The following is a 144,179-nucleotide window of genomic DNA, read 5'->3' as shown; positions in this document are numbered from 1 at the left end:
CCTTGTCATCCCAGCCTGTCCTTAACCAGGTCCTATCCCACCATGTGTCCATGATCCCAATGAGACCATAGCTCTGTAACTGCACAGCTCCTCCTTATATACTGCATGCTTTAGTGTACTGGCACTTCAGAGAGGCACCCAAGAGAGCTGATTTCCCAACCACCTGCCAGCTGTTTACTTTATTACATGCTTAAAACAGAATCGTTTCTACGACAGTATTGTATTTTTCATTTCGAGTGACTTGGGTTTTACTAGAAAGTAGTCAAGTTTGTTTACGTATCTCTAACAAAGACAGCTAAAGCAGTCTCAAGTTCAGTACAACTTTACTGAAAGTTAAGTATCACTTCTGCTTTCTTCAGGAACAGTAATGATTTTCCACAACATGCACAGCTTGTCAGTTTCTAAGAATAACTATCTTCGTTTTCCAAATAATTACAATATCCTGTGCCACAACGCTATGGGACCTGCTGAAATGCTATGCTCTACCCTGTAATAAGTCACAAACCATCTGCACCACTGTTATATATTATTGTTATTATATTAAGCCCTAGCTATGGCAATAGAACATGACTCTTACTACAAGAATTCCTAGGGGCCCCTTAAATTTAAAAGCATATTTTCACTGGACAGCACACTAAGTTCAGCATTTTATACATAGAGTCAGCATAATAAAAACAAAGTCACCATAAATTGGAATAAAAATTACAAATAAACAAAATACATGCACAGTTATGTAAATATGAAGTTATTCGGTCCTGGAATTGGGTGGTTGGTTTGGGGGTTTTCCTTAAATTAACAGCATCAGCAATAGCTCCCTTGGAGCACTACAATGAGCAGTTAAGCTTGCTACTTCTTGTAGCACTGCAGTTTTAAGGCTGCAAAGCATGGGGAGGCGAGAAGAGGACCCTCTGCTATAAATAAGGTGGCAAACCCAGAAACAACTATGGCATCAGCAGCTACATGGAAGCAGAAAAGAGTAATATAACTTGGCACAACAGCACCACTATGAAGTCAGAACAGCATCACAAATTAGCATGCAAATATAGATCTGAACTGTTGAGCCAAAGCAGCACCTCACACGAGCAGCGCATCATAGCTGTAACGTAACAGATGGTGATGCACGGCTTTTAGCACATTATTACTGCTTCCCCCCCCACACCCCCTTCTTTTTTTTAGTTTAAAAAAAACCCTCTCAGGCTTCAAACAAGTTCTTGTTGCAAACGCAAGCTGAACATAGTGTAAAAATAGTATGCTGCAGTGATTCATCTGCGTTATTCCACAGAGCTCAGCTCAATTACACAAGCGTCTGGTCATAACTGCAGTGAATGAATGCTTTGCTGCAGAGTAATCTGCCCTTCAAGTGGCCCTTCAGAGAGCAGAAATGAGCAGTAGTGATTAGCTGCTAAGTTCCTAAGTGGAGTAAGGCTGCTTTCAAATTGATTTGTGAAGACTTGCTAACTTGGCAGCAGTGCAACCCATTGAAGCTACAATTAGCAGCAGGTGCAGGAGGAAATGATATGGCTTAAGTGTATCTGTTTGCAGGGACAAAGTTTGGTGCTGGCAAGGCCAAGATGCACACACACACACGCAGAGAACAACTTGTCTCAGTGTATAAATACTGGCTCTCTGTGCATCATCACAAAACTGGGTATTCTGAACAAGAGAACTTTGGGTGCATGGCAGGTATGGGAGTAACCTTTCTGATTTCCAGGTAATGACGGAAGAATAACAGTTTCTCAGTTTCACAGTACTATGCCAAAACTGAGACTTCATGTTGCTCTGAATGCACTGCTCACAAGTGCTCTACTCAGCTGAGCAATATTGCCAATAGCCTTTAAAAAAAAAAAAAAAAAAAAAAATAAATCTTTCAACACACCAACCCTTAACAACGCAGTAGTGGAACACAGGCTGCACATCACATGGCAGGAGAGTTCTAAAGCATATTAGCTCTTAACCACATACAGTCACAATGGCATGATGACTTTTTTGGAGCATTCACTCAGCTGAGTGCCACCACCATTTCAATCCAAAAGCCCCGCATAGCCCTATGGAAACACAGATGCAAGGGCTGTATAACAACCTAGTATCTCTGGTGGTATGACTGTAATGAAAAGAAAGATGACGACTCTTTATGAAAAATAGATTAATCAGATTTATAACCAGGCAAATTGAGGTCTCTCAGAGAGGAACAAAAGAAAAGGAGGGTGCAGTAATGGGACAAGCCCACTACTTCCACAATTATTTTGTAGGCAGCAAAAGGACCCCGTGCTGCACAGAGGTTAAGCCTGGCCAGATTTGGTGCCACTTGTTCACAGTCAATTTTGTGTTAAGCCGGAATAGCTGAGTTACTCTAACACTTTCCTTGAATAACCCTCCAAAGACCCCACCAACAGCCCTGCTCTCCAATCCTATTTTTTCTCTTATCCCCCACATTACTAGTGCCATACGCCCCTGCTAGCTCCAGTACTCATTGAACCCTTCCAGGAGGCAGTAACTATCAAAATCAGCAGAAAATTATGCCAGCAAATAAAGCTGGATAGCCTTTTACCATGGTAGTAAAATTCACTGAAAAGTCTGATGAATTCAAAACAGAATTTGAATTCTTACTGTTCAGAAACAATTCTGTTAGGTTATTCCAGAGTTTCTCTGCACCCCAACTCTCCTCCCTAATTTATTCATGAATTAGAACTTAAAAAAAATTGTTCTTTTGCTAAAACTGTTAAATAGCTTTCTTGCTGCTCATCCCCCTTTAATGTTTTTAGAGAGCAAAAAGGTCTTACCATTATTCTTCACTTTACTAAAAAAGCTAAAAAAATTAAAGCTCTTTCATAGTTATCTCTGGTATAACTGACTCTTCTTTTGTCTCATCCTTCTAATTACTGTCTAATGTACCTGTTGGTGCTTGAGTTAATCCTTCCTCATCAGGGTGATCAAGTGTTACAATATTCTAGGTAAGATCTGAACAGTACTTTAGTGCTACTACCTCCCTATTCCTGCTAGCGATCACTCTCATGTTACACCCAAGGACCTCAGATGCACTGTAGTCCTGTGTCCAGAGACACAGTTAGGTTTTTCACCCCAAGCTTTGTGTAAACTCATTAAAAATTTCATAAGCTTTGAACTAACATCAGAAATAACAGTTCAAATACTTCCTGCATACGGTTTACCCTGATTTTTAAAAGCCATCTTTGAAGGTTACGCTATATTACTCCATTACCTCACTCATATTATTCTTCCTTAGCACACCACAGAACAGGTGGAGGTTTCCTAACCTCTGTTAGTAGACCTGTTATTTTCAAGGGCCTTTCCCCCTCCTTCCATTTGTGGAGTACAAGGGTTTGTATCCTCTCTTTTAATGAAGAATTGATTTGCCCTGAGTTTCCTCCATCATTCCTGAAAGGGTCTTTGAACAGTGAGCTACCGCAAACTTGTTTTCTATCGTTAAATGCGTTCCTTTCTGATCCTCCTATGTAATGACTAAGTTACCATCAACTATACAAGAGAAATGACACTGAGAAAACCGAAAAAGCTCAATTTGCATCAGAGTTTTGAGAGAGAATATAAGATGCGGGGGGAAAAAAAAAAAGTTTTACAAAGTACTAACGACACATGTGTTTTCCCTGAATGATCTAAGTAATACACTAAGCTACACGTTGATGAAAAGATGTCATGTCTTGCATGAATTTGCCATTTGAGAAACACTGCTCACATTTTCATTTTAACAAAAACTTTCTGAAGTACTCTAGCTTTGGATTAGATGACCTCCTGAGGGTCTTTCCAATCTGAATTACCGTATGAACGTGTTTTTATTTTCCCTCATGTACATATTGTTAAATTCCATTCTTCCTGCATTTTTACTTGCCATTCCATTTCCTGATCAACTACTCAAACGAATCCTGCAAAATCACAAGATTGCCAACCTGTAAAAAGTTCCAAGTAATGCCATACCACCCAGTAATTACAACAAACTTCAAGAAACAGAAAACATGTTACTTCATGAAACAAAAATGTTTGAGTACTTCACTTAGAACAAATTGTTTCCTCTAACTTGCATGTTAGCTACCTTCCCCCGCACAAACTCCCCACCTCTGCCCCCCGCCAAAAGACAAATGCTCTATGTAAATGAACAAGAAAGCTTCCTCACACTAGCAAATTAATTCAGTCCATATACTAATACACAGTACGAGCGATACCAGCTCTTTTCCTGCAGCCTTATGACAAGCATTATATTACTATATGTGCAAATTTTCCATTATAGGAACATTCTGTTTTTCCAGTGTTCTTTTAAGGATTTGTTGAGCAAGCAGAACACAGCAAAATAACACTGTAAGACTATTGCCCACAACTGTAAGCCCAGGACAGCTTAAGTTTCAAGACTGGATGACAATTCTCACAACTTGTTACCTCCTGTATACGTGCACTATGACAACCCATGCTCTGAACAGCACGCTTTCTAAACAGATACATCTGCAAGGCTAAGAAGAAGGATGAGCCATGCCAAGAGATAAGGTTCAATACAACACCTGGTCAAATGCAAAGATGGTCTAATCCCATGTACTGACCTATCTGCTGGACAACACAATCTTTCATTTTAAACTTTGACACCATGAACTGATACCCAGGGCTTTAGGTATCAGAACTTCTGTTCTGTATTCTCAAAAACAGCTCAGCAAGCAAGACAGACAGTCTGACATTCAACCCAAAGAAGCTAATGAATAAGTATTTTCAAAAGTAGTATGTTTAATCTTCCGGTGGAGCAATCATGTTGCAGATTTACTGTTCTTAAAAGAGTATGAATATTTGGGAAGACACTGGGATGGCTTTTACAAGCAAGTACACGTACACATCTCTGGAGTTATATATTTGCGTTTCAGCACAACCTCCCCCACTGGACGGTGTTTCAACAGACTTCCCACCTTACAAACCAAAACAACAGAAAATAACCAAATAGGATGCTTGTAGACAAACCTTGGATTTGAACTTCATGATCTTATACTTTGGTGAAATGCGGTCGTTAAATTCCTTGAAAACACTCATTATAGTTACAGGAGTCTCCGTCTCTCTCCCACTGGATAGGTCCATTTCCTCAAAAACAGAAGTCAGGTTTTACAAATTAACAAAAAAAGCCATCAGACATCACCAATAAGTTGAATTTTGCTTTGCTATTATGAATCATGTATCTCTTCTTTAAAGGAAAACTACAACGCAATCAGCCAAGAAAACCCAAATTTAAGAAATATTATTTGAAACAGTGTGTTTAAAAAGTACCAAGTTTTCCAATAACACTTCAAGACAACTTTATTTCCTAAGCAGTAAGTCTAAAGGTAACAATTTGTCTGCAGCTGTTAGTTAGGGCTGGGGGGGGAAGCAGCAACACTCTACTCTGCATCTCACACCGTGTATACATTGTACGTAACTTTACCACCTACATCAGACAACACTGGCTTCAACAGTTCCCATAAACACACTACTAGAACTCAAAACCTGCCATAAGCAGAATGAAAAGTACTTATTGCTGACATGTTTAAAAGATATACTTACCGTTTCACGTGGCAGTAGATAAACAGTTCTCTCAATATTTTTCACTGTCACACAACAGCTGACATAGGTATTTGCGGATTCAATCCAAACTTTGCCAAACAAAAATACCACACCTAAGGAAAAAGGGCAGAGCAAAGAATTCAATATGCAGTTCTTAAATTAATAATTCTTACTGTTATTTAAAGAAGCTTATTATGTATTCTTTCACAAAAACACCACCATTTGTGGGTTAGGTCCTTGAACAACAAATCTTTCCAATGGATCAGCACATTCTAAATTGTTTTAAACACCAGCTTTACAAATAGATACCTGCATAGTTCTTCATGCCCCTACCTCTACCACTACAGTAACACCTTGGTATGTGAAATTCAAAATGGCATCAGCCAGCCAGCCTCAAAATTATGTTTTGATATTCCCTTTCTACCTACATTAGATAATTTATGGAAAGATGAAGAAAGGAGAGAGAAGTCAGTGAAAGCTGAAGATAATCAGAATGCCTGTGCTGTCAATCACTTCTGAAACATACGTTATCTACAATTTTTCATCCTTCAGCTAGACCAGTATAATTAACTCATTTTTCCTATACTTTAGTACCATGAGATCAAGACTCTACCGCTACTAAAATCTGTAGAAATACGTTCTGAAGACAACAACTACAAGTTGATCAACTGTAAAAAGTTTTCAACTGACTATTTTTACCAAATGAGGATGTCAAAAGACGTATCACATTGCAAGAAATCCTAGATGCTAAGGTGGCAGTCGTAACCAAGGCAGACATTCAGAAAGCCTACACAGAGCAGGACCAACACAACTGACTTCACTGCGGACAACATCATTATTGTACATGCACATCTCTGAGCCACAGAGAACTTGGCATTAGCACAAAATGCTGCAAACTGCTAATCAAGTGACGTTAAACTCTGAAATAACATAGAAGAAAGCCAGCTGACTTTCACATACCGTTTGTGAATCACAAGTAAAATAAACTTCCAAGTACAACGCAAAAACCTGGCTTCACCCGAGCTCCCTTCAAACTCCAAATAATTTGGAATTTGATTACGTGAAAGACACTCTTCCTACAGAATATTACTATTGATGAAATCAGAAATATCAGAGCTGAGACTGTCTCAGAAACAGTGTTTCAAACAAAGAAGATTTTGGAACCTGCATTTCCCCTTGGTCTGACAATGCACAAACAAGTCCTTGTTTAAGAGTTATAATTTATCTTTGCCATGCGACCTATCAGATGTAAAGGCACCTTTCTTACTCCATTAGATCAAAGATAAATCAGTGAAGATGCACTAAGACGGATGACAGAGTTAGAGCGACAGGCTAAGAAAAATCATTTCTTGAGTGCTTGGAATAGATGTGAACAAGACTACTTTTGTCAAGGACAGAGAATGCTGCAGTTTTGAAGATGATGAGAGCAAGGGTACAAGCTTCAGCTGCACAAAGTATCTTAGAGATTTTAATACAGAGGCAATCTTCAAGATTTAGACAGTTTGAATAAAAGGATCTAGAAAGAGCTCAAATTGCAAATCTAAGTGACAGTGAAGATGAAGTTCTTGTCCCTAGCAATCTTTTTTTTTTTAAGGGATAAAAAAAACTCAGATACATTTGTATCATACAGAAAGATGAAACTATGAGAGAGACCACAAAACGATAGTTGGTTGCTTGAACAGCTGGCAATATTAAGAGCATGGAGAAGTTAACCTGTCAGAGATGTGCATATAAGCGGGTGAGGTAGAAAGAAGGATACATGAGCCAGTCAAAGAATAGAAGGCTGCCTGGATGGCAAAGACAAACTCAATCAAATTTAGCACGGACAAGTAAGTGGTCTTAATCCCCAGATTTCACAGAATCAAGAGTAATTTAGGATGGAAGGAACCTTTGGAGGTCACCTAGTTGAACATTCACACACATACAACCACTCCCCACACACACACAATAAAAAGCACGGCTAACTTCAAAGAGTTTTCAGAGACATTTCATACATAAAAGCAAGAAACGAGAGAAGATATATCGGGCCCTATGCCCTGTAAGCCTGATTATGGAAAGCGGAAAGAAAAAATGGGAGTAAAGCTTATAAAATACAAAGTCTGTGAAACGAAAGATCATGCTACCAATGAACCAAAAGGCAAGCAAAGTGAAGAGACAGGGAAAATGTCTTGCAGAGGAGAAAGAAAGGGCAGTTTCTATTCATTATTTCTTTAAAATGTTAATAGGATTACAATTCTCAAGTTCTCTGCCTAAGATAGTAAAGGGAATTATGAAAAGTAAGCCTCCAAAAAAATCATTAAGTTTGAAAGAGCCTTATGATTATGCTATAGTATTTACTCTTCAGGCAATGCATTTGACATCACAGCAAATGAGGCATAAACAAAGATCATGAACATGTTAAACAAAAAGCAGTATCAAAATTTTCCCTTCTACATTACTAATTGAAAACAGGTGCAGTCTTTATTATTCAATCCTGAAAAAGTCATAATGAGAAAAGAACACTCCTTGCATGCAAGGAACAGAAATCCTTTCATAATTATGTTCCATTCAGCAACCACTGACTTAGAAGACAAAAAAAAGGAAAAAGAACAATAGTGAGGTCTTTAAAGTAGCAATTTTATATTAGAGCCATTGATTTCATCAAGATATCTGTGATTATTACCACTCCCATCACCAAGCTGCTCAGCCCAGCAGTCTCATATTTAAGTTTGGCATCCCAGCTCACAACAAAAGGTGTAAGAAAGAAACATATCTGACTCAATGCTTACAGCATCAACCCAAAAAACCTTCAACAACATATGGAAGAACCTTCCGGTAAACCTACATGAAGCACAAATTAGAAACCCAAGATCCTAAAGCTGCTGATGTAATGACAGGACGGATGGGAAGCGCTCAGAACAGATGTGAACACGACTTCTTTTCTCAGGGCTGAGATCAGAATGCTGCAGTTTTGAAGATGAAGTGTGAATCCTAGCTGTCATCAACTGCAGAAAGTATCTTAAGGATGTTAATCCAAAAACAACCTTCAAGATTTAGACAGTTTGAATAAAGGGATCTAGACAGACCTTGTGTTTTTCAGGCCACTTTCCTTCTCAATAGACATACCCTTCCTTCGTATAAAATCAGGCAACTGCTATTGTACAGGCTTTCTAATAATCCACCAGAATTTTAAGTTACATTTCCAGAAACAAGAAGAAAGCACGCTTTATTGTTGCACCACTAAGTAAGAAATTAACATCACCAGCTTATTCCTGGAGTGTATAGGGTTTTAAGAAGGCCAATGGGTCACCAACATTTAGAAGCGCTAGTAGCTCCTTTTGTACCTCCCTACTACTATAACAGACCAGGAGATGAGATTCTTACTTCTCTCAGTCATAGTGCCCTGCACTGAGGACAGAGGTGTGGAAAAACAAGAGACGAATATACAAGTTATAGAGTACAAAGAGACAGGGCATCTAGACGTAATTTAGGCAAGTCTGAAAATCCCAGTTACAAAAAAAGAATCAGAACGGCATTTTCTGCCTTTAACTGAACAGTTACCTGGCTGATTGTACTGATCTTCATAAGCATCCAGCCAATAAAATCTGAAGACTTGATCATCATTTTCCCCATTCACAAGTGGAAGGAGATTGGGATCCAGCTGAACTTCTGCCACTACTAGATCAGCTTCATCCTCTTCAATTCTGTCCCAACACGAGATACCTGGGAGAGAACAACTTCTGCAGGTTTTGCAGAAGAAAGAGAGAAACAAGAAGTAACATTGTGCCTTTGCGATAACCACCACTGTTTTGCTTTTTTTCAGCCCTATATTCTCACACCTTTTGTTGCTCTTTCCAGTACCAAGCAACATTCCCAACAGTTGGGCTTCCTCAGATATCTTCTGAAAAGAAGGATGGAGCGACAAAGAGAGAAACCCACATACACGGTTCTCAGTATGCCACACACAGGCTTTAAAAACATCATTCACCTGGTATTTCAGCCTTGGTCATTCAAGCCTCTACATAGTGAATATATCCATCCATCTGTACAAGTTGCTCAGTCGGAAAAACAGATTATTTCAACAAAACTACCTTTTCAGTCATTAAATGTTTAAGTCTTTTTGATCATTCAAATATTTACAGTTTAAAGTTACAATACGATTCATATCATGAAACGTATGATTCAAGATTCTTCCAAACAATCAAAAAAAAACTCAGGGAAAACCCCCCTTGTTTCCTATTTCCAAAGACGTAGCTGTTAGCCATGTGAAATTAATTTTAGCGACAATACTTCGAACTACAACTAACGTTATGAAATACCTTCATAGCTGCTTAGAATAAGCATCGTTAGCAATTCCTTATTTTTGCTAACTGGCATCAAAGTTCATTGTTCAATACCCGCACTAAGTCACCTCAATGTACTGAAATACGTGTTATGTTGTCATGTGCTAAATCCCCAAAACATCAAGTATTTCTCAATTAAGTAGCTATCAGCATGTTCAACATTACCGTTTTTAACATCATTACAAATAAACCCATCACATTATCATCATTCTGTCTGTATCACAATTATCCCATTGGCAAAGACAAATATGGAGTTAAATCTAACGCCTATGGATATTGAAAGGCTTACTGGTAGAAGGAAAAAAAGAAAAAGAAAAAGAGATTCTTACAAGACAGATGTCTCTTTCTTCTCTGATTCCAGCTGCTCTGTCTCTTTCTTTTCAATTTCCTTGTCTCTCTTCAAGCTTTCGGCTGTCTCAGGTATAGTTTCCACATGCTCTGCTTCCATAGGTTCATCAAAGTCGTCCTCATCAAAATCCATCATTCCCTGATCATCGTCTGGAAGTGCTGCAGATAGAACTAAAGGCTTGAGTCATTATACTACAGCAGTATGCATACATAGCATACTACATGCATGAACATAATATACAGTAGTAATATACAAACAAAATATCACATTTAAGCAATCTAAACATCTAACCAGTATAAACTAAGAAGTGTTTTAACACTTATATGCCATATTTAGAGTTTCCAGAACTGGGTTTTGATTTCTTTTTGATACCTTCAATAGCTTTCTCTTCTATTGTCTTCACCATTCCCCCATTTTCTGTAGCTTTTTGCACATACTTGGTATCCTCATTTTCAGAGACTATGCCAGATTTTGCTGTGTAATTGGGATGTTTAGGATGAAATGAAGCTGGAGGAAGAGCTTCCTTCCTGAGATGAGCAGGAGCTTTCTTTGATATAGGGGTGATTACCTGAAAGACATTTTAGCCATGATTTAAAAAAAAAAAAATCTCTTAAGAGCAAAAAAGGAAAACGAAAAAAATCTGGCACTCGCTATTTGCAGAACTAGTAACCAGGGCTAGAGGAAAAGCTCCACATATTTTGCAGCTTGATAGGTAAAACGCCTCAAAAGTAAACTTCAAATTCTATAATACCATTTCTGCTGGGATGTGTTTCTATTGTAATTTTAAAAAGCAGTTTACAACAGGCCGTGGTTGACATTTAATTAAGTTTGAGGTTACTTTCACTATTTTTCCCACGTAGCACTACTCCATTCCTAAATTAAAACCTCTGTGTCAGCTGAGTATGTGACAATATATGTCAGGCAGGGACAGAGCCTGGAACAACCAGGGAAGGCCAGTATGGCAGTTTACACCTGTTCATATCAGTAATGAGTTCAAGATGTCTTCAGGACACCACGGGTCTAGAGAACAGAGTGCTTCTCCATCGAATTTCTTCATGCTACAGACATGACAAGGAGAGTGAGGAAAACAAAGAAACAGCATTTCGGCATGCTCTGCAAGCCTAAACTCTGAGGCAATAAGTACGGTTTGGCTTTCAGACAGGATACCGCTCTGGCAGCAGCTACAGAACCTCTTAGGGAAAGATGTGTATGAATGGCCTCTACCATGACCAACAATAGGTCTCTGCATCTACTGGCCCTTAATCTGTGGCAAGGTTCAAAACCTTTATCTTCAAGGAAAACTTTTTACAGACATGGAATTTAGAGTTGCACCCAATCATTTCTAGGGTTTTAATCCCAGTACATCTATTTCTGTTGTGGCCAACACCAAACTCAGCCCTTCACTCACCTCAAACAGAAAGCATACATTGCTTAATCTATCTTCACCAACAATTTCTTGCTAGCTCAGCTAAATTAATTTATTCATACTTCTATTCCTGCTCATCTCCTGAAGTAGAAAGCATCACTGCCATCTTGCTCTTTATGACCGTTTATTTCCTAAGGCTGCACTCTTCATCCTCTTCAACTGTTTCACTGTCTAAAATCTCCAATGCCTCCTCCTAGGACCACAGAAGCTATCGTCTGAACAGCCTGTCTGGGAATTAATATCCTTCTCAATGTTTCCTAACAAAAGTGACTACCGTTTTGCACCATAAAGACAAAGATCTTCTCTTCTGTATCTCCCCTTTTTTCTTTTTCAATCACTTCTAGGCTCCAACACAACTGTTGAACTGAGTGCCACTGGTGCCTATTTTCAGTATAAGAGCTGATGTCACTATTACACAAGGTTTCACAAATCAGATGTATTTACTTCACCCCATTTGCCCTCTACAGGCTCTTGCCAAATATCTCATTGTATTTCCAGCTATAAAGTCCTTCTCATTTACCAGAACTCTTAAGAAAATGCTAGCCTTCCATCCTTCACAGCCCATCCTCCCTCCTTTCACTCCAAAATCTTCCACTAGGGTAAAACGTCTACCCATCGCTTCAATTTTCCATTTGCTTTCCTCTTCTGCAGAAGATGAGTTTCTTTTCCTTTTCCACACCTACAAATACTCTTTATTCTGCTTATTTCACTTGCCATCATCCTTTGCTTGACACGAGGGTCTTGGGGAAAAAAGAGACAAAGCAGGAGCTCACCCTCATATGATGCACCTAACATTATAAAGTTTCACCTGTCAAACCTAACAGCTATATACTACTACTAGGCTAAAGATACAGAAAGAGTTGTATTCTGTTTATGTATTAACATGGAAGGGGAAGACAAAAAATGCATGAAGTTACACAGTAACATTGCTACGGAAGCTAATGAGAAAGGTAATTTCTAGCAGCAGAAATAAAAGACTACAGTATTCAAATCAACCAAAATACAAATTAATACTTATTAATGAGAACTTTTTTGATTGTTTTCCTTTACCTTAGGAGTTTGGGACTGCACAGAGAAAGGATTCAGCGGTACTCCAGCAGATCTCTTCCTTTTCAGCATTACAATTGGTGGTGGACTCACCTGAACAGTCTGAATATTGAAAGAAAAGAGAAAGTGACAAAATGAAGAGGTGTTGTTTAGTGTTTTCTTTTCCTTGGTCAGTAACATTTTCTATCAAAGAGAAAGGACACCCACCAGTATTTCTCATTTGCCCAGAAAACATACCTCCTGACAAAAAACTCAGCCACGTAAAAAAAAAAAAAAAAAAAGGTTATCTGAGCAATGAGCCCATGAAGAGAGACATTAGATTATTTTGGTAAACAGTTTGAGAGAAAAACTGTCATCAATAAGTAAAATAGTTTTCAAACACTGGGCATTTCAATAGCTAACCATGCCTTTAACGCACAAGTACCAGAATAAGTGGTGGGATGTTCTTCATGTCTGCTGAAACAGTAGTACTGAGCATACATGCCTTAAGAAAGGCAGAAGCACTCCATCAGCACTGTCATGCTAGAGGAAAACCCATTTTAATTTATTTACATGTATATTTTATATTCATACTTATCAACAGCTAATAACAAAAGAAATTTTAGAGAACAACAAAGACCAAAAAAAAAGCTAACTACTATTTCAGTAAATATAAGCCATAGTGTCATTATTAGCATTATTTCCCCCAATAAATGCTCCACAAAATTTGACAGCATTAAAATGCACTTACTTAATGATTTGAGGCGTTTTGATAGCCTAAGATATTATAACTCTCAATCAGATATTATAGGGAGGAGTAAAATAGTGAGCACACAAAACTAAGAAAATAACTTTACACTGGAACATGCATACCTCTCTTATTGCTCTGTAAAAACACATTATGCTTACGATGACACAACATAATTCAATTCAGTATCTCACCACTACAGCAGTTTCACGGTTTACACGTGAGCAATCCTTTTGGTTTTAAGAAATCCTGCTAAGGGGCATTAACTCACTGAAAAGATATTAATGACGAGGAACAGCCTCATTTGAGACAGTCCAACCCTACTACAGCTGCCATCCTGCCCTCCTTTCACAGCATGTGTTAGTCTGTTTCGCTGTAGCAAACTGTGGAAAGGAGGAGGAGGCAGACAGAAGTTCAGGCTACCTCATCTGCTGAACCAGTCCTCCCTCAGCTCCTCTTGTGAACCCAAACACACCAGATGGAAATATCCTAGCTGGAGCGTGGCGATAACACGTGTATGGTATACACAATCAGCTGCAGCCCTGTTTCACTCCAAGCTGACTAAAACCTAGGAGGCTGCATCAGCACAGGCTCTACCTCACATTAACATAAACCATCCCTAATTAGGACACAGTAGTTTTGTCTTATCAAACCAATACAGTCATGCAACTTCTGCACAGTGGAGATGACAGGTAGACTACATACATAGGTGGAATATACCAAGCAGATGTGCTATGGAAGAAATCAATCTTAGATGGTTTAGGTTTAGGAAGAACTTTACTTTCTTGATATGCTCCACAGCAAGAAAAGTGAGTGGATTGTGTTCCAAGCAGATTTTATTAATATACTTACTTCAGCATTAAGATCTTGAAGGATATCCCCCAGTAAATCATCCTTTGACAGGTCCACAGTTCTCTGTAAGATAACAGAATAGCCAAACAGTTCTCAGTTATAGGTGCAAATCCAATCAGGAGACCAGCAGCAAATGGCTAAAGGGTTTCTACAAAACACAGACAATGTTTTCAGGAACGCTCCATACACAAGAGATTGTAATAGGAGTTTATGTCTTGCTAGACAAAAGAAACTGAAATGAGCCTTTGCTTTATTTCACTCCCACTAAAACACTGTAAACAAGTTAGAAAACTTTAAATTCAGAAAATGTAAACACTTACATCTGTGTTTTTCTTCCCAGCACTGGCTATAAACATAGACTTAATTGTGTTTGGCTTTGACACCACGGATTTTTTCACATTCTTTTTATCAACCGTAGATGTTTTGCCACCTTTTCCTACAGAAAAATATAAAATTGTGAATTCTACGTCAGAAAAGCTCAATGTTTAAGTGTCCAGTTATTAGCAGGAATAGATAGCTGAGGAAGTCTATTTCTTCCACCTTTACACTGCTGGCTGAAATGAAGCCTAACCATCTTTCATTTGCTGCCAGCTTTGTAATGGCTGTCACGCACACACACAAAAAAGCAAAACCCCATCAGCACCCTATCTTTCCTAGTCACGTCAGGGATTATTTTTGCATACTCAAGTTCATACTCCAGAAAAAGTACCAAGATACTTTACACGGAAACATCTCCTGAAAAAAACATGAGCGTCCACAAGTTTGGCACTAGACTTGGCCTCTCAACACCAGACTCAATTTCTCAGTTTGCCACCAACTTCATAAAAGTTGGGAAAATCATTTGATCCCAGATCCTTAAAGGCATGCAAGTATTTTAGTAGCAAAAGAGACCACACATCCATTAGACACGGGCTTTGGAAACCAAGATCATTCCCAGACACATTTGTTCTAGAAGGGAATATATATCCCCCAGAAGACTATAAGGAAAATTGCCCCGGTAGTGCTCAAGCAGTGATGTGACCTCAATTTGTGGACCTGTATCTTCTGTATCACAGCGGGCTAAACAAAATCCACAGTCACAGGCACAGAACTACACAGCTTCAGTAACATGCCATTTGGCCATATTCACCACACACCGATGCCAAGAAGCTGCCCCTTTTAGGCACCTTTTAAAAGCCACTGGAAGACATTCGACAGTGGTCACGTTCAACCTACCTTTCTTATTGGAACCAAGAGCATCATCATCCAGATCCTCATCAAAGATTTCCCTTCCATCTTCTACATAACCTATCCCATCTGTAGAAAAAACAAATTGTTAAAAATTTACATTTTAAATTCTGTCTTCTGATATGTCTAAATATATTCATAATCAAAAGTTTTACATATTTAAACACTTTTCCCCTTTTAATATAGAGCAAAATTTATAAATGCGAAAGCGTTAAAAAATACAGCACTCAGCTACCTCTTCTATTAGACTATATATATTATTACCTGTTTAATTAGAAATTATTAATTACAGTAATTCTTTTTGAAGTCACATCACTGATAACTGGAAACAAAACTTCAAAAATAGTTCTTAATGAAAAAGTATTTTCATTACCATCCCAGTACACTACAATGAAAACAATGCAAAAGATTAATTTCCATATAAAAGCTTATCTTTTTCGTGTCTCCTAAAACAATTTGTAAGAATGTACTAACCATAACTTACCTCGAATCATGAACATTATGAAACCTAATTGAGTTATAACACCATAATCAAAGTAACTCTCCAAAGATTAACTTACCATCATCAACAATCCAGTCATCATCCTGACGATCTCTGACCATCTTGGAGTATTCATCCTCATCTATTTCATCGTAAACACCCATGAACTCCTCAACCTACAGTTAAGGTATACTGAGGATTAGCAGTTGCGGTACTATTACGTATTAATATCAGTCATCACTAAGAACATAAAAGTTCCCAAGAAATGCATCGTTTCCTGCAGTGTAACATTGTCCACAACTATTAAGTGCAGTTACTCATTCAGTTTACGTTTCTTTTTAGGCAGTGACAAAACACAAGTTATTATTTTTTAAAATTATCACAGTATACTGAAACTCAAAATCTACTGAAGCATGGCAGAGATTTCACATGAAACTGGCTTATTTTATTGCTTATTTCACATTAGAAAAAAAAAAAAAAACACACCACAAAAAAACCCAAACAAAAAAAAAACTGGCAATGGAGACTTCTGACCTTTGGCTCTAGTCTCAAACACCAAGATGAGCTCAATGAAAAGGAAGATGATTTGAGGTGCCCAAGCATAATGCTGAAAATGCTCTTTTGTGCCTCAGAGTAAATTTGTGTGTTAATGACCTATGTACTTCAGGCTTCTTTAGATTCATCCACCTCAATGTGGAAGTCACTTCCTGTTGGAATTACAATTAATTGGACAGTATCAATGTTAACACTGCCAGATTTCAGTTCCACCAGTTAAATACTTAAATTTTGGGTTCTTTGGGAAAATATATCAATATTAATGGATTTCAGTCATGTAAAGCTTTGAAATTAATTTAAAGTTTTAAAAAATTTCAAGTTAAAAAAAAAAGTACTTCCTATCATAACATTAATTATGCAATTAAATTCTAATAGTTGGTCCTTCCCTGTGGGACAGTTACCAAGCATGTTTGACTTGCAGCTAATAAAATTGGTTTAGTTTTGAAAACAGAAAGAAACAAAAAAATGATACCAGAAAGCAGCAAAACAATTACAGTTACATTTTGAAAAACATGTAGTTAAAAAACAAAAGCAGATCTGAAAGGCTGATTTTGTTTCCCATAACTTTTAGACATGTATAAAGGGTAATTAAGCATCTCAGCTCACATTCACTTTCTATTAAAAAGAAAATATTAGGAATTTTCACCTCATATTTTAATTTTTCACCAGCTTTGGCTTTTTTCAGACGTTCCAGTGCTTCTTGCTGGCCTCTTCTAGACTTCTTCTCACGTCTAGAACGTGATGCTGCAAAACTTCCAGACTCATGCATTGCTGCAATTCATTAAAAACAAGAGAAATAGGATTAGTAATGAGCTGCTGTTATCTTTGGTACTTAAGTGTTCAGTGAGGTATTAATAGATGGTTGCAGTTTTGCTTAAAATCAACATAGAGACCTACTCGGCTAAAAGCACACAATTACGCAAGGCTCTTGATAAGCCAGTTCTGAATTTCACTGAAGGCATGGTCTCGGACAGACACAGAGATCAAACAGACCTTGTGCCAGTTCACATTCAGCAAGAAGCTACCACCCAGATTTCCAAAGCACCTCTCAAATTATATCAAACCTTATTTGAAAAGGATCCCTCCTGCTCTTCCCCCGGGAATTTCCAGCTCCTTTTATTTTGCATGTCTCCATGACAACTCAGGAATAGACAGAAAAGGCCTATACCGCTACAAAGCAGCGGTGGTTTTTAGGTGGTTTCACAATGTTTAAGAGTGCAGCTAGATTGAGACGAACCAGTAATCTGTTGACAGCAGAAGACTGCCGTCCCATTTCCTCTTACACTGTCTTCCCTTCACAGTGCTCCCTCTTAAAAAGGTGCTCTCCACTCCTCTTGACCTTTTTCTCTCTTGATTTGGGGGGGGGAGGGGGGAACATTCATCTGACCACAGAGAACGAATGGTCCCAATCCAGCTTACAAAAGCCGACAACTAGCCCACAAACGAGGCTACGGGTTTTGTGTGATGAGCTGAAATCCCTGGCTGCAGGCAGAGACCCAGGGCGAGCGCAAAGCGGCCAGGCCAGGCCAGGCCAGGCAGCCAGAGAAGGCCCTTCCCGGTGACGGCAGGAGGCCAAATCAGAGGTGCACCTCTTGCCGAGACAAGGACGTGTATAGCTGAGCGTCGGGACGGGCTAAAAACAGGCATTGACATTGCCTGGTACCAGACGTGGAAGAACTGCAGAGATGTAACGCTTTGGGTGCGTTAACACAAGACTGTCTGTCAAGTCTTTGCCTTCGCTGTAAGCGAGAGCCGGAGGGGGACAAACGCGTTCCCAGTCCCAGCCGAGACCTCCCGCGCCTGCCGGTGCCCTCAGCACTGAACTGCCAGCGCGTCCCCCGGCCGTCACTGCCCGGTCCGGCGGGGCAGGCAAGCCGACCGCCCCTCCGCCGGGGACACCCAGCCTCGCCGCTGCGGGAAAACCAGCGCCGGGGCGGGGGAGCGGGGCGGGACGGGGGAGCGGGACGGGGGAGCGGGGCGGGGCGGGACGGGCGGGGCGGCCCCCGCCGGGCAGAAACCGCACACACACACACACCCCCACACCCCCCCCCCAAGGCTCCCGCCAGCCGGGAGAGGAGGGTCCCCCCGCTCCAGCGGCGCAGCTACCGCCCCGCCAAACCGCCTCAAAGCAGGGAGGACGCGGGACGGGCTTCTGTCCCCCAGGCAGCGCCGCTCAGCCCCGGACCCCGCGGGCGGGGGACCCTTTTGGAGCGCTACCCCACAACACACCCCCGCCACGCACGCGCGCGCGCGCGCGCCACCGGACCCGCGCAGACCCCCCGGTGCGCGCGCGCCTTCCTCCTCTTCCCCCCCCACCCCCCCACTACACCTCCCCGCCCCGAGCGCCGCTGCCCCCCGCCTAAGACCGAAACGACGGCGGTGACCGCCCCGCCGCGGACAGGGAGGCCGCTGCCGCCGCGGGAGCCCCGTCCCGCGCGGAGCGAGCGCCCCGCGGGCCTCACCGTCCCGGCCCTGAGCGCCGCTCTCGGCCATGGCGCCCCGCTCGCGCCAAGGCTCCCGAAAGTGGCGCGAGACGGGAGCCCCGCGAGCCGCCGCCGGGGTGACAGCCAATCAGGAGCAGCCGCGGCGGCTCCGGCTCCGGCCGCCCCGCGCGGGGGCGGGCCCGGGGCGGGGGGACGAGCCGCGGCCGTCGGCGGGGCGGAGGGGGAGCGCGGACGGCCCCGGCGCGGCGGGAAAGGGGCTCCGTCCGCCTCCCTCCTCGGAGCCGAGTGCGGGAAGGAAGCCCCTGGCGAGGCGGAGCCACTTCCTGGGCGAGGCCTGCGCCGCCGGCGGCGCGTGGCGGCCCGGGCTCCGGCCGAGGCCTGGGCTGGCGGTTCCAGCCGCTTCAGGCGGTTTGCGGCGCCGGGCCGCACCGGGACCGCCGCTAGAGCCGCGGCTCAGCGGTCGTAGCGGGAACGCTTTCCGATATGTTTCGCGCAGCTGGGCTCCTTAATTCATCCTATGGGCCCCAGAGGGGTGTGAGGAGGCGTCGGCGCCGTCCCGGAGCCTGAGGGCTCTCTAGTGGGGATCCCACTGACTGCCGGGGTGCAGAAACCCTGGTGGTATGGTGCCTTTCTTGGGACAAAGTGATGTAAATGCGCACTCCTGAATTGGGAGAAGGTGGTGGGTGATGTCAGCCATCTCAAAAAGGGAGCCAGGCTGCAGCGTGTGGGTCAAGGACCGCCTGGGACAACATTGCCGGTAGCTGGTCGGTCCCTGCCGCGAGAAACGGGCATTTTCCGCACGGTTTTAAACTGTACATAGCCACTGCAGCTAGAAGAGCGATCGGGACAGACTATGACTGACATACGTAGGAGCCATGGTTTTCTTTTTGCACATTTAAAGTAGGTATTGTCTTCTGTCACAAGTTTCAGGAACTGCCTCAGTAAATTACCCCGTCTCCTCAGAGACGGGTAGCGATTGGCCAGCTTAGTGACAAAATAGGAGGGCATCCATTACATTCGCTATATCCCAAATCCGTTTACCTTTTTTTTTTTTTTTTTTTTCCCATCGTTGCTAGACTGAAACAAACAGATTCAGCCTGGATTTCTTAGAGGCCAAGTGTGCAGAGGGCTCAGAGAAAAGGCTTGTTAGAGCCCTTTCCTTGCGTACACCTGACTTTGGCAGAGTGAGGAGGTGCAGTATGTTCTGCTCATCTTGATGGTATAGAGAGAGATACCTTCACTCACCCGTGTCAAGGGTGTTACACCCCAGCCTTCAGCTGAGGAGCAAGAACTGTGTGCAGAAAAGAATGCATTTCAGTTTTGAGTACAGTTGGAAATGTTTTTAAAAGCATAAGTTAAGACAACTGAAGCTTTGCAAGTCCTCTCTAAAGTGAGTTATATCTCTTTGCCTATGCCTTCATTAATAAACCCAGGGAAACTGGTGGGATTTGTGCTGTTTCACCACAGGTTAACCTTGTTCTTTTTTCCAAAAATATCAGTGTCGGCCAGTCACTACGCAAAGAACTTGCCACCTTCATTTGCAGAATTTTCTAGAGGAGTGTTTGCTGCTCAGGAAAATAGGTAGGCACTGACTCCAGCTTCTTGCAAAGGCAGGTAGCACTGACACCTCAGAGCCACTTGAGAGCGACTAGGACTACTCTGTCCTTACAGCTGTTACACTTCTGCAGGAGCATTAGCTAGTATTATTTGGCCTGGGTATACTGACTGTTTTCAACTAGAAGAGATATTTTTTGTTGCTCTGAAACTGAAAACTATTTTCTTTCTCCACAAGGACTCCTGTGCATAGGTAAGAGAAATAAAGAAACCTACCAGATGTTGATCCTGCTAACTTATCTGCCCAGTTCCTAGTACAACACTACCTCTCACGGCTGGACCAGAAGAACCACCCTGGAAGAACCAGCACCACCCTGGAAGCAGAAGAACTACCCTAACCACCTGTAGCAGCTCCCTGGTGCCAAAAGAGACTGGCCACCCCGACAGCCAGAGTGCCTGTTCCCAGGCACTCAGGAGAATGCGACCAACCCTCGCAGCAGTAGCCAGTTGTTAGATCAGCTTTGCTGTAGCAAACCCACACCTTTGGAAACACTGAGAGCTATAGGAAGAATGCCTCTCTGACCTGCAGGTGGCCTTTCTTTTGGTGCCATGTATCCACCGTTTGGTATATTTCTTTTTTTTTTAAAACACATGCACAAAACAAGATCGCATCCCCAAGTATGATGTGGGGCTCAAATTCAGAAGTTATTCAATTTAAGCTACGATAGAGAAACATTTATAAAATAACAATGTAATTAAATTCTTCAGTTTGAATAAAAGTAGAGTGATACTGCATTTCATGTGTACCTAGCTTTCACATGCTTTGGAATTTTGAATTGACTGGATTTTGATGCTTTTGATTAAAATAAAACAATACTCTTTGTCAGCTGTCACACAAACAGCGGCATGTTTGTTTGTCATTCAGGTGATGCCGTGATTTGAGCCGGTACACAGTGATACAGTTAATTTACCAAACTGAAGTTGTTGCCATAGCTCCACTGTGGGACAGCGCAGATCAAACAAAAGCCTTTTTCATGAATGCTTGTTCATCTCTGGCCATAACAAGAATGCGTCTGTTTCCTGCAGCACAGCATAACAAGCATATTTAAATGCTGCAGGGGTGAGGGGGGAAAGCAGGGGGTGGGGGGGTGGATGCAGGGGATGTGCTTTGCCTTGGAAAAGAAAAATAACCCCGCAAGATTTGGGACTTCCTCTGCTAAATGGCTTTACCACAGCAGGTTACTTTGAGCTGATCTTTAACCTTCTTTGGGACAGTCATACACGAACAACTTGGCATGACCTTTGCTCAATTGTCTTTTAAGTACAAGAAGTGGAAATTCCACTGTGCAGTTCAGAGCCACTGAAGGTTCTGTCAAGGAAGGTGCGATAGCTGCAGAGAAAAGTGCAGGAGAAGCACAACAACGAAGATGGTAGGCAGCCAAAAACGCTGTACAGAAGAGGAAGCTCAGGAAACTCCCAGATTTCAACGAAAGGTGACAAAGATATATTTTCCATGTTGTTTTCTTAGAGCTATAATTTAAATATGCAAGTTATGAATAGAAAATACTGTAAACTCATTGCAAGAGCTCCAAGATAATATAAACAGCAGTATACATTAACATATGAAAGTATAAATGGACTATAGTATCAAACCTAAGTTAAATGGACAAAATAATTCCTGTATTGAGGATTATTCTTGTCTTCCTTGTTATGTGTAGGGCATGCTTGATCTGCCTCAAAGACAGTAGGACAGAAAGTTAAAACGCTCAGATTCAGACATTAACATCAAGCTTATGGCTGGTAATTTTTTTGATGATGGAAAAAAATCTGTTGAGACTAAGAGGGGTGGTATAAAAACCAGAATGCAAGTAAACTGTGAATTACAGCAAGGTAGCAGATTCATCTGTACTATATCTAACTGAAAATGCCTAAACATTATTATGTCATTGTTAAGTACAGACTGTCTCTGGAGAATTGTGTGTGTGTGCGTGCATGCCAGTGCTCAGGATGTGAGTGTATATGAATGTATGTTTCCTATAAAGGTGGAGTATTTCCTTCTCTTACATTTAATCCTTACATTGGTCTGAATTAATTCATGTTATCACTCAACTTGAAGTTTTTGCATCTAGTCTCATCCAGCTCTACTTCATTTCAGCAGCTGCTTACTAAACCGTGCTATTCATGTGACATTTCAACATGAATTACTTAACTGTATGGGTGACTAAAGGAGCACAGATTACATAAATTAAGAATTAAAAACTCAAATTAATACTTACCAAAAGGTCTGGGTTTTTTTTCCCCGAAAACTCTTCACAGGTAGTTAACTGATAGAAATATGAAGTGATAGATGCTTCTCCATTTGTTTATCAATAAAGATAATGCAGACATTTTTGTTCCTTGCTTACCAGTCCTGTAAATGCCTTTTGTTTGCTCACAGCTCCAATTTCCTACCTGAGTTACCTGCTAACATCAGGATGAAGAGAATAAAATTGCTATTAGGATGTTAAGGCTCTGAAATTCAAACATGAAATAGAAACTAGAACAAGACATTAATTTCCATTCTGACAGAAAAAAAGGTCTATGGAATGAACATCCAGAGATACTTTTTTTAAAAAAAAACAAACATGTTAAATTCTGATTGTGGGTAAATTACAGCAAATCATAGTAACTCGACCAGTGGAATTACACTAACCAGAACAGAGAGTGGAATCTCATCACCTGCTCGCCTAATACAATATTCCTATTCAAGCCTGGAAGAAAAGTACAAAATATTATAATGTAAATTGAATAGGGAAGACAAGCGAGAGCAAACTCACAGAGAATGAGCCCTCACATAATTATAATGTCTAAGAATTAAGCCTGATGCAAATGGTATTCAAGAGCATACAGTTATTGCCACAGCATGAAAGTCTCTGTTTTAACTACTTTCAGCGTTTTCTCTTTACAATTGCACAAAAATGAACAATTAATGTATAAGCAGAATATTATCACAGAGGCTGTTACATTTCAAGACCTGGCTGAAGATCAAATGCACTTCCATGGGTGAATGCTCTCAGCATTCACCATTTCACATCTCTTCAGCAGGGAGGAGGACAGCATCATGAGGTGCTGCAATGTCTAGCTGTGATTCTGACAGCTCTCTGGTGAAGGCTGTGCTCACAGGTGAGGAAGCAGCAAGGGCTCCCAGTGTGGTGAGGCTGGCAGGATGGTTGGGGCCTCATCCCTCAGCCCCTGAGGACCATGAGCAGGGCAGCCTGCGGATGGGTGTGACGGTCAGCACAGAACACAGAGCAGACAAGTCTGTGGTGATTAGGCAAGTCTGAGGCCAAACCAAAAAATACGATTCGGGGCTGGGTCCGGCGGTGGTAACCTGGGTCAGACGCAGCCCAGGGATCACCAGATAAGTCCATGATGATAAGGCAGGTAGGTTCCAGGTCAAGCTGCAAAGTCAGCCCATGGGTGGGGACGAGGATCAGGCCCGATGATGGCAGCCAGTGTCATACACAGCCCCAGGATCACCAGACAAGTCCATAGTGTCAAGGCAGGTCCAACAGCAGGCTAGGAAGCCAAGGCCACAGCTGTGGCTGAGCTGGAGACCAACACTCCTACAGCCTAGCTCCAACAAGGACTGATGGCACAGGCCAGAACTCAAACAGAGATCCTGAGCAGAGGGCAGGGGACCCAGGTGAGGCCGGACGGGGCTGTCAGTGCCTGTAAGGCCCTGGCAGCAGCCCTCCCTCCCAAACAAGCTGCGTCCTCACACCTTAGAGATCTGTATTCAGAAGGGGTTTGCTGTAGAGCAATTTAATTGATGTGGGTTGTCAGTGGACTACTTCATGGACACTGAGCCAGGGCAGGGAAAAGGGCCTGGGAAAGAGCCATGGCAGAGGGGATTTGCGGGTGGCAGGAACCCTGGAGGCTAGCCCCCCAGAGGCTACCAGGGTTCACTCAGGACATGGGGCTGGGTCAGGGGGCCATCATGGTGGGGACACCAAAGCCCAGGGTCAGGCTGATGACTCAGGAGGAATCACCAGGGAAGACCCCACACAGCAATGGGCCAGGCCCCCACTGTGCTCGATTCAGAGCTTGGGAAGGCCTGAGCTAGCTGTCAGGGTGCAGCAAGGGTCAGCTGCTCCCTAAGGATGTGGAGACAATGAGATGATATGGCTGGTGGGGTAGGGATCTTGTCACACAGGGCCTCATCCCACAGCCCCAAGCAAGGTGAGCTGGGCAGGCCCAGCCAAGAGTCCAGGTCATCAAAAAGATTTCAGACTTGCCTCATGACCACAGGCAAGCCAGAAACACAAGTCAGGGTCAGGTCCAGTGATGGTAATGTGGGTCAGACACAGCCCAGAAATCACCAGGCAAGTCCATGGACTGAGGTCAAGATCAAGAGGGTCCATGGCCAGGCTCAGCTACAACACAGCTGGAGCCACCCACTCCTACAACATAGTTCAGGCATGGACCAAAGGCCCCGGGGCTGAACTGAAGTGGGGCTTTTTGGCTCTTGGGCTGCAGGATATGGGGACACTCCAGCTGAGGGTGCTCAGGGTTATTAAAGCCTAATAATGCATTCAGAACATTGACACAGATCCCATGTCAACCTAGTCATATGGCCAGAGCCCTTCATTTATTATAACAAAATCTTACATACTGAATCACTTTCCATATTTACGTTTGGCCTTCTGGTATCGTTAATATTTCACTGTACTAGGGCAGTGAAACCACAGAAGTTTAGCTTTTACTAAGGGTCACTAATTCTCTCATTCTTATGTGTATTTTTCAAAAAATCATGACCTGCTTAGAAATTATTTAATCCGCAAGTAATAATACAGAAACTGGGAAATGATTTTCCACTTTCCCTTTCACCTTTCACCATAACTAGTCCCCCAGTTTTTTCTGCCTCTCCTGGATTTACTGAGGCTCTTATGCTGTCAGTGTTCTTCCCCTTAAGACCACAGCATAAATCATTTTGCTGTGAGTAGCTTGTTTAAGTGTGGGATCTTAGAATAATTCAGGTTGGAAAGGACCTCTGGAGATCTCTAGTCCTCCTCCTGCTCAAAGGAAGCCCAGATAGAGCAGATAGTCAAACCTTGACTGGACATAGCCTGAGCAATCTCAAGGATGGAGACTCCACAGCATCCCATTCCATGCATCAGGACAACCTGTGGGGTGGGTTTACCTTCTCCCTCTCCCCCAACTCTCTCTTTATGCTCTACATAATCCTTGGTGAAGCCTCAGTCCTCTGAGTCATCCAAAGGTGAAAAGAACATGCCTGATATAACAGCCCATACCACCCCATTTCAAACACATCAGAGACCAATTTTCGTGGCTTACCTTGGTTTGGGTAAAATGTGAGAAGATGTTACAGGAAGAGGCCTTCAGAGTTTCTAAGTCCCAAGACTGAACATAGGCAGTTGTTTTATAAAACTAAAATAGTTTGTGGGGTTGTGTTTTCTTGCCCCCCGCCCCACACAGTAACAAATGGTGTTTCCAAATACTTTGGTAGCTAAAACCAAGAAAATACTCAGCCTACCAATACCACACACATTGCCAGGGAGCTGCTCCTTAAGAAAAGGCAAACCAAGAGCCAGGGTGGAATCACACTGCCAGCAGGTCAGGGTCCTCACCAGCTAGGACCCAGTTCCACAGTACCTGAGCAAAGTGAGCAGGACAGAACAGGAGAGGGTGTCCCAGTCCAACCAAGATTCCAGATCATAAGGCAATATCACGGCAATGAGGCAGGTCCAAGGTCAAGCCATTTAGCCACTCTGCAGGTCAGGGTTAGGATCAGGTCCAGGAATCACCAGGCAGGTCTGCAGAAATGAGGCAGGAAGGGCTGAGGTTGAGCCAGGAAATCAATCTGCAGCTATAGGTCCAGAGCCAGGGAAGGGGTCTTCAGGGAGAAAGTATGGTGGGGGTGAAGCTTAAATAGAACCCCTGACCCCTTGGGCAGAGGATATGGTGCAGAGGACCCAGGAGAAGCTTGTCAGGGCCATCAAGGTCTTTTAGTGCCCTCGAGGTCCTGACACATATCAAGTGACTTACACCCAAGACCAAATTTGCCCAATTTTCATTAAAATAGAAAACAGCACACCGCCATCAAGAGCGCTGAACCTTCAAACAAATATCAAACCTCTCCTCCCAATCATGAAAGCTCTTGAATATTTCAAAGAAAATGCCCTCAAAATATCTGCAGGATATTCTCAATGTCTTTTCGAGAAACAGCTGCATTATGCTGGTAGAAGTTGCCCATAACTGCTCAGTGGGTAGAAGATGCCCAGCCGATAACGTGTCAGATCAAAAGTTTCAAAGGTGGCAGTTATAAGCAATACTACCTTAGGGTCGAACACTCTTAATAACTGGTAGAAGCCGAACTAGCTAGCAGATAAACATTTTACAGTGCATAAGTACATGTTTTGTTTTAAATAAAATGTGTATCCCTACCCAGACTGTGAAAACCTCCAGTTATTAAGTTTTTGGTACCCAAAATATTAAATGTGAACCCCCAACAAACACTTGAATGCAGTTTACAGTGTGATTTTTTGATGTTTTACTTGGCAGGTTTGCATTTGAAATAGTATGGGAAAAGACCTGTGACAGCATTTGCATGAAAAATTGACAAATGGGAAGATAAAGATTGACAAGAACAGTGGAGGGAAAACAAAATTATTGAGACTGGTAATACTGGAAAAGACAGTGTGACAGAATACTGATGATCTGTCCAAGAAGTTTGAAATTGAGCTGGGGGAAGAGGAACGCATCAGATAGATTGAAAATGGGTAGAAGTGGGTGCAATGCAAATATGTGCAAGAAAGGCAGTCTTAGCTTTTCATGGATTTAAAGGGATTGGAGTGCCTGTCTAGAAAGCCAGGCAAGGGGAAAAAAGAAAAAGGAGGGATAATAATATTGTTTACATGTAAATAGGAAGGCGATTTTTCTTAGATTATATTTTATCTGTAACAAGAACGAGAAGATAATATGAATCATTTAGGCAAAGTTTATACTGAGATATATAAAGTAGAGGGATCTGTAATATTCAGCACTATATTTCTTCACAGCGGTGAAGTTGCAGCTGTAGTGCTGAGCTTGCACACTTCTGCAAGAAATCTATAGAGAACCCAAAATAGAACACGGAGGATGATGAGAAGATCTGTACAATATGACCTATGAGAAACTATTGCAACAACTGGGGCAGTTTAGGAAAGTCATGAGAGACGAGACAAAAGTACCAGCCTACCTGCTGAACGTCAGCGTTGTACTCCAAATCCTCAAACTATCCTTTCAAAATCTTAACTGTACGAGTCACACAAAAAGCGAAAGAGAGTAAATCTGTTCTCTATATCCAGTAGAAAAAGCAAGCAGGGGCAATAGATTGCAGCAATGGAGGTTCAGGTTAAACATTAAGAAAAACTTTCTAATAAAAACAATCAGTGGAAGGGAATGGCCAAGAGAGGTTAGCTAATCAAAGTGCTTCCCCGCCTCTGGGCATCCAGCAGGAGAGTCCCACTGCCAGAAATCCCTCATCCTCCCTGACAACCCAATAATTAAAAGCTTGATTGTTAAAATTAGCAAGGACAGCAGAACAATCTAATAACAGGACAGGCAGACCTAAGATTTTCCACACTAAGTGACCATCTCTCTGACTGTGGGAAAAGTAAAATGAAGACAGGTATCCTCTTGGTCAAATAACAACCATAATTTCTCACTGTTTTCTTCAACTGTGCTTGTAAAAGTGGTTCATGAAAGAGCGAGAACACAAAGACCCTACCCCAAAGTGGATAGCCCCACTTATTCAAAACAGTGCTATAAAGCACAGATGAATGGCATCATCAAAAGCCACTATTTTCAAGAATTTATAGTTTTCAGACAATTTATAAATAAACCGTACTAGAATTAATGTGACATTTTAAATTAAACTTTTATATAAAGACTGACTAATTTGGTTCTATACAAGTATCCTGAGAATACAGCATTTATTAAAAATCACATCTCCACTATGGAATTATGGAAAGGGCCAGGTACAAGATTACGTTATACCAAATCCTGTGGTTTTAATTTTCATAATTTGTGGACTGTCATTGAATATAACCCCCCCCAAAAAACCATACGGATTTAAGCCATATCAGGCTCTCGTAAATAGGGATTTTTATTTATATATTCTAACAAAAAGATGGTAGTTTATAAGCACTTCCAGTGCATTCCAGTGGAATGATGAACTACAACTTAAAAATTAATTAAAGCTGTATTATCAGACAACATTACATGGAAGCAGCACAGCAATGGTGTTGGAGGTGGTGAAAACCAATAGGTTGTATTTTAATTCATACCTTTCATACCTCTCCCTTTTTTTTTCCCTCCTATGCAGGTGGGAAACTGACCTAACTAATCTGCACCAGACATAAGTAATTCCTCCATCTTTTAAAGTCTTGCAGTTGACAGTCATTGAAACCTTCAGGATCTAAGATATATACATTGAAGCAAAATTCAGCTCATCTGTTAAATATTCAGTAATCTATTCTATGATGTTTTCTGTAGATGTCTGGCTTTGAAGTCAAACACTATTTCACCATACCAGTCCCTGGTTTACCATAGTTTCCTGCCGACTTTTGAACAGAAATTATGTGGGGGTCGATTTCTCTTCATTACCATTCGGTTATAAATCAGAAGGCTCTTGCAGCCTCTCTCATGTGAGGAACATTTTAAAAACAACTTCTACTGTGCTAACTGGTGCTTGAGATCCACTGATGTGCTTCAGGCGCTCGATGATATTCTCCAAGGGCTGCAATGCATTCCAGTCCCTGCTTTTCCAAAAGATGTCAGAATAATGGAGTATCTTTGCTTTAATAAAGCAAATGTCGCGGTCCTTAACTTGGAGGCTTTGTGGGGTATTTACAGACTTCCCTGTAGTGGTAAGATCTCTGGGCAGCTGTGAGCAACTAAGCCAAAACACCGTGTTAGCAAGTGGCTTGGATATAAGTCATTATGCTCTGCTGCAGGCAGCCAGCTGTATGACTGCTTTACCATTAGAAGGAGCAGAAAGCACTCCTTGTTAAGGAGGTGTGAAATGTGTATCATTTCCCTGCTCAAGCAGTTTGAGGTCTTTAATGGATTTATTCACAATTTCTGAGTACAAGTTGCTCCTTCTAGGGCTTTTGGCTTAAGGTAAGGATGCAATTAGCGTAGAATGAACAGCGTAGCTATGAACCTGGATGTACTTAAGTATGATGAAGTAAGCTTCTTGCTTATCATAATCCATCAAATATAGAGAAAAGAACCCCTCTGAGGGAAGTGGACACATTAATCCGCATTCAGATTTCAGCCATGCTGGGCTACCAGTGCTAGTCTGCTAGAATCAGTTTAACATACACAATATGGTCAAAGCATGACAGAGGTTTTATAGGTGCCGGTGTCCACAGGGAACTGAAGTTTGTTTAGTTACAGTTGTGGGCGCTGCTCAATGCTCCACGAAAAGATTTTTAGAATATGAATGGCTAAATAGAAAAAGAAAAAAACAAACAAAAAATTTTTTAAAAAACCACCAAAACCCAGGGTGGTATTTAAAAATTAGTGCTTGAAGATATAGAAGAATCTACACAGAATATTTGTCTCTATAATGTTCATCTGCCCACGAAGCTCAGAGAGGGATAATACTTTCAGTTTGAGAAAGGAGAGGATTCAAATGTAAGACTTTGGCATATTATTTTTTTTATACTTTTCATACTTTGAAAATTAATTGTTCCAGTCTGTAAACTGAAACTCTGTATAGAAAAACCCCCACCACATGTAAGATGGAACCTTCCTAGCAGCTAAGTTTTTTCCTTGTTTGCTGCCTATTCAATTCAGACTTTGGAATTAGCATTAAGAGGATTGGGATTGTGGTTTCCTGGCTTGTTTGCATGTAACGCTAATTTATACACCCTGGGACAGTATTTTCATGCATCAGATGTCTACAAGCAGCTGTTGCCAAGAGCTCAGTCATTAAAGGCAGCGGCTATATGTCCCTGTTACTTCTGAAGAAATGGCAGGAGGATGCCCAGGAGACCGTACTCAGCCTGGCACAGGATATTTGGTTACATAAAAGAAATCAGATGCATGAGCCTTCCCACCCATCATTCTTGCTCCGCCGTTCTTTTAAAAGTTGGGTGACTTGTCAGGATTTACAGAAAACAATCTGCTGAGCTCCTCCAGTCAAACCTAGGTTTTATTTATTTATTTTAGAGAGAAAAGAAGATGCACTCCAGCCTTTTGAAAGTCCACTTTGCCCCCGCAGCTAGAAGAAGATGCAATTTAGGATATCTTATTCAAGATACCAAATACGTTGACCAAGATCATCGCAGCCATGATGGCCTATGACAAATTCCCAGATGTGACAGACCCAACAATCTTCCCTCTGCTGCTATTTCAACTCTCTCTCCTCTCTCTCTCTCTCTCTCTCTCTTAGTGAGGTACACAGCATTTCTTAATCACGCTGTTCAAACAGAAGGAAAAACAAATTATGAAGTATTTCCCAGAGGTGGGAATGAAATAAGCAGCAAGAAAAGTGTTCCACTTCCACTTTGAAATTCTGTCACAACTTAGATAGGTGACTACACTACCGCAAGAGGGACGTCCTTCTTTAATGCTACATGCAGATGGAAAACCTTATCTCCATAAAAGACAAATCAAAATGCAGCTGGAGTCAATAGCAAACCCTCAGCATGAAAGCGAAGATTAAATTCACCCTTTCATACTCAAAATAAATAAAAGGCAAGGGAATTTACGTTTCCAGTTTATTGGCAATGATCCAGCTGCAAGAAGGCCCGTTTCCCTTTCATCTCTATTCCCACACACCTGCCTGGTCAGCGAGGGCTGGACGCTGACCCCGGACACATCCATACTAGCGCTGCTCCTTCGGCACACCGGCACCGGTCTCTCAAGAGCTGGCATCTGTGGTTGGGGTTATGAAAGGGCTACCTGCTGCCCCTGGCTGCTCTGGTCCTAACGCTGCTCAGCCATGCTGTCCATATGTTCTTCTAACAGCGTAACACTCCCGCAAATATTTTTCCTAAGAAAATGAGCTACGAATTTTGGGCAGAGTGCTGCATTGATCATGGTTTAATCATTTCCCTTGAGTATGCTTTTCATAATGTGCGAGTAGTCCTCGAAGGATAACTGATAAAGGAACTTAGTTATGAGAAAAAGATTCGGCTGTGAGATGTAGGTAGTTTGGCCACTTGTTTTCCTTGCTCGGTCACCTCTTTTGGCACATATTTTCCTCTTCCCTTGACTGCTGTCTCATTCTTTGTTTTCACATTCCTTTTTCTTTCAACTACTTACCTGCCCCTCTCCCTTTCGCACAGCTCATATATATTTTGTATTGCACTTGGCCTCCTTTGATGATGTGCAAAAGATGAAGGCATTTGAAATTAAGCTCTCAGGTCCTAGGGAATGACCCTGAGGCACAATTCTCTTGTAACTCGTCATGGCTTTGAGTGGTCTTAAATGTCTGTGTCCCTTGATGAAGTCTGATTTGTAAAAACAACGCTCGCAGTGCCCACCGCAGCCAAGTACTACTGGAATCCACTTTAATGAACTCGTCGGGGTTAACAATAGCCAGGGGATTCTCTCCGTTCTAGAAAGTGTTTGCTTTATATTACCTTGAGTGTATTCTCAATCTACTTAAGAGCAAGAAGGCCAGGTATTTCACTTCAGCAGTGTAGAAGCCACAGCTGTGTGTGGTGAAGCAGCCACACCGGACAGCTGAAGACGTAGTCATGGCTCCTGGGCCAGCGTTAGCTGGTTCCTTGCTGAGGGCCTGGGAACTCTGTCACATATTTGGCTGTGATAGAAACGTTTTGCTGGATTCAGATGGGGCTGCTACCGTTATGACTTCGGTACCACAAATTTGCAAAAGCATTGCCTAGAAACTAAGTCGAAGTGAATATGTATTTCTGTCCCTTGAATTCTTTTGACGTCACTAACTGAAAACCACAAAATACACGGCAACACCAGAGGAGGGCCACAGAGATGACCAGGGTGCTGGAGCACCTCCCCTATGAGGACAGGCTGAGAGAGCTGGGGTTGTTCAGCCTGGAGAAGAGAAGGCTCCAGGGAGACCTTAGAGCGGCCTTCCAGTGCTTAAAGGGGGCCTGCAGGAAAGGTGGGGAGGGACTCTTGATCAGGGAGTGCAGTGATAGGATGAGGGGTAACAGTTTCAAACTGAAAGAGGGGAGATTTAGATTAGATATTAGGGAGAAGTTCTTCACTGTGAGGGTGGTGAGGCACTGGAAGAGGTTGCCCAGAGAAGCTGTGGCTGCCCCCTCCCTGGCAGTGTTCAGGGCCAGGCTGGATGGGGCTTTGAGCGGGAGATGTCCCTGCCCCTGGCAGGGCGGTGGAACCAGGCGGCCTTTAAGGTCCCTTCCAGCCCGGATCCTTCCGTGGGTCTTTGGCGTTTCAGCCCTGCTCCCAAGAGGCGCTCCCAGCACCCGTCTCCTCCCCACGGAGGGGAAGCGGGCGGCCGCTCCTGCCCCCCCCCCCGGGGGCGGTGCCCCCGCCGGGCGGCCCGGGGAGCCCTGCAGCCGCTGCTCCCCGGCGGCCGCCGGGCAGCAGGGGGCGGGGCGCCGCGGGCGGCGCGCGCGGCCGTTCCCGGCGCCGCTGCGTGAGAGAGCTGTCCCTTCAGCACCGCGCCCGCCCGGCAGCCTCCTCCTCCGCCCCCCGCCCCTCCGCGGTCGGTTTTGAACGGGTCAAACCTCCCTGTAAGGGAGTTACCGAGGCCGGCCAGGGCCGGTGGGCCCGCGGGAGGGCCTGGCTGTGCAGCTGTGTGCGGGAGAAACGGGGGGGGGACATGCCACTGCGGTTTGCGGGGCGGCTCTGCCTCCCCAATGCCCTCCACGCTCCGCACCCCCAGGTGCGGGGCGCTAAGCCGGGCCCGCCCGCGCTCAGAAGGGCACAACCCGGCCGCGGTGCGGCGCGGGGAGGACGCGGTTCCGAGGGACGTTCGCGGGCGGCCTGGTGGGGGGGGGGGGCTGCCCGGCAGCGGAGGGCCGCGTCGCCGCGCGCCTGACACCGCCCGGGGAGCCGCCAGGGGCCGCGGTGGCGCGGCGGGGCAGCAGCCAACCAGGACGCCGTATGCAAATGAGCGCGGCGGCGTCCCGTTTCTCCCCCCCCCCCCCCCTTTCCCCGTGCGGAGGGGGCGGTGGCGCGGCGGCCGCTCCGTTGCCACGGCAACGCGCGGCGGCCGTGCCCGCGGGCGGCTCCCGGGGAGACCCCCTGCGGGGCGGGCACGCGCGTGACGGCGGAGCCCCGCGCCGGGCGGGCCCGGGCGGCGGCGGCGGCGGCGGCGGCGGCGGGCGAGGCTGCCGCCGGCCATGCCAGTGCTGGCGGCCGATGCTGAGTCAGAAACGGGTATCCCGCAGTCCCCCTCTGAGGCGCGGCGCTCGGAGGCCATGGAGGAGCTAGAGCACACCTGCCCCCAGCCTCGCCTGGTGAGTCGGGCCCGGCCCCGCGCCCCCGCCTCGGCCCTCCCGCCCGAGCCTCCCCGGGCGCTGCGGGACGGTGGGGCGAGTGCGTGAGGGGGCGAGGGAGGGAGAGGCCAAAGCCGTCCTGGGGCTGGTCCCTTTGTGTAGCGCCGCGCCTCCGCGGGGGAAGGAAAAGCAAAGGCTGCGGGGGCGGGGGAGGGGGGGGGGTGGGGGTGGTGTTGAGGGCTGTCCCCGCACCTTCGGGTGCGGGTCCCGCCCGGGCTGCCCTGGCTGTGCTGGGTCGTGTGGGGACTTCGGGAAGTACGGTGGCAGCTAGAATTTCTGGTCCCTTCCCTAAAAGCAAAAAAAAAAAAAAAACAACTCCTCAAACCCGGTCCCTCGAAGGCCCCGACGCGTACGGGTGCGCTCGGGAAGCGGGGCGGCGAGGCCTGCCGCAGCGGTGAGGGGCTCCCGCCGGCGCACCGAGCCACCATGTCAACTCAGGTATTGGGAAGCGTGTGCCTCCGTAAAGCCGTGTTACCGTAAACAAAACAAAAAAAACCCCAAGCTGCACGTCTTTAATAACGAATGTAGAAGAGCAGCGTACGCTGAAAGGGGGCGGCTGCAGGGAGCAGGGGCCGGTCCCGGCTTCTCCCCGAGCTGCGGCCCCGGGTAACCGGCGCGTCCCGCCGCGACCGGCAGCCGCCTCCTCCCCGGCGGCCTCCCGGGTCCCGCTGAGCCCTGCAGGCCAGCCCCTCGGCCAGGTTTGGTGCACTCGGGGATGGCCAGACCCCACTCTTCTCAACTTCCGAGCCCGGCGAGGAGTGTCCTGTTCGATTCGGGGTGTGTAAGGGAGAGAGAGTCGTGGGGAGCTGCGGTGTGCGGGGCGGGGGGTAAGGGAGAGCCGGGAGAGTGACAGTGAAAATAAACTCCTTCGGTGGTTAAAGGGGAGGGAAGGCTCCCTTAGATCGCGCAGGCAACTTCACAAGGCTGCTGTACCCCAAGAGTTAAGGTTCTGAGAGCTGCCGCTTTTTCGTGTGCTAATTGAAAATAATTGGAATGTTTCCTTGCTTCTCATTTAAACCTTTTATTATTCACGTCAGGAATGATCGCTCATTTTTCCAACATGGTATGCACAATAGACATACCAAGGCAGTAGAAAAATCATAATAACGATACATACATGCACACTCAGAAATGCAGAGATGGTAACAAGGTGTGAAAGTGCATGGTGGATGCAACAGTTTAGTACTGGAAATTACATCATTTAACACCAGAATTCAGTCACAGTCCTAATTAAAACATATTTAAACATCAAACTTCAGTAATTAAATTCAACACTATAGTTGAGACATTGCTCTGATATGACAAGAAATAGCAACAGTCATTGGAGCTGACCTAAATTAATGTTTTCTACTTGCTAGTGTTATAATTAGAATCAACTTTAAAGAAGACTGTTAATTTGTTCGTGGAAGGCTTTTGGAGCCGTTTTAATAGCTCACGTGTTGTTACTGCAGTGTGTTCATACAGGCTGTCTAAGATTTCTCTGTCAAAAGCTCAGATATAACAATTCGTTTGAATATATTATTCCATGTAGTCTGACATTTTAAAAGATTTTAAAGAAAGAAGTGACAATATGATGCCAGTATTTACAGTATCATGCATTCCAGTATAATTTCTATGAAATTAAGGTGACAGCTAGAGTACACAAATAAAACAGGAATTCGTTATGGTGTTTTAGATCTTCCTGAGTACCAATAATGGACAATGGAGACATTTTGAATAAAGATTTATGGAAAGTGTGTCCTTATAAAGTGATATTTTGTCAGTCAGCAGATCTATGTTGTCTTCAGGCAAAAAAAAAAAAGCCTGGTGAAGTATAATGCAATGCACCATACTTGTTAGGGCATAAGGAGTGATGCAAGCAAGTGTAATCAACTTATGTCTTAAGCAAGAGGAATTCAGAGCTGGTGTCCTGAAGAGTTAAAGTGAATCACCCCTTGACAGATGATCTAATAACAGGGATATCAAGTTCCTATCAGATCTTTTTTAAGATCTCTCTCTGATCCCACTCCTTTGAAGTCAGCATGTACAGTGGTGGGCCAGTAACCAAGTCACTTACTTCATTAATATAAATGAAAGAGTCTCAGTTAACCTTTTAGTATCGTTTTATTATCCTGGACCTCAGGATGGTATCTCAGAATGATATAGGTGGTGGCAAGTAAAGTCTGTGATATTTACAGATGGCTTTTTAATGCTGTTCATTGGTTATTACACATCTCTAAAACTAATTATCGGGGCTTTCAAGTTCCTAATACAGGCTCATTTTTAGGAAGCAATTTTTCTTAAGAAATATAACTTCAGAATCAGCTCAAATTTTAGATGAAAAAGGGGTTAGTTCCTTTCCAAAACAGTTGTCATCCTTTATATTGAAACAGGAATTATTTATTTAAAGCCTTAAAACTGTGAATATTTTTAATGGATATCTGCCACTAGATCCTCTGATTTTAGGCTATGGAGTCTGCTAGCTTGGCAGGAAGTGTCACAGTAGGACTAAAGAAAACCCCTGTATCCTTCAAAGAGCAGGAGAACAGGGGACATTGAAGGCAATGCTCAGGTAAGTTTCAGTGTGTATTGAAACCTGATGTTTCCCAGTGCTTAGTACTGTTGTGGTATAAATTGCCATTAATTTTTCCCCAAGACACTCTTTGGGTTTTTCTAACCAACTAGAGCATTAACGAGCATTTGCACTTCAGTCGATTCCCCTGGTCCATCTCTCACTTGATCCTTGTTCTTTACGTTCTCAAATTCCACGTGTCTGAATGCCAGGAAAATCTCCCTCCGAGTGACACACGTGCGTTAGTCTCAATGCACAATGGAGAAACAAACCAATTAATGTCACAGGCTTTATCCGTAGCGGTGATTTTAGCAGTTTTATAGTCAAGAAACAACCCCCCACAAATAGGCATTTCTCTGATCCTGGTTTGTGTGGTTTTGCATTTCTCCATTTCTCGTCTGGACCAAACTGCTGGGTTAGGCCGCTTTCTCATCTACTGCTGTCCCATCCATTTTTTTAAGCAAGCACTGCTTTTCCTACTCAAACCCTGGTATACCCGTGGTCTGGTCATGGAGGCCTTCATTGTTTTAAGTGGGATAAACATCGCTGCCGGTCATATCATGCTGCACATTCAAGGTATGGCAGTTGTCCCCAGATAACTTTCAAGAAGCTGCAGAGCGCTGCTGGGCTGTGGATCTCAGCCTGGGAATCCCGGCCTTGGGGTTTGCCTGCATGTGTCTGTGCTAAAAAGGTCTGTACGTGAGGCAAGCTCTTAGTTGAACTGGATGGCAGAGATGCCATAGGAGGAAATACCAAAGAGTAAGTACCGAGCCTTGTGAAATTATTTGCTTATTTTTTTATAATTTATTTATGTCCCTTGGGATCAAGAGTTTGACTTCGGTCCCACTTGTGGGCAGCTCCTTGAAGGATTGGTGTGCACCTCGAGAATTACTAATCCTCACCCTGAAAGAAACGAACAGGCATTTCAGCACGGTTTGTTCGGAAAGACAATTCCAGATAGTGTCTTTCATAAAAGAAAACAATGGCAATTTATAAGGACAGTGCTGCAGATAAAGCAAAACCGAATACACATCGAAACTTACTCGAAAACAAACTTCAAAACCTACTACTTGGTCTCATCTTTCCCTGAACACACTGAGAGCTTCTTTTCCTTGTATTTGACATCTCTGTCATCCAACACAGGGCTCAGTGGGAACATCTGGGAAAGTACTGTTGGGACCTGGGTACCATTGTCTTATTTCAAAACTGGCTGAAGTCCTTAGGGTTAGGCCAGCTAAGGGAATGCAGGGCAACAAAAGGTACATTTCCATCACAGTACCTACGTTGTTGTGCTTTGAGTCTAATGTGGGATGGAGTCTGAATCAGGAATACAGGCTCTTCTGCAACACACAGGGAAAGTCAGGCAGAACTTAAGGAACCTTAAGAAACCTGATAAGCAGAAAACCACCTGAATTAGCCAAGGTGAACTACAGGGGAGGAGAGGGAGTGGACAGGTGGGTGGTTGGTTTGGCCTGTGCTTGCGGGGACATTGGTGGGTAGAGGGCCAGGCAGGAATTAAGGAGCAGTTTTCATGGACTGAAAGTGAATCTACCTTCAAGATGGCGTAAAGAAGCAGATAGGTGCTTTTTGCTGTGTCTGCTCTGTCCTTGACAATGCAATCCCAGGAATACTGGGCTGTTTCTGAGATCATGGGTACGTCACATCCATGCTACTGTTGGACGCCTGTTCCCAGGCAGCTCGAGCTGTGGCCAGATCCCACTTGCCTGTGCAGCAAATGGCATTGGGGCCCTGTGTGGAAGTACCCAACTATTTTTTTTTCCGCTCAGCATCACCATTGCAAGGACAGACTAGCTGGAGACTTAGGACCTATCCATATGGCAGGTAAAACATGTTCTGCCAAGGCACTGTAAGCATCGAGGCCATTTGAGGCTCCCCCTGGCAGTCCCAGTGCCTGCTCCCAAGCCCAAATTTACTTTTGCTGCCTTGTCTTGGCATTCAGAGGCTACAGACTTCTACAGTGCAATAGGAATTAGGTGTTAAATATCTTGGGGCCACTGGATCTACAGTACTTTGGAGAATGAGACTCAGGTACCATTGAAGACCACAGCTCTCACGTTGTTGTAGGTATCAGCTGCTTTAGCCATTTTGTTTATTTTATTGATTTTTTTAGAAGAAATGAGAGTACATCAATTCATTTTTTCAAATTATTCAAGTATATTGGGAAATCACTTTTTCTTTTTTTTTATTTTATTGGTTTTAGTACTTTCACTCACTGGAACTGTATAATGGTTTAAGTGGGCACTAGACTCCTTTAGACAATTTCCTTGTTGCTTCTGTTAAGCAGTGAAATGTTAAGCACAAAATTTGAAATAATTGCAAGAAAAGTGTGCGTGCCTTGGATTCCTATATTTTCATCCTTGGATGGCTTACTCCCTTTGTATTTGCAAACGGTGTCTTGAGAGGGTCTGATACAACCTCTAGAATTATTTCAGATATTTTATTTTTATGAGCTTTCATAGATCTCCATATTTATCTTTCCTGTATCACTGAAAGGTATATGCAATTTTAATCAGAAGAGCTAATGATGAATTTAGGGGGGTTTATTGTGGTTAAAAAGCATCCCATGAATCTATTTCTCTCTCATATGATGTTATGACTTAAGGGGGCTGCCATCTGTTTACTTCAATGTGGAACTAAGCATAAATGTGTATGTAAATAGCCTTACTTTTGAGGAACCCCAATTTACTTTATTTGACCAAATATCTTTTTGGTCCTTTACAAGTTTGAGTTTTGCTGTCGATTGATTTTAATTTTCATAAATGTTGGCTACTACGTAAAAGCATAAACCCATAAAAACATGCCAGATGTGTTTGCGCTTGGGGACATGTAGCGATCTTTGCCGCACTTAAAAAAATATAATTGCCTGTAGACACCAAAATTCTTCTGTGATTTCCCTTTGCTACATCAAAGGGCATGCAATTGGTATATGTTCTGAAATGCCATAGTCTCTGCAAAAGCATGTTGCAATACATATTTGTCAGATATACAGAACTACAGATATTTTTGCAGGATTCACAAATGACACATAAACACAGGGAGAAAACATTACATTCTACGTATTGCATGCCTTGCTTGCAAATGCATATATGCAATGCTATTTTAGAAGCAGCTTTTATTAGGAGAATATTACCAATTTCTTAAACTGTGCTGTTGTCGTTACTATGAAGGTTTGTATAATACCTTTAAAAAGGAGTGGAAAACCATTGTAAATAGATTCTCTCTGCTCCCTCCTCAAAAACACAAACAACATTATAACGTAACATGTGTGTGAAATGTAAAAAGAAACCCAACGCATACATGGATGCAGAGCAGAAGAAATACAGAATTGGGAGCCGAATACTAACCACATGGGCAAGAAGTACGTGTAGCGTGTAACCACGCATCCGGGCTCGTGCACAGACACTCAATGCAGCCAGAACTGTCTATCCCAGTATGTGCTTATACCTTTGTTCCCACGTAATCTGCTTTCCTTTCCTACACACACGTAGACAGATGGCATAAGGTGAAAAGCTCTTGTGAAAGGCACTGGATGAATCAGGGATCTGGTAGAGAAGTGCAGTGCACTCCCTATGGGAAAATAGTTCTTCCCAGGGTACTTCTGCCTGCCAGCTGGGGAACTGCAGAGAGTATGTGCCTCCTGTGCAGGAGGAAAGATGGTGGGTTTTTTTGCTTTGGCATAGCTCTATTTTGGGTAACGTTTTATACAAAATGCTGTCCTACATCTGACGTGAAACAATCGACGTTAAGTATCTTTATGTAGAAGCACAAGTAGAGATTGAATACTGGGCCAAATTCACCCAATAGCTTAGCTAAGTCAGCTCCTTTTAGCCATACAGACGTGTACAGTAATGTACAAGTAAAAGGAAATGGGTATTAGAAATCCAAAACACATGAACTGACATTATCTCCAGTTTCTGAACTGATCAATAAAACACAAATGGCATCAAGCAGTGGTTACACATTTTTGGCGTGTTGACCCTGGCCAGCCCTCAGCATTACTGTGGGCCAGCAAGCATCTGCCGTTCAGCTTTGAACTGCAAATGCACTATGGCCAGTTTGGTTCTGCACTCCCATTGCAACGTCCTCGTTTCGCGATGGTGTCTGCAGGCTGCCGGTTGGTAACCGGTACCCTGTGGAAGGAGCCGTGTACTTCTCTGTCCTGAAGCACTGCATCTCCCTCCTCGGTGCTGGGTCATCTGACAGCTTGGCTGAGTCTCTAGCCATCAGGACAGGAGGACATCTGGGCTCACAGGCTGCACACCGCCTTAGCTGCAGTTTGTTCTTTCAGTGAGTCCTACCTGGGTGACTTGTGTGTAGTGCTCCTTCCAGCTCTGCCAGGGGAGCGGGCTCAGGTGGGTAAGCTCCCGAGGGTCACATTTCTTTTCCAGCTGGCGTTCATGGGGATTGAGGTGCTTCATCAGCAGTTCTTTTGCTTGAGCCCTGCTTGACACGGGGCCCGTCCTACCTCTAGGATGGATTTTGTTTTCTAAATAACTTGTTCCAGTTCAGTCAAAAGTCACGGCTGTCATGCGGGAATCTTGTCACGGAATTCTTTGGCCTTTTGCAAATATTAGACTAGATTACATAATAGTTGTTACAGTTTCATAATCTGTGAATCTGTACATATATAAATCACTGTGCTTCTTTAGTTGTTATAGTTTCATAATCTGTGAATCTGTACATATATAAATCACTGCGCTTCTTGAGAAAGCAGTGGAAGCTGCTTTTCTTCTGTTATATCTTCAATTTGTAATTGAATCTTGCACTTAATTGTCACTTACTTAATACTAATGACAAGCAAATTATATTTGATTGAAGATAAAGCCCAGAAAAAGCATCTGAGAATAAGGCAGTTTGAAATGCTTGCAAACAGATTATTATTTTTTTAAAGTTACTGTTCTTATTAGGTTAGTTTGCCCTATTTTTAGTTTACATCCACCTCCCTGAGTCAGCAGAACTGTGGGAGAAAAGGCTGGATTTTCTTTTGATACTGTCATGTTAAGAGTAAGGATGTGAAGTTTGCCTGTCAGTCCTCTTGGGGACTTTCACTGAGGCGATTTCGCAAAGCCCCATATTAGAGTCAACGTTTGCCTGTCAGAGCCCTCCCAAGGACTTTCACTGAAATAGGTTTGCGAAGCTGCAAATGCAGGTAATTTATTAAGGCAACAGATACAACAAGTACGGAATTGCCGTTGATAAATACACTTACTGCAAAAGCACTAATATACTATAATGCTGCCCAAGTTTTCCCGGGTATTCTTTGCTAGGAGCGAAGGTGCAATTCTTACCAAGAGGGCATCCCTATCTTGGGTGGAGGAAGAGAAGCACAGCCTGTTGACTGTCTCTTCTAGATCTTCAGTCCCTTTCTCCCAGTTTTTACCCCTTATTATCCTTTTTCTAGTCTCTTGTAATTCTTTGTTTCCCCTCCCACAGGTTACATGTAGCATGATTTAGGCAGATAGTTGAGTGACATAGTCATGTATGTATAGCATGATCTCTATAATTCTCATTAACATAAGCATGTTAACTGTAACATTAATTTTCTAGATAATTAAGCAAAGGTTTTACTCCAGGGCATCGTAGCCTTCAAAGTTTTGTGCCAAAAGTGTTTTTCTGCTTGGTTCCTCACTCTTTAGCCAAAACAGAGCCGTCTTGCTGCCGCAAGGCTCTCTCTTTCAGCTGGTATCTCCCCTCACAAGGTTTGTGGAAAGGAGAAGCGGATACCAGCATTCTTAGCCTTTTGCTGTGTTTTGCCAGATGAGCAAGTTGCTCAGCTCTCGTCCTTGCTCTATCCAGGGCATGATAAACACGTTGCTTTACTTTGCTTAAGTCAAACCTTACAACCCCAGCATTTCTCCACAGATACATGCATTAATATTGAAACTGTGAAAAGTTTACCTGGAGGCACCCACAAGTAACATTCAGTTACAACTTAATTGCTCATAAATGTACTTGTTTGGGTCAATGTTACTAAAGGTAATACATGAGACAACATGATTTTAATTTTTCAGTGTTGACTCCCTGAACCTCTAAGAGAAGAACCTTGGTAGTCCTTAACATGGTCTTTCCACTTGCAAAGGGTACTCATATTTCAGAAACTCAGCATGTATTTTTAGTTCCTTCCCAGAGTTTTGGTAGTGTTCTTCTCTTAAATGTTCCTTAAACTGATGACAGTGTTTCCTGCTCTGTAATTGTTGTTTGCCAACATCAGGAGCAGGTTCCCAAAATAATCTTTCCTCATATGAGTAGATCTTACCCACATGATTTGTTCCAGTGAAATCAGTTATGTGTTTTAAATACTGCCTCTGAGATAAAAGGGGATTACAGCATCAGACCTCCCACAGAATTTGCCTGCTAGCTTAATTGTTTTATAAGCACAGGCCCAGCCTGCTCTACCAAGTTTTGCCTGTGTAGCTGTACTGGTTCAATATCTGAAGTTTTCTTGGACCTTTGTTGATGACAGTATCTTAGATGACCATACAACTATTCTTTCTACCAAGAGGACAATGCTTTTGTCTATGTCATGTAGAAGGGACATAGTGTAGCTGCATGAACAAAAAAAAAAAAAAAAAAAGAAAAAGAAAAGAAAAGTAAAGGGTTGCTCCTTCCATTAGCACCTGTTGCATGCAATTACCCTGCAGGCAGAGTTGCAATGGCAGATGCGCTATGGTGTAGATGGGCCTATATTTGCCCATTTAAAAAAATATTCCTGTCTTCCTTGCTGCTGTGTAAAAAACCCAACTAATTAATTCCTATTACAGGTTGTAAACAAAAGAGGAGGTGTGGAGGTGCTCGTGCTTTTGACCTATTATTTCAGTGGTATGACTCCCGTTCCTCTACAAATCACCGACCACTTTCCTTTTAATCCATTGTAAACATAAGCTATGAATGTTTATCTGCTGACTAGGAGCTAAGTTAAATGGCCACAGTACCTAAGAGACTACGAAAAATGACAATAAAAAGGCAGCATCAAGATACGCCTGAAAATAAGCTGCTTCTGGCTGTCACGTAGGATTTCTTCATAAAGTATCCTGGCCACAGAACCAGCTCAGGGCTGCCCGCCACACTGTGCTCTCCTCTTTGGGCTACTATCTCACTAGAGGTAATCAGGGGTTGCATGACTGGGTGGAAATGCAGCTGTGAGGCATTTGCTAGGAAGCCCCCTGTTACTTATCTTCCATCTTTTAATGTCCTGAAGTTTATTGAGCATCATTCAGTTATTTTGCAAATCTGTAAGACACTATTTAAACTTGTCATAGAATGAATGGCTTCTGATACGCAAGGGTTATTGGATATGATGTTTTCACATACGTTAATTTTTAGGGAGTGAATTTAATTATAACTGAGTGCAGTGTCTTCATTCCCAGGAAACAGGACTTGCATTGCAAGAGTTTAACATCATCTGAAGTAAGTATCACTAATGAGTCCTAATATTACAATGACTTCTCCATTTATGACGTGTAATAGGCTTTCTCTAGACACCACATATTAATAATACAGTAAGGATGTGGCATTTGAACTGCTTACATAATGAGAGTAAGGTCTCCCTGCTGACACCAGGTGTAAGGTGCTTATGTCATCGAAGATAACCACAAAGTATGAGCACCATGTAAGTAATTTTCTATTCCTATCTATTAAAGCCCTAGAAACTGGAAGAGTTATCAGTTCGAACACTGTATAAACCACCTTGTGGTTAACAGAGAAGGGCAACAAAAATAATCAAATTTGTGGACCAGCTTCCACACAAGGAACAAATAAATGAGGTAAAGCTCTTCAGCCTGGAAAACGTGACGGAGGGGAGAAGAGGCAGGCAGGGAATAGGTGACTTTGGATGAATTTACTGAAGCTTCTGGTACAAGAATATCAAATAATACAAGGAGGAGGCAGGTGCTGAACAAACAAAATGAGATAATTCATCATTGAACTCACGCTTAGGCTATAGAGCACCCTGCTACAGGATGATGCGGATTTCAGAAGCTTACCTTGGTCCAAAATACAAGGCTCATCTGACTTGCTTGACTAATCGGAAAATGTAAATGCCTAGAAAATAATGAAGGCACAGATGAAGGGAAAAATCTGTCAGAGGAAGACAGAAGTACATTTGCACGAAGTCTTTGTCTAACCACCCAATTATTGGCAGAACTATAGCAAATTTCTAAAATCTTAGTGGATTAATTGAAGTGAAAAAGCTGCTATATAAATGATTTGCTCTCTTCCAGTTCTAGTTGTTACTGACAAGAAACTGGAAAAAATACAAGTAATTATAAACAAATTGAAAGAGGTTTGATCAATTATTTCTGTTTTTTAATAATTTCTTGAGATATTTTATCTTATGCTCTTATGTAGAAACCAAGTGGTCTCATCTTATTTTACTGATGTTTTTGTTAAGCTCAGCAACATTTTTTCTAGGCCAGATAAAATAAAATAGTGTTTGAAACTCATTGGGAAGCTATTGCTGTATTTCCCTTGATCTGTCAGCACATGGTATTTATGCATTTCTCTAGGTGTTTGATAGAATGTGGCTGATTTTAATCTATTGTATTTAGTGTATTTTCTTATCCGGTGACTGAGAGGTCACAGAGTAATGGGAATATTGACAGGTCTGGTTCTAAGCACTTGGCCATAAATCGAGCTTTAATGATGAGCATTCACAAAAGCTGGAGCAATGGGAAGCTAGTAAAGGTTATTCTCCATTGAGCATAGACTGAAAGAAAAATCTTGGTGTTGCAAAGGCGTTTACATGGATGAAAAGCACCACTGTGTTTGCCTGGGGGGAAAAAAAGATATCTTCCTGCAAACCAGGCCTATTTTCTTCAAATAATCTCCAAGGAAACAGACTCTGCCAAGCTAGGATCTGATTACCAGTTGCAGGCCGCAGACCATAGCCATTATTGTTTTAACATTTCTGCCTTCCTCTTTATCCCAGTGGGAACCAGGCTGTATGGGCTGCCATGTAACTTGACCTTGCTTGGAGATAAAAAGACAGGTTAGCACACAGCGATTGCAAAGCCAGAAGCAAAAAGACAGTATTTAGAAAATAAAGGAAGGAGCTGGCACAGTATGATAATGTGTAGTGTTCTGCACTGTGCGGCGTGGGTGGCCCGATGAACCGTTCCTGTCCACGAAACCTAGACAGAAACTTGGACTTGGTCATAGTTTCTCCGTTTTTAACCTTGTCTGTGCAGAGATGCTGTGATTTTCATCACTAATCATGATGATTTCCTGCAACATTTGAGATGATGAAAAAAAGGAAAGAAAATGGAAGGAAAAAAAAAAAAAGAAATCTACATAAAATGTTAGTGCTTTTGGTAAACAAAATGAATACTAAATCAGCAGAATAAGCTGCATATGAATCTTTTAAGTCTTTCTTGCAGTTTTACTACTGTCCTCTGAGCTTTCCGTGCAACAAGCCAGTGAGCCCAGAGGTCAGCAGCAATTAGGCATGACGTGCCTTAAAGTGTCTCAGGGATGCTAAAGAAAAGAAATGCTTGGTGACTAAGCATTCAGCATCTAAAAGCTGAAAAAAAGCGTAAAGGGGAAGAGAAATTCTGTTACAATCAACCATGGGTGCTCAGACTGGTATGACAGGTGTACATCACACAAGGGGTCACTGTCAGAACCCAACCAAACCACAGCAGCAAGGGCACGAGGTCCCAGCTGAAGCACGGTGAAGCAAAGTAAGTGACAGATTTCCTTCAGCTCGTCTCAACCACCACCTCATCTCACAAAAACAAAGCAAACCAAAACTCAGCTATGATTTCGTAAAGATTTCAAGCCAAGAGCATATTTTTCCATATCAGACCATATGGCAGATAATAAATATCTGAGGTTCTGATCACTGATAACTTCCTACATAGGCACGGGTAGAAAATACAATTTCTGTAATCAAGTTTCCTGACAGATAATGACACGTCATTCTTCGCACATCCTCACTCTCTATCTTATATCTTCAGGTTATAAGCCCTTCAGAGCAAGTACTTTTGTGGTGCTCTGATCACAGAGCATTTTAGTACTACTACAGTATGTGTCAGAGCAGAAAAAGAAGTTGCAGCTCAGTTAGCTCTAGTTAGGTGGGACTTCTGGTTGCATTCTTGCCTTTATTTTGAATGGCTCCTTGAAATACACAAGATTCTGATTAAAAACACAACCAAACAACCTGTAGCTCCAGTTATCTGTACTGATGTCAGTGGATGGAACTGGTGCTTGTGAAGAGGTGGCTCGTTTGCAGCTTTCTAAACCCCAATTAGTTTTTCCAGCTATTATTTACAGGTAGCAGAATACATTTTGCATGTTGGGCCTTTGGAGTCATTGAGACCAAACCAAGGATTAAGCTGCTTGGGCCACCAAACCTGCCTTTGTTCTGCAAACAGAAAAGTTATGTACCCGCACCCATCTCAAAAATGCTTGAGCTTCTCAACAGAGACAAAGAATTAAGTTGCATGATGTGTCCAGAAATCTTTATTTTCCTCATCATTTTACCTTGTGTGAATTGTGTATGCTAAGCGGTGACCAAAAAGCAAAAAAAACCCAGAAAGCAGACCAGCATTAAGCCTGGTTACAGGATCCTGCCACCGTTAAATGGTTCTTTTTTAACTACTTGATGGAAAAAACAAATTTACTTTCTTTGGTCTTTTCTCCTTCCAGACTCTGACGGCACCTGCTCCATTTGCAGACGAAACAAGCTGTCAGTGCCAAGCCCCCCATGAGAAGCTAACCATTGCACAAGCCCGCCTGGGAACACCAGGTATGTGTAGAGAGCTACATCAGCAGGACCATGGGCGCTGCCAAAGCCCAGCCTCTCCCTTACAAACATCTTTCAATGCTCACTTGTGCCTTCCACGTGGAAGCTGAAAGGCCAGGCTGGTATCTGGTGTTATCAGGTAACGGGGAAGAAACCAGCAACTACAGGACCATTATCTGCTGCTAGAGAAACAACAAGAGAAAACATTTCAAGCTAGAGTTTAATGCTTTCATGGATGTCTCGTGTGGGTCGGAAGGAAGGCTTGCCAGCCCGCTCCAGCCAGCCTGAAAAGTGTGTTGTGTAGTGGCCCCCTCCTGGATTCTCTTCCTGTACTGCCTCTGTATGCTGGAAGACTCCTCTTTCACTAATGTGCTTGTTGGTCACATCAGAACTTAAGTGGTCTTAAAGGCCATTTGCCCTTTGCAAAGAAACCATGCCAAATTTCTTTACCTGGACATTTGTGACTGGGCTGGGGAAACGGGATGATTTCACATAAAGTTCCAAATACATACTTCAGCCCCGCTAAATTCCAAGAGATGATTTTTTAAAAGCCTTTGTTTACTTATTTTACTTATTTAAAATAAGCTTTAAAAGTACATACACTTCATAGGGGGTAAGCCACAGCTTTCCAGTCAGCTCTGCAAGGAACAATGTTCTCCCATGGATTGTTGGGTGTCCTGAGAGCAAACACATCTCTCTGAGACACTGAAGCACAGTTCTTGGAGGCTGGAGCTCTGTTGCTCTCATCTCCTCTGTCCTTTGCTCGGAGGTGGCACAGCTGTCAAGTGTGTCATTTGGTAAAGCAAGTCCTTTTTCTATCTGGAGGCTGCTGCTGAAGGTGTTGTAAAGCAAGGGTTATAAGGGTGATAGCAGGAGGATGGTGAGAAAAAAGAAATTACAGGCTCGTTAGAAAGAAGAGAAGAGCTTGGGGGAAGTATGAGAAAAGGGAAGTGAAAAGTTTATGTGGAAGAAGTAAGCAATACGTTTTTACAGTGTCAAGCTGTGGAAAAAAGAAAGTCACGGATAAGAAGGGAGGAAAAGGGAGATGGTAGGAAAAAATAAGGAAAAAAAAAAAAAAGAAAAAAATCCAGAAGGCAGAACTGACTAGAAAGGCAGAGAGAAAAGAACAAGACATATGGTAGAACTCTGAATGAGGCAGGAAGATGACATTTTTGCTAAATTAGAATATGGGGATGATGGATGATAATAAATAGGCTAAGTCTGAGAGAAAACAGCAGAGAATACGGAGAATAGCAAGTAGTGAGGAAGATAAAATACTGTGAGTTCACCCATGGTGCTTTTGAACATCAGAACTGGGGAATATCTCCACAGTTATCTGATCTGGGAACAAAAACCTCTCCAGTAGAATTAAATGCAACTTGTTTTGGGTCTGAAAATCACCGTTGTGTTTCTTTCTCCACAGTTGACAGACCTGTCAGAGTGTACGCAGATGGGATATTTGACCTCTTCCACTCTGGCCATGCTAGAGCTCTTATGCAAGCCAAAACTCTATTTCCAAATAGCTACTTATTAGTAGGAGGTAAGATCAGAGTTATTTATTGCGCTGGATTTTTGTTTCTGTGCTTCAGTATCAGAGTATTGCCGTGCTCGCACCCCCAGCTGTTTATACGCTATGACTTTGAATGCTGCTTTCACTCTGGGGGCTTTCTATAGGCGATTTGCCTTGAATTACGTCTCACAATTGCATCAATTAAAGTAAAAGTCAAATTCTGCCCTCAGCAGCACAGGCATAGTTCCCACTCTAGTTAAAGCAGGTGCCTGCATGATTCTGAGCTTAGAATAGCTCCATATGAATAATTTACCTTTTTCAGTTATTCACTCAAAATTGTTCAAAGATGGAGATGAGTGAATGAGATCAACCGCTCATTTATTTCTGGCTCCTCGGTCCCTCCACCAGCAAGGCACAGCCCACGGCCCCTGGCTGCCAGGTCAGTACTGTGTGTGCAGACCCAGCCTTCAATACCAGCAGGGAAGCTAAATCCGGCCCATTACCATTTGAGACCCAAATGTAGGTCATGATTTGAATGTAGTCTTCAGCTCACCCGGGCAGGTTACTTTATTATCAGGTTTTTTGCTATGAATATCTTCTCTTTTTTTGCTGCGTGGCTGGCTAACAGCTGTTCAGCAGTTGGTATGCGCCTGAGGAGTCACCGGAGAGTGTCTCCTTCCTGCCTAGATGGCTGTGCAAGCCTTACTCTTGTGAGGCTTCATAAACATCCATTTTGGTTCCAGTTTCCCTGCACATAAACATTTCACAGCAACCTTCAGCCGCTCAGATGCTTACAGCAGTGATGATAAAGTGAATGTGAATGCAACCTTCAAACACTTTGTAAGATATTTTATTTTGCATCTTTGTCCCAAATCAGTTGAAAGGGGTGAAAAAAAGACCCAACATAGAGGAAAAGCAAAATCTCCTTATAAACACACTTTTTGGTTTTACTCTGAAGTTTGGGAATTGTGGCAATTCCCGTGGAGCTTCCTGGGAGGGAAAGGAGCCATCTTTTTGTTATAAAGGAAACATTTAAGACTCTCTTGTTTTCCTGCTGAGCCAGATAGCTTACAGAAGAAGCAAGTGGAGGTGCAAGACTGTGAGGTTTAAAAAAATGCAAGTTATGTAGGTTTTGTTGTTGCTTTCAAAGGAGTGGGGGGGGGGGTTGTCCCAGATCAGGGAAGGAGCTCTGGGGCAAAAGCCTGGCTTCTTTGAAATTCATGGCATAGCTTCACTTTGTCCTTATTTTTGGAGTGAAGGACAAAGCAGCCAGCACTCATCAGCACCTTTTCCCTGCAAATCACTGTGTCTTTGCATGTTTGAAAAATGGGCACCTTTCCACGCCCACATACAATTTGTGCTGCAAAAGCACGGGTGTCGATTATCTTTGTGGGCACCATAACCAATCCCTTCTATTTCTCATTGTGAAGACAATTATTTGAAGCTAAGATTTTTTTTTTAAAGAGACATTTATACCTTCCCAACCAATCCCTTCTATTTCTCATTGTGAAGACAATTATTTGAAGCTAAGATTATTTTTTTTTTAAAGAAACATTTATACCTTCCCAAATCAGTCATTAGACCAGGTATGACAGAATCAAAAGGAACTATAGCGATATTGTGTCTGCACTGTACATGAACAAACAGTAATGAAACAACAAAATCAAACCTTACTAAAGAATTCAAGCAAAAATTACTATTTTCCAATCATTTTAGTACACCCTTTCTTCCAGGAGAGGGTAGCTTTAAGATGGCATAAAGGCTGTAAATAAATATAAATACAGTCTCAGAAGGGATCTTTCTGCTGAAAATGCTTTGATAGCCATTAAATTTCTTGTCAGCAGGCATCAAAAATGGCATAATAGGATAGAGTAGCATTTTGCTAGCTGAAATTCATATGTGTATTATTATCTGGCTTTGAATTTTGCACAAACTCTGGGGCTATCTAAGCCTTCCTACATTTTTCCTACTTTAAAGGTCCTTAACGACCATCACAGCAAGAACATCCATTTTAGATCTCAAAAAAAGACTGCATCTTTGCCAGTGCCTTGCCTGATAGGTTGATGTTTTCAAATTAGAAAGAAGCAGCAGCTGTAGGGCTGCTCTCACACTTCCCTGCAGCACTAATAATATTGCATTTATCAAGTGCATTTACTGTTTGTCCCAGTGCCACAGACAAGCAAGATCCAAAGGCACAGGTTTGACCTGTGGTGAAGGACAACCACTGTCAACTCAGCTATAAATGGGTATCACATTATTCCATGTGGGGTGTTGGATGACTGTTGTAGCTATAATATTGGACAGAGTTACAGTTGTGGGGACTTGTCACTAGGTTTTACACAATGTTGTGTAGGTAGAAAGACAGTACCTAAATTTATAGTCCTCTGGTAACATGGGTGTTGCTTCCCCTCATTTTAAAGGCAATGTGACACAGTATTGGTACATCCAGAGTTAAAGCAGCAGGATTTCTGGACCTTTAATTCTGCTCATTCCACTAGAGCATATGGCTTCTCACAGTCCTTTCCATGGGGCTTCCTTCTGCGATTTCCCATTTGAACATGGCACAAGCCTTATTTCTCTTTCTATGAAACCTGCTGAACTCAGAGACAGATTCCCATAAAATCTGCTGTGACTTGTTTTCCATCAGTGTTTATTTAGTGAGAAATTGTTCTGCTGTGATTTAGAGCTTTGTTGTCAAATTCATCATTTAGAGTGTTGTTTATGTAAGAACAAAAAGCAGGAACAGGAGGCCCAGAGAGGCTGAGGGGTCTCCGTCTTTGGCAACCCAGCTGGACATGGCCCTGAGCAACCTGCTGTAGTTGACCCTGCTGTGAGGAGGGCGGGTGGATTACGGGATGTCCAGTTGGTGCCTTCCTGCCTCAGTTGTTTTGTGATACATGAAGTTTGCGAGCGCTCTGTGATTGCCGACACTGCGCTTTTTGATTGTTTTTAAAGCATTGGCCATCACCCCTGAAATTTCACAGCCCATGAAATCCCAAACTGTCTTGGGATTGAGCTGACGTCAACATGTGCGTACCGTACCACCTGAGATGTCCTACAGTATCTCACTTGGGCTCTAGCTGCAGCTCCAGAAAGGGAGGGATCTGTCAGAAGTCTATGGTTGTACCTGCCAACCCTAAGCAGAACTCTTAGATGCCCTGGAGCACCCCAAAATTAGCTAAGCTAGTAACTAAGTGCTTAATGGAATTATCAAGAAATAATCAACTGCTGGTCATGCTAATTCTTCTGTGTGGAGCCATTTTGTTGATACTTCCATATTTTAGTTTGCAGTGATGATTTAACTCATAAATTCAAAGGCTTCACTGTGATGAATGAAACTGAGCGGTATGAAGCCCTCAGGCACTGTCGTTATGTGGATGAGGTCATCAGAGATGCACCCTGGACGCTGACACCCGAGTTCCTTGAAAAACATAAGGTACATTTCTCCCCTTATCCCTCCCTTCCCCTTTGTAGACTGACAGTTGAGAATAGACAGCAAGTCTGTGAAATTTTCTTAGCTGGAGCAAATTATTTAATTCAGTTAATTCCAGTCACTGAAATTAAGTACATGGCATTGCTTGCCTCCGTCTTTATCAGAAAATGTTATATTTGTCTTGCCTTTTTTTCTCAATGTGCTGAGATGATTTCTGTAGTGGGATTTTTCAATTCCAAAATAACACTGAAGAATTATTTACAAATTGACTTTCAGGAAAGGAGATCTTGAACCTGGAAAGTTACCACGTAGTGACTAAAGTCCTGTTAATGTCTTGCATTAAAGGCGTGTTTTTTAATGTTAACAGGTGCAACAATTGGCCAGAAATAAGTAAAAATGTCATGTGTCCTCTAAAAGGCGGGATAGAATTTTTTACATGCTATTGACTGTCTTGCAATATATATGAATCTTAACGAAAGCATAATTAAGTAGGATGTATTTTAGTGTCCGCGCAACTGAGTGACGAAAGGACAGCATGACAGTACTAGGTATACCTGTATGTACGCCCAGCCCTAAGGAAGCAGAGTCAATAATCCTGCCGCCACGGTTTTGAAAGCCAAGGCTTTGCCACTTGACTTAGCTCTTCCAGTAGCAATAAAAGCGGGAACGGGTGTCTCACGTTTTCTACAGGATACCACACAGAGCCAGCAAGAGTGATGTGTTAATGGCAGCGCTTCTGGAGACAAGCTTTCTGTTCTTTCATAATCGATCATACCACACAGCAGTTGTAGGCCTAAATCTAGTGCAATATTCTAGGTGATGACTTTAGGATGAGAATGTCAAAAGCAAGTCAGCTGAAGTCAAGAAAAGAGATGATCCTCCACAACGACCCCCACTGAACCAAAATTCAGTGATGGTGGCATGTGATTCTTCTTCTGTTCACTGGCAGATTGACTTTGTAGCCCACGATGACATCCCGTACTCCTCTGCTGGCTCAGATGATGTATACAAACACATAAAGGAAGCAGGTAAGGGCCACTTTACATTTTTAGCACCTTCCTTTTCAGCCTCAACTCAAATTCTTTTACTGCCTTTTGACCACAGTCAACTGCTGGAAGAGAAGCAGTAGAGATTATAACATATTCTCTTACACCCTAGCAATAGGTACTGCTGACTTCAGAAAGATGCACTTTGTAAAACCACAACAGATGTCCTTGGCTGAATTCCTGCCATAACCCCCAGGAAACCATTCAGATCTGTCATGAGAGAGTCCCATCTGGGTTTTTAGAACAATTTTAGGGTGCTCGACTAAGAGCTTTGAACAGATGAAAATGAGTTTAGTTCCCATAGCAGCCCAGCCAACTTCAGTCATTTGTTGATAACTGCAAACTGATGATTCCTTGACACAGCCCAGTCCTGAATACAGGCAAGCACAGGCAGCCTTCAGGAGTCATTAGGATCCACTTTCGATTTGCACCGAAGGTTCTTTTCACTAGACTGGCAGAGTGATTACTAGTACCAGAGTAATTCATTTGCCACAACTATTTAGCAGATGATTGGTTGATTACCGTGTTACACTGAACGTGAACATGCTGAAATCATCAGGAGTTTGTATCTCTTCAGTTCAAGGAAGCTGAATTAAGTCTGAGGAGATAACGTTAAGCCACTGTTCGCCAGCAGCAGCTATCTTAACACAGTGAACAGGGCGGGAGGAGGAACCGATCATACCTTTCTTCTCCTGCTCCCTGGAGGTGCTGCTTTGAACACTAGAGAATCCATCCTCTTCCTGGTCTGCGTAAACATGTATATTGGAGACTTAAAAAAATTCCAGAGGAAATCTGCCTGATGGTGACTTGTCATGCAAAGTGACCTTCTCAAGCTATACAATAACAGCAGTAGACCAGGTATTGACCTGGGCTGAAAGAATAAGCTTTTTATAGCAGCAGTTCTTAATCTTTTTCCTCTTGCAAACCTCACTGTGGTGTCAGACTCACAACCTTCCTTTGGGAACTGCTGTTCTACAGTTTCAGGGCCAGCACCAGCTTACTTCATTAGGCAGCGGAACAAAGGTACCTCTGGTAAGGACAGGTCACCGCGGGACATACAGCATGTGTGCTGGACAGGCAGCTATTTTGCTTTTCTTCTATAAGGTGCTGAGTGCACAGCGCAACATGACAGGAGCCCTTGGTGTCACTGCATTGTTACCAGACTGAGCTAGAGATTGCCCAAACCTGGCATGTCCTTCTCTGCTGTTGTTGGGCACGGGTGCAGTGTGTACGTGTCCTGACAAGAAATTCAAACTTTGCAGAATAGAGTATGGACTTACAGCTTGAGGGACTGGTGGTCTGTCCTGTGGCTATCACTGTGAGATGCTGGAGAAGTGACTGAATTTTTTTACATATAAACTGGGAATAATGTTGCCTTATTTGTGAAGAGTTTTGAGATCTAGTGCTGTAATAGTCCTAACGCTCCAGAACAGCATTATTACAACAGTGAATTTCCCCTTTCTCCTAGGGGATTTTGTTTTAAATAGAACAATGCTGTGGGTGCATTTGTGCATTTTCCTTAGTCCCAGTACTCCCATTTTCCCACATCAGGTTGTTGGGGAGCAGAGAAGCAGAGGGGAACTGTGGAGGTCCTTGCGTCGGTTCCCACAGGCTCCCATTTCCCCACTCCCTTCAGTAGGTGGGAGGGAGGGCGTATGGACAACGGTGAGCTGGGTAGCGATGCGCTGACTAAACCTCTGCACATCTGCGAACAATTGCTTTGGAAAACATGAATCAGTCCAACACATGAAGCATATGAAAGCAAAATCAGTGACTAAAGTTAATGTTCTCATACACGGGTTTGTGCATCTACTCGAAAACAATTCCACTTTTGGCTTAGCAAGGGTAGGGTTTGGATTTTATTCATATATTCTTGTAGCTTCTATCTATAAAGGCTTCTGGTTCAAAGTGGGTTTCACTGCTTCCAAAAATAGTTTCCTGAGTGACTGCTGCAAGCCCGAAAAGCACGATCAGGGAAACTTCTCTGCTCGTAATTAAAATAATCTATTTTTTAGCAGAGTATTAATTAGAGACCAGAACGAAAAAATATCACATAGCATTTAGTCACAAGAGGCTGCTAAGCTTCTTGATTCCTTCCCCAGATCTTTTTCTAACCCTGTGAAATTAGCTAGCAATCTCTGCCTACTTCAAGCGAACGTGCGAGGATTAATTTGCCAGTAGCTACAGCACCCTTTTAAGACAAAGCACAACGTTTTTGCAAAAGCATTTCTAGTCTTATCTCACAGCTCTCTCTCATCAGCAGCTTGATGTTGCAATTATGTGTAAGTGGTCGTGGCAATTTTTTGTAGCCCTAAATAACTACTAAACCAAGGTGTGCTAGCACTCTGCTATTAGTGCCTTTGTGACCTGCATTAACAGTTCAAGTGATCCTGTCTTGATGAGGAGCAATTAAAAAGCAATATATACCTCAGCTGCATGGTGGAAAATACAAGCAGTATTAATAAATGGCCAGTTTTCTCAGGCACTGATCTGTCGGAGCAGGAAGAGTGGTTTATGCAGCCACTGACGTGGTCGGGTGGACATGAAACAGGGGCTATGGAGATCAATACCCTCAGTCCCCATAGTACATCCATGTTTGTTCATATTACCATTACGCTTCACCTTCTTGTTACAAGCTACTGGCACCTCCAGGCTGCTTTCTAGTTACTACAATGCATCTTTTACCTGAAGGTGCTTCCTGGCCGAGGCCAGAGGCTGGTCTGTTTTACTCAGCAGAACAAACACCGTCAGATGGTGCAGCACAGGAATGGAAATACACAGGAGAGCAGCAAATGGCCTTTCAACAGCGAGAGCGGAAGCCAACCCCCCGGCCCCTGCGCCTTTTTATAACATTAAGTAAGGGCTACGCTTACGGAAAGAGCTGCTCAGTGAACTGCCACAACTGCGAGGTTTAGCCTTCCTGGCTCGGTAGCCCCTGCCAGTCTAATGACTTCCACATCACAGCTGACACTGTGAAGAGAGCAAGTTTTAGCCGTTCTGAAGACTTGAGGCAAAATGAACGGTATAGCAACCTAGTGCCTTCCCTAAGCTCACACAGGAACAACAGAAAAGAACCTGGAACAAGGCAGAATTGCAAGTGTCTTACCTTTGGTCAGGCATTTTCGTGTTCATCGTCAGCTACCTGCCACAGTGCCTGGTCCTGCCGTGCCTTCTCAGCGGGCTTTCTTTTCCCCACTTTGCTCAGGAATGTTCGTACCAACGCAGAGAACCGAAGGGATCTCCACATCGGATATCATCACAAGGATCGTCCGGGACTACGACGTGTACGCCCGGCGCAACCTCCAGCGAGGATACACCGCCAAAGAGCTGAATGTTAGTTTTATAAATGTAAGTAAGTACACCGATCTGCATTTGCTTCTGAAACACTGTCCTAAGACCTTGAACGTAGAGTAAAGGTTAAGAAAGGATATCTTCCTTCTGCTGCTTTTAAAATAGCTGGGAAGAACTTAATTTAAAAGAAACTGGTAAGCTGAGGGTAGTTTTAATTGCTCCTATTAATTAGCAGCTTTGTTTCCATCTTATGCTTTCACATTTGTAACAAAGCTGCTGCTCCCCTTTCCTCCTTGAGCTGTAGGTGACTTAATGACACGCTAGGAAGGAGCCCACACACTCCCCCCCATAGGCTTCTCAGCCACTCACCCAAGATGCAATTTCTTTCTTTATTCCCGTTGTGAGAAGGCAGCACACAGAGCAAAGATTTTGATACTCAAACTTTCTCTACAATGTGACACGATGAAAACAAAACCAAACCCCAAACCCAACCTCTGAGCAGTGAGATGACTGGAGAAAGCTAAAATGGTTTTTAAAAGGCAAGGAAGCGTGTTGGGAAGCTGGTGTGTAAATGATGCTGAACAGATCAGGAGCCACAATGGGGAGGGCAAGAGCGCCATTTGGAAAGACGGCTCGAATTATTCGTCTTCCACGTACAGAACTGCACCTTACCCTCCAGCGAGGCGTAAACACTTAACAGAAATGAAAGCTTACTTTCCTCCATTTCCTGTTTCAAGTCTTAAGGCCTACCATAAGGTAACCCACATAACTGAAATCTTCCTTGTGATTGGGCTGGCTCACAGCAGGACTTCCCACCTCCTTCCCTGGAGCTGGGAAACCCCCTTCTGAAGGACTGAATTGTGTCATTTCTTGAGGGTTTTGTTTACTTGTTTCTTATTTTGAAGTCTGGCAGATAAATCACAGGTCACAGGGCATAAATATTTATTTCACTGTGCTTTTTTTCAGTCTTCTACACCTCTAAAAAATCCTGCTTGTCAGTGCTCCACAGAAGGATCCCTATTGCAAATACCAGTTAAATTAAGGCATGCTGGATGCCTTGGGCATTCTCAAATTTATCCTTTAGCAGCTCTGAGGTTAAGATACTATTGCATAAGGTATGCTTCCCCCAGTCTCAGACACTGATGTATCCTGAAGTCCCTCCTGGCATTTGGTTATTTAGCTTATAGTAATTTAAAGGCAGAAATACTGATTTGCACCTGAGACTGTGTTTCAAAATTAAAACCAAAGGATTTCACCAAGGCAGAAGAGTGCTGGTTTCCTTGATAAAGGAAGAGTTGATCACCTATTAGGTGCACGGTGAGTTTGGTTTCTTTGGACCGTGAGGATTTTGTTTGGCCTCGTGGCTTGCAAAGACAGTTCGTCCAGTGATTCATGAGCTAGAATAAAACCCACCTCAGCACTAAACAGTATTTGTTTTAAAAGCAAATGCAAGTGCCCATTAAATGAAGTTCACAGGAAATTAAAGGCCGATAGTGACCTGTGCTTCTGCGAGGCCCATTACACCTTCAAGGGCACAGCCTTAGTTAGCTGGGTGTACTGTACGTGAGCAGAGCACAGAAGGGTTTCAAGACAAAAGCCCTTTAACCCTGAAGTATTTTAGAAGCCTGGCCTGATGAGATCTCCCTAACATTATCTTCTCTTTTTCTCTCTTTTTCTGTGTGACTTAGCAATTAGGAGTTTGCTCTTTTTTCTGTGAAGTTTGCTGGCCACGAGCCACCGGCCTACGCACATCTTTGTTGCAGCCAGAAGCTCCTGTATTAGCCAGGCTCGGAGGTGAAGAGAGAGTTTTCCTTCTGCTCTGCAGAAATCCAACCAAAGAGACATTTTGGTCCAAGTTAACATCCAGGCTGGCAAGTCAGCAGTGGGCTGCGTTTGCTAGGAAACCCAGGGAGATGTGCCCTTTGCTTACCATTAAGTGTGAGCTATTAATTTCTCACTTGTATCAGTAACAAGATTCATATAATTTTCAAAGTGCATTCAGTTTGAAAATGTGGAAAGATTCATGTAGTGCATTAAACACAGTAATCGCACAAGACAGCCTTCTCAATATGCACCTTCTGCACTTCGTTCCACAAATGTTGAATTTGCATTTATAAAAATAACGTGGGAATAGTTAACCAAGCCCATATGTATTAGGATGCATTAATGCAATTTTTTTCTTCTTCTCAGCTGTCAGTGGCTAATTATTTTCAAGTCCTTATATATCAATCTCTGTCCACACTTTTAAAACAGGAGAAGAAATACCGCTTTCAAAACCAGGTGGACAAAATGAAAGAAAAAGTCAAGAATGTGGAGGAAAAATCAAAAGAATTTGTTTACAAGGTGGAAGAGAAGAGCCATGACCTCATTCAGAAATGGGAAGAAAAGTCCAGAGAATTTATTGGCAACTTTTTAGAGCTGTTTGGACCCGACGGAGCCTGGGTAGGTATTTTGCCATCCCAGGAAGTCTGAGTGTTTTTTATTTCTCCTCTGTAACACAGATCGAGAGCAGATTCTTTTGCTGCAGTCTTTGTTTTGGAAGCCAGCACAGCAGGATAACACCAAACCTTCTTGCTGAATCCACTAACGCATGCCAATACTGCAGCGGGAGGATTTGCCGCTTCTGGCTGTTGCTTCTTTGGGATAATTTCCGTCCTTACTGAAGGTGCGATGCTGAGTATGATACTGCATTCGGTAGAGCTGCATAACAGCAACGCACGAGCAAACAGGCTGATACAGTCTGTCATTAGCGCTAAATGGGACCACACAGACATCAGTGAGGAATTACACACTGGAGGTGGTGAGGGAAACAGGACCATTGAAAAATTTTTTCAGTAGTTCTCTTCATGCTTCAGCAGTAGGAGATGACAATTTTAGAATTTTAAAAACTACTGATTTAAAGTTCCAAGAAATGATTTGACGTGTCGAGCAGCCAGGCTGATCTAACTGACTACAGGGAAGGCTCAGGTGGAACTGAAGCACTTTCAAAGCTCTCCTGGGTACATGCCTGCTCCACAGAGCCCATTTACCAAAGGTCCCCAGGTGCCTTGGAAAGGCAGTTGAGAGTCTGCAGCTGCCTTACCTGCTCAAACCAAAGTCATGCACTGAGCAAGTGGCGAGTTGGTGACACTTCAGAGCCTCAAATGAGTCCCAGCCCCCATCTTTCAGTCTGATAGTTTGTCAAACCTTGAGAAGCTTTGTTTTTCCTTGTACCACTTCCCTTTGCTACATTGAAAGCAGTAGCAAATCTTAATTTGAATGCAGAATTTATAATTTCTTTGATCAGACCTTCCTAGACCTTCCTGCTGGGAGTCAGTCCTTTTCCAACAAGCTGTGTTCTGGTGAAAGCCCAGGCCCCAGCCCAGCCCTCCGAGTACAGGCATCATCTCGGACATGCTGTCCTCGTTGCAAGCTCTGAGTGAAGTTTTTTGCTCGGTTCTAGGAAATGTGAGCAAGCACGGAGAAGAGCAGCAAGCAGTGCAGGGTGAGCTGAGGAGAGCAGAGTAAGAGCTAGACAAAATCCTGCAGAGCAGCAGGATGCTTCAGAGGTACGTTTTCAGAGTGTGTGCGCAGAGAGTCAGGCAGCTCCCTCCTCACTTGAAAGCAAACCCTTTGCCAGAGGCTTGTGCAAAGCTTTGACTGCTGGTGGATTACAGTTTGAGGCAAAACGTCAATAGAGCCTGATACTATTGGAGCATTTTTAAAGAGCCAAGACACACGTAATGTTCTCTCAGGTACCTCTTATCAGTTCGTACCTGAACAACTTCCCATCCCGAAAGGTACCTTCTGTTGAAAGGATCTCAGCGGTGTTTGTTTATAAACAAACACTCAGGCAGAGTCACAGACCCCGGTGAATTAAGTAGCCCACATCACAGCCATGTCACTACTCAGTGCCACCGAAGCACGGAGTACCTGCCCCTTACTGGAGTTCTCATCTTTTCTCTGCCCTGACTTGCCGTGTTGATTACCACTCAGTTGAGAAAAGCCTAAAATTAGGCTGTGAAGGCTTCAGAACAGAGGCTGCATCTTTATAGTCCCCTTACAGCTACGCCTGTCCCATGCAAAGGCAGGTGCTCTCTGAGTAATGCCAGTTCCAGCCACATAAACCACTACCTTATTTAGCAGTTTGTTCATTGACAGTATCAGTTTCCTTGGGGAGGGGAAGAGGATCACCCTCCTGATGAAAAGCCCAGGTTTACCTGCATTGACCACATCCACGTGAAGCTTCCTCTGCAAGTTACCCTCCATAAAGCTTGGCGAGTGTTCCCTGTGCGGGATGGTCCTGCAGCCGCAGGTGCCGAATAAGTAAAACTAACGCTAACAGAGCACGTGAAACGCACAGGAGGCGACATGGGTTTGGCCGTGCAGAGAGAGGAAAAGAATTTAAAAGCCTCGATCCCATTCCCTGGCTCTACTCACTCAACACTGCACACCGATGGCATTTTTAAAAACCCTTTGCTGAGAAAACATTTTCCCAAATTCGAGTAGAGAACAGCTGCTCTGCAAAGGTCTTTGGGTGAGGGGAGGGCTTGGGGGGTGGAGGTGGCCTCCTGTTTACTGAGTTAGTGCCCCAGCCACAGAGTAGGAAATCTGGTGCAACCAGAGAGACCTTTGCTAAGAACAAGAGGAGTGAAATCTCACGGTGTTGTAGGAAAAGCACCAGTGACAGCGAGCGGAGAGGGGGTGTGCCTTTTTTAAAATCAGCTTGAGCCTTGGCAACAGGAAAGACTTTTAAAATAGTGATAACTTGCTATTAGTGTCAAAACTGTTATTAACATTAATTTGCCTCATCACTGTTAGTTAGATGTTGCTTTTAATGTTGACATTAAAAGTACAGGAATCGTTATGGGCATGCTGGATTCCTAGATCAGTAATTTGCATGCCATTAATATGCTATTATTATTTCACAAATAATTATTGTAATATACTTTATGCTAGCATCAGTTTTCTAAAAGTAAGGGCCACATAACCCACAAAAAAATGCCCATTTGTGAAAAAGGTCAAAATGTCAGTTTTCAAATGTCAAGAAGTCTATAATTCATTGGCAATTTTGCCCACCTGTGCAATCCCCCTCTCTGTTTTTTTTCTGTCGAGAGAGTCACAGAGGGGTCAGAAACAACGATTAATGCAGCATTAAACTTTTGTTCTGGCGTGAGAGAGAGGACCACCGTGCAGCCCGGCACGGAGGCCCTAATGGCAGAGACGCCGCTCCATGGAAGCGGAAAGCAGTGGGGTTCGTTCCACCTCCTCTCAGATGCATACGAGCAGGCAGCTGCACTTCAGGTCAGCGGAGAGAAAGCCAGGCTCACAGGGCAGGCTTTCTGTGCCTGTGTCTCCCTCAGAGGTGTCTCTTCAGACGAGGTGTCCCTTCAAAGGGCTGGCTCCCTGCTGCTCAGTGCGCAGGGGGAGTCGGGGACGGTTGCGCCAGGAAACGGCCGCATCACCTCAGACAGCAGCAGGGGCTCTGATAAATCTTACAGGTTGCAACTAGAACCCAGGGACGGCGCTTAGGCCACAGGCTGCATCCACAGCCTGGACCTGAGCACAGCCTTGAAGGAACCAGCCCCTCAAAAGCAGCAATCCTCCAGAGCAAGTTTGCCGAAAGCAAAGCGTTATCTCCCTCAACTGGCTGGGTGTATCTGAACTTGCTTGAACCAAGGGTTTGGAATTATTTTCCCACCTCTGGTAAAGGTCTAGAGTGCACCCAGCCTTGTCTAACCCTCCGGCACTCCAAGGAAGCCATTAACACTTGTTCTACTTCTTCAGCACCCAACGGCCCGAGGAGGGCCCCGCGTTAGGAGGACCTTGCCTGCGAAAGGCATGACTTACTGACCCTGCTAGAGCGCAGCTGGAGGGGAAGAGTCATTCTGGAGGCAGGCGAATTACACCACCACCTCCTCCTCCTCCTCCTGCAGCCGCTGTGGTTTCAGCCAGCAACCTGGTGCTTAAAGCACTAATGTGGGAGGCAATTCGGACTGGCCGGGCACTTACCCTGCTGAAGGTGTGAGTGCACCAGCTTGTTCAGCCAACAAACTCTTTGCTGAAACAGGGAGCGGGAGGCAGGTGTCCTATGGCCTGGCTGAGGGCCTTCGCAGGAAGGTGGGATTGTCCTTTCCATCCCTGCCCTGTGCGGCCCAAGGAACAGTCAGGTATCCCCTGCCCCGTGGGATACCAGCCAAGCTGTGACACTGTGATCTCCCCCAGCACCGGTACCGAAGCACCACAATGTCACTGAGCTTCTTGAAGTGGCTGGTAAGGTGCCAGGGGCAGGAGGGATGCAAAGTGTTTTGCTTGGCCAGGGAAAAGATATTTCATACCAAACAGCTTTTTTTTTTTTTTTTTTTTTTTTTTTTTTTGGGGTTTATTTTCAGTGAGGGGATGAAACAGATGAAGTCAAGCCACCAAAACCTCAGTTTCTGTGACCTAAAGAGAAGTTTTGCACTCCTAGCCCTGAATGTCAACAGGCTTCAGGGCTTTGCCAGCCCTGGTGACATCCTCACGGGTCTTGGCAGCAGAAACCCTCCCCCATCCGAATGCTTCTTTGCACCATTTATCAGGAGCAACCACCATCTGCTAACTACTGAGATTTTAGGAAGCCTTGACTATTTTGGCCCTAGCCGTAGCACAGGGGTACGTTACGTGCCGTGGGTCTTTATGGGCGAGAGCATTGCTAAGTGTGGCTGCAGGCGGGAACAAGTCTGCCACTCTGAACAGCGGTGACATCCAGGCTCTAAAACTAAGTTAATAAAGACCAATGGGATAAAGATAGAAACTGGGTGAGGGAGCTCACAGAGGAACAGTTCAGTTTGGTATTTGTGCTCAGTCGTTAACCCCCGGGATTAGCAAACACCAGAAACCTGATGGGAAAACCCAGCATCTGCCCCTCCGCTGGCAGGGAGTAGAGTTTCAAAGAGGGGGAGGAAGAGCAAGATGGGCAGCCACACACTCCTTGGCTGGGGGGAAGGTTATCACAGAGCAGAGTCGCTGCAGGGGGAAGGGGAGGAGGAACAAAATGAAAACTCAAGCTGAGAAAGTCTGTGGACTGCAGCTGCCCAAGCAGGCAAACCCAGAATACGTTCTGCAGGGGATTGCTGCTCTCAGACCTGAGTGGCAACTTACCTTTGTCTGGGCTGGCTCTTCCATTCCAGCCGAGCATCGCCTGCGATCCAGCTCCCAGTACTCCAGCCAAGGCTGAGCCCTCTTGTTCCCCGCCTCCCCGGAGGAGCAGCGAGGCACTCGCGTTTGGCGTTTTCCACGTGAAGCCTGCAGCAGCCGCGCAGTACGTGCCAGACCTCCTGTAACCCAGCCGGGCAGCCTAACGCAAGGCCACGTAGGCGCTAACGAGTAGCAGCATTTGCCACCATGTAGCAGACTGCTTGACGGAAAAGGTGCTCTCTTCCACCCCACCAGCTCTGGCCGGTCTCCACTGCAGCTTTACAAAGCACAAATGACAATAAAGCCCAAAGCAGAACATAGAGGCTGCACGTGTTTCTCTTTTCGACAAAGGCACCTGAATTCGGACATTCCCATCCCCGATTGGAGGGTTTGGGTGGTGGCTGCTCCAGGTAGCTGGGAAGTGGCTGCCAGCGTTTGGCAGGCACCGGGCTGCCTCCCTTGAGAAATGAAGGAGGAAAAAAGGCCAGGCCAGCCAGGAAGCTCAGCAGGAGACGGGTGGTCCGTCCCAGCATGCTAAAAGGAAAAGGTCCTGGGAGCAAGGGGAGTTTGGGCAGAAAATTGACTTTTTGAGACAGAGCGTGACCAACACATACAAAAAATCCAAACAGAGTTCCCCCTGGCTGGCTTAGGACAATACACCCGGTATTCCCGCACCAGGGGTGCCCAATCTAAGAAAACCTTGTCATGTAAAAACCAGGTTATTACGAGCACAGCAGAAGAGGCAAAGGCTAAGTGTGGGCTGAACTGGCCCTGCTCCAGAGCAGGCGGCTATCCTCTGGTCTCCCTGCTGGCTCCCAGGTAAGAGGCACGGTGCAGCACCACGGCTGCCTGCCCACAGACCTACCTTCCCTCTGTGCATTTATTCAAAGAACGTTTTTTTCACTTTGCTTTTGCAGAAGCAGATGTTCCAGGAACGAAGCGGCCGAATGCTCCAGGCTTTTTCTCCCCGGCAGAGCCCGAACAGCAGTCCTACGCGAGGCCGTTCCCCATCCCGTTCTCCATCCCCACCCTGGGTCTTCAATAAAGCCTCCCCTCCCTCTTCTCCAAAAGCTGCCTCCGCCTCCCTCAGCAGCATGAGCGAGGGAGATGAGGATGAAAAGTAAAAGATCTATTTTTTAACCATGAGACAGAAGAACAAGCTACAAACTCAACCGCTGGATGGGAAGAAGCGTGAGGAACACCTGGGGTAACTCTGACAGCAGGGAACGTGCTCTGGGGGAAGATGCTTGAAAACAGACCGGAGCACAGCAAGGGAGATCTCAGGAAGAGCTTATCCCATCCCCACTCCCTGGCGGTGCCTGGAGGCCCTGCCGGCGGTGCTTGCCAGACACGGTACTGGGGACTGAGAGGAAAAAAACCCAAACTTTTGTGCAAGTTCCTGTCCATGTCTTGCTGCTTACAGCTGCTGCGGCCAGGCCGGGTCGGCGGGGAGCTCTGCACCGAGCGGGGCTGGCGGGAGGAGCCCCGTCAGCTCCCGCTCCGGACTCGTCCCCACAGGCACACGACGGCTGCGGCCCGTGGATGGAGAAGATGCCATGGTACCGGACCCTGCCAACCTTGAGCTCTTCTGGCACGTGAAGAAATGGCATTGCTGCAGCAAATACATTCAGAAACGGGAAATAAAATTTTACTTTTTTTCTTTTTGAATGAAATCTGCCCCAGACCCCAAACCATGCCAGTGAAATGGAGAGCTCTCCAGCTGCGTTGGCGGAAACCCATTTAATATTATTCAAGCTATTGAATGCTGCTTGTTGAGCAAGCCTCTGTAGGGGGTATAGGTAAAGAGTCAGGCTGTATTCGCTTTATCAAATCGCGCTCTGTGTTCCTAGCGCCTGAACAGCTACTTGATAACTTCTGTTTTGCTCCCTGGCTTTGCACTTTGGAGGCAAGAAAGTGAACGAAAAGACAGCCCTAGCTGGAACGTGTTGTTGTAGGAAATAGATAGTTGGAAGACATTGGTGATTTTTTACTGGTGAATTCTAAAAAAAATACACGCGGGAGCCCAAGGCCTCAGGACGTGGCCTCCTAGGAAACCCTGCTGCTCCCTGCTACGTATCACCAAGCAACGAGCACAACAGTGCCGCTGTCCTCACGTGCTACTCAGCCAGTTAAACAAATTTCTCATCAAATTGTAAACCAAAATGTGTTCACAGGCACCCTGCCCCTCCCCGCAGGGGTTCCTGAGGCCATTCCTCTACCCTAATGTGGAGAAAAAGTTGGAAAAAAAACCAATGGAAGCCTTTTAAACAGGATTAGGCATGGGGATTTTCTTTCTCCGTCCATGACTCTCGTACCGCCCCAAGCAGAACCACAGGAAGGTTAGCGCGAGCGAAGCTTTCCCCTCCCCTCGGTGCGCTCGCTGATCTCCTGCCAGCTTGGCACAGCCAGACCTGCCCGACGCCCAGCTCCACCCGCAGCTGGCACGGGGTGGGGTGGCTGCCAACCTGCAGGATTTCTGAGCTTGGGGGACCCCCGGCCCCCAAGGCTGCCCTGCCCCCCAGCTCAGAAAGCCTCAGGAAGGACCCAGCCCCCACCACTGGGACTTTGCTCCTGGGCTTGCCTGGCGAAGCCTCCCTCAGTGCACGGGCCCGCTCGAGGCTCTCCAGCCCAGCGCCGGCTTGGGTGCCAGGCCGGCGAGGGAAAGGGTGCCGCTGCCCGCCTGTCCCACGGGCAGCCTGCCGGGCACAGACCCTGCCCAAGCAGCCTGGGCAGGGGTGGGGGGGTCACAGCAGCGCCATCTCCACCGTGCCACTGCTCCCGGGAGCTACGAAGCCGTCGGGACACGCAGGCTGCTGTTGGCAGCGCCAGTCAGCGCTTTGCTGGTTCCCTGCGCAGGCAGCGCAGGAAACACTGGGAGAGGGAGTGCTCCGAGCGGCTCCTGGAATAGAAATCTGTGAAGGAACAAGGCGCCCGAGTGCTTGAGCACGCAGGGTGGTAGTACCTGCTGGCAGCAGTGCCCCCCAGGCTACCGCCCTTACCCCACCGAGTGACCAAGTAGGTAAACTCCTTCGACTCCTTCCCTTCCAGATACTTTTCCAGGCAGGTTGTACCAGGCACCAAATCAGCCCCGTGCTCTGTTCGTTCCCTACATCTTTCATCCCTCCCCCCACCACGGGGTAACCGATTTTTCTTTGGGAACACTTTGCCAGACACTTCTCTGACCACCACAAGACTGAGCACGTAGTATGCCGCGGCATGCTTTGTCCTCTGGAGTCAAGCTAGTTCTTTCTTCACAGAGCTGCAAAGAGAGAGAGGCAGGGAATGGGGTGAAAACCAGCTTTCAGCAGAAAGCTCAAAGGGAGAGCCACAGCTAGTTCAGCTGCCGCCAGCCGTGCGCCCGACGGGACGATGCAATTAAGACCTTTCTCAGCCTTAGGCAACCTGTTACTGTAATTTCATATCTGGGATGCACTTGTTAGTTTTTCTGAACCTTTGCAAGTCTTAAGTCTTCCCATCACAAACCACTCCTCCACCATGGGAACTGTCTGCTCTCTACTGGTGCTGTTTATACGACGAGCCATGTCCAAATGGAGGTGGGCAGGTTTTTGTTGTTCTTGGCTTTTACCATTTGGGTTTTTTTTTTGTTTTAATTTCATAGCACTTACTGTTCAGCAGCCCTTGTTCAGTGGTTTGAGTGGAAGACAGCACCGCGACTTGTAGATAGGGACTGGAGAAAAACTCACCAGTGACCGCTTCTTAACAGAAGCTGTTTCTCAGAGTCACAGGCGGCTGCCCAGCGACAAAGCCATATACTGTACCAGGCGTCCGTTCGCGTTTAGGATATCAATAAGCTGAAGCCTTTGCCCCGCTGGTACAGACACCAATGCCCACGTGCTGTCTCCAGCAAACCAGAACCTCATTGTCGCTGGACACGTGGAAGGCAATTTTGCACTTCTGAGTCATGGTTGGGTTTTATTTTTCATGAGTGTTGCTTTAATTCAGCCCCATTTATCAGCCAAGCTCCACGTGAAAAATAAACAGTGTACAACAGATACTGCTGCCTCTCACCTTCCTTTGATAGCGCCTTTGGACACCCAAACACAAGCCCCTCTGACAGCACAATGCTTGTTATCCCCAACCTTCGTACTCCAGGGCTTTATGCCTCCACAAAGGCCATTAGAGCAGCTTCGCCAACTGCCCAAAATCCTGCTGCTTGGGTTCCTACTGCTGCCCTCTGCTCCGAGATCACCGCTCTCCTCTCCTCTCCTCACCTTCCCCCACGTTCACCTGGCTGCAAGGTAAAGGTGGGGAAACGCTGCCTCAGCCGGCACCGCGCCGCGTTAGACACCAACAAGTCTGAGACCTCCCTTATCCGCTGCGCCGGGGCAGGGGGATCAGGAGCCACTATTTCAATTCGTACGTGTGTCAGACAGAGGCAGCGCTTCTGCAGCCGCCCTGGGTCTGCTGCTGAGAACCGTCCCCAGCGGCAGCAGCCGCGAAGCTCCCGTGTGTGCCACGACGGGCGTGCAGCTGGGCCAGGTTTATGCAGAACTGCGGCACCAAGCATTAGCTGCAGGGACAAATCCCCACACTGGCCTTTCGACCCGGCTCCTCCTCCAGCTGAGGCAGTCTGATGCCTGAACGTTCCCGCTTCGGTCTTTCCCTTCTGTCCTTTCTGCAAGAAAAAAATTTATTACCGCAGCAGCTGTAGGAAAGATTATGTATTGAACAGTCCTGCCTCAGGCAGGGAGAAGCTGAACCAGCAGACGGGGGCTTAGGACTTCCCGGCTAAGATATTTTTAATTATGGAACAAGCAAATTTCAAACTCGTTCAGTATGGCAGAGAGATTATTTAAAGGCACAGAGTCCTCACCAAAATGCTCTCCGATACTATGGGCTTTATTACTTAAGATGGATTTGGGGCTGGTTTTGAGCAGTGTCTTGCATTACTTGGGAGATCACGAGATGCTCTCGTACGCTCCCAGGAGCGGGAAAGTCAGCCCGGCTGCAGTTCTCTTCTGCCACCGAGCTGCCTCCGCAGCCCCGCGGAGAGGGACCACGTCTGACCGACGCCTGCCCACGGTCTGCCTGCGAGGTGCCAGCTGTGCGCACACGTACGCCTGCGCGGCCGGCAGCGCTCTGGGGAGGGACGACGGGCTCCCTCGTTCACACGGGCCCGATCTAAACCCAGGGACAACGTGAGACATCACCGAGCGGGGCCCTCCCAGGCACGGTGGCACAAAGCAAGAGCTGCAGCACCCCGAGAGAGATCTTTTTCTCCTCTACTGCAAACAGGCACTGTGTGAGATTCGGAATAAACTTTAAACCCAGTCATATGAGCTGCAAAGCATTTTCAGTTTTGGAATTGCACCACAGAAACCCTGGGAACACGAGCAAAGCGCACGACTGGAAGTGGTCGCAAAGTCCCCGCTGTAAATCCATACGAGCTCACATAAAACAGGTAGGAGAATGTCTGAGATGTGACTGAAGAAGCAGAGATGATTTTCTGCAGTACAAGGCAGAGCTCTTGTGCCAGTGCTTGTGAAACATCATCAGTATTTCCTTAGTTTTAAATTCTTCCATCATTTAGGCATGACGGTAACGTTGTGTAAATCACCCCTGTGAGTGAGCTTAGCTCAAAAGGCTCAAGAAAGGTAAATCAAACATTTAAAAAAGTCAGATTGTAATTTTGTGTGTATATTAAAAATTACTTTCAAATACTGTAGAGACATAATTCTCAAGAGAAATAAAACATTTAGAATAGCACAAAGCAGTACTGACAGCTGGAAATCTGACAAAGTTAACAAAGGAAACAAGCATTTGCCTTGCTAAGGGAAGACTCAGAGCTAGGACCATTTATCAAGGATATGGCTGTAATAAATCCCTAGCATTGCCCTTTCTGCTCTCTCCTGAATGCTGCAGCTCTCCTTGTCCACGTCTGTCAGTCATCCCACTGGAAGTTATGCCATTCACTGCCACCTCCTCTCCTCCTGAAAAGGCAGAGGTGATTTTGGCCTGGAGGCAGGATGGGCTTCGCACCTTGCTCAACTAGTGGCCACAAACATACGTTGTGGGAGTTAACTACAAGACAACTGTAAAACAGCTCGAGTCCAACATCTACAGCAGGTCCTTTACCTCCTTCCCCACTCTGAAGCCTTCGCTAAAGGTGAAGCTGCTTAAACTCCCCTTGGCACGTGATGTCTGGGGCTTTGCTTCCTCAACCGTGTTCCTTGCTTTTCCACTCCAAAGTCTCAGGAGAACGACTTGCGCCAACACAAGCCAGCTGGTGGGTCCCCAGTGCCGCGTCCCCATGAGCACATGCTGTGTTCAGCCCAGCCTGAAGTCAGAGGAGACTCTTGTTTGGGTGCACGGCAACTCCCTTGGGAACAAGGTCCCCTGCATCAACACCAGGCCTTATCAGTTCAGCTGGAATGAAGGGTTTGACACTACCTCAAATTTGCTCGTAAAAAAAATGGTAATAATAAACCATTAGCGGAAAGAGTCCCATATGATAGCACGTAATTAAGCAGCAGCTTCACTGGAGTCTGGTGCAGAAGATCTCTGACCTCCTCCTAAAACACAGTTGAAAATGGACCAGAAAACGGACCTAGGGCTCTGCCTCTTCCATGGAGACCCTTTCAGGCAGCAGGCTAGCTTAAGAACTCCTCTTCTGGTATTATTTTGAAGTGAGATTTTTTCCTCTCAAAATACGACGTGTGTTCCCCAAGCACGTGCACACGGGTATTTCCTGCCCTTCCTTTCCGAAGTGGAGACCCTTTCCTGGTGTGCGCGGGGAAGGGCAGCGTTAGCGTTTCTAATCCAAACGGAAATGGAGGCCACAGCTTCACAGCTCCGCCTGAGGGAGAGGAGATAGATGTAGAAAGAAATAAAAATAGCTGAAAGCCTTTGGAAATGCACCTTCGCCATGCTGACCGGGGAAAACATGGGACCGAGAGTCCGGCAACAACTGAGGCCTTCCTATGACAGGTCACTGCCGGATCTCCCAGCTGCATGCAGCGGGCTCCCATGTTAAAACCAGTTCCTCAAATAAGAGGCCTGAATCCCCCTGCCCCAGCAGTTCTTCATGGCCAGTTTATGGTTGGGGCAATACCCTTCTCCAGTTCAAACACTTCTTTCACGCTTAGTATCTCCATCCCTTTTAAATATCCTCTCCAACAGCATCCATCCTTCCTTCAATGAGAAACGGTGAACTGCAAGCTCATAAGCCAGGTAAGGCAGCTTTGCCTTGCACACAAACGCAAGAGCCTGCTCTGTATACCGGAGTATGGCAAAGTCTGAAGACAAAGGGGCAAAACAAATTTAAGGAGGGAATTGTGCCTTTGAAAGCGTCCCCTCCTTTAACCCTTCTCAAAAGGCAGTTTCACCCTACGAAAAGATAACTGTCCCCTAAAAGGGTTAAAAGGTTACAGGGCTTGATCCCAAATTTCTCTGGTAATACTTCATGGTCTGCGCTATACATGAAATAAGTGACTTCTGTGGAGTCGTCAGGATTTTGACCACTTAGAACATTTTCCTCTCATCATTTTGGCAGCTCAGCTTCCCATTTACATGTAGGTTTTGGATAAAAGCCTCACCTCTGCAGGTAGGAGGGGATGGATTCCTTTTGCTGCCCAGCAAACTACGTTAAATAACCACAGCGCAGCAGGAAATACCTGGAAGAGCCCAGACGTGCAGCTGAGAGGGGGACACCCCAAACCCCCACCCCGCCTCATTCTCTGCCATTAACTGTGACTTCAACAACCACATGGGAAAGAACCAGGATTCTCCCTCTTTAAAGCAGCCTGAAATTCCCTGATCAACAGCGGATGCGCTCCGTGGCGCAGCAGAGCTCGTGCTGAGAAACCCGTCTGCGAGGGCAGGGGAGCGGAGCTGTTCCAGGCCACCGACCAGCGCCCCCCGCACCCCATGTCGCTGCTCCATTGCGGTAATGAGCCCACGGGCTTGAAGCAGTTTGTCGGGGTCGGCAGGCGCTGCCTCGGCATCTGGCTGGCGAGCTTGGTCCTAAGGGATCCCACAGCGCAGTGAACCCTAAACCCCTGTGAATGACGACTCCTCTTTGTAGAAAGGGTGCAACCAAAACCTCTGGCAGGGGAAAGCTGGGGATCCAGGAATCTGAAGATTTTTTTTTTTTGGCCTTTTTTTTTTTTTAAATGGCTGTGGTAAACAGAAGCGGAAATACAGTTGCAAGGCACAGTTTTCACAGTTACGAAACCTACCTATAAATTAAAATTTCTAAACGTTGAACTGGGCTAATAAAGAAGAAAATGGTCCATTAGCTCAAAACAATTATTCCTGTGCCTAAGCATATGAAGGCAGCAACACTCCAAGGGAAAATCCTACCTGGCAGCACCGACCAGGCTGCATGTGCGCATCAAGCCTCACGCGTATTTTGGATTCTAGAAGAAGCCTGCTTACAATAAATTGCAGCCTCTTTGGCACACTGTTGTACTTTTTAACCCTATTCTATTATTCTCTAATTGTATTTCCCTACAAACCAACCCTGGTTTTAAGTGAAGTAAAGTAACCGTGAACCACAAAGCCATCGTCTACTCAGAAAAAAGTAGATTAGTTATAAACTGTGCTCTTCACAAGTGACCAGCTTTGAATACCAACGGGGTGCTTAATGTGCTACATGCCAAACTAGTCTGGTTTTTTTTCATTTCAAAACTAATGCATAAAACCGTTAGAAACCCAGTTACTTTGCTACTTGGTCATTCTTAAGATATTTTGTATCATCAGTTTAACAGTTAACTAGTTTCTTTTTTAACAGTGTCCTGAGCTTGCACCGCTACAATACATGATTAAAAGCCAAATGGCAAAACAAAATATGAAATATTCCCTTCAGAGAAAATATTGGGGATTTGTTGGTTAGTTTTGGGCATTTCTTGGGTTGTCCCCCCGCTTTGGTTATCTAAAAGGCCTCTCCCAAATAAGTGCATTTATTCCAGAAAAGAACAAAAAAAGACGTTTTAGATATTCACATTGTTCACATGCAAACAGAAAACCGCATAAGGCGTATTCTGTATAAGAACTAACAAGATTCCCCACCCCACCCCATCCCCCCCCAAATAGCCGGTTCCCAATTAAACATTAATCCAAACAGCACAACAAACCTTGGATGGTTTGGTTTAATTTATTCCCCCTCCCCTTCCCAAGCACCTTTTCTTCAAACCACCCCACAGCACATACTTGCACCACAGACACACAGAGAACATGGAGAACTGTCAGAAAACACCCGCAAGCTCAGAGTCTGTATCTCTTAGAGAAATGCAAGAAAAAAATAATGCCATGGGGTTAAGCACCTCTATTCTGACACCTTTCGACTTCCAGTTTCTGGGAATTCATGTCCATTTGTCGTTAAGAACACGGAGATAAACTACACAGAAGCGAATTAAAACACAGTTGGCCATTATGCAAAGAGGGGCGGTACTACCAGGCCACCCGCAGAACTGACTTCAGCCATTAACTGAATGAAATTCCATCTACAGGGAAGTGCCCACGATGTTATTTTTGCATATTTTACCCAAGGGTTCAACTGTTTATCAAGAAACAAAAAGTTCGAGATTAATTATATATTTGAGCAGTGACAGTTGTGTATCAAGCACCTCGATAAAACACTTTCATATGCCATTAAAAATCGAGAAGCTTCAGTGCTCTTGCTGTAACACACGACGTTTAGCAAGCCGGCATTCTCCATCCCTAAGCGCACAGAGTAACAGCAAGACAAAACGTATTCAAATATACCTCAACAAAGCGTAAATCCAACCTCTTCATCCCTCACAACCGGCTATTTGTGAAGTATTTTGTAAAGCTGGTAAACTTGTACATTACGGCGTGCAGGACCTGGCCATTTTACTTAGCGCATCGCGCAGCAGGCAGTTCTCGAGGGTACTGCATCGTACTGACAACGCACACCCACTGACCGAGATGGACACCCAAATCTGAAAATAAAGAAGGAAAGAATATTGCTTCCCTGGTGGCAGAACTTTACCTTTAGTCCTCCAACATCGAGACACACAGAAACTACCACGGCGCCGCGACACACGCATGCACACACACAAACCCCCCGGTTCCTTTACCCAAGTCTGAGCTGTCGGTCCTCCACAGCCCCGAGGATTGTATCAAGTATATTCTGATGCCTACGAAGAAGTTTATTAACTTCAGAATAAAGAGCAAATTGAAACAGGGAAGGGAGGTGCTCACAGAAAGCCCAGGGGAGGCCACACACCCCCCCGACAACCTCAAGTCTGCCAGGATCGCTCCTACCTCGTAATGACCGGCATCTTGCAGCAGTGCAAGCTGCTGGCATCAGCCTCCAGAACTACAGGGAAATGTTCATGAAGGCGCCCTTCGAAAGCGTTCTAATACCAAAACACAGGCAACACGTGACCTTGGAAACTGGCAGAACTGAAGTTTTCTTCTGAAAAAAAAAAGTCTTTTAAATCGGCATATTTACAGGCACCCGCTCATTTATTAATCTCAAGAAAAGAATGCACAGTGGCCGATCAAGAAGGAAAAATCACGTTACAACTTTCAAATCACGTCTCCCAGCTGCACACTAGTAGAAGCAAAGCGACATGCCCGTTGCCTTTGGACTAGGAGACACAAAGGGGGAATCGTTTGGGCCGACGACATAAAATTGTCCCAGTCACTCGATGCAGAAGGGTGGTCAGATTGCTGTAACACGTTTTCTGAATGGCTGATGCTCTTCAACAAAATACAGCAGGCATTACTTACTACACTCACCCAATTGTACTCTTACTAGCAGAGGAGATGGTACAAAAGCTTAAAGCAAAACCAGCCTCAGAGTTAGATGATGAATATAAACTAACCTGAAAAAAAAAATGTTTCGTTTTCCCCATTAAGCGCGCCTGACATTTTGTACACCTGACTTGATTTAAAAGCTGTCTACTGCAAGACTTCTCTTTCCACTGAAAGTAACAAATTTAAGGGCTGGAATGAGCCTACAACAGTCTAAAAAAAGGCATGAATTGTATAATGAGAAACTGACCCGTTATTACAAATCATTCTCCCACATAAGCCTGTGTCCTAGAGCCATAAATCTTCATTATACTGCTGCCACGGCAGCTAGCTGCTTCATATTCTACGGATAGCCACTGTCAAATGTTATGCGGTACGTGCTGACGGATTTTGCAATTTTGAGCTACTTAACCACTCAGCTCCTGTCATGGCACATGGTAAGCGGTGAGAACGTACAACACAGATTTCTCCTCATCTGAAGTTTTAAAATAAATTCTTCATCTGAAAGAAAATTACCTCAGCTCTAGCAAAATTCTGACCATCTGGAGCCTCATTTATTACTTAATAAGGAAGTTAATGAGCCAAGCAAGCGGGGTCTCCAGGCGATTTCCTGCTCTGGAATTGCTTGGCAAGAAACTTTTGGTTTTTTATTTTCTTGAATAAATTACGAACACCTACAAAGCTTCATGGAAAGCTGAAGAAATTTCAAGACAGAAGACTTGGGTGATATTTTATAACAGGTATTTTATAACATATTTCAGCTGTCAAGAATAATCTGAGAAATTTTAGCTTTCGGGAGATTTATACAACAGAAAAATGCCCCAAACCCAAAAGGTGCTCACACGCTTCAATGAAAACAATGTGTGGTGACAAACCATGCTGACGTACCCGGAACAATCAGACACCAGAGTTTCAGAAATCCCCCATAACTCACTTTTGGTTCTAAACCGCTGTAGGAGCTTCTGCTGCTTCCACATCCGGAAATGAAAACCTCCAAGCAGCAAGGATGAACTGGAAGCAATCCTTAATAATACTGAACATGAAAGGAAACCTCACACTTCACAGAAGTATTAGGAAGTGGCTCGAGCTGTAGGCTTCATCTCTGTTCACTTCAGAGGAAGCTCAGCACTGCCAGAACAGGCGGCTCAGCCCCACCTTCAGCATCTCACTGAATCTGGTCCCTCTAAACCCCGGACTCCTGCAAGCCAGCAGCCTGAAGGGCTGTCAAGCTGTGCTGCTGCTACCACAGTAACGACAATGATTCAAGGGGTTAAACACTCCCTTCTGTTACTCACAGGGATATATTACACCGATGAATTATTAAATCAATAAATTAAGCCTTGATCAACAGTAAGGGCCATAAAACCAAAGGGAAAAGACCCCGCAGACGTATAGAACAAAGTGGTCAGTGAAACCACAATAGTCTAGCTGAACTTTAGCAAAGTTTGAAACATGCGTAGCGGGCGGATGGCACCAAAACTCTGTAATTCAGCTCTTAATGTTTTGCCAATGCTAACACCTTTTCTGCTTATAAACCTCTGTGTTCCCTCAAAGCCAAGAATTTGGAGAACAAGAAAAAGCTCACTTTTTAAAATATTACTTCATATTTTCAAATGGCTGAGTTCTCAGTCACCAAATAAATTTAATTTATAATTCTTTCCACGTAATGCTCTTAAACTATAACCGTTTCGGGATTCCTCTATGAAAGTGAGAAAAGGAAAATTTTGGGGTCTTGCCAGAGACTTCCTAGTTTAGGCACTTATTCAGAAACGGCAGTTTCCAGATTAGAAGCCTGAACTTTTTTTACTTCCATGTTCTGAGAAAGAAGCAATGAATAACAGTTAAAAAGAGAGACTAAACCAAGAGTCACCGGGTTAACCCAATTTTCTCAGACTACAAAAGAGAAAATTAAGTTTTACCTCAAAATACTTTAGGGTTCACATTCCCACCTGCACTCCCGCATTCCCCTGCCCCCACCCCCACAAGCTACAAACCTATAGAAACCGGGGAGCTTATCTGTATAGAGAAAGCAATAACGTAGCAGAAATACTGGCAGAAGCGACAGACCTAGAGTAATTTCTGCGGTGATGAGTTTTTCAAGAAGCCAGTCTCCTACAAATGCTTTGCAGCTCCATTACTTTGTAGAAAGAGACAACTTCAGATTTACAGTCAGCACAAAAATTCCTATGTCTCAATTTTCCTGCTCAAATCAAGAATAGTTTTATTTTCTATACAACTGCTGGCTTTGTAAATATTTTGATATCAAGTCCTTGGCATAACAGCCAAATCAAGAATTTCAAGTTCAGCTACATTAGCACATGATTTTATCTTTTTAAAAACAAATCAAAGTCTTGTGCCTCCAGAATCACTGAAAGGTAACTTCAGAATGAAAACTAGAGTTTCTCGTGAAAATACGCATTTCATAAAGACCCACATCTGACAGGAATAAAACATATTTAAGACAGACATTGAAAGACCTGGAAATCTGATACAAACCAGATCAGAATAAATGTACCTGAAAATTCAGAGTAATACAATGCAGAAGCAATTGCATTTATATATAGTTTCAGAACCAACCAAAAAATAGATCATGCTTGAGATATTAATAAATTTCAGGGGGCTGCGGTGGAAGATGGACATGGAAACACTCGAATGTACGTTTCCATAGAAGTTTCCAACCTGCTTTGTGACAAAACTGGCAAGAAACACACTTTTAACTAAAATCTCCCTGAGCTCCCGACTGCAGGTCTCTGAGGGTGTCCCTCTGTAGGCACGCGTGAAGTTGACCTTGGGCTTCCAAATCACTAACTACGCTCCATGGTGGGTGAAACCAAATCAGTCCCTTTAAAATGTCATCGTGTAGTTCTTACCTCTTTTTATTTGTCAGCAATGGACAGAAAAAAGGAGAACACGGGTATACACACGTTACACACATGGGTATTGAACTAGAAACGCTTCCAACGCGAGTTACAGAAGACTCAAAATTAAATTTAAAACACCACCAAGTACTCTCACGAGAAATTAGCTTCCCACTCCTCCACTCTATGTTCAGCTGATTCAAACGATGCCACCTCAGAGGAAAGGCAACCCGGGACCTCGTTCCCTCTTGGATGCCAGGTGCAACACCGGTCAGCTCACCAGTAAGAGCTCTGTCCTGCAGCCAACGTTGGGAACAAACTGACTCGATTTCCACCGCCCCAGAAACTCGCGTGATAAAACCCACCACCAGCTTAGCACACCGTCAGCGGCTCATGAGAGGTGGCAGGTGTGAAACAGCTAGTGGGTCCCCAGCGTAAGGACAGTCCCTGCTGAACAGCTGAGAGCCCCGAGAGCGCACGGCCTGGAAACGTGCCCTGCCGCCGCCTGGTACGGTCTGCAGAGGGCACGGATTCCAAAGGACCGTCAATCTGGCACCTCTCGGCAGTATTCAGTTCAAAGGAAAAAATTTAATGAAGCAAATGACTCTGACGTTGTCAAACTAGTGTTATCACGAACACAACAATCCCACTGATACTACGTAAAAAATCTCGAGATTTAAGAAGCAGGTGAGTCCTCTAGGCCAGTTTCTGAGATCTTTTAAGGCAACATAATACTGCAATTAAAGCACGTGAACTTAAAGTTTTCTTATTTATTTTTTATTTTTAATTAGAAAGCCACTACACAAATCCTCATTGTTTCAAATTAATGTCAACAGCTTAAGTCCTGATCCTGAGAACAGATCCATTTACGTGGGATTACTCTCGTACACTTTTACTTGTGCAAGTATCGGCAAGACTCAGGCCTGAGGTCACTACGCCATTTATAACCGTATACACCGTTCTGTCATGTGCCATCTCATTCTCTCAAGTTCTGCAAAAACACGTTTATATATACTAATTCATAGGCTGGTGAGTATGTCAGGAGGAAGAGACGAAGAGCTATCTGAAACCACAGCATCTATATGGCACCTGAGGAGACGTGCAAGGGAACTGAACACCACACAATCAGACATGGTTATCCTCGAGAGTAAATACTAACAATAAACATTCTTTAAGCATATGTCAAGGGACCTGCTTTAAACACTGCCCAAGAGGTAGCACAAACTGCAGAAGGACCAAGACTTTCTCAGGACTATCCTAGGTCATCAGTCAAGTACAGAGACAAAGACTGTGTATTTGAGTTGTAAAGAAGCATTTCAGTATCTTCTGAATATTTCTCATCAAGTGCTGACTCTGAAAGACCCCTTCTTAGCCTCAAAACAAAGCTTAGAAAAGCAGGGAGCACAAATACATATATATGATTTGGAGACACTTTAGTATCTACTAATATTAATCTAGGCAGTGGATTAATAAAATTACATTCAAGACACACCAGAAAAACACACACTGATCAAAAAAGTTAAACTATTTGTTACACTACAAATACAGAAGTTGTTTGTAAATTCTCAGGAAGACTCAACGAGCAAACATCTCTTGCTCAGTTTGTTTCTGTTAATCACTAAACACAACAGATACAAAGCATTTCCACTGAAAACGTTGGTTTGGTTTTTTTTTTTTTTTACATTTATGTGTCTTGTAACTCAAGAAAAGCAGGTTGCAATAACATTAGCAGGCCATCTATCTGAAATCCACAAAAAAAGGAATGTACTTTTAGGTCACCAGAAAGTTTAGAATTAACAGCCTCAAGATATTGAAACAAATAGCTACAGCAGATGCCAATCAATGGCAGAAGTAACTGAAAAAAAGATCAGTATCTGTAGTCAAACTAGCCGTAATAAAAACCCACCCACCCTCATTTTTCAGCCATACCCACTGAAAAACTCTCTTCCAACCAAAGCGCTGCTGCTGCTGCTGTTGCCCAAGACAGTTTTCACGCTAACACCCCTGGGTAGCGGCACGGCACGAGGACAACAAGTGAAGAGCAATTTACGGCGTACCTGGGATCTCCGCTAAAGCACAGGCTGCTCAGATGAGCTTGGGGAGGAGAAAAGTTGCTTCTCGCTCGCATTTGCCGTAAAGCCCACAGACCGACCTTGGGACATGGAAAGAAAACGCATTCCTTGTGCTCTGCCTTCCTGCTTTGAGCTCAGGGCTCTTGGAACTAGGTGCCATTACAGGGGACTTCACTTTTCAAGTACTAGAGCACTTGAGTCCCTACAGCCAGGCAGTTGTTTTTGTGAATAAAGAAGTGAAATGACTGATAGACCGTAACTTCCTCCACCGTATCTTCAGCTTTCAATCATCGGCTTCCACAGTTTATATTCACTTCGTGAACGCCAGTTCAATATGCCCACGTCCCTCCTTTTCTCTGTTCCCTCTCCTCTTCACGTATAAGGAGACGGCCAAAAAGAAGCATCAGGTCAGGATCTACTACTTCAAAATACGATTTCTAACAAAAGCTGAAACTCAAGCTTCTTACACAAACCACCTCGTTCCTTGGAATGTTTTGGGTAATGTTCTAGGAAAAACTGACCACGTGCAACTGGGAAAAAATAGTAGTTTTATCATGAGTTTCTATTTTTAAGCAAGTCCTCCTCTGCAATTGCTAGAAAGTGTACACAACTTGAATTTGAAAAGCAGTAAGCAGTTATGGGGGAGAGCAGAAGCGACACGGCTAAATTTTAGTAGACGTGACTTCCAACCGGTGTTTCAGCCCCGCAGCACAGCTGTACCGCGGGAACAGCGGTCTGCCTTCGCAGCAGCGCCTGCGGTCGTGGGAAACGATTGCTCCGGAGGCCGCAGGCGCCACAGCCTCCCTGCGCCCCACGTAAAGATCCCCTCGCCGGGTCAGGCGAGGCTGCCTCGGGAACAGAAGAGGACGGCCCCATCAGCACGCTCCCCCTTCCGACCCGCTGGCAGAGGGGGCTCGGAAGGGCACCGCTCGCCGCCTAACAGGCCTCCAGCCTCCAGCAGCTGTCCTGGCACCCCCGCCTCCGAACAGCAGGGCAGCGCTCTGCCGAGACGCGCAGGAGAGAGCACGAAAACAACCTGGCGCCCCAACGTGACTTCGCGGTACAGCGCAGTGACGCCCACAGAACCGCGAGCCCTGCAAATTCACGAACTGTTCACGTACAAATTCTTGAACCGACTGCCACAGGTTAAAGAGTTTGCAAGGTAAGGACTCTGACTCTTCAGAAATGGGGGCTATATGAAGTTTATTGCTCAAAGCACTTTGTAATCCTTTGATGAAATGTGCCATGTAAGTGCAAAGTACTATTAAGTCAAACTAAGGTTTTTTTATAAAAAACCTAGGAATTTATCAGCATTTCCCTGTTTACCTAATAGATCAGTTCTTTATAAAAATAAATATTGGGAGGACAAAAGGGACAGTTCCCTCACAATTTTAGTAAACAAGTTTTGTTCTTCCATGCTAAAATCTGCAACATCTTTCAAAAAAATATCAAAACACCTAAGAGAAACTGAGGGTGCATCAGAGTTGCTTACAACTCACCTACTTTATTCCCATTGGTAGGATATCAGCAGAACTTCTAAATTTCACAAATTTTTCTGAAAGGCTGTAGTATCAGAAACAGCATTTGGCAAAGACTTGGTGAAGAACAGTTTCCTAATAGTCAGCAATAACCCTTAAAACAAGTTTATGGGGAAAATACTTAGGTTTTTTCTTCTCTTTGATTTTTTTTCCCCCCCCTTGAATCGGACACCAGCTATGTTTTGTCCCTCCCATTTCTCCGGTATTTCCAGTTTCACGTATTTAGACCAATGACACTTTCCAAAAGCTGGTGTACAACATCTTTATATACACTACAAATTCAGATTACCAGACTATAGTCAGACATTGAATATATAAATAACTTTGCAAACTATTTACAGGTTTTTAACTAATCAGGTTCCAAGCAACCAACACTCTTAAGGCAAATTCATTTGTATGACTGGCTGTCTGGCCTTTCAGCATTTCTCTCCCCTCCCCAACCCCCCCCAAAATGACAGGCAATAAACATGAAATTGAATTACCCCCTGTACTGACAGAATTTATTGTACGGAGAGATGATCTAACTACTTATGATCTTTCCTCAAAACAAGGAAAAATGTACAGAAATGCCTTTCTGTGTTTGCGTGTCAAGAAAATCACTAAGGTGCATACCAAGACGCGGAAGTCCCAATGTCTTATAACAACATAATTTCTGTATGCACAAATGGATCTGGGAATTCGGGGAAAGCATCGGTTTAAAGCTGCACAACCCTTTTCAGAACTATGCATTTCTAAGCTCATTAGACATGAGATCTGAAGAGCTTAAAGGGATCTTCTGTAAGAGGTGACACTGTGCAATACAAAATGCAGCAAAGAGTGGATTCTCAAAGTGTATGTTTAACTACATTGGAATTTTTCTCTGATACCATATTGCTGTGCAAGATACTATTCACCACGTAAAGGGATTCTGCACATCTCACCCATCCTTACATTGGAATAAAAATCGGCCATTTCAAACAGTATCTTTTTGTTACAACGTTGTACTCAAGTGCAATCGCAGCGCGATCCCTTTTGTCAATGCCTGACTGAAGCAACCAAGCGTATTCTGGTGAAGTAGACGGGATTCACATACCAAACGTGCTTAGTGCCTGCCTTTAAGTCCCAATCATCACTTTGTTCTTAGTATTTTTCAATGCCCTGATTAGGTCTTTGTTTGGAAGTAATTAGCTATTGTGGTTTGAAGGATTTTGGAACAAAGCAGAGACTTTATACTGAACGCAGAGGTCATCTCCAACAGAGACAAAAGGTGGCAAATTATCGATTAGCTTTATATTTAGAAGCATCCCTTGGCTCACTGCTAGGATTGCTCCAGTCATCTGCTTCGGGTGTGGTCTTGTAGTGTCGCCATGCTGACTTATTAAAAACGGGAAGTCTTTCAAATGATTCACTTGAAAGGGCCTACGGAAAAACAAAAGCAACGGGAAGATATCATTAGAGACACCAAGAGCAAGACGATAGTCCGGGGAGTTCTACAGTCACAACTTCTGTATCACAAGTGTCTGAATTATCCCAGTGCCACATGTCACAAGACTGTTTTGAAAATATTGTAGCTGTGACTAATCATTCTAGTCATGGCCAAAATCAAAAGAAAGTAGTAACACTTCAAAACATCTCCCCTCTTTCCAGGGAGTGGAGTCTACAAAGATAGCAAGAAAAAAGTTGAGGTCAAAACCATTTTAGGCGGACAGCTGCCTTACTTGAACATTCCACTTCAACAAACCCAAACTCTGTCAGCGCACGCTGATCTGTGAGGACTGATCTAGTCCAGCCCATTAGCATGCCTTTTTCCTCTGAGAAAGACCAAATACCTTTCTCCTCCACACACACACACGCACAGGACTAAACCCATCAGAAACTGAAGTTAGCACAGGATTCCGCAACTCGCTCGCCACATACGGCAAGGCACAGTGACAAAAAGCAAACTAACTAGTATTAATGCCAGGTTAATATTTATAACCTTGGGTTTTAGGATTCTGTGTAACTGATTTAGACAAAATATAAAGAAAAGAGCAATTACAAATCCGAAAACAAGTTGAAGAGTGAAAAGAGAGAAAGTTCACTTATTCAGCCTGCTATAAGCAAATTGCACTGCATTACTAGTTTATATAAGAGTCAAATTCATACCTTCAAATAAATTACAGCATCTGAACCAACACCTTCCATTGAGTAGAGTTTAAGGTCACCTTGAAAGTACCTAGCGTACAGACGAGAAATTGGCAAGCCATAGCCAAATCCAGCCTGAAAACAAAAAGGAAAAACACAACGGAAAGTTAAAAAAAAATTTCAACAGATCACCACGATCATTTATAAAATGGAAGATACCTTAATATTAGATTTGCATCAAATTACTTTTCAAGCTTTCCTTTATTACTCAGCCTACACTGTAAGTTGGTATTCAGCCTTTTGAGCAAATTCCTTTTTTCCTAGGCATAATTTTTTAGTTTAAGTACAGAAAAGGGAAAAATATCGTTGTCCTTTGTTAGGACTACCTTGTCCACTTTGCATTTTCTCAAAGAGGCAGGTAGGTGTAACATACAGTACATGCTGCCTCCAGTCACCAAAGCAAAGCAACACTCTCTACTGCTTCCTCACCACGATTGCCATTGCTATACTATTCCATTCTTTCCTTGGTAAAAATCAGATTCTTGGCAGCACGTTTCTTCTCCCAAAAGCCTGCGATTATTACTCTTGAACATCTCCACACTTGGGAGACTACAAAAGCAAGCCAGAGACAACTCTGTTTACTTCATCTAGGTCACACTATTAAGTGATTGCTGATGCCATACTGCAACAGAGATCAGAACACTACAGCAGAAGACTACATACAAAGCGACACAAGGCAAATAATCCTTGCTGTTGTTTACCCATGCAACAAAAGACCAGGATTCCACAGCACTGAATGATCTACTGAGGACTGACACCCTGTACAGACCACACAATTTTCAAAGCATAATAGACTTGACAGGTATAAATTTTAGATTTTAAATTTACAACACTAATATTCAGAACCACAGCTGCAACAAGGTCAACACTTGGCACCTTTTCCAACCCACTCTTGTCAGAAAAAGTTATAAAAAAAGCCAAGCCTCTCCCACCGCAGCCAGGGAGCAAGATTTTGGTCTACATACCAACTCTTTCAGATGCCTGGGCATGTGCTGAGAATCACAGCAGTTGATTATTCACCTGAACACCACCCCAACCCACACTCCCCTCCCCGCTGAATTTTTCAGGACTATCTGCAACAGGTTTCTGCTGGAATAAAGTTAGTTTTCCTTCTAATAGCTGGCCCAGTGCTGTGTTTTGCATTTAGGATGAGAATAACACTCACTCACACACTGATATTTTAGTTGTGGCTGAGCAGTGTTTATACTAATTCAAAGACTTTTCAACTTCTCACCCCACCCCACCAGTGAGTTGGCAGGGGGTGCACAAGGAGTTGGGAGGGGACACAGCCAGGACAGCTGACCCCAACAGACCAAAGGGATATCCCACACCATATGATGTCATGCTCAGCATATAAATCTGGGGGAGGAAGAAGGTAGCAGGGAACACTCAGTGTGATGGCTTTTGTCTTCCCAAGTCACTGTCGGGCGTGACAGAGCCCTGGTTTCCTGGAGACGGCTGAACGCCTGCCTGCCCATGGGGAGTGGTGACTGAATTCCTTGTTTTGCTCTGCTTGTGTGCCCGGCTTTTGCTTTACCTATTGAACTGTCATCTTTATCTCAACCCAGGAGTTTTCTCACTTTCACCCTTATGATTCTCTCTCCCATCCCAACTGGGGGGGAGCGAGTGAGCGGCTGTGCGGGGCTGAGCTGCTGGCTGAGGTTAAATCATGACAGTCTTTTTTGGTGGCCAACATGGGGCTCAAAGGGTTGAGATAATGACAGATCTGATCAGAACGTTTTAAAACAAATCTGTTATAAGCATTCATTATCTTAATTTCATAGTCGCTGGTCACAATGTTGATTTATTTGCTCTCACAGTTCTGTTTATTCTCGGAGTTGTGTCACGCAACACCTCACTCGCTGTGTGCAGTCCCTGGGGTGCTGTTTATCATCCCCGGGGCTGCATTAAGGTTATAATTTTGCTGTACTGTGTAACACTGGCTTACGGTATGATAAAATTATCGATCGTGGCATTAATGTGGTATTCGTACTCAGCATTGCCGTTATCTCTGTACTTTGGGAACCATCTCTCAGAAACTACTAATTACATGCTTTACCTTTCCTCAGAGAGCAAATTTATGGGGAAGACACCTTCCCCTTCTCCTCCAGGCTACTTACAACAGCTCTTGAGAATTTTGAATATCCTAGGGATGTTGAAACCAGCATGGTCCTATTGCTAGGAACCGGCATGTTTCTGAATGTGATTTGGGTCTTGTTTAGGGTTAAACAACCATTTACGAATACTACCCAAAGACCTGCCCCAAGCCTGGAGAGTTATGAGTGGCAGGATGTGTGGGATAGCACGAGCAAATGCCTAGGTTGGTGGGTACCTCCAGTGTGTTGGAACTTCACCCTTGAACAAGTGCAGAATCCTGAAAAACTAGTAGAATATTTGGAAAAAGAATGCTGTCACTCTGGCAATTCCAGAGAGACACAAATCACTGCAATGTGCTGGGGCCTGGCCCACGCCCACCGAGTCCTCTTCAACACCATTCAGTACGCTCATGGGGAAGAGAAAGTCTCCGGATCTCACCAAAAAAACAACAGGCACCGCAGCCACTGCAACCCCCACAACAGGCACTGCGGCCATGGGTGAGGCCATGCTGGAGCAGGTTTACTTCTGAAGGGACCGTGGCTGTGAGTAAGGCCACGCTGGAGCAGACGTATCTCTGGAGGCATTGTGGCCCATGGAGGAGGCCACACTGGAACAGGTGCACCTCAGAGTGACTGTGGCTGTGGATAAGTCCATGCTGCAGTAGGTACAGCCCTGGAGAGACTGTGGCCATAGATAAGGCTCCAGTTGGAGCAGGTACACCACTAAGGGACTGCAGTCTGTGGATAAGTCCAAGCTGGAACAGGGGCAAGAGGAGGAATTCATTGCAATGTTAAACCCTATAACCTGGCCCAAAGGGACCAGGGGTGGAGACTGTAACGGCTATACCTTTAAATTGCTGTAACCCACGATTTGGGTTGCATGTTAAAGGAATTACAGTAGCAGGAACCATGTGAACCAGTGGAGTACAAGCCTTACAAGCAGCAGTGCAAGTGCGTCAGTGACCTGACCTGAGCTGGCTTTGGTGCCCAGGAACTCCATGCAACACACCACCTCTCCTGTCCCCAGTGGCTGCAGATGGAGCCCAAAGTTATGGACTAAACGAACTCAGTGGACATTTATGGACATTCTACAGACATTTCAGAGTGGCAGTTCATAGACTGAGGGAATGACATCTGTGTATTATATCAAAGGATAGGAAGAGGGGTGGGGGGTGACGAGAACGTATTGGATAGTGTGAGACCTGAGAATGATGTAAAAGGCATGAAATAATGAGTGAAGAACGTGCTTGTTTTGGCTGGAATAGAGATAATTTTCTTCATAGTAGCTAGTATGGGGCTATGCTTTGTATTTGTGCTGGGAACAGTGCTGATAACACAGGGATGCTTTCGTTACTGCTGATAGCCAAGGCCTTTTCTGCTTCCCACACCACCCCACCAGCTAGGCACAAGGAGTTGGGAGGTGACACGGCTGGGAGAGGTGACCCCAACAGACCAAAGGGATATCCCACACCATATGACATCACGCTCAGCATATAAAGCTGGGGGAAGGAGGAGGAAGGGGGGGACATTTGGAGTGGTGGTGTTTGTCTTCCCAAGTCACTGTTAGGCATGATGGAGCCCTGCTTTCCTGGAGATGGCTGAAGACCTGCCTGACCATGGGGAGCGGTGAATGAATTCCTTGTTTTGTTCTGCTTGTGTGCTCGGCTTTTGCTTTACCTATTGAACTGTCATCTTTATCTCAACCCAGGAGTTTTCTCACTTTCACCGTTAAAACAGTTGCTTAGCTGCACTTTTCCAAACAACATCATGCTTTAAAAATGTAATTCTCAAACAGAATTAAGAGACATATGCATCACTTTCAAAAATCTGGTCTTGAAACTAGATGCATTTCTTTAACCTCTACAAAATGGTAGTTATTTCAGTGTCTTAGAAAGAACTAAAAAAAATTCCACTTGCATCTTTTCTAGCAACCAGACAATAACTACATTACAGAAATTAAAAAGCTCAACTGAAAGGCAAAGTGTAGACAGTACGTACACCCAGGAACAGCTCAAGTAAAGGGCAGTATCAAGCTATCCTGATAACACATTATACTTTCATCTCTCCAGAGCTAAACCTCCTTAAAACCTGTGCCAAACTTCTGTTGGCCTCCTGCTTCTTCCAGGAAAATCTTTTTATGCTCTGTGCTAGCCCAATTATTTCATACCACACTCTTACAAAAATTTTCTGTCAGTCTCTTCTGTACAGGTAAATACCCTGCCTTCAGGGTATTTTCCAAAACAGGTTACTTGTAAGAAATACGAAGACAACAGACCCCAGATGAATACCCTGTTAAGGCAAGACCTTGCAAAACATCTATTTTGCAAAAGACAGTTAACCAAAGGGATTACTGCATGGGTCTGCACCTGACCTAGAGAGACAGGACACAGTCAATGACGGCGCATCTGCCTTGAGAAGGGAAAGCTTTTTAGAACAAATTTCTCATTAAATACTACAGTACGCATTATACAAATAGGAAATTATTAAATTTCAGTGTTACTAGTGTCTACAGGTTTAATTAAACCTAACTTAAGCCACCTTTCTCCAACATAAACAGAGGGAGAAACATTACATTCTCTAAGAAAGCCTAACTACCATTAAACGTTACCATGTGTTTCTAACGTTTCCACTACGTGTATAGCAGTACAGGTGAACGCAAGACCTGCTAGAATCTGAATGCTGCCATGGTAACAAGGTTCCTTAGCAGTTTTTAAACAACATTTGCAACGACACAGAAATAATTTTCACCAATCAACAAAAAGATCCCTCTCATCTACTCCCCGAGTCCATAAATGTTTCATAAACTAGACAGGGGATCATATAACAAGGGGAGGGAGTGTTAGAACAGAAAAATATGTCTATTTACACTGCAATTTAGTTTAGATTATCTAAGTCAAGAATGACACAAGCACAGACCTACCCACCTTCTGGAGCACGGTAATTCTTAAGAATTCTTAAGTTGTTTGGTCTTCGGCACTAAGCAATAAAGAAACTCTCCTTCTGCATGGACTTGGAAGAGGGTTTATGTGGAACCTTTCTGCTGAAGGATTTTTACTTCTAGACTGACACATAAAGTATAGCATAATTGTTTTCATAACTGGATCTGGGCCATAATACATAACGTGTTAAGCTTCACTGCTAAGGCCTTTTTCCTCTTAGTGGAAAAGAGACTCCCAGTTCCTGACTTTCTTCTTTCTGCACACACTTAAATAACAGAGCTTAGCAACTCTTCTCAACATTCAGTCACATACAGGCATCGGTCAGACTCACAGGGCAAAAGCTGCCCGGTTCACGAGACAGCGATACTTTGCAGGTCTGACTACAGCGACATATAGACTGAAGAGGAAAACAAGGCCTGAAAATGAGGTACGGTAGAAGAATACTAAGTATAAATGCCACAGAATCAAAGTCTTGAAGATGAGGAAATAAAGACAGGACTGCATTGCCAAAGACACACGGAAAAAAAAAAAAAAAAGAAAAAAGAAAAAAAAGAAAAACGTCAGTCCTAAGATGAACACATTTTACAATCAAAGCGCCACAAAGGAAAAGACGTTTTAAGAGTGAATAAAACTGGTAATCAAGGTATAAGTTTATAGTGAGAACAAGTTTCAGGAAATCCTTGTAGGCTGATATAGTAAATTGCTGATAAAAAGTGAGACAGAACAAAGGTAGATTATGAATGAAGAAAGATTCTACCATTCTTGACATGAAGAAAAAAGTTCGTATTTGAATTAAGGCTTGCTCCCTCCCTGTCACTCATCCCATTCAAGAAGATTTTCCATGAAAAAGCAAGAGGTGTGTTATAGAGGTAGAGCTGTGAAGGATTAATACTGTGTCAACACAGATACAGAACTGTGTTTCACACCTACCACGGTGACAACACTGGTGAAAACGATGCAATGCACTTACGTGCCACAACGCTATGAACTGTGCACAAAGACAGTGCTATGTAAAGACCTTCTGCTAAAAATCTAAAAAGAAATTTATTATCTCTGAACCACTATGAACTGGTTTCACCCTCAGGTTGCTGTTAATTATTCTACATCAGAAAGCCACATACTCTCTGCACCACATTTTATTAGCTGCCTGAAGGCACTTCAAGTACTGAAGTATCAGCAGGAAAAAAAAAAATATCACCACTTAAGGACGTGCTCGATTAGAGCATTCCTAAACAGTGAAAGGATATTTCTCCAAGAACCAACTTTTTCTCAGCATGCTTGAATATAAAGGACTGCATCAGAAGCAACAGAGAACAAGGATGAGAAGAGGCAAGAATACAGCATTAGTATTAATCCACTTATTGAAAGCCAGTCCAATGGAATAGTAGCTACACAGTTTTTATCACAATGAACCAATATGTAATTTAATAAAACCATTTAGAAATATTTTTAATAATAACTAAAAAAACCCCATGCTTGCTAAAAGAATCTACACATTCAGGACTGAGTAATTCCCTGCTTAGAAGAAATTATGAGGAAATTTTGTTTGCTTGAAGTCTGACCCTGATACACCTCAAAGGAATATCGCATGAGATATTTCCAGCTGAACAGAAGTGTTCATATCACACACAGGTTTGGGAATTATTTTTTTTAAAATGTGTTTTTAGACATAACTTATATAAAAATAATTTTCAAAGTTCAATATAAGCTTGTACATTACCAGGAGGTGTTTCTCGAGTTCTATAATTCTGACAGCACGGCTCACCTTTTCAACACATTTATTACAGGAAACTGAGTAAACAGTAATTTAGACACCAAAGAGGAGCTCATTAGGTTATCCACCCTCTCAGTAATACAGCACTAAAAATCCTGTCCATTAACCTGTGAAAATATTGTGCTTATGCAGAAATGCTTGTTCAAGAATATAATATCAGGACAGAGAAAAGCAATTTTCTGTTCCAAAGACTAAGTGACGATAACAGAACCTATTTTCTTCTGATACATTTTACCTGCATAGAATTGCTAATGATAAACAATTTCTTCAATGGAAAACCTGATTCAATAGATCGCAGTGAAGGAAAACAATACAACCAAAGTAATGCAAGGGGACATTTAAATGCATATTGCAATTGCTTACCAAAGGCACAGCTCTTGAGGGCTCCAAACTAGGCCTGGGTGCTGTTGAGTACATGTAGTTAAACAATCTGTCTATTTTTCTTAAAGGTACACCTCCACCTTGATCACTTATCTAAGGAATGAAAAGTTAAGGGTTTTAAACATTATGTTCTAAAAAAACCCCTACAAAACTCAAGCAGCACTATCTAAATTACTTTAGAAATATTAAAGGAGCAGCTGAGGACTCTGGGTTTGTCTAGTTTGGAAAAAAGGACGCTGAAGGGTGACCTCATTGTTCTCTACAGCTTCCTCAGAGGGGAAGTGGAGAGAGAGGGAGGTGCTGATCTCTTCTCCCTGGGATCCAGTGATGAGATGTAAGGGAACGGCTCAAAGCTGCACCAGGAGAGGTTTAGACTGGCCATTAGGAAGCTATTCTTTACTGAGAGGGTGGTCAAACACTGCGACGGGCTTCCTAGAGAGGTGGTAGTTACCCCATGCCTGTCACCGATTAAGAGGCATTTGGACAACGCCCTTAATAACACGCTTTAGCTTTTGGGCAGCCCTGAAGTGGTCAGGTGTTGGACTAGATGATCCTTGCAGGTCCCTTCCAACTGAAAGTATTCTATTCTAATGAGTACAAAGCAAATGTCAGAAGTGATACAATAATTAATCTGCCCTTTCAGCTTACAAGTCATACTATTCTAAACCTAGCAGGTTCGTAAGCTGCACATTATTTTTAGGCATTTACCTTAATAGAGAGATCTTCTTTCCCCAAAGTGACTAAGGTTTTGATCGATGGATAGCCGTCTCTCTTACCTTCATGCAACTCCACTGTAGCTCTCATTGAATTCTGAAGAGAAAAGAAGAAAGTGTCTTTGATTCTAACTCTACCATATAAGCTTTTTGTGACAACTTAGAACTTGCATTTATTTTGTTGAATCTAGATACTTTGTCCTACATTTGTATACAAGATAGATAAGGCCATATCTAAAACAAATTCAAGAAGTGCTTTCAAGTCAATGAATTGTCCAGTTAAACTTTTACATCAGAACTGTTATACAAACTTTCATCTATTTGATATAAGGTGAGATAAACATAAAGCAAGAAATATTTTTTTTCCTGTGTGAAATCAAATAATTATATGCAATGGATGACAACAGCCTTCACCTCCACCCTGCAGAAAATAGTGATGTGCACCACAGAGAACAAGCTTTGATTTTCTCAGCCTGGATCACATAATTGTCAAGTCACCATCTATCAATCTGACTTTATCATATATATTAACAGAGTTTCCACTGCCAGTCCATCACAGATTACCATTACTTACAGCTACAACTTACTGGTTTCATACTGTTTCATGACTTGTACCACAACACACCTACATGTAGTGTACAACTTGTCACCTGCTCTGCTCTAGAACTAATGTTACAAATGGCAAAATGGGAAGTTTTAAATGAACATACTTGACAAACGTCAGAAATCAAACACAAAATACCATTATTTAGGAAAATTTTCTCTCTGATTAAATGCATTTTTACCCTGGATTTCTAGTGTTCAATTGCACCACCTAGAGACCAGCTATCTTATTTGAAAGCATACAATAGCTCTCACATGTTCCATTTTCACTGTTGTTCCAATTACTCAGAAAACACAAATAAAACCAAAACAAAGTGTGTCATTTACATTATTCAAAGACATATGGACTGTTTTCACAACAAATAGAAGACACTGATCCTAACCAGTACTTAAATATGCAATAAAGAAGCAAGCTTATGAAAATTGCAAGGTAATGAATATATCATCACTGCAAAACTAGACTATCACGAGCGTTTTAAGCTAATCAGCTGCAAAACCACAAAAGGAGAAGTGGGAAAACACAAACATTTTTTTAAGTACACAAGAGAATGAGAGGGCTGTAAGCCTAGCTTTTAACAGTTTCCAACCCTCTTCGCCTAAGAAAGAAAAACTGAAATAACATTTAAGAGCTGTAACTGAAAAGAATCTCAGTTTCAACAACAATGTAAGTTCACAAAAACTTTCCAAATATTAACAAGTGCAACCTACCTTGAATAATTCAAACAACATATGAAACAAATGAGAAGGTACATAGACTACTTGAATAGGCTTGTTTGGAGCTTTAGCTAGAAGAATAAAAATAAAAAAGACAAATTATTTTCTTTCAAAACAGTATTTTGTAGCATTTCTATTTACAAGAACAACATGAAACTGTATGCAGCTCCATGAAGTAAAAACATAAATTTCAGTTACTGCTATCACCTAATACATTCTAATGGCGATTTTCAAAAACATCTATGTCAGCAGACTTTGTTTAGATATGAAGCTTCACTAAGCAGTGGTTGGTTTCATACTGGCAATGTTAACTAAGAGAACTTTCCCACTTAAGTGGGAAACTTTCTTTTTCTTAACACACACAAGCATAATATTTGCTGCACAAGAAGATTCTTAAACTAAAAAAAAGTCCCACAGTGTTTAAATATTCTAAAACCAACTACGTATTTTCTCTTAATTAAAACATATAAAATGTAAAGTATTCATAAAATTTTCAAAATATATTTCAAACAATATGACAGTTTTCTTAACGCAAATCACAACAGACTCGTTTGTGTACCTTTGTCCTGCCGTTAGAGTTTCGGCAGAGGTGTATGGCTTGGAATAGCTCTGAATGCTAGAGTGCTAATTGATTTGGCAGGAAACAATACAGCTGCACTTAATACATTCCAGGACAGTTGTGGTACTGAAGAAGCAGTCATCCTGAACACTCAAACATCTACTAGCATTAAATTATACAGTCACAGCTTGTCAGACTCAACAGCAGTTCAGATGGAAGAAAGGTCTCTAAATGTCTACTTCATAAATTGCAGGAAGATAAAAAACACACACACAGGACGTGACTGGAGTTAACTTTGTCCTTTGTTTTTGGGAGAGGGAGCTGCTAATAATGCACCGGTGTTGACAATATCACTTTGTGTACAGAAGTATTTCTACAATATTAATAGTACATTGAGCAACATGTGTTCCCATATATCACACTCTCCATTTTAAGTGCTACCTATTTCTGAGACTTTTACAGTTCTTCTGCTGAAGTCTGGAAACAGTCTTATGTTTGGACAGCTGTCCAAAATTTGAGAGAGAATCACTCAAGACAATTTATTTTTTTAACTCAAAAAAAAATTACCTTTTGCCAACAGACATGATGACAAAAAAAAAATCAGTCAATACACTGACAAGGACTGTCTCATCAGTTTCGTAGCATCCAATTTTCATCTTCATAATCAATTTGAAACAGATCTTCACGCAAGAAGTTTATGATAGGACTTAAAGCATAGACTATGCAGAAAAATTCCTAATTTTGCCATTTTACACAGAAGAGCTCATCACTGGTGCAGAGACTAACAGTGGAATTTATAAGCGTACTTCAGAAGGAAAAAAATCTCAGCTCTATTAAAAGATTAATTAGAAGGCGGGCATGTTTCCTTCTCAGTTATGATGATTCTTGGCCACTGTCTTCCTTAAAGTGATTGTGAATTCAGCAGAATAGCGCTTCTGCATTTAGCATCAAGAAGTAAGCACGTCATGATGATGTAATTCAGGTGCTCATGTAGATACATTAGAAGAAGAAAAGTAACTCTGCATACAGGACCGCAGAGTTCAAACTATAACTTACAATTAATTAACAAAACTAGAAACCACAGATATTATAAATGCTTTTTCTTAGATATTTCACTTAAATTAAATGAATTTCACAATTACCATTGAATTCTTCAACTTCCAGATCAGGTGCCACCAGATAGTACTGTTCACATAACATCTTAGCTGTTTCATAAGCATCTAAAAACCAACAGAACAGAACAATGATTTATGAAAGTCATCTAGAGACGACTACCAAAGTTTATCCTGTACGTGAAAGACTACAAGCAGAACACTCATTTTTGTAACTAGCTTAGTAACAAGTGTGAAACTGGCATCCATTCTAATCCCTTTTTCTCCGTATGTTTATAGACAATTTGTCAATAACAGGCAAACTCTATTTAAAGCTCTACAAACAAAAGCAGATTACTAGAGACAAGCTATTTTTTGCCTTTTTCAGGGCCTGAAAACCAGAAGAGTATAATCTTAGGCTGACCATAATATCTACTTATTTGTCATGTCCTGATCAAATTTAAAGCTTGTTCTTTCCATCTCAAATAGAAAAGGATGACATTGCAACCCTAAATTCAGTTTTTCCAAACACAGTACTGTTTACAATACTTGATTTTCAAGGTCTTCTGTGGGGAAAGCTAGAATCTTTAAGATTCATCATTCTTTCCTACTGAACCAAAAAAAAAAAAAGCCTCCTCATAATCCAAATCAGGCTTTATGTATTGTCAAAATATGGCAAGAAAGTTGAAGCAATCCTTTGTTTGAAAGATTTCTTAGTGGTTCTAAATATTCACTGGTACCTCATTTTCAAAAATATTTTAGAAACAAGCAGCAAGTGTCAGCTTAAAGAGAAACCAGTAACTGAAAGATGTTCTAACTACATTGCTTAAGCTAACTTAACAAAAGTGGTTTCCTCAGAACAAGTGTGGGCTAAGGGCAAGCACACAAACAGATGGGCATTTCTGCAGACAGAGAGAAATTTGCTAAGATACCGTAACAAATTGCATATGACTTCACTCTATATGTACCTTCTTCCTCCTGTCCAAAGTGACACTACAAAAGACAACAGTCATTGCCAAGACTCAGAGCTATGCAACAAGCACAAAGGAAGTAAAATCACTAGTCCCCAGAAAGGGCTGGTTACCTATAATTGTCCTCCTTCAAGATGTCTACAGAAATAATCTATAACGTGCCTTGTTATCTGAAAAAAATATTCTATCAGTTGTTCTGACATCTGCAAGCCCAGACATATCTCACAAGGCTGACAAATGCCGCTTGAGGTCTAGTAAAATGGAGATAATCAACACTGGAAATGTTCCTGATCAAGTGCCAGGAATGTCTCACAAAATCAGCTATCCAGTAGGAATCTTTTGTGTCAAGATGGTCAGCTTCAAAGACTGTCTAAGAGGGTCCTGTCAGTAACATAATAAAATCTGTCCTAGTAAAAAGATCAAAATCTCATTTAATATTCATAATTCTCAATAGAGAACCTCAGCCTGGGATATCCATAATTGAGAAAAAAAATCACGTACAAATACCTACAACAGTATTTTAAGATAATCTCAGAACTCCTGATGGCCTTGGGAGTAACTGTGCTTTAGAAAAAAGGGGTGTAAGAAGCACAGCCACAATCTTGGCTCAGTCATCAAAAGCTGAAGATGATATGTAGCTAGTACGACCATAAGGCCATCAACATGGAGAATGGAATACGTTAGCACATTTCAAAGAGTTTCCACATCACAGAAGTGAAAATTACACATGGATCCACGGGGCAGGAGTTGGATTCTTATCGCAGAGAAAAACTTCAAGGCCCCTTAAAAGCAAATCAATAATTGTGTGGGAATACACCAAAGGCCCTCAATACACAGATGTGGAGCAGACAGCCGCTATGCAAACCTTGGGAAAACCAAGAGGATCTGAATAAACCTATTTAGCCTCCCTAAATTTAATGTAGAACTCTCATCCATTTTCAAGAAGTAGCCACCTTACCACCCTTGAGATGAAAAGGAAGGCACTATTACTTCATGATCCAGTAAAATATACAGCCCCGAGCCAAACTGTGTCAGAGCGAGTGCAGTCTTACATTTCACCTTCCTCTGTAAGTCAGCTTTTTGGCAGAGCCTTAAGACTGTAAAAGAGACTGCAAAGTTCAAAGCATGCTTCACATAGTGGCTGGGGGTTAAGAAGCAACAAGAGTGAAGGATCTATCAGTACGGCTAAAATCCTGGCTCCAGGAACAAGCCTGGGTTTGCTGTCAGCTCAAAAATCCTATTGTAGGGCAGTCAGTGAGATACAGAGACTTACCTCAGGCAGTTACAGATGCAACACTTGGTGGAGCTGCCTGAAGGAAGAAGTGGCTGTTTAAATCCCTTCTTCAGTGTTTGAAGAAGGCATACAGAGCTTGTAGCTGCCACATACAGTGCCAAAATCAACATCTTGACTCTGACAAATTGCTCAGAATGCTGCCTGTGAACCAGAGCATTTTGGAGCTAGCACAGTATGCAGAATGTAAATTAACCCCTCCACCGATTCCACAAGGAAAAGGCCTCAATCACCTTGACTCTAGACAGGCTCTGTCTTTAAGGCCATTTCATTTCTTTGAAAAACAACACCAGATACTGTTCACAATGCCCTTGTTTTGTTAGTGATTATTTCTTCAGGTGTGGAAGATCTAGTCTAGCTACTGGCTTGAAAACTGGACTGAGCACCTTCTGACACTATGCACTCCTTTGTCTGAGGCAGCAACTATGAATTTGATGATTAAAAGATTCAAACATTGCTATTAGAAGGTATATCTAAAAAAAGAACATGTCTGTAACATATACAATACTGAAGTCAAAGTGGAGTAAGATCCATCAAAAGAAAAGAAAAGCTGCTGAAAAAATGCCACCTTAGAGCCAAAGAGCTAGAAGCCAAGAAGCCTTCATAACAATAAGAACTATCCACATTACAAAGCAAGCTGTCACGCAGGTCGAAGACTGACATCAGAAAGGTTTCCCTCTTATTTCATCAAAGGCTGAGAGAAAGTGAAGGGGAGAAACACATTCTTCCCCTCTTGCAGCTGCACAAACAGCAGTGAAGGACAGAGGGTGGAATTCACTCCTACAGCATGACCTGTGTTTGTAAATAGATACACCCAGAACATGAATCTTCAATAAACAAGTTCTTGAAGCAGACAGCATTGCCTCATGCCTACTTCCTAACATTCTGAAAGCCTACGAACATTCACAACTTTCAGCAAACAGGATTTCTAATGTGACTGTGCCAGATTCTGTATAAGACAGATATGATCAGATGCACTTAATAATGGGGAGTTTCACCGGAATATCTGTACACCTGAGGACATTTTACTGAAAGGCCTAGCTGAACAAATTGGGAAATTTCTCTTACTCTCAACTTTCCTTAGTACCAGCATCAGATAAAAAAATCAGTACATGAAAACCTGCTTTTAAGTATTTTAGGGAAGAAAGCATCTAAAGTTTAACAAAACACTTCAATACTTAATCTGGTATTTAAAAAGACAGATTAAAGTAATTTAAAAAAATCAATTGTTTTCTTAGTTCTGTTAGCATACCAGAAGTTTCTCCATTCTCGATAATGAAGTCAGTAGAAAGTCCCAATAAGCTCATGTCCTTATTGTAAGCAACTGTAGAACTTCCATTTCTTTTTTTTTTGTTTCATTACATGAATTTAAATCACCTTCAGTCTCTTTTATCTCAATAACATTTATTAAAATTTTAAGTCGTGGGGTTTTTTAAAATCAACAAAAATATTAAATTCATCTTACCTTTAACCACCTCTGCCACATTACAATTTGGATCAATACTTCCAATGTGTTTGGGATGAGCAGGATTAATATCGCCACCAAAAAGAAGTGCTAAAAGGGAAAAGAAATTGCAGTTAATTGTCTACTGCGCTTGAGGCAGCCCACATAGTTTAAATCTGATGGTATCAGAAACTTACTGGATAGTGCAGCATTTTGTAAAAAGATACTCTAGCAAATTGCCAGAATCCTTGTTTAGGAAGACTACTTGCCTCCCTCCTCTTTTTTTTTTTCCTTCCTTTCTTTTTTATAGCTAACATTAGTTAAAACAGAAATAGTGGTGCAGGAGGGTTAAGGTGAAAACCTACATTTCAAAGTGGACTATCAAAAATTAGATAAAACTGTAATGTCAAATGCTTCATTCATATGATTATCTCAGAACAGAAGCACTCACAATAATGAAAATGTTACAGTAAAAAGGACTGAGGAACTATAAAACAGCATTAAAAAGCCTTTTACACTCACTTAAGCTGACATTTCACAGCTGGCACAGAGGTATCTCTCACTCGACCTTCTCCCTGACTCTCAGCAGTATGCTCCCCACTCCCCCCTCTGCACAAGGGTCCGGCACTCACCAGATCCTTCACTGAGAGTTTAGCTCTCACAGAAGTAGAAAGTTTTTACACTTCTCTGCAGAAGTGATTTTCTGCTGGTTTAGCAAGCTATTCAGCTCTGATATGAAAAGATGTGGTATAAGGTGAGTAAAAGACAAGATCTGAAAGCTTTTCCTATACCACCCACAGTGAGCTAATACACTGGCACACTGCACCTTGCAGAACTGCACTGTAAGAAGCAGTCTGTCAATAACGTATGAAACAGAAATGCAAACTTCATAAAAACCTGTTTCAGCATTCTGCGATCCAATTGTCTTTTTCCATCAGTGCTTCAGGATTAGTATTTGTCATCACAGACGGATTGCTAACATTGCTTAGCGTAGAGAAATCGTACCAGATTAACTGAACTTCTGTAAGTGGTTTTAAGTTTCAACCACTTAAATAAGAGTGTCCATAGGAAAAGCCATTTCAGTTCAATGAAGCAAGCTTTAATATTTTAGAACTAGTGCAAATTATGCTAGCACTCAGCCCAAGGATTCTATATTAGGACAAAGTTTTTACTTATTGCTAGAACTAAGAGCCTTTTAACTTAACTTGGTTTTATGTTTGTCATTTGTCTGCCCAGGTACAAGTAAAGAATAAGCTGCACATTTATCTCATTTTGTATGGTTTGCCACATTGAAGTTATTTGTACACACACAGCAAGGCATTTGTTAGTCACATAAAAGGTTACTGGAAAGACAAAACTTGTAGTAAAATACCTTACACTACAGTACTTTAGCGTCTGCATTGTCTGTAGTGTACTACAATTTCTAAGAGCTCATAAAAGCAGAGTACTGGGCAGAGAATGAAGCTCTGAGCTAAAAGGCACAAGATACACTAAAAGAGAACACAAGACTGTCTTTAATGTTATACACATCACTTCCTGCATGGCTGCACATACTGGTTAATAGGAGCTGTGCAAGTAACTCCTTTCACTCTGTAATACGAATATGAAAAGGTAAGTTTATTAGTAACAACAGATGACACAAACTAATAACAAATGATGATAATTCATAAATAGGAAATAGGAAGTAGAGGGAGACAAGGGATATAATTTAAAACTTCAGTTAGAAATACTCAACCTCTTCAGAAGGCAAGAAAGTCTAGATAACTTGCTGAGAAAACAACAGTAAAAATACGTATCGCGCATAATCGATTCAGAATTTATGGCATCCTTGCATTTAATCATGAAATAAATGTCAGCTTTACAAACTATGCTGAGAGAAAGATACAGATACTCTACTACCATATAAAAACACTTCATGTACCACTATGCAAACTGTCTCTACCAACAAGTTTAAAAAGCGAAGCTACGCTGACAAAGCCTGACAATTCTAAAAGAAAGCGCACTGGTGTTTTGGATTCATTTGATAACTGCAAAGTACAAAATTAACCAGTTGCCGGTATATCTTTTACCACAATTAGCACTGAATATTAAAAATTAGTCATGAGTATGAAAAAAAAACCAAAACAAAACCAAAACACAGCTATGGCTTCAGGTTTACAAGCAATAACTAAGGAGTTCTCAAAGATGCAAAAAAGCAATTACTTACTGTGTTGGTTAATAAGCATACGGAAAGAGATGCGGTTGGTGTAGAATCTATCTAGAAAATACTGGATGTTACTGCTAACAAATGGATCAAAGCCATATTTTTCCTTGTATTCAATCACCCCTTGTGCCATGGTTGGAACCACATCATTGTGTCTGTTCCTGACTTTAATTAAAACATCTAAAAAGCTAGAGGAAACAAAATTAGAAACAGATTGTTAAAAGTGTAATTAAACTCAATCTCTCATTTCTGTTTTCAACTTCCCACAGCATAACCATTTCATCTGTTTACTATCCCTCCTAGTCAATAAAACATTATCAGAGGGAAAAGATGAAAAACACAGCAGTATGTAAACAAACCTATTTAAAGAGAAATATTTGGTCAACCTCTCATGAGATTTGTGAAATATATAGGACCTCAAATCCAGTTATTCCTCCTCAAAACATTCCTTTAAACTAAATCTCTCTTTGCCATTAATGGAGAACAAAAGATTTTCTTTTATTGCAATCATATGCACCACGGTCACTCTCATGACCTGGCATCTATTCTGGTACTTTTGAATACCAGGATAGGTAATTATTATCAGTGTGACTTCAGCTCAGTTTCCTTTCACACCGCTGGATGGCAGAGCGCATGCAACGGTGCTCTGACGGGCTCTCCTCGGAGGTAGCTCGGGAAGTTTTAGGACACATTAATTATTAATAGCTTTCTAAAGCCTAGACATGGAAAATCAGCACTAAACTCTGCTACAGTCTTTAATATTAAATGAATATTAACACCACAATGATTACATGATCTTGTTAAAAAAAAGCACACGGTGAAATGCAGCTTTCAAAAGAAAGCACAGCTGGGAGGCTCATTCAGCTATGCCTGTATTTGCAATTCTACAGATCCTTTTTGAAAAAACATCAACAGCAAAATGTTCTCAGTAGATTTATAATGAACCTGAAAAGAAAAGTATTAATTATTTTTATCAAAAGTAGAATATACACCAACTAAGGAAGGAATCATAGAACAGTTTGGTTTGGAAGAGATCTTTAAAGGTCACCTAGTCCAGCCCTCCTGCAATGAGCTGGGGAAAGAACATGAAGGCCACCAAAAGTAAAAAGGACTACCAATTAGTCATCATACTCAAAGCAGATGCTTCCTTCCCTTTCATAACCACTTAGCCAAGATGATCATTTGATAGTACACCACACCATTCCTAACAAGGGATAGCCTTTTAAAATAATTTCTCCCGCTCTACACTGCCAGCTCCAAAGGAATGCAGGATTCATTTTTAATGTTTTTTCTCACCATCCTCAGTCTATCCGCCAGATTTTGCCTGTGGGTTAACAAACGGTTCAGTAGTCTTTCAACACTACTTTGTCGCTTAGAAAAGGGGAAGCTTTAACTGCCTAATTCCCCAATCTAAATACTACCACAGTACAGAATGACTGTTCTCTTACCAATCTTGCTGACTGGACAGCTTAAAATATTTTAATGCTTAAAAGGCTTATAGACTCTTTTTACGTTTATTAAGTTTTGATTCTGTGTGACAGGTAACCACTGAGTTTGAGACATGGCTGTACTCATGCTGCTTCTCTGTTTCAGAGCCAGAAGACACTAGCTAAAATCAGAGCTGAGAGGCAACACTTACAATCACATCTGAAAGATGCTGACCACACTCTACTAACTGCTATTTGCTGACAGCTTTGCTATTTGTTTTTAAATATCTCCAACTATCCACAATATATACAACATGATGCCTACGTGCTCTACGAGGGCAAACATCCCACTACCAAAGTACTTAAATGCACAGAGCGTGCCAAAGGGCAAACAACGGGCTAGGAGGTTTATCTGCTCCAGACCATCAAATCATCGCTGAAGCTCAGTGTGCAAACACACACAGTAACGGAATTCTTCATCATTGCAATGATATGAAAAACCTCCCATTCCATCTTCAAAGACAACTGAGTTCACTCAAAGTGTTTCCATCAAGCAGACGCTTTTAGGAGCCAAAGCAGGGCAGAAATCAAAACACATTTCCTTAGTCTTACCACTCCCCTGCCCCACACACCCCTGAAAGACACAAAGCTTTCACTGTACTCAAACTGTGGGAGACCATATCATGGAATTTTTATAATGTTCATGGGATTAGCTGGGGGAAGGGAGGATACCCCAGAATAGGTCTGAAAATGTTATTTAGCAATTACTGTTTTTTCAAAATTCAGTGTATTGTATTTTCAAAACCACAAGGAATAAATAATGCTGTTGATTTGACAGATGGGAAATTATTAATATGAAGCTATTTTAGTCAAGTGAGCTTCAGTGGCTTTTGTATTAACAAAAGGCACTACCATTGCTGTTAAATCAATTAAGCCTATAGACTTCTGCAAAGATAATTAACGAATGTCACAACATGTTATTATTTAACTCCCTAATGACTGTATATATTATTCTGTTTTGATCTGTAATCACAGTGCAAGGAAAGAATTCATAAGAAAGTCAATATAAAGACAAAGGGAATTTTTGCTATGGCTCTTTTATGGGTAGTATTACCTGAAAGATTAAAGACAAGGAAGTGATGAGTAGACTAAAAAAAAAACCCAATCCTTTTAAATAGAACAGACATGCAATGGGTTGGGTTTTTTGATTGGCTGCTCTTTTTTGAAGTGCTAACTGGTAGGTGAGAATCACCAGAAAGACAGGTACAAGTTCACCCTCTGAAAGATTTCTTTACTAGAAAGGTGGAGTTACTTTCAAAGTGTAAAACTAACCGAAGCAGCATTCCACGTTACTTGCAAGTAACAAAATGGCACCTTCTTAAGGAAATCTACTCCAATATTTACTTATTTCAAATTGCTAACAGAATCACTATTTTAATAATAATGCTGCAGAAAGTAAAGTTACTTCTTGTTTACCAAGTTTCTTGTGTGTGTTCTCTCTAGACACACTGGCAGCTCACTACTTCATTTGCGCTCAGTTCCAGGACACTCCCCTACACACTCTCCCACGAGAGTGCCACAAAGACAAAAACCATCAAAGCAACTCACAGGTGTAGGGGGTGGAGTAAGTGTTTTTTGAAAGTACATGTGAGCAGCACATTTTACAAACGTTGCGGTTTTTGAAAAACAACCTCTGCCTCTGTGTGTTTATCTGGATGCATATTGACACCACAGGAAGCTTCCAACACTTCTGACAGCTTGTGCCCTCCACCCAGTGTGGACACCATATCTCCACACCCCTGCAGTCACACTGACAGAACTGTAGTAAGCCTCCCACCTGACCGCTCAGCAGCTCGAGGAAAGATACTTGTGTTATCAAAAATGCAATAGTACTCTGACCTTTTGGTGTACGCCCATACTACTGATGGTGACAGTAATGTGGCAGCGATGTTGTAGTAAGTCTTCATAAGGTCTGCTAACCAACAGAACATAATAAAGAAACTGAAGCACCTCTGAACCTCAATCACAGAAATGCTGAGACAAAAAATCCCTTGAAAAGATTTTGTCCAATGTTCATAAAAAGGTAACACTCATGACCATACATCTCTCCTCAAGTTCATTCACTAAAAACAGTTAGGCCACTGAAAAACATGAGCTTTAGTTTAGTCTCTGCACTTACTCCTAACTGTTCAACCTCTCTACTGCATTGGCACTGCTGCCTGTCTTTGCGGGCCACACGGTGTAACAGTTTAAGGACCACAGGGCTGAAAGTGGGCTATTTTTCCACTAGGTCAATTTCCCAGTTCACTTCACTGCATGGCTTCATAGACAGCTGTGCCAGTACACGCATAACATCTATAAACCTGTAACACTGACACATAAAATGGTTTCCTCAGAAGGAGCACCCAAATTCTGAGTATACCACAGCAGGCTCCCCAGACAAGCAGAGATATAACACAGTCAGGGGACAGTTTTACGTTCAACTGATCAAGTCATTCCACCATTTTAGAAAGCATTAATTGAAGAACTACTGCCAACATTGATTTAGTATGTCTGTGGGCATCAAACCTCTTTAAAAGATCATTTTAGCTCCCCTTCTCTCCTGTGCTAGTTACCTCGAGTAGCTATAACAGAAACTGAAGTCTGCCTCAGTTGACAAAACGACCACCAAGGTCCTCATTCAACTTCTAAAAAACAACTGCTCTGTAAGTCTTCATGTTTTTTGAGTGCTTGAGGTGGACATCACATTCAGCTCCAAACAACAGCTGCTGGGGTGGTACTGGGTCAGAAGCACTTCCATCCAGGGAAGTCTCACATTTTGTGACACTAATTAAGTTGAAGGAAGACGAGACGGGGCCTGCCATGAAATGTGTAAGTCATCTGATACCACACAGGGCACTAACAAAAATGGGCACCATGATGACCAAAGGATACAAGACTGGGTCTTCTGTAATACGAAGTATGCAACATGTAACATTAATGTATGTAATATGCATGCTTCTACAGCATGCTCAACACAAGAACAAGACAGCTGAGAGGAACCAAGAGATGACGCATGCTCCACCCCCTCTTCGTATGCTACTATATGCAAGCTACTTGGAGACACACCACAGATACTGCTGTATGCTACTATATGCAAGCTACTTGGAGACACACCACAGATACTGCTAGGACAAGAAAGGCTCTAGTTCAAAGGACGAGGCATACCTTACAGAGTGAACTTCCACACGTCCTTCTTTAAGCAAACCAATCTGGTGGATGAAAAGTACTATTCCTGTTCCTGCATCCCTAAAGACACTACCCAAAGTCCCAAATAATGGCTCAAATTCTGTATTAAACGACACATGCAATTACAAAAGACCAGAAAAGTTATGTAAACATAAATGAACTCAGATATGTGGGTTTTTTCCACTGAAAAATAGTTCATTAACTACTAGAGTTCATGATATTTCTCATCTGACCAAAAGGCTTAAAGGTAGGATAGGGCTAGACAGCAGCAACATGGAATACTGGTATAGGAGTTCAGAAATTTCTTAGATTTATCTGTGGGTTATTACAAGATAAATATGGACATTGTTAAGGGCATTTCTGAAAGATGTAGTTTGCAGAGAAATAATAAGTAATTACAGCTCAATATCCAGTGAAATGGCATAGCCTTCAGAAATTGAGAAATAGATGACATGCAAAGAGCAGGAAAGTAAATCTGACTTTCTAATCTTAGGTAGTCTATCCAATACTGCCAAGAAGAATAAATTTGCTCTTTAATGAGATAATGTGTCTTTCATCTCTTTGTACAGGCTAAACTCATTATAAAGACGACTCTTACTGTCAAAGTCCCTAGCTGGACTTCACCTCAGTAGGTAGCCAAAAATTCCCAACATCCTTATTATAGGTACTTAATTACATACAATACAGTAATGGCAAGATTCTAAAAATTTTAACAAAGTTATACTGAATGAGTAAATATTTGGTTCATCATCAAATATTTGGTATATCATACCAATACAGAGCATCTCAAACAATATTTCCAATTGCCTCAAAACAATATCAAGAGTGCACGTTATACATATGGCAGAATCCAATAACTCATTTGATAATTATGAACGGACTCTAAAAACAGATCTCCAAGAAAACTGTTCATTAACCTTTTTAAAAACAAATATATATAGTTATCCACCTTGAACCTCTGTGGTTCATAAAAAGCTGAAATTTAGTTACCTAAATACAGAACATCTGAGATGGTACCAGAAGCTACATAACCACCTTGCCTCCACCTGCACACCCAGGACATTACAGGCTTAAAAACAGGGCCTGTGTTACACTTGCCAGGCTCGCTTAGATGTCTAGGACAGCTTATGCCATCTCAGAAGGCAACAGACACGTAAGTTTCCATAACTCAAAAGAACATTTTGAGTGGGATTAAGTCAAGCAGTAGGAAAACTGACTGCTAAACTCGTCACAAACAAATTCTTGTCCATTAGCAAACAGGCTGTAAATATGGACTCATGAAATCTAATAGCTAAAGGTAGTCAAAAAGTCCATTTAATTTATCCACCACAGAATAAGCATGCCTGGAACATCACTGAAAGCTATCTAATCTGTTCTTACTTTTAAAATGGGATGTCCTACAGCCTTCTGAAATGGTCTGTTTCAGTCTGTTCTCACTAGTAATGCAATTTGTACTTTTTGCTCTGTGTACTATCTCAGCTTTATTAAAAATCAGCCTTTTTTTTTTTTTAACTCTCCAATTCTTCACTTAGAGCAACCAATCATCCTTTACAGGAACTTTTTTTTTTTTTGGCACGCACAGACTTCCAATGTCTCACACTTCAATCTTTTTTTTTTTTGCCAGTCTGAACAAACTCCTTCAACATTATTCAGAGGTGGAACTACCCAAGTGTCTAATTCTTGTTCCTTTCACATCAATACTGTCCACATGTGTTCTTATTTCTTAATGCGTAGTACCCAGAACCGAAGACTGGATTACAGCTTAGGACCTGCACTGAGAAAATAGTTACTTTCCCCTCATTCAATAGCACTACAATTCACCCAGTCAGTCTATAATCCTTATGGCTCCCTTCTACAGTTCTGCTATGCAGGGAATTTGGTACTCATGCACTTGAGTTTCTCCTGCATGGATTGCTTAATACTTAAAAAATAAAGTGTAAAGATCTCAGATAACATGCTCACAACCAAAAGAGCGTAACGTCTAAAATGCATTACTTAATAAAACCCTTACTTAACCTAACATAGCAGTATGTATCTGAAACTAACTGAAAACATCATTTTTGCACAGCACAGGCCACATCTTGCACAAACAGAGCGTTTATTGGATTGCAAGATGTTTTATGAAACACTTACTACGAAGCACTGCTTGATCAGGCAAGATTTCCAGAGCTCAAAAATAAATTCAAGTTTAAAAGACAAGCTACCATAAGAAAACTCATCAATGGAACAAAAAACCTGCAAGAAGTAATCTCCTGAAACAAAGTTGACTTCTATACAGTACAGGGTAACTATAGACCTTAGTGTTGAGGGGAGGGGGTTTGTTCTGTTTATTTTGGTTTTAAGTCTGATGCATATGTTGCACCTGTTGTTCTCAGTTACACATGGGGTTTTTCCTGTTTTATACATACAAATTTCGAGGAAACATTCTAATGACAATTTTAATATGATTTTGTTCATAAGAAAACTGACCAAGCTCTCCTTTTTTCTCAAAGTATAAGTAATGTTATTCAATGAGGTAGGTGAACACCAATAACTGAAGTCCATCAAAAAGCTTTTAGATAAAAACAAATGACACATTGAATGCTTTCAAACCGAAAAAATTCAAAGTGTTAATGTACATCCTATACAACAGAGTACTAAGCTCAATGTATACTAAAATGACATTTTAGTCATAAGTATTTGATACGCAAGTATATTCTCACGTGCATGTTGTCTTTTCAACACAGCCTTGGAGAAAGCATTTCATGCCATTTCTTAAACTACCAGACTATACAAATGCAAAACATACTGTTCAAAAGCACTTAGATTCCTATATTCTGCTCCAGGTTATAATTTCGGCCTTTGCTGCACAAACTCTACCTTACAAAAAAAGATCACTTATCCTATAGTACAAAAACACCTGTTTTTTGAGACAGATTATTTTAAAATGAACCATCACAAGAAAACAAATTACTCACTCATCCAGAACATGAGGATCCTCAGGACTCTTATTTTCATATTCTAAAAGCTCAAGGAAACTTTGCATGTACCTGAAATAAGCAAAAAAGACAGGGGAGAAGTTAAAATATTTAAACCTAAATTACTTGCGAATTTTTTTTAATTTTAAGACTACAACATCAATTGAAACAGAAGCATAGTACACAGTTCTCCGCAAATCCTAAAATGAAGTAGAACGCTGCAACAAAGGGAAAGCAAGCAACTACAATGTATTATATCGAGTTGAAGCGTATTATTTATGACCCTTCAGACCACAATTCAGGAAAACTGCTGTATGAATCAAGCTGAAGTTAACAGGAGCAAACCCTCTCTTCAGGTAGATCTGTAATTTCAGGTAACTTAGTTCATCCCTGGATCTTGATTTCCTGGTCACCCACTTTGTACATGTTATTTTGCTCCCACGTTCCTCAGAGAACTAACTATCCAACCTTCCTTCCAAAATAAAGCTCCAGGGAACATTCCTCAAAAGCCGTGCTAACAGGACTGCAACAAGCTGGTCCTGCCACTGCTCTCCAGAAGAGTACACCCCTTCACACACTCCCATATCTCCTCACATCGTACCTCAGGCCACATGACACAACCCTGTTTCGTAAACCACTCTTACACAACACAGCTCTCCCTAGTTCAGATATTCAGCACACATGAGATACTAACTGAGTCTTAGAACCACAGAGGTACCACACAGGACCCAAAGAAGGTTTAAGGCAAAGTAGCACTCAACATGAACATGGATGGCCAGCCTGCTCTGTAGGAAACTAGCCCACCAGCAGCATAAATGCCACCATCTCACACCACTGGCCTGAGGACCAGGTATCTCCCCCTGAAGTAGGTGCATTTAGCAGTATTGATATAGCTTTAAAAATTACAGAATTGGAACCTATTTCTTGAAGTAAACCAACAAGGTATCAATCACACACACAAAAAAGGTAGGGTTTCAACATTACCGAAGGAGCTGTCGTTCCTCTCCCTTTTGCCCGCCCTTCACCCCTGGTTAAGCACTGCCACTTACACTGTGATAACAACAATGCTAATCAGATTTGTGTGTCAACAGCTCAACTCTCTGCAATGGCAAAACAGCCAGCCAGATTGATTAAAAACCGCAAACAAACCTATCTTGAACATGGAAACAACTCACAGCAAGGTCTAACCGGCTAAAGGTACCTCAAGAGAGAAGAGAGAACCATAAAGCCTACACAAGGAAAAAGCAAAACAAGTGATCAAGCCTTTCCCCTTTCCATAGCAGTGTCAAGGGCTGAGGCTGGGCAACCACCACCAAACAACAGAAGTTCTCTATTAACCCCTCTCCCCTCCCAGAAGGGGAAGAGAGAGGCAATAAGGGAGACATACTTATGGATGAGAAAAGAAAACTAAACAGCTTTAATGAAACAATAACAATCAAAGAAAATATAATATTAATAAGAAAATAATGAAATATATAAAAAACCAATATCAAACCCAACCCCCCTGATGATGATAAGGGGAAGACCCAGACTAGGCTCAGAGCAGACAGGAACTGGATTCAGGAACACACAGATCAGGAACAAAGACAGAAGAGTCCTCCTCAGACACCAGCCATTGAAGAACAGGACTTAACCCTTATGATCGTCAGCTTTATACCGAGTATGACATATATGGAATCGTATATGTAGTTGGTCAGTTTTGGGTCACCTATCCTGTCCACTCCTCCCCGCAGGTGCGGCCTTTTTACTTACTTAAGGCACCCCAACATGGAGTACAACATTTAGCAGTGACCTTGATTTCTATAGGAGCAAGTATAAGCAAGAGCCTTTCTGCATGCCGTTCCTTGGTAGTAAGTATAAACCTCAAGCACTATCACTACTAGAAGCAGGCACTGTCTGGAAAAAAATGCTGTTAACTTCAGAAAGTGCAGTCACTTTGAAGAGACTTAGCTGAAAAGTAAAATCAGTGAACAGAGAATTGGTTCTGTTCTAGCTCAAACCAGGACAAGCAGCAACCATTAGATCACCTCAACAGAATGGTCTATGCATAAACTCAGTGCATATGAGATTGGCCCCGGTCACTGAAGCTTGGACAACTCCACATTACAACAAAACCTCTTTTGGTAGCAGGTCTACATTAAGATTAGCTTAAGCAGGTTGTGAAACTTCACCCTACATCTTCAAGCTACAGCAAAGCTTACAGTCAGCACTGCTGTCTATGTGACTTCCTCCAGAACCACTTGCTGCTACTCCACCCCTCAGTTCCAGTTCAGTTGCAGCCATCACAGGTCACTGCGACATTTCTCCGGGGAGATTGACATTTTCAACATGGTCAGCATAGTAACACTAGCTCCTGTCCCTCCGTGTGTTTCTGCCCTTCTGCAACCATCACAAATGACTACAGAAATCCCTCAAATGTTTGTCAGTTACAAGTTTGGGAAGTAGCTGATGTCTAGTACTGCTTATTTTGAAACATGTTCATATAAGAGATAGCACCAGTTTAGAACAACCAACACACCACAATCCCAGGAATTCAAGAAATTGCCTAGGGTCACTTCAAGGAATGGGCAGTAACTTAAGGAGTCACAGCCCACTATCCACTGAAAACAAGTTACTGAAAAGTCCAACATTTATCAGTTAGATACTGAAGCAGTTCTAACTATACAGGGATAGTATATGCAATGCAATAGAGAGGTAGGGAAACAATCATCAGGACTGTCAGCTGGAAGAGGGACTGAATTTCTGAAAGAGTCAATGAGAACTGACCTCCTTGGAGCACGTGTCCTCACACACACTCCCCTTTTATTAGTTCTCATTAGAAAAAGCTGCTTTACTCTCTGAACTGGCTGCTTCACCTGCAAGACTTAACCCATAACACATTATGATCACCCTCACTCCTTTGCTTCAAAGATGTACATGTTCCTCAACATCATTTGTCTCATATGAATCAAGGTCAATCAAGTTAATCATGGATACAGGATAGGAAAAAGGGTACCATTATTAGAGTGAGCAAAACACCATAATAAACAATCAGCAAAGGAACTCCAAAATGAAAGATGGGCAAGTGGTGGGCAAGGCACTGCAGCAATTCAGGGCATTATCAGTTTGGCTCTACAGAGGCAGTAAGATGAGCTTTTGACTTCTTGCCAAACCAGGCAATGTCATGCACAATTAAGACCCATTCCTGTGCCAAATTTTGCTCTGCCTCTAGTGAATGCATGACACTCCACAAGCCGTCTTTGCTACCTCCTTCACTGTCACAAGTACCCTCCACACTGTAAAGTGTTTCTCATATTACATAAAAGACCAAATGCTGTAGGTGTCAGCAAGTTTGCCAACAACCACCCCTCTACTCTTTACGCTTCTCTCTCCCGTCCTTTCAAACCTTCCTCCTGGTTTGAAATCCCTTCCCTTCCTACTTTAATTTCTCTTGCTATCTTCCCTGTTTTGTGGAGGCCTTTATTTCCCCCCCCCGCCCCCTTGCCTTCTCTTTGTTTTTCCTCCACACCCCAGTCCGCTCTTCTAAACCAATGTTCATAAAGGCGACAGTAGCCCTTTCTGCCTCCCAGAACACACAGGACTGCAAGTCAGCTTTCCAAGGAAATTCAGAATTACTGAATCGTTTAGGTTGGAAGAGATCTCTTGGAATCATCTAGTCTAACCTCCCTGTTCAAGCAGGGTCAACTGGAGCAGGCTGTCCAGGACCGTGTCCAGTTGGGTTCTGAATATCTCCACAGATGGAGACTCCACAGCCTCTCTGGGCAACCTTCTCAGGGTGTTTGATCACCCTTACTGAAGAGAAGTTTTTTCTTATGTTCAGATGGAATTTCATGTGCTTTAATTTGCATTCATTGCCTCTTGTCCTGTCACTGAGCACTACTGAAAAAAGTCTGGCTCCCTCATTTTCTCTCTCTCCCATTAGGCATTTATACACACTGATAATATCCAGCCCCCGCCCACCCAAGCCTTCTCTTCTTCAGGTTGATCAGTCCAGACAGATTGCTGAATATCTCTAAGGAGATCCTCATCTCAGCTTCTTCCTCTATGAAAGATGCTTCAATAAATCTGTGTCATGAAAGAAGCAACAGCTTCTCTCATGGCAAAGTCAGTCAGAGGAGGTTATTAAGAAGCCGCTCGCCCTCATCTGTCATCATATAATATTATGACAGTCTTGCTTCTGAAGATCTAGGACAACCACTGCAGGTGCTTTTTACTACAGACCTCCTAGCACAAATCTCAAGCATCAGCAACCCCGTGCTGATGCTGAGGATAAAGCAGCAGTATGTATTTCTGGTACTGAAGGTAGCCAACAGCTGACTTTTGTGCTGCATGGATTTGACTGGTTGCCTACCATTACTGGTATGCTGTGTTGATATCCGTACTCTCCGTTAGCTTATTGGGACATTGGTCTTAAGACTGCAGCCCCTGGAGTAATCAAACACCACTACTCCCATGTTGAAGTTATCCTTTTACTAGAGTACTAGGCAGGGACAAGTCAAGTGATTCTCTCATCTAATGCAGTAAGTAATTGCACAGAAAACTGTCTCAGAAAGACTAAAGCAGGTCTCAACCAGAAAAAAGCTGCCAAACACAGTCACCAGTCTTCAATGCAACTAGCAGGCAGAACAGCTTCTGAGGTCATTATGCTGCAGGCTCAACATAGCACCAATGAGGAACTGAGAGTTTCTGAAACAAAGGAAAATTACACAAACTAAATGCTCTAAGGAAATTTATAAATGTGCTAATTTCTCTTTCATCTCTGTGGTGATGAAGAAACTTTGGAAACAGGCAATGCTTTGCCTTTCAATAGAGTTATCAACAGTGTTTAGATGTCTCTTTCTGATTCTAAAGTAAACTGATACTGCTTTACAAGTCAAGTTCATTAGCGCAAGCACTGTATCCAGCAAGTTAAGAGGGATCAGCTCAGAGAAGAGGTTATTAAGCTCAAATCTAAGTCACTCAAATTTTTTCAATCATTTTTGCTAAATGAAGCTAGCTTATGTCAAACAAATCTAATCCACTGTCCAACGCCTACCACTATATATCACCCAACCTGGGATGTTGTAATACCCTCCATATTATCCCAAGTCTCAAAACCTCAGAGCTGCAAATGCTGGACATCTTTCTCTTTTATCCAGTTTTTACACAAAATTCATTTCACACACCCCCTTGCTCCCTCTCAAAGAGCTCAAAATTAAAGAAATTAAGTAAAAACTTGCTCAAAATGAAATTTATAAGCCTGGTTAGCTGTAATTGATAATTCACAACATTATCTTCACCACCAACAACATTACAATCTGCCTAACAGTGAGCAGTCAGCAAGGCAGTTCACTCTTGTAATAGCTAGTGTGTATAAAAAAGGTCATTGCCCTTTTATACAATTCATCTATTTCCTTGAATTTTCTTTTGATTTGAACTGCGGGTGCAGATATAGATAAATGAAGGTGGTAACTACAGGATTTATCAAGCACTGAAAAGCGAGACCTTGTGATGTTTTAAACACACTTCACACACAATTACCAGCCAGCTAGAATAAAGGAGAAAAGCACCACAATAATGGACGACTTGCTATATTATTAGTAAATGAATACAACTATGCAGGACACAAATGTACAAAAAAACCCCAGCATAGATGAAAAAAAGAGAATGTCAGTTATATTTTGCTATCTTTGGTGAGTCATCAAAAGCAGAAATCAAAGCCTATGCCCTTCAAGTCTGTGGTGTTTCTGGTGTTTAATTTTTTTATCACAACACACTACAATTCATTGGGCAAGCTCTTTGGTTTCAAGCACCCTTTAGCCTTGTTCTTTTGTTAATTACTGCCAGGTAGACTGAATTCTTGTTAGTCTGTCAAATGTAATAATTCTAGAATGGCACGTTTCATATGTGAAATCACTGTAAATGCCTATAATGTCAACTGCAGGTTTTCTTTTTTTTTCTTTTTAAACTCATGCAAGATACCTTTGCTTTTTCCCCTATGTGTATGTCACTAAGATTCTCCTTTAGAATCTCTCTAACACCAAAGCACTGTAAAGACAAAACATATCTCTATGGTAACACAATCTTGTTAGCATAGTCTGAATGTAAAAAATAGAGGAAAACCAATTATTAATCCCAAAAATGTCCTGATTTCTAGAATGGGTCCTTCCAAGGAGATAAATGGAAATTTATAGCTTTTTCCAGGGAAAAGTACTGCAGAAAAGTAGAGAAATTTGGTCAGGGTTAATTAAAATGTGATTTTTAGATATGATTGAGTAGCATACTCTACAAACCTCACACTCACCTTAGATATTTTACAAGCTCTGACCTTACCCACTGAAAGGTTTTATTGCAACTGTTTTCCCTCATCACATGACATTAGCGACGATAATCTTTATTATGCAACTCTGCCACATGTTCAACATCCCACCTGCAATGCACTTTAGCTAGAGAGTACCCTCTCAAAGCTGGCCTAAAAAAGGCCCACTTCTTTGGAACTAGGAATTGCCCACTACTTTTGAAAAACTGAAAATAAGTTGCTAATCCCTAGCGCGCTGTTTGTTGATCTGTTATTTGGAATCATCGCAGTTCACAGCCAGAACCATGAATATTAAGAACTGTGCTATCATTTTGATCCACTTTATTCCTTCCCTTGCTACCGCATGTGAAACATGCACATACAGTAAGTTATACAAACTGGGACAGAGCTAATGTTTTTCCTTTGCAGAGACTGAAATGCAAACCTTTTCCTTTTGTTCACAGTTCACTCTGTGGGTAATGCCAGCTTTATTCAAAAAAAAGCATAGCTGAGTAGCACAAAGGAAGAACAGCTGCCTTGCCTATCCTCACTGCTGCACACATCAGGCTAAGGAGCCCAGAAAGGGCAGCAAAAAAAAAAGCATTCCTTTCCTGAGAGCAATCAAGCAATCAGTTGTAAAATCTGTTAGGCAGGGCAGTGGTACAGGAAGCAAAGTGCCTGCAGCAGGACCATGAAGGTGCATTAGAGAACTGAGAAGAGACCAGGGCTTGCCTGCAGCAGGGAGCATATCCTCAGAAGTGACAAGATGAGGTTGCTTACCAAGGACCCATAAAGGATGAGGAAATTCATGCAATCCAGAACGTCACTGCCCGGCTGGACAGAGGATTAATGGGAAAGGATCCATGCTGTAGAGCAGGCAGGGTTAATTTTTTTTCCTTACTCCACCAAACTTAAGTTCTAGCTACTACCAGAGCCACCTTACTCTAATTTAAAAGTTTAACAAAACTTACTTTAAAGATTAGGAGCTTTTTGTATTTTTTGGCACGCTGACCATTAAGGAATAGACTGGAACTCAAATTTTAAAGATCCAGCTAATTTGGAGTCTCACCAAAAGCACATAAAAACATAGGCTTCTAGTGCAAAATGGTAGCGCAAATAAATCAAATATGCTGGTGACTACATAAATTACTGGAAATTAGCAAATAAACAGATTAATTTGAATAGTGCACTAAATTATGTCTTTGTGGCAAGTGTACATCAGATTTTTTGTTTGCATGTTCATAAACTGTCAAGCTTCCTCAACCTGTGGCATAGTAAAAATAAAAGATCACTAAATCTAGTCTGAAAAAAATTCTTTCTTGAGGTATCAAACAAGTGCATGAAGAAGCGGTTCTTCATTGTACAAGTTCACAAAACAGCTGAACAGCTAAATTTATATTTATTCTACTGCATAAAACTCAGGAATCTCTCTCTAGATGCATCTAAACTTAAGGTTAAAAAATTATAAATATGTTTCAAAACCTGCTATCGGCACAGCTGCATAATCCTCAAGGTCATTCACACTGAAGTTAATAAAACTTTTGGTTTGGTCTTTTTAGAAGCTAACTGATACAGTAAATTCTGCCCAAGGTCCATCACCAGTATATCACTAGGACTTGTAATCTACAGGTAAATGTTTAAAAAAGCAATTAAAAACCTATGAACAGAAAAATAAGAAATAAGCTCTCCAAAGTCCACATCTATAATCGGAAAAACAACACGTTACAGTCACTTTTGTTACTTTTGTCATAAAATATTCTTACATAACCTCAGTGAACGTATTCCTTTCCACAAAAACTGTTAGTTAACTGAGGATCAAAATTAGAAGAACACTATGACAAACATTTTATTGTCAAACTTCCATCTCTGGGTTGGATGTCCACTTGAACAACTTCTTCACATTAAAGTTTGGTATTTTTGCCCACTTAAGAGAAAACTATCAGTTTACAGCTGTAATAGTGCAAATCACATTATCATATAAAATATACAATTTGGACAAGTATCTTACAGTCATTATATATTCTAATACACACGAGGCTGATTTAAAAAAATATATCAGTAGTATCTATCATAGCCATGAAAGTCACCCCATGAGCCCTCAAACCTCTACGCAAAAATTCTGAAGGGGGCATCCACTCTAAACACCCATTCAGTTCCTTTGCCAGAAGTGATCTAGATGTTGCTTGACTCTGTATTGGCAGAGCAGAAGCATATGCCACAGAACATGTATTTGGACTAGAAGAATTATGCTGTCAAGCTATTACAGAAAAATAATTTCCTTTTCTTCATTGACCTACCTGTCCACGCTTCATGAAAGGCAGCTTCACAAGTCATCTAGATTAGAAAAGCCTAAAAGGCCTGCATATTAGGCACTCTTTCTTATCTGGCATAACAGCTTCCGGTAACATCAGACAGATGATACAAGCCTTCAAACCTTGCAAGCTGCCACTTAACCACAAAGTGATTGTTATTGTGTGGCACCACAGCATTTACATTTATTTCAAGCACTTAATCACTATGTTTGAAGTGGTCATGAAGACAGCTAGAATTGCCTTTCAAAGACAACCATATTTAAACCAAAGTGCACAATATCACATACCCTAATTTATATTTTGTAAGACCTAAGCTTGATAAATACATGAGACCAAATCCAGCAGTCAATGTACAGTCAATGTGGAATTTCTTGGCTCAAAGGCTATGACTGAACCTAAAGAAGCCTACAACAGTAGTTGCTGTTATAGTCAGATAAGCTGTTATTCACAAAGAGAAGTTTGTTGTATACTGCAAAGATATTTTTATATAAATTCTTTGGATCAAGCATTTGCAGGTAAAGGGACAATAAACACTCCATGAACAGCAATTTTTTAGAGCTTAATACACACAAGGCAGCAGTCTCCAAACCTCACTGAACATGCAAGCAGGCTAGAAATTAATTACTGTGGAAAAGATGACAGGACTTTGAATCACTCTGGATATACACTAGTTATTACAGTGGAGAATGTTACTACTGGACAGCACCAGATTTTTGTCCCATTCCAATAGATTTCCACTGAATATGAGGTTACTTTTGTAAAGACTTAGCAATGAGAAGAACGGATTAGGTTTAAATTTTCTTTCAGTATTTTTGACAAAGGAAGAACAAAGAGAAAGCTATTTCATGAAATCATGGCTGCAATACAGTAAGGAATATTTTAAAAGCTCACTCTGGGAAGTTACTGACTGATTCTAATGTGGGAGACAACAGTATGCTTTTATTAACTTACAAGACTACCTTACAAATACTTACCTCTAAGATCCATATTAGAATATTTACTTAACATTAGACAGAAGAAAATGAAATTTCTTTTGACAAGAAACATGCCTTCTAAACAATCCAAGGCAGAAAACAGACTTCAGTTCAAGACAATTCAAGCTGAGTTGAAAGTAAAGCAACACATATAGTGTTAGTTCTACATTAATTTTTCAAGCCACTTTTTTTTTTTTAAACTTACCAGCTCTGTACTAGACCAACTGAAGGCCTGTTAAGTAAGTTATCAGGCAACAAGTTGACTTCTCTCATGGTGTTAGCTAGTCGCACAGGAAGTTCTTTCCGCAGAAACATGTACGAGGTCTTCTCACATGCATTGTCACGACCTGTTAGAAAGAAGGAAAAACACAGATGTCCATTGCAGCAGATCAAATTTTAAACACGCCAGTGCTAGAAGATTAAATAAAAAAATCACTTGTGGAAACAAAAAGTTTAAAAATAATTTCTTTCAGTGCCCACCTTCACTTCCCTCTTACTCCCAAGACACATAGTATAGTTCTACCTTCCTAGAGCACAACCCTTTTATCTGACATTCTTCCTCATTTCACATCATCTCACCCTCTCTCTTATAAATAAAAATCTTTCATCCTATACATAAAAATCATCAAATACTAAAGACATGATATTATCTGGAAACAAGACCCCAAAATACCTGCTTTTATCAGTATGGCTGTTGTACCAAAGAAAGCTTTTTAAAAATGAATGCCACACATGTAATGGAGGGTAAGGAATGAAAACAAAGGGACAAAACAGAATAGCAACAGCTGGCTGATGTTTCACGTCACAAACTCTTCAAAACTACTAAGTACTTAAACATTTCAGTAGCACCTGGAAAGGCCAAAGGTCATTATCCCTCCCTGGGCTAGCCTACAAGATGCTCCCACCAAAGTTGCAGCTGAGATTACCTTGGATTTTCACTTTTAAAACAGATTTTTATCCAGCACAATATTTTGGAAATAAAATAAAAAAAAACAAACAGTCAGAAAACAAATAAAAGGGATCCAGCAAAATAATGATACTTTTGTCAGACCTGGTTGGAATGGTGATAATTCTCTGGAGCCACGCTGCATGAACCAGAAGACTGAGAGGATTAATAGCGCTCCTAAGCTAAAGTTGTTACTGGAGATACCTATAAAACTTTAACTCCAAATACTTGAAAGTATACGATGTTAATCCATCTGAACTATTTGGGCCAGAGTAAGATCAAACCTGACTTGACGTACTTTTTTGTATTTTGCAGCATTTCACAAGTGGGGAACTCCCCACAATACCTAATTTCTAAAGAGTCCAGGTAAATTAAAATTTAAAAAAAATAATCCATGTTTTATTTGTAACGAACAGTCAGTATCCTGCTTTCGTCTAGAAAGACAGCAAAGGTCTTTTGTGGTGATAACTAGTACAACTGCCTGCAAAATTTGTAAGTGAAGGCATAATACAAGAACTATAAATTATGTTCAAGCAAACCAGAAAGTGTTAAACGCACTGCTAGGCACATAATCACAGAGATTTGCAATTTGAAAGACTCAAGTACAATGCAACTAGCACAATCAAGGTGATACATTTTAAGACGGTCCCATTATAATCAGCTGAACAGCAGAGTTTTTACCTTCTTTGCATACGTAACATGCATTGATGGATTAGTTCCCAAACCGTAACACAAGCTTGGGAGAATGTGCAGGAAGGATTAGGGCTTCCCTTTTTTCTTGCTCATAATCAGTGGGTCATTAAATTCTATTAATGTCAGCAATTCTATTCTTGTTCTTCCTGCAAACATTTGGACCCATTTTACCTACTTGCATAGTAGGTAAATACTATGTAGGTAAAAAACATAGGCATTTTCACATCTTCAATTACAAATACACATATCCTGTCAAAATCAGACAAAGGAAACAGGACACTACATTCTTGTTTTCTGTGAAGCACAGTAATGATGTCAGAGTTCAGTCCTTCAGTTAAGTTAGACACCAATTCACCTGCAATAGAGGACAGACACTTGTTTGTTCACTTGCAATTGTATATAGTAGGTCTTTAGGAAGACTGTGGCTGGACAGCTCTGACTAGCTCACCCCTACACCTGGGCTGGAAAAATCCTCAGGAACAAAAGACAACACTTGTCTTCCCAAGAGTGACTAGGAAAAGTTTATTTAGTTATAGAGCAAATTTAATTATTTTCTAGGCAATAAAGAGCAAAAGGAATGAAAGATAGTCCAGACAGAGAATGAGGAAATGGTGAGAGCGCACAGCCTGCAGGCGTCTGTGAAAGGGTGTAACAAAAGCTGCTAGACTGGAAAGCAGGACTGGCAGAAGAGACCCACTTCCTTTCCTCCCGTGAGCGAAGGCACATCTCTATTGAATCTGTCGCCACCCCAGCAGTTTTAAACTGTCTCTTTTTAAGAGTTGCCTTGCTCTAATGTACAGCTACGTTTTAGGTACAGAGCGATTTGGGGTCACTTTGTACACTCAGTGTAGGAAAAGCAAAGGAAGTTCTGCTTCAAGCCTGCCTAACTTGAAGGCTTGCTGCACCGTAACTTCAGTACATCTCTTTGGGTTGGGGCATGCGGTCAGAATATCGGCTGCTTAGCTGTGTGCAATTTATCTGAGAGCCTCCACAGAGTTGCTTCAGCTTCTAACGGAAGGTCAGAAGCTGAAACTTGCGAAACACCACGTGCATGGGAAGAGAGACTGGCTATTCACAAGGATCAGCGGTAATGAGATATCCTCCAGCTTCCGAGGCAAAAAGCATGCTCTGTCCTAACAGTTGCTCCTTGGTTGCTGTTCCTCACAGCAGCACCTGTACAACCACATTCATCAATATAAGGGGCATCCTACTAAGTACAAAAAGTAAAATACAAGTCGGTAAGTTTTTTCTTAATACAACTTATCATACACAAGTAAGTCTAACTTCTAAAGATCTTGCCAAGAACAGCATACTAGTAAGCCATAATGCCACTGCAAAAGTTGAGCCTACAGTCAGGTTGGGTCGGGTTTTTTTTTTCATAGATTGGCCTTATTTTTGCTTTATTCGTTACATCTTTTCTCAAAATACACAGCATTCTTTCTCAGTTTCGTTATCACTCCAGCTGGGGCAATACACATTGCCAGAATCAGGCTTTTGTCTTAAAATCCATGGGCTGAAGCCAGTTTAAATCCACTGGTTTCAGTGCAAGGGAATCTAAAGTCACTCTCTCAGGGTTAATGTGAAACTTATGAATAATCTCTCCTCGATTTATATTCCAGACCCCAAGATGTCACTCAATTAATACAAATATATAAAACAATGACCTGCTTACCTTTGTATGAATTCAAATGGAAGAAAGAATACGGTAACCTTATGCCCTAATGCACACTACACTGCACTAAGCATCAAGGACTGTATTTAGCTTTATTTCCAAAAACAGGGGGTGCTGTGTCAGAGTCTCGTTTCATTGCGGCGTGCTGAAGACCAACAGTAGCAGCAGACTTCAAGGCAGAATGTAATGACATGGAAGTATAATGCTAGCGTGGCATGATACTACACTAAGAGTACAGCTTTTGTATGAGTTACTAATTGAAGGTCAACTGCTTTTATACTTGAAGCAATGCATTGCAAATACAGCTTTATGCTACCTTGTTAAAGTATACAAAATTAACATCCTTTAACCCTAAGGAGTCACAAATTTTCACCTATAAATCACTAAATCACTGAACTATAGGAATACTGCAGAAAAGTCTGGTCAGAAGATGCAATGTGAGTATCACTGGCATAAAGAAAAAGCTTCACAGACATATTTTATTTGTAATTTTACTGTCCTGAGTAGTCCTACAGACACCAGTGCAACTACTGGTTCAATACTGTACGTAAGTTTCTTCCAGAGACAGGATATAAACAGGAAAAGCATTCAAGACTTAAGAAACAAAAAGCTGCAGTGTCCACCTCAGAACAGCCATCCTGCCATCAGCAGCCAGCAACAGACTCTGAGCTCCAACATGGGGAAGCGGGATCTTACTGTTCAACTAATGGCAATACAGCATCCACACTGCTAGAGACCGAAAAGTTTCTAATAAGATTATCCATACAGCACCTCCACCTTGATTTTAACCTATGGCAAGGCCTTTGCCTTCACTTTTACAGTCCACTACTACTATTTATTTACCTATTACTGATTAATTAGGGTTCATTTTTGTCTCGCCTTCTGTACTAGTGCTTTCCATCTACATTTTTCTAAGTAAAATGAGTATGTTCAAATTAAAAACAGCTAACCCACCACCAAAGACTTTTTCAAAGTTTTAGATTCAACTTTCTCTGAATGCTGGATGTGCTCCCACTAAAATAATACACCTTTAATAACAACGGATTTCTACGCAACTTTTACATTCATGTTGAGTTGAAGTTACTTGAATAAAGGCTAGGTTACCATTTCATCCTAAAGAGTCTTTAAATACAAATATATATTTTCTTTAAGTGAAGACTGATTTGCTGACATAGCACAGGGCTTCCTTTGTACAGACTCAGTAATGATATATGATATACTTGTGCTTACTTGTCGAACACCTAAATTTAGATTTCAAGCACTAGTAACAAATGAGCACAACAAAAAGTTGCCTAGCTTGTGGTTTTAATACTTAAAGATAAAGCATTTGAAAATATTTTAAAGCATTTTGTTGTTTGTTTGTTTAAAGATTTTTAAGTAGATTGAAAGTTTTGGAGTGGTATTTCAACTTACTGAAAATTTTCTGAAAGTCAGAAGTTAGGGAAGATTTTCATTTCAAGAAAAACAGCTAAAAAATTATTTCCCTAAACTGGCAGTTGTGTGGTTTCTAATATCAGCATCTCACCTGTTGATCAGCCTGCATGCTACACTATATCCATGAAAGAAACATCAACTCATGCAAGAGTCTGAAGTTCCCAATGGCAGGTATGAGAGATTAAAAATACCAGAGAGAACGCCCAAGAAACCACAGCACCATGAAGTCTTAGATCCCCTACAGCTTATCAGAAAGTCTGAATCCTATTTCTTGAATTGACTGTTTCTAGCTATATATCTACCGGGAATGTTTCAGTAAGCTGCGTAAGAAATTACCCTCTAATTTGGTCTTGCCACCTGTGAGAAGACAGAACAACAGTCCAAGTCTCCAGATCCTTCCAAAAGCCAACAGAATTTCATTGCATAGTTTAGCCAGTCCCAAACATACTAATGGAAAAAAATAAATTAATGAAAACACCCTCACTTTTGGAGGTATACAAATCCATCATGAATAACTGTTCTCATCTCAAACTGTTGAGTTGTTAAAGATTTTAAATACCATTTCTGAGGTACATAAGCTGTTAGACACCTAAGATTCTGCATTAGGAAAACAAAACCCTTTCAGAACAGTGCATCAGAAATGTAATTGTTTCAGTTTTCACAAGTTCTGCATTAATTTTCATGAAGATAAAACTATGACAGAGCTCCACAGAAGAATTAAGCAATACTCTGCTTTGTTAACAGCCTTGTGAAGAATGGACAGATACGTTACCAACACTGCAAACTGGACCCTTTAAGTATATGAGTAATCTCTAGAATTAGTTCTACTTCATTAAAACTCCTTCTTCCTAACCTCATAATCAATGTTTAATGCAGGCAGAACAGCCAAAAAAGGGCATTCTAGTGGACAGCATCTGTTTTATTTCATACATACACATTTATATACCCAGAAAACACAAAGCAAAGAGATCTCTTTAAAAGTATGCTTTTAAAAAACTGAAAATGGAAATATTAGAAGACACAAAGTGAAACATTTCTTATCCACAAAGCCAAGAAGGAAGGAAAGCAAGACATTGCATGATATATGGGGTTCACAATTTTACACACACCAACGTTTATTTCCGAGTATCTGTAATACAGCAACACTTGAGTGCAACTGAATAATAATTCAGTTTTGTTGCATTACGGGGAAAATTGTGCAGACCAAATTAAGTCAGGCAGTGAAACAGGTTTCTTACAGTGAGGAGTATCACATTAAGGTAATGTAAAGAACAAACCAAAGAGCATACTACCTCTTTGCTATAGGTCTACTCTGCTGTGGGGAACAAAGCAGGCCCCTACTGCTCTTCACAGTAGAATATAACCCTATAAAGTAATTCTGTTTTCTAAGGCACTAGATTTTAATTCAGGGTCAAGAGGCTAGATTACCTTCAGATTTTTACTCTTCTTAATGAAAGTTATATATTCAAGCTGGTTAAGAAACTCCTAGATTATACCCACGGTGCTTACAACTTAACTCAGAATTTGACCAAAGAGGATGAAGGGAAAGAACATGTAAAATAACCCACTTAACATTGGTAAACTACATCAATTTCTGAACATCTTCTAAAAGGGTAGATGGACCAAGCAGAAATCCAGATGACCAGAACAGTAAAACAGTCTGTGACAAAGGAATGAATGAATCTGACTGGATTTACCTAAGAAGAAATAGATAAATACAGCAACACTCTTCAAAGCCTTACAGTTCACTACAAAGGAGGCAGCAGTAACCTAGTCCATCAAGGACCAAACAAGTATTGTACTCAAACTGCAGAAGATTCAGTCATAATTTGACAGCAACTTCCTGATGGCAAACACTGTAAAAGACAGCAACCTGCTTTGCTGTTTCACCATCTGCCCAAAATTACATTAAGCTAGTTGATTCAGTTTCTGAACTGGAAATTAGACTTTGCACTGCCTAACATTCTTTGTAGCCCTAGTTTTCTCACGACCCAAGACAAAGAACGTGATCACCACGTGTCTTGTCAATCACCTCCAAAAAGAAAGCAGTACAATTTCGCACAGGGAAAGAAACAAGCAAAAAGCAAGAACTCTGAAGCAAGTCAGAGTTAATACAAACACAGCACAGATTGTGTAAATTAAGTTATACAATAGAAGCTTGACAGAAAAATTGCAATAAAAAGCAAGGTATTTGCAAAGCAAGTAATATTCAAATTATTTCAAATGCTTACTACTGCATGCATATGTAGTGCAAAAACTAAAAGAAATGTCAAATGTCACCACAGTAGGTCTTCAAAAAGGCTTAAAAAGAGATTGTTTCATAAATGCTCTACCATCTTCAATCTTCTGAACAATCCTACCTGTTTGGGCTAGTCAGTCACCCTATACAAAACTGATACAGAAAAGCATATTCATAGCCTCATCTCTGCCACCTTCAAATCTTCAGTTCAAAACTACCACGGAAGAGAGATTGTGATGCAAATCTTGAGACTTTTGTTTAAGTACAAGCCAGTGTAGCAGACTGACAACAGATACAGCCTTCAACACAGCAAAAATTAGAAGATACCTTAGTCGAACAAGGATCTAAGCAGTGATTGCCTGGACTTCACATCAAACTAAGGTCAGTGAAGAATACTCTACAGACAACCTTCCATATACATCCTTACACATGACAGAAACAAGCTAGGGTTTGTAGCAATACAGTGGGAATGGCACCTACACAAACATTGCTGCATTTGGAATGGTCACCATCCATGAGACAGAATGTCTCTAAATAATGCTGGATTTGCTTATGCAGTGAAGTATGACACACCTGAAGAACTGATTTGACTGCTCTTGCTCAAGTGTGAATTGAGAACTTAGGTAAACTTATTTAAGTTAGACAGTGAGACATTAAGATTTCAGAAGAAGTTCAACCAGAAGGTGGCATTTAATATTAAAATCAATTTTCTTAAACATGAAAAGAAAAGGTGTCAGACATTTTCGACCAAAAATAAGTCATGCCAGTTATTCAATTATACAGGTACCAGAGGGGGGAAAAAAAAAGGATAAGAAAATGTATAAATAAAACATGAACCAGAAGCTTCGAGGTAACGCAGGTCACAAACGCAGGCTTGAACGCGTTAGATCTTCTAAATGCAGTACCATCAGATGGGAAAAGCTTAAAAGTGGAAAGTTTCAGGGTCGTTCAGGATATTCAGGATAATCAATATTATCAATAGTGGACCTATAATCCAAAGGAAATCCAGGAAGCAGAGTTCTACTTCCATATAAGTTTCTCTACTAACCTATGTTCCCCTCTCTGGGATTCAACTCTTCTCTAAACACTTACTCATCTCTTCCCTGTTTTCCTCCTTCACCTTTTACCCCATAGTGCTGAGAAATGGAAAACAAATGTAATGCTGATAACAAGGCCCACTCAGGCTCAGTGATCATATGCCTGTAGCATGTAGGGGGGGGAAAAAAAAATATTTTTCAACTGGAAAGAATGAACATTCATCACAGTGCGCTCTCTGAACCAGTATCTTTTCAGTTCCTTCCACTGCAGTGATGGAATTAGACAACTGTTGCAAAGCTGGACCTAGAGAAAACTTTTGTTCTTGGTCCTGCAACGAGAGGCACAAACAATGTAGAGGCTATTCACACACATGCAGCAGACCCTGATTCAGTTCTGGCAAATCCTATGAATGGGCAGAGCAATAGTATGCTGTCCAAGAGCCAGATTACAAAAGGATTAGTTCCATACAGAAGGCTGCACACAAACCTCGATTTTGCTGCAGAAAAGGGCAGAAACTCAGCATGAGACCATAAACTCTGGTTCCTCCAGAACATTATCCAATGCTATCAGTTCAGCTGCCAGATTCCCACACTCACCAAATACCCATTTGAGAACAGACTACAGTAGTGGTCCTTCACAGATGATGATGAAAGTCACCGGCTTCGAAACCTAGTATGGCTGTCACATGCCCAGCAGGGTACTGAACTGCCAGGGTCACATCATAAAAGCATCAGTAGTTTCTGCGTATTAACACTCACCTGTCAGAGGAGACAGGAAAAGAAGAAACTAAGTGCTCTTTTTACTCTTCTCACTGCACCCAGAGGTCTAGTTCTCTCCATTAACTATGTATCTAACAGCGAGCCGAGACATTAGATACCACACTACTTTAAGACTCGAAGCAGCAAAGTCCCACCTGCTGTATGTCTGAGAGGGGGGACTCCATTCAGAATCCATAAAAACAAGATCAGAGGCCTCTCACCTCCTGTCCCTGTGAAACTACTACTATTGCTTTTATCTAGGGCAAACTAAAGGAAGAAAGACAGGAAGGCAGGAGTGATCGACCATATCTACTCTTTTTCTCTTGAGCTTCCAGAATACTTTTTAGCTCCTGTACAGGGAAACAAAACAAACAAGCGAAGCAGAGATATGGAGAAATCTTCACAAGAATACACAAAAAGATCAAGGCATCAGAGCAAACTGAGCAAAGGCTAAAACTAATAACTTGCTGCTGAAGCTAGGAAACCAGAACTAAAGAAGGATCAATGAATTCCACTGATTATACACCATTTCAGGAGCATGGGCTATATATCAAGAGGCAAACAAGCTATGCTTGACCAGCCCCAATAAATGTGGCTACAAAAAAAAAAAAAAAACACACCACAAAAAAACAACCCACCACAAAGCCAGAACAACCCCAGCATTCCTGTTCCCCAACAGAAATTAAGACGTTTCCAGCATACTCTCCAGGTATTTATCTCACCAGTGACTAAAAATACCAATCCCACAAAAAGCACACAGGCTTTGTTTGTTTGGTAAAACATAGGGCTTTGTAAAACCCAACGAAGATGATGAAGCAAAGGGAAAAAGAACACACACAATATGACTGAAGACGCTGACTTTCACTCTCTACCACAGGCTGCCTCTAAGAAAGCTGTATGTTGAAACTGGATTCCCTTTTCCGACCTACCACATCGCGCTCCAGGATAGCGGGCACAGCCTGTACAGCAGTTCCAACACAGGCAGCCAGCAGATGGCCAAATTGAAGGATCTGGCCCCACGCTAACCTTAGGTCTTCAGCCTGGTTTTAGACATCTCAGACCTGAGCTTCAGCCCAATTTCCATCACTGCTCTCTAAGGCTACTTCCACCAACATCTACAAATTTTTCATTGAAGTGCTTTGTTTTAAGGACATGCTTTCACCTGGCATATTAAGAGATTGATTCTATGTCACTAAGGAAATTGGAGAAACTCTGACGTTTCAGAAAATGAAGAATTAAGGACAGGAAAATATTTTTAGATCTTACTGAACTATAATAAACACATCACTCATGAAGTCTGAACAATTAAGTTCTGTTACAACAACTACTGCCAGAAAATCAGCTAAAGCCAGAGGAGTTAAAGTCTGCAAGTAAGCTTTCCCACATAACTTGTTTCTGTTCTTCAGTCCAATTCTCATTACTAGTTGCACCTTTGCAGTCTAAGGGAAAGCACACTGATAGAGGTGCTCGAGTCTTCTCAGTCTAGATGATTTACACTCATGGATGATAATTTAGTTGTTAACACTATACAACCATTGATTTCCACTCTGCACCATTTCATTGCTAAGTGCAATCCGAACTAGCAAACTCACATGCTAGTTAACTTTTCAGTTAAACTTTCCAACAGTCATGTGACACAGCACACGGATAAAGTACCAGAGCCGAAGTTGAGCTTAATAAACCATTTCTGATTTATGCAATTCAACTAACAACAGATTCAAGCACTCTTTGACTGCCAGGTCAACTGTAGCACTTACTTTCTATTCCAAAGGAAAATTTTAGGATACCATTCACTAATGAGAATGCATTAGTCTATATTCTGTTGTCTAAATGACCAGTCCAAATCCCATTCACAATCAAAGGTCTAGACTTCATAGAACCACAGAATGGTTTGGGCTGTGAGGGACATCAAAGACCATCTAGTTCCAACCCCCCTGCCATGGGCATGGACACCTTCCACTAGACCAAGTTCCTCAAAGCCCCATCCAGCCTGGCCTTGAACACTGCCAGGGAGGGGGCAGCCACAGCTTCTCTGGGCAGCCTGTGACAGTGCCTCACCACCCTCACAGTCAAGAATTTCTTCCTCATATCTAATCTAAATCCACCCTCTTTCAGTTTGAAACCATTACCCCTCATCCTATCACTGCACTCCCTGATCAAGAGTCCCTCCCCACCTTTCCTGCAGGCCCCCTTTAAGCACTGGAAGGCCGCTGTAAGGTCTCCTCGGAGCCTTCTCTTCTCCAGGCTGAACAACCCCAACCCTCAGCCTGTCCTCACAGGGGAGGGTGCTCCAGCCCCCTGGTCATCTTCGTGGCCCTCCTCTGGACCCACCTGAGCAGGTCCACGTCTCTTTTGTGCTGGATGCAGCACTCCAGGTGGGGTCTCACCAGAGTGGACCAGAGGAGGAGAATCACCTCCCTCAACCTGCTGGCCACACTTCTTTTGATGCAGCCCAGGATGTGATTCTGGGCTGCGAGCGCACATTGCTGGCTCATACTCAGTTTTTCATGCGCCAGCACCCCAAGTCCTTCTCCGCAGGACTGCTCTCCATCCACTCATCTCCCAGGCTGCATCTGTGCTTGGGAATGCCCCAGCCCAGGTGCAGGACCTTGCACTTGGCCTTGTTGAACTTGATGAAGTTTGCATGGGCACAAATCTCCAGCCTGTCAAGGTCCCTAGACAAGTAAATGTTGTACTTAAGGACATGGTTTAGTGTCCTAGAGCTAGGACAAAGCTTGGACTCCATGATCTCAGAGGTCTCTTCTAACCAAAACCGTTCTATGTTCTCTCCAGCTTATGGACCGCACCACACAGCTTGGTGGTGTCAGCAAACTTGCTGAGGGTGCACTCGGTCCCACTGTCTATGTCACCACAAAGATGTTAAACAGCATTGGTCCCAGTACTGACCCCAGAGGAATGCCACTCATCACTGGTCTCACAGCTCAGACATTGAGCTGTTGACTGTTACTCTTTGAGTGAGACCATCCAGCCAATTCCTTATCCAGTGAGCGGTCCATCCATCAAATCCATGTATCTCCAATTTTGAGACAAGGATGTCATGCAGGACAGTGTCAAATGCTTCGCACAAGTCCAGGTAGATGACATCAGTAGCTCTTCCCTTATCTACCAACACTGCGATCCCACTGTAGAAGGCCACCAAATTTGCCCTCAGTGAAGCCATGCTGGCTGTCAATCCCCTCCTTATTTTCCATGTGCCTTAGCAGAGTTTCCAGGAGGATCTGTTCCATGATCTTGCCAGGCAGAGGTGAGATTGACTGGCCTGTACCTCCCCGGGTCTTCCTTCTTTCCCTTTTTGAAAATGGGGGGTGATGTTTCCCCTTTTCTAGTCAGTGGGAACTTTACCGGACTGCCACGACTTCTCAGATATGATGGACGGTGGCTTAGCAACTTCATCCGCCCATTCCCTCAGGTCCCACAGATGCATCTCATCAGGTCCCATGGACTTATGCACCTTCAGGTTCCTTAGATGGTCTCGAACCTGATCTTCTTCTAAAACTTGAGAAGTTCAAAATCAAGTAAGTATAACTACTCTTCAATTAGTATACAGAAAAAATATACTTATCTCCACTCATCCCCAAAACCTCTGAAAGAGTCAGCTTGTTTATGTCTTATGTGTATTAATTACTATGGCCATATAGGTAAATACCACTGGTGCCGAGAGAAAGTTGGTTCACATTTTCATGTAAATGCAGGTTAAGGACAAAATGTCAGACAGCTGCCATTAGTGCAACCAGGCAGCTCAACATGGATTAAGTAATTGCATTTATTATTACATTAGCCATACACTAGTGTAATAATAAATAACATAGTAATAATAATGTAGTAAGTTGCAACATATAACTTGCAAACTCCGGTAAGCTTGCTTCAGGTAAATGTCCTCCGAATGAAACTGACTGTGCTGAAAAGCAGCTGAACTCACTACTGAACTGGAATACATAAACAGAAGGAATTAACAGATGCACAATTCACTGCAGACCTATCAAAGTCTTAGTCAAACAGCAATTGTTAATTTTAACTCTTAAAGCCACAGCCTTCCTGCCATAGAAAAGACTCAAGGGAAGATGTATATGTCTCAAGAGGAACAGTTTATCATGTAACCACTTCTAAAAGCTGTAAACCAGTATGACATATTATACAGAACAATCCAAATTAAAATAAAAGCATGATTTTTTTAAAAAATAAGCTTCCCTGAACTAAAACTAATGTTTAACTGCTTACCACTCAGTCCTAACGAAACAACTTTTTGAGTATTTTAAAGCATTTGCCAGGAGAAAGCACAGTAATCAAAAGGATCTATAAAGTTTAAAGCAGAGGCGCTCAAGCAATTACCCACAGGCCATATTATTTTTTAGACACATAGGTGCAAGGCTGTCTTTCCTTGGGGTAATTTGGGAGTAGGCCGAAAGTCAGATGAATCATTTTAGCAGCTGAGATTTGTCTTGCCCATAGCACAAGCGCTCACCCCACAGTACACGACAGGCAAAGAGCCAAAACACTCTTGGGAGAAACCGTGGCCCAGATCAGGTTCCTGATCCCAGATCTATCCATGCAACCCAAAGACTTCTTCCCCAACCAAGTGCAAGAAGCCTCTAAAAAAAAAAAAAAAGTGGCTCTTCAGACTATATCAGCTCCTCTTCCACTAACACTCTTGAGACCCAAGCGGGGACTACTCCAAGAGCAGGAAAGACATGCACATGCTGTGCAGCACATCAACCCTGGCCTGCGCTGCATAGGGGCTCTGAGGCTTTCAAACAGGAGATCCTAGACAAAACAAACTTAGTGTTTTGTTCTGGCAAGACTCAAAATTTTAAAACAAATTAAAAAAAAAAAACGTACATGAGGCTTAAGACACCAAGCCAAAGAAACTTTATTCCCTGTTTGTTGCTCTCTGATCAGATTGTTACAATGAACTGACCAGAAAAGACTGAATTTTGCTCCTTTGATCTCATAAACACATTTCACTCACATAAAAGGTAAAGATCTATGTCACATTGAAGGTTATAATTAGATGTTCCAAATTTTTAACACTCTCCCTAAGCTCTCACAGCTTTGACCACTTCTTCCCTAACCATTATGAAAAACTTCCGTAATTCCTACCAACTGTTTCGGAAAAATATAAATCTCTGCTTTATCCTTCAGTCCCTGTCAACATGCCAAAGGGAAAGTTATTCCAAATCCCCAGCACAAATAACGGTTATGACCAGACTCACACAGTTAATGCCAATTACATAAAAATACTGCCAATACCACATGGTTCAGTTTCCCTTCAGTCTCAGTGTAACTTCTTAACTTTGCCTCTTTCTCTATTTACACAGTCTTAAACCTAACTCTGAAAAATATTGACTAAAATTTGCACGAGTGTACTATTGTAAGGAATTAAGGCAATGAAAGTAGTTATAATACCCTGTAACTTATTTTACATTGACTACAAGCTAATCTGCCAGTTTTTATACATACACACCCACAGAGCAATAGCCGCCTCTTCCCAGGCAAAGAAAATAATTCAAACAAACAGGGCAAAGAAACATGTGAGAGACTGTCACATTTACACAGAAAGGTTCAGAGGAAAAAAGGGTTAACATAATAATCTCTTATAACACACAAAGTATCAGAAAAAGGAGGAGAATTGCACATCTCAGTCACAGTTCAGTGCTCTAACCCATCCTTCCAATCTACTACTCCAAGAAGAAAACTTACATTTAACTGACTCCAGGAACATACACATAAATCTATGCCTAATTCTATTACGGCTTATATTGGTTTGGGCCATGGGGAACCGGCGAAACACAACTCACCCTCCACAGAACAGAACTGTGAATATCAACAACTGCTAGTGAAACGTAGATTATGTATGAAGTGTTCTTCATAAACATGTGTACTGAGTCTGGCTGGGATGAAGTCAGCTTTCCTGACAGAACCCGTAAGGTGCTGGGATTTGGGATTAAAAGTGTTGATGACATACCTGTGTTTTGGCTATGCTGAACAGCACTTGCACAGCATAAAGGCTTTCTCTCTTTCTCTTGCACTCAGCCCCTATCCCAGCAAGTAGGCTTGGAGGTGGGTAAGAGGCTGGAAGGGGACAGAGCCAGGACAGCCGACCTAAACTGGACAAAAAACAATGTTCCATACTACACAGTGTCATGCCCAGCAATAAAAAACTAGGTGGCTCTGTCTCTCAAGACAGCCATTACACAGAGACTACGTGGGCATCAGTCTGCTTGTCAGAGATGGCAAGTGACTGCCTTTGCATCATTTGTTTCTCTTCCTCTTTCCTTCCTCATGAAAATGTCTTTATCTCAACGCATGAGTTTCCTCACATTTGCCCTTTCTATTCTCTCTCTCATGCCAATGGCGGGTGGGAGAAGGGAAGCAAGCACCTGTGTAGGTGCTTAGCTGCTGGATGGGGTCAACCCACCAGAACACTGCACACCTACTATATAGCAATCTCATCTTAAAGTTATTCCATAGTTTTTTCCTTTTTTTTTTTTTTCATTAAGAATGTCACAGGGGACTGTGCCAAAACTTCACAAAAAGCCAGAAACAGCATCTACTGCTACTGCCTTGGCAAATGTCAAATTAACTTAAAAATCAGACCACCTCAACACAATTTATTGTCTCTCTACCACCTTATTATGTCTTGATGCTCATCTATGTTTTACTCCATCATTAGCACTATCATTTTTTCAGCTACTTCACTCAACCTGACTAATGTCCTCTTCCTTTTCTTTGAAAGGCAAGTACTGTATTTTCCCACTTCCACAACTGTGGGGCCATCATCATCAGCTATTTCCATGAAGCCCGTAAGCAACAGCTGTGCCGCACCAGGCCACTCACATTTGCAGAAGAAAGCGTTCAGCTACTCACAAAACACAGCTTTGGCTTACTTCTGCTGGCACCCACTAAGCCAAGAGGATCTAGAGGTATTTCAGCTTATCTAAAATTTGTATCAGGGACAGGGGGCAGTTGTGATTTCCTTTAAGTTTCTGGATACAATTTATCTTTTTCTGAAGATCAAGACAAAGATGAATTCAGTCTTTATCATTATGTATACTTTCATCAAGAAAATGCTACACTTCAGCATTCTCCTTAATTACTATAAATGATCTCAGTATCTTTTGTTCTGCTTTTCTGTCCCATGACTTTTCACCTTTGCTGTTATTTGTACTGCAGCCTGAGATACGTGTCCTTGTGTGGCTGGTTGACCCTGGCTGGATGCCAGGTGCCCACCAAAGCTGCTCTATCACTCCCCCTCCTCAGCTGGACAGGGGAGAGAAAACATAACAACAGGCACATGGGTCAAGATAAGGACAGTTTAATAAAGAAATGCAAAGGAAAACAAAAGGTTTTATTCTCTACTTCCCATCAGCAGGTGATGTCCAGCCACTTCCGGGGAAGCAGGGCTTCAGTGCGTGTAGCGGTTTCTCCCCCACCTTCCTCCTCTTTCCACCTAGCTTACACTGCTGAGCAGGCGTCACATGGTATGGAATATCCCTTCAGTCAGTTTGGGTCAGCTGTCCTGGCTGTGTCCCCTCCCAGGATCTTGCCTACCCCCAGCCTTCTGGGGAAGTGTTGGAGAGGCAGCCTTGATGCTGTGTGAGCCCTGCTCAGCAGTAGCCAACACACTGGTCCGTTATCAGCGCCTTTCCACCTACCAACACAAAGCATAGCACTACGAGGGCTCCATCTCAGATAGACCCACTACACTTTCCTTCCAGTTTTCATAGGATTCTTTTTTAATGAACTGTATTGCTGGAATTCCTAACACTGCTCTGCTGCTCTCTTACCTTTTGCCTGCACCAGCATTTCTCTTTCTGAAACTGACAGATCATTTTATATTCCATAGGTCTTAGGAGAGACCCTATCTACCTACTTCCTTAGCATGTAAAAGTTATGCTACTTTAAAATCACTATCTGTCATTTCTTCCATTCCCCAGGGGAAGGAATGCTCTCAATTCATGACCATTTTCATCAAAATTTAATTAAGTTTCAGATTTTCAAGCACATCCTTATTAGTCCAAATACAGTCTAAAGCAGTCCCTTCAACAATTTCTACCAGTTCTGTAAGAAAAAGGTGTCCCAAACATTCTTAGCTCTTCCAGAACTACAAAACCTACCTTTTTATCCTTCCAGAAAGTAGTTCTGCCAAGCCCTCAATTTCTGATAAGCTATATTCTGTCATTTCTATTATCGATAAAAATAAAAACACACTAGTGTTGCTTACTATTTCACGTGGATTATGCATTCTTGTCCTCTTTCTTTCACCAAAAGACACTCAACTGTCTGCTTCAATGCCATATTGGCTTCAGCAAGAAAATGCACGAGTACGCACACATGCACGTATGCAGTGTAACATCACCTTTCTGAGCACCCGAGGACTGCAGTAGCACCTTTGGTGGGCCCAAAGACAAACAGAACACAGACTAAGAAATCTTCTGCCATTCAGGGAAACAAAACACAATCAATTCCATCAGTTGGAGGATGCTCACTTGCAGACTACTAGCCCATCCTTACAGGCAAGGAGTGGCCAGTCAAATCACCTACTGAAGGCACTGTTTCCAATGCTTAAGCTTTATAAGAGACACCCCCCTCCCCCCCCCCCCCAAAAAAAAAAATCTACTGCCTTGGTGATCCAGTTCGATCATCCACAGGAGTTTATGGAGTTTGTACTATAATTCTACTAAAATATTGAAGTCAGAACACATGAAGGCTCAATTACTCATAGAAATGAAGTCTTCCTTTATTGCATTATCAAAATAGGTAAAAACTTAAACCAAAGCTAACATTTTTCAAGAACTCTGCAGAATGGCACTAACAAAGATTTAATTAGCAGCATAAAATTTGAAAACAAACCTTTTCTGAAAAAAAAAAAAAAGCTGACTAGCAAACAAGCACATTTAATCCCTGAAACAGCCTCCAAAAGTGACTGATCTAGATAATTCTGTAAATTAAATGCACCATGATCTAATATTACATATTACTCCCACATCCACAAATCTCCATCACACCACAGTTCAACAGCGACTGCTGAACAAAGTTATCTAACCACAATGACTCTCCCAGACCTTCACAACAATCAATATTAGGCCTTATAAAATCCTTCAATATTATATATAGTATTGAAATACCACTGCCTGCCAGAGACTGGCAGCGTTGTAAATAGTAACAGGTTATAAATAACAACAGTTGCATCAAGCAAAGGCTTCCAGCTACTTGCTGTGCTACAGCCCATTCAAAGAAAACTCTTTTTTTATATTATGAAATGCAAACTTCATCCACACTCAGATCTAGAGAATGAAGGACTGAATACAGAAAAGCAATAACCCCAAAATAATTCACAAACAAAAGCAGACAGATAACTCATCTTGCACATACAGCTTTCACTGTGACAGAAGGCTAGCCTTTCAGGGTAAAACCAAAACAGCAGTAAAATGACTCTATTCCAATATTAGGCAAAATCCTCTCATGATTCTATTTAAAGCTCTGACAGACATATTTGAAGAATAATATTGAAAATCCTTAAAAAGCCAAAAAAAAAAATTCCATGGTATTTTCACAAGGCTTGAAATAACTCATTTAACAAATGTATTCAGCTTTACAAAATTAAGACAAAATACTCCAACACAACTACCTCACAGTGCAAAAATTCCAGGCATCAAAGGATCCCAGCCTACCAACAAAAGCTATAACAAAATTGCTGGTTGGAAGCTGAAGCCAGTCAGATGAAAATAAAAGACAGTAACATCCGACCAGCATTCACCTTTCTGATCCAATTCAGCAGTTAGCACACCAACGGTTAACATTCACGGCAAGAGGAAATTTTTTTTGAAGATGCATTTAAATCAAGCACAAGGTTTTAAGGTCAATGCACAGACAGCAGTAGAAAAAACACAGCTGCAGGCAATAAATAGCAGGTAATGATTTAACAGTATCTTTTAGCCTAAACTTTGCAAGTGCCTTAGATGCACAGCCCCTCCACTAACACTGTGTTTAAAAAACCCCCAGGAAACTTCTAATATCTTTTTGTGTAAAAAATCTTCTAACAGTTACCTTTCATCAGAAGATTAATAATTATGTTTGGAGACATAAGGTTGCTTTCGATCTCTACTTTCCTACCCCTGTTGTTCAAATTGTATGTGCTAGCTACCTTTACAGTGGCACGTTTTCAGTTCCAGCACCGACGCATGCCTGCTGCCAACACACAGTGCAAACACTTGCAGAAACCTCATCTGATACTGCACGTACAACTGACAATAACTGACAACAATGCCAATACCTGGTTTACTCTTTCTATCAGTTTTGGAAGAGGCCGACAAGTTTCCTCAAGACAGGTAAGTTTAATAGGTACCACATGAACTAAATCAATACGATCAATGAATCAATGAACAATTTCATACCAAAAATTATATGCAAAAATAGGGAGGATCAATCGCTTGCCTTTCCCTCCAGATGTGCCCCAGGACACAACAGTTCCCAAACTGCAAGCACTCACTGTGATTATCTGCTGCATGCTCAGCTGTTCACAGTACAGTAAAATTACTAAATTACAGCCTTTGTGACATTTTTCAGTGTCATAGCTGTAGCAGTCGCCACAGGTATTTTGATTATAACTTATGAAATCAGGACCTCTTAAGCCACATTCCACAACCAGAATGCACTATGATTCACTATCTTCTGTCTTAAGCATATAACATGGCTTTTTTGTCCAAACTCATTAGTGACTATGTGGTACATGAACACTAACATATGACAAATAAGGAAGGGTAAGTGCCATTTTCTTTAGTTTTCCGTATACATACAAAGAGCTAATGAACAGCAAAGTTTAACCCTATAGGTACAAAATTCATCCAAAACACTCGGTTTGAGACTTAAAACAGAAAAGCTAGAATATAGCTAAGTACAAGTGGCCACGATAGCTTTAGTAGTAAACAAGCTTCAAAAGCACAAGGTACGCTTCAAAAGGTATGTGTTTTTGACGAAACAAACCTCAGACTCACAAAAGTCTCAGGCATTTCATCAGCTGAGCAGTGGCAATGAGAGTATTACACGGGTGCAGTATACTGCCATGTATTCATGATACAGCACTAGCACAAGTTCAAATGACTCTTTCATCCATGATCAAAGCACTACACAATTTATATTTCACCTGTGTCTTTATTTGTGCTTAATTATTTCATATGGAACCTTTTCAGTACAACCACTGCTTTCGCAAAACGTTCGTTATTATCTTTACTGTCAACTGAGGCACCCCAACATAACCCAAACCAAGCAGCTGAGTGGAGCTTGCTAGCTCAGGCACCGTTCAGCATCAGAACAGCTGTAAGGGTTTTGGCTCACACCTAGCCCTTATCAAGCCAGGTTGTAGTGCAGGCAGAATGAGCTCAAGTCTCTTTGCGTCCTTTTTTAAATAGCTAGGGCACTCCTAGACATACAATCTCTACTTTCCTCAAATAGACCTGCCTGATATGTTGTTTACTTTCCCCAGGCATACATGACCAATTGGCTGCCCACGTGTGTAGTTGCTGATGAAGATTACTGGGTATTTTGGATTAAGCTGTCATCCCCCAAGGCCCACCTTACACACTGAAGCAAATCTGAATTGAGATGCTGTATCAACATGGATCTCCAGCGGAGGCATTTTTTTTCCTCAAACAGTCTAGTCCCTAAAGTGTACAAAGATTCACGTACCTAATGTTAAACTACATCTCTACTTACAAGTTCATTTCAGAAAAGATTTTTAGTAATTATATCAGACTGGGTCATTTAGGAATGCCTGCACTTGGAAATCTACCAAAATAACTTCCAGAGTAACTACCTAGTTTGGAAGTACACAGCTGAATCCAGTTGGTTGGGTTTGTTTTTTTCCAGACCAGAATAATTATGGAGGCCTGGATAAACTTGGAGTGACATACTAACATTAAACAAGGTCAAAACTTGTTTATATTAGAACACACTTACCGAAGGTCATTCTTTTGCCAAGGAATGAGATTGTACCAGAATCTTGGGAAACGCACTTTGTAAGAAAGAGATCGAATGAACAGTACTCAAGAAGAGGGGGCAAACAGAAAATGAGCACAGAAAAAAGCAAAAAGCGGCATAGACAATCTGAGCACTCATACTTTGTGACACAGAGGTCCCAAGCCCATGACACAGTAACCTCTTACACAGTTGCGGCAGCTACAAAGATAGCTGCCAGCTCGACAGAAAGTAAATCACATATGGCAGAACACGGTGTGTAGAGACAAATAGGACTCAGCTATAAAAAACAACTGAGAATCACTGCTTTAAGTATTGCTTTCTGGTTTGTTTCACAGGGTTTTAGTACTAGTCAGCTAGCTTAAACAGCCAAACTGTCTTTTATAGTGGTTTAAATAACTGAATTAAGCTACCTGAGAAAGTTTTAAAATAAACATCATTAATTTCTATCATTGGAAAGGAACGGAGACTCTACAGCCCCACTATGCCCACAACTGCATTCCATACAACCCACACTGTTAGTAATTAAAAAAAGTCTAAGCTGTATGTCAATACACATTGCCACCAACTGTGTTTGAAGAGGCTCTTCAGCCCACAAGAAATAAAATGTTCCTCTCCCCCTACTCACCAGGATTTTGCAGAGACAAATTTAGAAGTCAGTTTAGTCTAAACCAATATAACCAATACAAAAAAAGACATGAAGACCAAAATGTAGTTTCATTATTGTCAGAAATTGACAAAAATCCTTCTTCAAATAAATTTGAATTACAGTAAGTGCAAATTCACTTTTTTTTTTTTAATACAAGAAACACACATACATCAGACAACAAAATCACAGACTGCCATGAGAGGGTTATTTGCACATTTCCTTTGGGCTTCTTCTTCTTTAACATTTGTTGAAAATTTAGTCATGTTTTTGTAACACAAGCACTACACTTACACAGCTCATAAAAAATACCATTTCTTTCTAAGGGAGACATTAGGTACCCTCTATAAGCTGGCTACAAAACAGAGCGTATTCTTCCCATCAGACATTCAGGCTAGGTAAACTCAACTGAACTGCACCTGAGTATCACACTCCTTATGCTTGACCTATTTGCTTTCTTGAATACTTGTGTTCTGTGTCACCAGCAAATTCTTTTTTTTTGGTAATTCAGGTATAAGTAATGTAGCTCCCTGACACAGTGCATATAGTCCAGGCCTTCCACACCTCGAGTGGTAAAACTCTTGCACCAACATCTTATATTTGTTGCCAGTTCCTCCTCTGAGCCTCTGAAGTCTCCAACAGGACCTGGAATTACCCAAAGCTGTCAACACCTAGGATCACACAACTAACTACATTGTTTTTAATCTATTTGATTAAACTGCTGTAATCTTCCTACTCAAGGTTTCCTAATACAGGCACTAAAGAGAAAGTAAGAGGAGATGTTCAGCAGCCTATAAGGCTTATTAAGATCAAGCTGATAGTTTTAGCAAGGCTGACAGAACTAAGACTACTAATATTAGAAACTCCTGGTGATCTTAGAAGCCTGAACCATAGGCATTTTTTTCTTCAGATGTTTTAAATGTCATCTACAATACAGTTTCCTGTCAGTCTTAAGACATGAATACACTTAAATATATAGCCTACACACACACAAGATTCCATAGACACGTCCAGTGACAACAGACTGGAGCACATCCAAAGAATTGGGCTGGCTGGGCTGTAACATACTGTTCTTACTCTGTTCATTCCCACTAACATAAACGAGGCTTAAAAACATAAAATAAGATTACTTCTTCTGGGAGAATCATGAGATACTCTTCAAACCATAAAGTAATATAAACACTACAGTGTTTAAAAAATATAGCATTATTAAAAGGCTGCCACATAAGAGACGTCCAAAAGCAAGTGGTAATGCAGGGGCAACTTAGAACAGTAGAAATCCTTTCCAAAAAGCAGAGCTTTGCCAGAGCATCCAAGTCATTAAAGTAAAGACTGAAATCTTTACACCTCTCTAGTCACAACTGAAAAGCCTCATGAACGTTAATACTTCCCAGCAACAATTTACAAAGCCAACTTTCAAACAGACAATGGTGAAATGATTTATTTAGTGCCACAGCTAAAATAAATATATTGTAAGTGTTAGGCCACTGCTCTTGCCAGCATGGAAAGACATGGCATAAGGAGCAAAAATGCCAGAGTAGGGAAAGCACAGCAGCAAAGGAAGGGGTGGGGAAGTGAGAACAAACTCATGTGAGCAGAGGCCAGAGAAAGAAAGCATGAGTTCTAGTCAGATTCTGCTTTTACGGTAACATAGGACAAGGTGTGATGTTGGTTTTTTTAAATGATAGAAAACTCTGTCTCACTCAGTTGTGGTAGCAAGCCCAGCACTGGCTCCTTATACTTAACAGCATTCTTTCACTAATACCATTGCCATAAATGTGCAATTGTTTCCACTTTTAATCACTTTCTGGCTTAAGACCACTGGGTCGTTTTTGTCACCTGGCACCCTTAGTGTAATAGTGCTTAAAGGAACACTCTACTAAGCTTCGTTGTATCACACATGACCTCTACCAGCAACAGTCACAGGATAATAAAACCTAAAAAACTTCTGTGTCAGAGAGCAGGAACCAAATAACCTCTGATACAAATATGAGAAGTTTATCATTATCTAGACCAAACCGTCAGTTTTCTAACAGCAACACAAGTCGTTTCTGGGCTTCCGAAAAGAAAAATGCTATTTATTCATCAGCAGCGCTACCCAAAGCGCATGAATTTTCCACAAACACAATCTCCTACGCAAGTACTGTCAGACTTCATGCCTGATGTTTAAGTAAGCCAATCTCTGCATGGAAGATGAATATTTTCACATTCAAGATCAGTAACTCACTTGTTCCTTCTGTCGCTAAGCTCAGAAAATTTCCGGTCAGAAACCCTTATTTTGACCCCCTTCCTCACGGAGCTTGCTGTCTGGGAATAACGCAAGGAAAGAGAGGCAAGCCTGCCCCTCCTGCCCCCTGACACCTCACCCCAGGAGGCCAAGGTGGCCAGGCAGAGCAGCGGCGGTGTTTACCACCGGCTGCCGACGGCCACGCACAGCTGGCTGTCACCGACGGAGCCCGCCTCGCACACGACGGACCCCCATCAGCCTGCGTGGTCTCCCGGGGCAGAGAAGCCGCGGCCCGGCCAGGCCGGGCGGGCGGGCCCCAAGGCGGCAGCGCGCACCGCCCGGCCGTCCCCCCGCCGTGACTGCGCACCCCGGGCTCCCCAGGCCGCACGCAGGGGCGGGCCCCGCCGCCCAGATGCTGGGCGAGTAGACGAGGCCTAGACGCCGGCCTCCTCCTCCGCCGCTCCCCCGGCTCCGGGCGGGCCCTCGCCGCTCCTCCGCGGCGGGAGAGCCGGGGTGACCCCCACCCCTTACCCCACTCCCGCAGCGGCGTGGTAGGGGCGGCGGGCGACCCCCGCCACTCACCGAAGTCGAGGAACTGCTTGATGGAGAGGGGCGAGGGGGAGAATCGGGAGTAGTACTCGATCTGCTTGGGGATGGGGCTCTTCAGCAGCGCCCCGCACAGCCGCATGGCGCGGCGCGGCCGCGGCCACGGTTCCTCTCCGCCGCTCCGCTCCTCTTCCCTCCCCAGCGGCTGCACTAGGGAGCGGCGGCGGCGGCGGCGCAGCCTCCCGCGCTCATGCCAGGGTAGCGGCCAGCCCGGCGGCGCCCGTCGCCCTCTGCGGCCCGGCCCGGCCCGGCGGGAGGGGCGAGCGGAGGGAGCCGCCCCGCCCCGCCCCTACCCGACCCCCGCGCGCTCCCGCCCGGCCCGGCGCAGGCGCACGCCCGCGGAGAGAGAGAGAGACCGCGAGGGAGGGAGGGAGGGGCGAGGCGGGCGCGAGCGAGCGAGTAGCGCGTGTCGTCCGTCCGCCGTCCTTTCCCGACGCCCGAACGCGCAGGCGTGTCGCCGCGAGGGGCGGGGCGGGGCGGGGCGGGGCGGGGCGGGGCCGTGCGCGGAGTGAGGCGGGTGGCTGAGGGGAGCGGGGCCTGGCGGGGCGGGAAGCGGGGCGCGGGGCTCAACGGAGCGGGGAGGGCCCTGCACCGCACGGCGGGGTGCCCTCGGCGTGTTCTGGGCACGGCCCGCGTCCGCCTCGGGACATTCATTCGTTCAGCGGCCAGCGCTGGGCTGGGAGGTGGAGCTGGGCGGTGAATCTGTCGCAGCCCGCGCGTGAAGGGGTGTGAGCATGGTGGCTCCAACCCGAAATGACGCCGTAGCGGTGTCGGCGTTCAGCGGGTTTTCTCGCAGTTTCTGCGAGACCAGCAGAAGAAAGGCCGCCTTCATTTTACGTAAAAAAGCAAGTTTTAAGCAACGGAGGGAACAAGGTTTGAAGGGGGAAGGCTCCACCGTATCATAACATGAGGCCTGCTGCGGCTGTAGGTGGGGCCCTGCTGAATCCTTTACAGCCCTCTGCTACCGATGGAGACAGCCCATGTCTAGTGTCAGTCAAGTTTCAACCCTTGATAATACTTCGGTTTTCATGAAAAGTCCATTTTTATCTGAGAAAGCACCTGAATATGAGATTAATTTTGATTGCTAAAATGAAATAAACAGTGTCACAGCATCGCTTTGTTGGGATTTTTTTAAACCTATATTAACCAGCCTGTGTGAAAATTGGAGTTGTTTTTGTGTATGTTGATATGGACTAAAACCGTAATGAAGATGTGGGCAAAGTCACTGAAAAACAGAGGTGTGCTCTTCTTATCTTGATAGCTTCTCTTGACACTGGAGAAACTGATGATGTAACAAATAGATCGAATTCTCTGAAAACTGGTCATACACACATTTAAAACAAATATGAAGCCCAGACTCACGCAACAACGCTGCCTCACCTTGTGTGTAAGTCTTGCAAGATTCGCTTGGGAGAACGTAAAACGCACGTAGGTAAACCTATGGTTGTTTTACTAATGTGAGACAACAACGAGCAGACAGATAAACCTAGTTCTTAAACAATCTGCCTAAATACAGGGAAGTTAGTGGCATAAACCATGCTGAATAGAAAAGGTCACTGGGATCAATAGACTTGAAGTATAAGCTGAGTTTTTCTAAGAGAAGGGTTTTTTTGGACCATTTGGATTTCTAGTACCTCATACTTGCCGCCTTTATATATTTTGGCACACATCTGGTGCAGAAATGCTTCCTGCAGCTCACTCTGTGAATGCCTCCCTGAATTTTTTGGTTTTATATGATAAAGAACCTCTACAGGTATTCAGGGAAGAAAGGATCTGCCTCTTTGGAAAGTTAATTTTAACATTGATAACACAGCTAACACTCCTGAATTTCTTGAGTGCTTAGCATCTCCCTTTAATCAAGGCTATTATTTTCATATTTTCCAACTAAATTCAAAGCTGGAATAACTAGAAGTAGGCTAGGGGTCAAAGATGCCCCAGTTTTACATGGCCCTCTAGTAGCCAGAACTGTCCCCGTTGGGTTTAAAAAATGTTGGGGATGCAGGCAATCGGAAACCTCAGCATCTGTAAGTGAATTAGGGTCTTGGTATGGACACCTGCCAGAACCCGACTCTGAGGACAAGATGGCCATGGTGTCCTGGCCCTGAGGGCACCACCCAGCCCCACTGACCCTGCCTCCCCACCCCCCCACCCCCCCACCCCCGGAAGCCCCCAGGGAGCCCCAGCCTTCACAGCACGCTGACACATTGAATCGGGTTTTGTTGGGTCATCACTGTGACAAAAGAGATGGATAATTGGATCAGAGTAGCCAATCTTGCCTTCATTATTTTTCTCGGTTTTCTGTATTGGAGTTGGTGTAAAACCAATGCTTCTGACTCACAAACCACAGAAACTTTTAAGAGGGAGAAGTAGCAATATCGGTTTTGCTGCAGAATGATTCCCTAAAACAGGGGATGTGATGTAGAGCGTGTTTGCATCACCAAAAGCCTTTTGGTGTTTCCTACCCTTAGAAATTTTTAGTGCTGACTGCTTCCCACTGAAATCAGTGTGGGTATTTAAAAACTGGCCTCCCCTAGTTTTGTGGTTTGACTGGGGGGGGGGGGGGGGGGGGGGGGCAGTGGGGGGTACACTAATGGCAGAGTGCAGCACATGGAAGAGCATTTGCTACTCTACATATGGGACTAGTTTTTACACATTAATTCAGTGGATCCATGGGGGTATGGGAACACTTACAGGAGTAGTAGTCAGAAAATTAAGTTACTGGAAAAGAAAGATCTCCCTAAATTTGAGTTTTCTTGGGATGTAGTTACGGTTAGAGATTCACTCTATAGAAGTTCATAGCAAAACTTCCTCTGGACAATT

The 144,179-nt window shown here is 42.6% G+C and overlaps 3 protein-coding genes across 3 annotated transcripts in view; 1 reads left to right on the top strand and 2 right to left on the bottom strand.

Annotated features, from left to right (window-relative positions):
• POLA1 (DNA polymerase alpha 1, catalytic subunit) overlaps positions 1–19,020 on the bottom strand; it is a 204,000-nt gene extending 184,980 nt beyond the window's left edge. The window contains exons 1-12 of the mRNA XM_086468624.1: positions 18,990–19,020; positions 17,174–17,298; positions 16,052–16,148; positions 15,480–15,560; positions 14,585–14,700; positions 14,265–14,327; positions 12,689–12,787; positions 10,585–10,780; positions 10,193–10,361; positions 9,082–9,260; positions 5,542–5,654; positions 4,969–5,085 (exon numbers count right to left, since the gene is read on the bottom strand). Of these exons, the coding sequence (XP_086324750.1) occupies positions 4,969–5,085; positions 5,542–5,654; positions 9,082–9,260; positions 10,193–10,361; positions 10,585–10,780; positions 12,689–12,787; positions 14,265–14,327; positions 14,585–14,700; positions 15,480–15,560; positions 16,052–16,148; positions 17,174–17,298; positions 18,990–19,020 (1,386 nt within the window). The remainder of the gene's footprint in view (positions 1–4,968; positions 5,086–5,541; positions 5,655–9,081; positions 9,261–10,192; positions 10,362–10,584; positions 10,781–12,688; positions 12,788–14,264; positions 14,328–14,584; positions 14,701–15,479; positions 15,561–16,051; positions 16,149–17,173; positions 17,299–18,989) is intronic.
• A 14,854-nt stretch (positions 19,021–33,874) lies between these two features.
• PCYT1B (phosphate cytidylyltransferase 1B, choline) lies at positions 33,875–64,902 on the top strand. Its single transcript, XM_086468532.1, has 8 exons — positions 33,875–33,991; positions 47,247–47,346; positions 48,767–48,883; positions 52,138–52,289; positions 53,236–53,314; positions 56,538–56,680; positions 58,877–59,065; positions 64,696–64,902. The coding sequence occupies exons 1-8, from the start codon at positions 33,875–33,877 to the stop codon at positions 64,900–64,902; spliced, it is 1,104 nt and encodes a 367-aa protein (XP_086324658.1).
• Positions 64,903–81,473: 16,571 nt separating this feature from the next.
• Positions 81,474–141,441, bottom strand: PDK3 (pyruvate dehydrogenase kinase 3). The gene is made up of 11 exons (XM_086468421.1): positions 141,336–141,441; positions 117,312–117,453; positions 107,544–107,615; positions 99,935–100,119; positions 97,750–97,839; positions 94,074–94,151; positions 92,367–92,443; positions 91,051–91,152; positions 90,325–90,435; positions 83,114–83,227; positions 81,474–82,387 (listed from the first exon to the last, which is right to left on the bottom strand). Exons 1-11 carry the CDS (start codon positions 141,439–141,441, stop codon positions 82,244–82,246), a joined length of 1,221 nt encoding a protein of 406 aa, XP_086324547.1. The 3' UTR covers positions 81,474–82,243.
• Between the last annotated feature and the right edge of the window lie 2,738 nt (positions 141,442–144,179).

The sequence above is a fragment of the Leptosomus discolor genome, chromosome 1, assembly GCF_034619465.1.
Source record: "Leptosomus discolor isolate bLepDis1 chromosome 1, bLepDis1.hap2, whole genome shotgun sequence".
Lineage (NCBI taxonomy): Eukaryota > Metazoa > Chordata > Aves > Leptosomiformes > Leptosomidae > Leptosomus > Leptosomus discolor.
Note: the sequence above shows the minus strand (reverse complement) of the source record. Positions and strands in the feature narration are given on the sequence as shown.

What these genes read in the sequence shown, in the direction of transcription:
- PCYT1B (XM_086468532.1), top strand. Translation starts at nt 33,875, where the DNA reads ATGCCAGTGCTGGCGGCCGATGCTGAGTCAGAAACGGGTATCCCGCAG. An exon ending in CCTGCCCCCAGCCTCGCCTG is followed by an intron (nt 33,992 to 47,246) that starts GTGAGTCGGGCC and finishes TTCTCCTTCCAG; the next exon opens with ACTCTGACGGCACCTGCTCC. An exon ending in TTGGACCCGACGGAGCCTGG is followed by an intron (nt 59,066 to 64,695) that starts GTAGGTATTTTG and finishes TTGCTTTTGCAG; the next exon opens with AAGCAGATGTTCCAGGAACG.
- PDK3 (XM_086468421.1), bottom strand. Translation starts at nt 141,441, where the DNA reads ATGCGGCTGTGCGGGGCGCTGCTGAAGAGCCCCATCCCCAAGCAGATC. An exon ending in GTTGGTCTAGTACAGAGCTG is followed by an intron (nt 107,616 to 117,311) that starts GTAAGTTTAAAA and finishes TGCTTATTTCAG; the next exon opens with GTACATGCAAAGTTTCCTTG. An exon ending in AAGAAGATCTCTCTATTAAG is followed by an intron (nt 90,436 to 91,050) that starts GTAAATGCCTAA and finishes TTCATTCCTTAG; the next exon opens with ATAAGTGATCAAGGTGGAGG.